Genomic DNA, 109,887 nt, shown 5'->3' on the forward strand with positions numbered 1-109,887 from the left:
AGGGTCAGGTCCAGGGCCCAGGATTAGGGTTGTTTTAGGGTCAGGGTCAGGGCCCAGGGTTAGGGTTGTTTTCGGGTCAGGGCCAGGTTCCTGGGTAAGGGTTGTTTCAGTGTCAGGGCCAGGTCCCAGGGTTAGGGTTGTTTTAGAGTCAGGGCCAGGGCCCAGGGTTATGGTTATTTTAGGGTCAGTGCCCAGGGTTAAGGTTGTTTTAGGGTCAGGGCCCAGGGTTAGGGTTGTTTTAGGGTGAGTGCTCATGGTTGGGTTTATTTTAGGGTCAGGGTCAGGGCCTAGGGTTAGGTTTGTTTTAGGGTCAGGGCCAGGGCCCAGGGTTAGGGTTGTTTTAGGGTCACGGCCAGGGCCCAGGGTTAGGCTTGTTTTAGGGTCAGGGCCAGGGCCCAGGGTTAGGGTTGTTTTAGGGTCAGGGCCAGGGCCCAGGATTAGGTTTGTTTTAGGGTCAGGGCCAGGGCCCAGGGTTAGGTTTGTTTTAGGGTCAGGGCCTGGGCCCAGGGTTAGGGTTGTTTTAGGTTCAGGGCCAGGGCCCAGAGTTATGGTTTTTTAGGGTCAGGGCCAGGGCCCAGGGTTAGGATTGTTTTAGGGTCAGGACCTGGGCCCAGGGTTAGGCTTGTTGTAGGTTCAGGGCCAGGGCCCAGGTTTAGGCTTGTTTTAGGGTCAGAGCCAGGGCCCAGGGTTAGGGTTGTTTTATGATCAGGGTTAGGGCCAGGGCCCAGGGTTAGGGTTGTTTTAGGGTCAGGGCGAGGTCCCAGGGTTAGGCTTGTTTTAGGGTCAGGGCCAGGGCCCAGGGTTAGGGTTGTTTTAGGGTCAGGTCCAGGGCCCAGGTTTAGGCTTGTTTTAGGGTCAGGGCCAGGGCCCAGGGTTAGGCTTGTTTTACGGTCAGGGCCAGGGCCCAGGGTTAGGCTTGTTTTAGTGCCAGGGCCCCGGGTTAGGGTTTTTTTAGGTTTGGGGCCCAGGGTTAGGCTTGTTTTAGGATCAGGGCCAGGGCCCAGGGTTAGGCTTGTTTTAGGGTCAGGGACAGGGCCCAGGGTCAGGGTTGTTTTAGGTCAGGGCCAGGGCCCTGGGTTAGTCTTGTTTTAGGGTCAGGGACAGGGCCCACGGTTAGGGTTGTTTTAGGGTCAGGACCAGGGCCCAGGGTTAGGGTTGTTTTAGGGTCAGGTCCTGGGCCTAGGGTTAGGGTTGTTTTAGTGCCAGGGCCCAGGGTTAGGGTTGTTTTAGGGTCAGGGCCAGGGCCCAGGTTTAGGGTTGTTTTAGGTCATGGCCAGGGCCCAGGGATAGGGTTGTTTTAGGGTCAGGGTCAGGGTCCAGTTTTAGGGTTGTTTTAGGGTCAGGGCCAGGGCCCAGGGTTAGGGTTGTTTTACGGTCAGGGCCAGGGCTCAGGGTTAGGGTTGTTTTAGGGTCATGTCCAGGGCCCACGGTTCGGGTTGTTTTAGGGTCAGGTCCAGGGCCCAGGATTAGGGTTGTTTTAGGGTCATGTCCAGGGCCCACGGTTAGGGTTGTTTTAGGGTCAGGGCCAGGGTCCCGGGTAAGGGTTGTTTCAGTGTCAGGGCCAGGTCCCAGGGTTAGGGTTGTTTTAGGGTCAGGGCCAGGGCCCAGGGTTATGGTTATTTTAGGGTCAGTGCCCAGGGTTAAGGTTGTTTTAGGGTCAGGGCCCAGGGTTAGGGTTGTTTTAGGGTGAGTGCCCATGGTTGGCTTTATTTTAGGGTCAGGGCCAGGGCCTAGGGTTAGGTTTGTTTTAGGGTCTGGGCCAGGGCCCAGGGTTAGGGTTGTTTTAGGGTCAGGGCCAGGGACCAGGGTTAGGCTTGTTTTAGAGTCAGGGCCAGGGCCCAGGGTTAGGGTTGTTTTAGGGTCAGGGCCAGGGCCCAGGGTTAGGTTTGTTTTAGGGTCAGGGCCAGGGCCCAGGGTTAGGTTTGCTTTAGGGTCAGGGCCTGGGCCCAGGTTTAGGGTTGTTTTAGGTTCTGGGCCAGGGCCCAGAGCTATGGTTATTTTAGGGTCAGGGCCAGGGCCCAGGGTTAGGATTGTTTTAGGGTCAGGGCCAGAGCACAGGGTTAGGGTTGTTTTAGGGTCAGGGCCAGGGCCCAGCGTTAGGGTTGTTTTAGGGTGAGGGCCAGGGCCCAGGGTTAGGGTTGTTTTATGGTCAGGGCCAGGGCCCAGGGTTAGGCTTGTTTTAGGTTCAGGGCCAGGTCCCAGGGTTAGGCTTGTTTTAGGGTCAGGGCCAGGGCCCAGGGTTAGGCTTGTTTTAGGGTCAGGGCCAGAGCCCTGGGTTAGGGTTGTTTTAGGGTCAGGGCCAGGGACCAGGGTTAGGCTTGTTTTAGGGTCAGGGCCAGGTCCCAGGGTTAGCCTTGTTTTAGGGTCAGGGCCAGGGCCCAGGGTTAGGCTTGTTTTAGGGTCAGGGCCAGGGCCCAGGGATAGGGTTGTTTTAGGGTCAGGGCCAGGGCTCAGGGTTAGGGTTGTTTTAGGGTCAGGGCCAGGGCCCAGGGTTAGGCTTGTTTTAGGGTCAGGGCCAGGGCCCAGGGTTAGGGATGTTTTAGGGTCAGGACCTGGGCCCAGGGTTAGGCTTGTTTTAGTACCAGGGCCCAGGGTTAGGGTTGTTTTAGGGTCAGGGCCAGGGCCCAGGGTTAGGGTTGTTTTAGGTCAGGGCCAGGGCCCAGGGTTAGGGTTGTTTTAGGTCAGGGCCAGGTCCCAGGGTTAGGCTTGTTTTAGGGTCAGGGCCAGGGCCCAGGGTTAGGCTTGTTTTAGGGTCAGGGCCAGGGACCCAGGGTTAGGGATGTTTTACGGTGAGGGCCAGGGCCCAGGGTTAGGGTTGTTTCAGGTTCAGGGTCAGGGTCCAGTTTTAGGGTTGTTTTAGGGTCAGGGCCAGGGCCCAGGGTTAGGGTTGTTTTACGGTCAGGGCCAGGGCTCAGGGTTAGGGTTGTTTTAGGTTCATGTCCAGGGCCCACGGTTAGGGTTGTTTTAGGGTCAGGTCCAGGGCCCAGGATTAGGGTTGTTTTAGGGTCATGTCCAGGGCCCACGGTTAGGGTTGTTTTAGGGTCAGGGCCAGGGTCCCGTGTAAGGGTTGTTTCAGTGTCAGGGCCAGGTCCCAGGGTTAGGGTTGTTTTAGGGTCAGGGCCAGGGCCCAGGGTTATGGTTATTTTAGGGTCAGTGCCCAGGGTTAAGGTTGTTTTAGGGTCAGGGTCCAGGGTTAGGGTTGTTTTAGGTCGAGTGCCCATGGTTGGGTTTATTTTAGGGTCAGGGCCAGGGCCTAGGGTTAGGTTTGTTTTAGGGTCTGGGCCAGGGACCAGGGTTGGGGTTGTTTTAAGGTCAGGGCCAGCGCCCAGGGTTAGGCTTGTTTTAGAGTCAGGGCCAGGGCCCAGGGTTAGGGTTGTTTTAGGGTCAGGGCCAGGGCCCATGGTTAGGTTTGTTTTAGGGTCAGGGCCAGGGCCCAGGGTTAGGTTTGTTTTAGGGTCAGGGCCTGGGCCCAGGGTTAGGGTTGTTTTAGGTTCTGGGCCAGGGCCCAGAGCTATGGTTATTTTAGGGTCAGGGCCAGGGCCCAGGGTTAGGATTGTTTTAGGGTCAGGGCCAGGGCCCAGGGTTAGGGTTGTTTTAGGGTCAGGGCCAGGGCCCAGCGTTAGGGTTGTTTTAGGGTCAGCGCCAGGGCCCAGGGTTAGGGTTGTTTTAGGGTCAGGACCTGGGCCCAGGGTTAGGCTTCTTTTAGTGCCAGGGCCCAGGGTTCGGGTTGTTTTAGAGTCAGGGCCTGGGCCGAGGGTCAGGGTTGTTTTAGGTCAGGGCCAGGGCCCAGGTTTATGGGTGTTTTCGTGTCAGGGCCAGGGCCCAGCGTTAGGGTTGTTTTAGGGTCAGGGCCAGGGCCCAGGGTTAGGCTTGATTTAGGTTCAGGGCCAGGTCCCAGGTTTAGGCTTGTTTTAGGGTCAGGGCCAGGGCCCAGGGATAGGGTTGTTTTTGGGTCAGGGCCAGGGCCCAGGGTTAGGGTTGTTTTAGGGTCAGGGCCAGGGCCCAGGGTTAGGCTTGTTTTAGGGTCAGGGCCAGGGCCCAGGGATAGGGTTGTTTTAGGGTCAGGGCCAGTGCCCAGGTTTAGGCTTGTTTTAGGGTCAGGGCCTGGGCCCAGGGTTAGGGTTGTTTTAGGGTCAGGACCTGGGCCCAGGGTTAGGCTTGTTTTAGTACCAGTGCCCAGGGTTAGGCTTGTTTTAGGGTCAGGGCCTGGGCCCAGGGTTAGGCTTGTTTTAGGGTCAGGGCCAGGGCCCAGGTTTAGGGATGTTTTACGGTCAGGGCCAGGGCCCAGAGTTAGGGTTGTTTTACGGTCAGGGTCAGGGCCCAGGTTTATGGTTGTTTTAGGGTCAGGGCTTGGGCCCAGGGTTAGGGTTGTTTTACGGTCAGGGCCAGGGCTCAGGGTTAGGGTTGTTTTAGGGTCATGTCCAGGGCCAACGGTTAGGGTTGTTTTAGGGTCATGTCCAGGGCCCACGGTTAGGGTTGTTTTAGGGTCAGGTCCAGGGCCCAGGATTAGGGTTGTTTTAGGGTCATGTCCAGGGCCCACGGTTAGGGTTGTTTTAGGGTCAGGTCCAGGGCCCAGGATTAGGGTTATTTTAGGGTCAGGGTCAGGGCCCAGGGTTAGGGTTGTTTTAGGGTCAGGGCCAGGGTCCTGGTTAAGGGTTGTTTCAGTGTCAGGGCCAGGTCCCAGGGTTAGGGTTGTTTTAGGGTCAGGGCCAGGGCCCAGGGTTATGGTTATTTTAGGGTCAGTGCCCAGGTTTAAGGTTGTTTTAGGGTCAGGGCCCAGGGTTAGGGTTTTTTTAGGGTGAGTGCTCATGGTTGGGTTTATTTTAGGGTCAGGGCCAGGGCCTAGGGTTACGGTTGTTTTAGGTCAGGGCCAGGGCCCAGGGTTAGGCTTGTTTTACGGTCAGGGCCAGGGCCCAGGGTTAGGCTTGTTTTAGTGCCAGGGCCCCGGGTTAGGGTTTTTTTAGGTTTGGGGCCCAGGGTTAGGCTTGTTTTAGGATCAGGGCCAGGGCCCAGGGTTAGGCTTGTTTTAGGGTCAGGGACAGGGCCCAGGGTCAGGGTTGTTTTAGGTCAGGGCCAGGGCCCTGGGTTAGTCTTGTTTTAGGGTCAGGGACAGGGCCCACGGTTAGGGTTGTTTTAGGGTCAGGACCAGGGCCCAGGGTTAGGGTTGTTTTAGGGTCAGGTCCTGGGCCTAGGGTTAGGGTTGTTTTAGTGCCAGGGCCCAGGGTTAGGGTTGTTTTAGGGTCAGGGCCAGGGCCCAGGTTTAGGGTTGTTTTAGGTCATGGCCAGGGCCCAGGGATAGGGTTGTTTTAGGGTCAGGGTCAGGGTCCAGTTTTAGGGTTGTTTTAGGGTCAGGGCCAGGGCCCAGGGTTAGGGTTGTTTTACGGTCAGGGCCAGGGCTCAGGGTTAGGGTTGTTTTAGGGTCATGTCCAGGGCCCACGGTTAGGGTTGTTTTAGGGTCAGGTCCAGGGCCCAGGATTAGGGTTGTTTTAGGGTCATGTCCAGGGCCCACGGTTAGGGTTGTTTTAGGGTCAGGGCCAGGGTCCCGGGTAAGGGTTGTTTCTGTGTCAGGGCCAGGTCCCAGGGTTAGGGTTGTTTTAGGGTCAGGGCCAGGGCCCAGGGTTATGGTTATTTTAGGGTCAGTGCCCAGGGTTAAGGTTGTTTTAGGGTCAGGGCCCAGGGTTAGGGTTGTTTTAGGGTGAGTGCCCATGGTTGGCTTTATTTTAGGGTCAGGGCCAGGGCCTAGGGTTAGGTTTGTTTTAGGGTCTGGGCCAGGGCCCAGGGTTAGGGTTGTTTTAGGGTCAGGGCCAGGGACCAGGGTTAGGCTTGTTTTAGAGTCAGGGCCAGGGCCCAGGGTTAGGGTTGTTTTAGGGTCAGGGCCAGGGCCCAGGGTTAGGTTTGTTTTAGGGTCAGGGCCAGGGCCCAGGGTTAGGTTTGCTTTAGGGTCAGGGCCTGGGCCCAGGTTTAGGGTTGTTTTAGGTTCTGGGCCAGGGCCCAGAGCTATGGTTATTTTAGGGTCAGGGCCAGGGCCCAGGGTTAGGATTGTTTTAGGGTCAGGGCCAGAGCCCAGGGTTAGGGTTGTTTTAGGGTCAGGGCCAGGGCCCAGCGTTAGGGTTGTTTTAGGGTGAGGGCCAGGGCCCAGGGTTAGGGTTGTTTTATGGTCAGGGCCAGGGCCCAGGGTTAGGCTTGTTTTAGGTTCAGGGCCAGGTCCCAGGGTTAGGCTTGTTTTAGGGTCAGGGCCAGGGCCCAGGGTTAGGCTTGTTTTAGGGTCAGGGCCAGAGCCCAGGGTTAGGGTTGTTTTAGGGTCAGGGCCAGGGACCAGGGTTAGGCTTGTTTTAGGGTCAGGGCCAGGTCCCAGGGTTAGCCTTGTTTTAGGGTCAGGGCCAGGGCCCAGGGATAGGGTTGTTTTAGGGTCAGGGCCAGGGCCCAGGGTTAGGCTTGTTTTAGGGTCAGGGCCAGGGCCCAGGGTTAGGCTTGTTTTAGGGTCAGGGCCAGGGCCCAGGGATAGGGTTGTTTTAGGGTCAGGGCCAGGGCCCAGGGTTAGGCTTGTTTTAGGGTCAGGGCCAGGGCCCAGGTTTAGGGTTGTTTTAGGGTCAGGACCTGGGCCCAGGGTTAGGCTTGTTTTAGTACCAGGGCCCAGGGTTAGGTTTGTTTTAGGGTCAGGGCCAGGGCCCAGGGTTAGGGTTGTTTTAGGTCAGGGCCAGGGCTCAGGGTTAGGGTTGTTTTAGGGTCATGTCCAGGGCCCACGGTTAGTGTTGTTTTAGGGTCATGTCCAGGGCCCACGGTTAGGGTTGTTTTAGGGTCAGGTCCAGGGCCCAGGATTAGGGTTGTTTTAGGGTCAGGGTCAGGGCCCAGGGTTAGGGTTGTTTTCGGGTCAGGGCCAGGTTCCTGGGTAAGGGTTGTTTCAGTGTCAGGGCCAGGTCCCAGGGTTAGGGTTGTTTTAGAGTCAGGGCCAGGGCCCAGGGTTATGGTTATTTTAGGGTCAGTGCCCAGGGTTAAGGTTGTTTTAGGGTCAGGGCCCAGGGTTAGGGTTGTTTTAGGGTGAGTGCTCATGGTTGGGTTTATTTTAGGGTCAGGGTCAGGGCCTAGGGTTAGGTTTGTTTTAGGGTCTGGGCCAGGGCCCAGGGTTAGGTTTGTTTTAGGGTCAGGGCCAGGGCCCAGGGTTATGGTTATTTTAGGGTCAGTGCCCAGGGTTAAGGTTGTTTTAGGGTCAGGGCCCAGGGTTAGGGTTGTTTTAGGGTGAGTGCTCATGGTTGGGTTTATTTTAGGGTCAGGGTCAGGGCCTAGGGTTAGGTTTGTTTTAGGGTCTGGGCCAGGGCCCAGGGTTAGGCTTGTTTTAGGGTCAGGGCCAGGGCCCAGGGTTAGGCTTGTTTTACGGTCAGGGCCCCGGCCCAGGTTTAGGGATGTTTTACGGTGAGGGCCAGGGCCTAGGGTTAGGGTTGTTTCAGGGTCAGGGCCAGGGCCCAGGGTTAGGGTTGTTTTAGGTTCAGGGCCAGTGCCCAGGGTTAGGGTTGTTTTAGGGTCATGGCGAGGGCCCAGGGTTAGGGTTGTTTTAGGGTCAGGGCCAGGGCCCAGGGTTAGGCTTGTTTTAGGGTCAGGGCCAGGGCCCTGGGTTAGGCTTGTTTTAGGGTCAGGGCCAGGGCCCATGGTTAGGCTTGTTTTAGGGTCAGGGCCTGGGCCCAGGGTTAGGGATGTTTTACGGTCAGGGCCAGGGCCCAGGGTTAGGGTTGTTTTAGGGTCAGGGTCAGGGCCCAGGTTTAGGGTTGTTTTAGGGTCAGGGCCAGGGCCCAGGGTTAGGGTTGTTCTACGGTCAGGGCCAGGGCTCAGGGTTAGGGTTGTTTTAGGGTCATGTCCAGGGCCCACGGTTAGTGTTGTTTTAGGGTCATGTCCAGGGCCCACGGTTAGGGTTGTTTTAGGGTCAGGTCCAGGGCCCAGGATTAGGGTTGTTTTAGGGTTAGGGTCAGGGCCTAGGGTTAGGGTTGTTTTCGGGTCAGGGCCAGGTTCCTGGGTAAGGGTTGTTTCAGTGTCAGGGCCAGGTCCCAGGGTTAGGGTTGTTTTAGAGTCAGGGCCAGGGCCCAGGGTTATGGTTATTTTAGGGTCAGTGCCCAGGGTTAAGGTTGTTTTAGGGTCAGGGCCCAGGGTTAGGGTTGTTTTAGGGTGAGTGCTCATGGTTGGGTTTATTTTAGGGTCAGGGCCAGGGCCTAGGGTTAGGTTTGTTTTAGGGTCAGGGCCAGGGCCCAGGGTTAGGGTTGTTTTAGGGTCACGGCCAGGGCCCAGGGTTAGGCTTGTTTTAGGGTCAGGGCCAGGGCCCAGGGTTAGGGTTTTAGAGTCAGGGCCAGGGCCCAGGGTTAGGGTTTTAGGCTCAGGGCCAGGGCCCAGGGTTAAGGTTTTAGGCTCAGGGCCAGGGCCCAGGGTTAGGGTTTTAGGCTCAGGGCCAGGTCCCACGGTTAGGGTTTTAGGGTCAGGGCCAGGGCCCAGGGTTAGGGTTTTAGGCTCAGGGCCAGGGCCCAGGGTTAGGGTTTTAGGCTCAGGACCAGGTCCCAGGGTTAGGGTTTTAGGGTCAGGGCCAGGGCCCATGGTTAGGGTTTTAGGCTCAGGGTCAGGGCCCAGGGTTAGGGTTTTAGGATCAGTGTCAGGGCCCAGGGTTAGGGTTTTAGGGTCAGGGCCAGGGCGCTGGGTTAGGGTTTTAGGGTTATGGCCAGTGCCCAGGGTTAGGGTTTTAGGGTCAGGGCCTGGGCCCAGGGTTAGGGTTTTAGGGTCATGGCCAGGGCCCAGGGTTAGGGTTTTAGGGTCAGGGCCAGGGCCCAGGGTTAGGGTTGTTTTAGGGTTGTTTTAGGGTCAGGACCTGGGCCCAGGGTTAGGCTTGTTTTAGTGTCAGGGCCCAAGGTTAGGGTTGTTTTAGGGTCAGGGCCACGGCTCAGGGTCAGGGTTGTTTTAGGTCAGGGCCAGGGCCCAGCATTAGGGTTGTTTTAGGGTCAGGGCCAGAGCCCAGGTTTAGGGGTGTTTTAGGGTTTCGGCCAGGTCCCAGTGTTAGGGTTGTTTTAGGGTCTGGGCCCAGGGTTAGGGTTGTTTTAGGGTGAGTGCCCATGGTTGGGTTTATTTTAGGGTCAGGGCCAGGCCCAGGGTTAGGTTTGTTTTAGGGTCAGGGCCAGGGCCCAGGGTTAGGCTTGTTTTAGGGTCAGGGCCAGGGCCCAGGGTTAGGGTTGTTTTAGGGTCATGGCCAGGGCCCAGGTTTAGGGTTGTTTTAGGGTCAGGGCCAAGGCCAAGGGTTAGGCTTGTATTAGGGTCAGGTCCAGGGCCCACGGATAGGCTTGTTTTAGGGTCAGGGCCAGGGCCCAGGGTTAGGCTCGTTTTAGGGTCAGGGCCAGGGCCCAGGGTTAGGCTTGCTTTAGGGTCAGGGCCAGGGCCCAGGGTTAGGCTTGCTTTAGGGTCAGGGCCAGGGCCCAGGGTTAGGGTTGTTTTAGGGTCAGGGCCAGGGCGCAGCGTTAGGGTTGTTTTAGGTTCAGAGCCAGGGCCCAGGGTTAGGGTTGTTTTAGGGTCAGGACCTGGGCCCAGGGTTAGGCTTCTTTTAGTGCCAGGGCCCAGGGTTCGGGTTGTTTTAGGGTCAGGGCCAGGGCCCAGGGTCAGGGTTGTTTTAGGTCAGGGCCAGGGCCCAGATTTAGGGGTGTTTTAGCGTCAGGGCCGGGGCCCAGCGTTAGGGTTGTTTTAGGGTCAGGGCCAGGGCCCAGGGTTAGGCTTGTTTTAGGTTCAGGGCCAGGTCCCAGCGTTAGGCTTGTTTTAGGGTCAGGGCCAGGGCCCAGGGTTAGGCTTGTTTTAGGGTCAGGGAAAGGGCCCAGGTTTAGGGTTGTTTTAGGTTCACGGCCAGGGACCAGGGTTAGGCTTGTTTTAGGGTCAGGGCCAGGGCCCAGGGTTAGGCTTGTTTTAGGGTCAGGGCCAGGGCCCAGGGTTAGGCTTGTTTTAGGGTCAGGGCAAGGGCCCAGGGATAGGGTTGTTTTAGGGTCAGGGCCAGGGCCCAGGGTTAGGCTTGTTTTAGGGTCAGGGCCAGGGCCCAGGGTTAGGCTTGTTTTAGGGTCAGGGCCAGGGCCCAGGGATAGGGTTGTTTTAGGGTCAGGGCCAGGGCCCAGGGTTAGGCTTGTTTTAGGGTCAGGGCCAGGGCCCAGGTTTAGGGTTGTTTTAGGGTCAGGACCTGGGCCCAGGGTTAGGCTTGTTTTAGTACCAGGGCCCAGGGTTAGGTTTGTTTTAGGGTCAGGGCCAGGGCCCAGGGTTAGGGTTGTTTTAGGTCAGGGCCAGGGCTCAGGGTTAGGGTTGTTTTAGGGTCATGTCCAGGGCCCACGGTTAGTGTTGTTTTAGGGTCATGTCCAGGGCCCACGGTTAGGGTTGTTTTAGGGTCAGGTCCAGGGCCCAGGATTAGGGTTGTTTTAGGGTCAGGGTCAGGGCCCAGGGTTAGGGTTGTTTTCGGGTCAGGGCCAGGTTCCTGGGTAAGGGTTGTTTCAGTGTCAGGGCCAGGTCCCAGGGTTAGGGTTGTTTTAGAGTCAGGGCCAGGGCCCAGGGTTATGGTTATTTTAGGGTCAGTGCCCAGGGTTAAGGTTGTTTTAGGGTCAGGGCCCAGGGTTAGGGTTGTTTTAGGGTGAGTGCTCATGGTTGGGTTTATTTTAGGGTCAGGGTCAGGGCCTAGGGTTAGGTTTGTTTTAGGGTCAGGGCCAGGGCCCAGGGTTAGGGTTGTTTTAGGGTCACGGCCAGGGCCCAGGGTTAGGCTTGTTTTAGGGTCAGGGCCAGGGCCCAGGGTTAGGGTTGTTTTAGGGTCAGGGCCAGGGCCCAGGATTAGGTTTGTTTTAGGGTCAGGGCCAGGGCCCAGGGTTAGGTTTGTTTTAGGGTCAGGGCCTGGGCCCAGGGTTAGGGTTGTTTTAGGTTCAGGGCCAGGGCCCAGAGTTATGGTTTTTTAGGGTCAGGGCCAGGGCCCAGGGTTAGGATTGTTTTAGGGTCAGGACCTGGGCCCAGGGTTAGGCTTGTTGTAGGTTCAGGGCCAGGGCCCAGGTTTAGGCTTGTTTTAGGGTCAGAGCCAGGGCCCAGGGTTAGGGTTGTTTTATGATCAGGGTTAGGGCCAGGGCCCAGGGTTAGGGTTGTTTTAGGGTCAGGGCGAGGTCCCAGGGTTAGGCTTGTTTTAGGGTCAGGGCCAGGGCCCAGGGTTAGGGTTGTTTTAGGGTCAGGTCCAGGGCCCAGGTTTAGGCTTGTTTTAGGGTCAGGGCCAGGGCCCAGGGTTAGGCTTGTTTTACGGTCAGGGCCAGGGCCCAGGGTTAGGCTTGTTTTAGTGCCAGGGCCCCGGGTTAGGGTTTTTTTAGGTTTGGGGCCCAGGGTTAGGCTTGTTTTAGGATCAGGGCCAGGGCCCAGGGTTAGGCTTGTTTTAGGGTCAGGGACAGGGCCCAGGGTCAGGGTTGTTTTAGGTCAGGGCCAGGGCCCTGGGTTAGTCTTGTTTTAGGGTCAGGGACAGGGCCCACGGTTAGGGTTGTTTTAGGGTCAGGACCAGGGCCCAGGGTTAGGGTTGTTTTAGGGTCAGGTCCTGGGCCTAGGGTTAGGGTTGTTTTAGTGCCAGGGCCCAGGGTTAGGGTTGTTTTAGGGTCAGGGCCAGGGCCCAGGTTTAGGGTTGTTTTAGGTCATGGCCAGGGCCCAGGGATAGGGTTGTTTTAGGGTCAGGGTCAGGGTCCAGTTTTAGGGTTGTTTTAGGGTCAGGGCCAGGGCCCAGGGTTAGGGTTGTTTTACGGTCAGGGCCAGGGCTCAGGGTTAGGGTTGTTTTAGGGTCATGTCCAGGGCCCACGGTTCGGGTTGTTTTAGGGTCAGGTCCAGGGCCCAGGATTAGGGTTGTTTTAGGGTCATGTCCAGGGCCCACGGTTAGGGTTGTTTTAGGGTCAGGGCCAGGGTCCCGGGTAAGGGTTGTTTCAGTGTCAGGGCCAGGTCCCAGGGTTAGGGTTGTTTTAGGGTCAGGGCCAGGGCCCAGGGTTATGGTTATTTTAGGGTCAGTGCCCAGGGTTAAGGTTGTTTTAGGGTCAGGGCCCAGGGTTAGGGTTGTTTTAGGGTGAGTGCCCATGGTTGGCTTTATTTTAGGGTCAGGGCCAGGGCCTAGGGTTAGGTTTGTTTTAGGGTCTGGGCCAGGGCCCAGGGTTAGGGTTGTTTTAGGGTCAGGGCCAGGGACCAGGGTTAGGCTTGTTTTAGAGTCAGGGCCAGGGCCCAGGGTTAGGGTTGTTTTAGGGTCAGGGCCAGGGCCCAGGGTTAGGTTTGTTTTAGGGTCAGGGCCAGGGCCCAGGGTTAGGTTTGCTTTAGGGTCAGGGCCTGGGCCCAGGTTTAGGGTTGTTTTAGGTTCTGGGCCAGGGCCCAGAGCTATGGTTATTTTAGGGTCAGGGCCAGGGCCCAGGGTTAGGATTGTTTTAGGGTCAGGGCCAGAGCACAGGGTTAGGGTTGTTTTAGGGTCAGGGCCAGGGCCCAGCGTTAGGGTTGTTTTAGGGTGAGGGCCAGGGCCCAGGGTTAGGGTTGTTTTATGGTCAGGGCCAGGGCCCAGGGTTAGGCTTGTTTTAGGTTCAGGGCCAGGTCCCAGGGTTAGGCTTGTTTTAGGGTCAGGGCCAGGGCCCAGGGTTAGGCTTGTTTTAGGGTCAGGGCCAGAGCCCTGGGTTAGGGTTGTTTTAGGGTCAGGGCCAGGGACCAGGGTTAGGCTTGTTTTAGGGTCAGGGCCAGGTCCCAGGGTTAGCCTTGTTTTAGGGTCAGGGCCAGGGCCCAGGGTTAGGCTTGTTTTAGGGTCAGGGCCAGGGCCCAGGGATAGGGTTGTTTTAGGGTCAGGGCCAGGGCTCAGGGTTAGGGTTGTTTTAGGGTCAGGGCCAGGGCCCAGGGTTAGGCTTGTTTTAGGGTCAGGGCCAGGGCCCAGGGTTAGGGATGTTTTAGGGTCAGGACCTGGGCCCAGGGTTAGGCTTGTTTTAGTACCAGGGCCCAGGGTTAGGGTTGTTTTAGGGTCAGGACCAGGGCCCAGGGTTAGGGTTGTTTTAGGTCAGGGCCAGGGCCCAGGGTTAGGGTTGTTTTAGGTCAGGGCCAGGTCCCAGGGTTAGGCTTGTTTTAGGGTCAGGGCCAGGGCCCAGGGTTAGGCTTGTTTTAGGGTCAGGGCCAGGGACCCAGGGTTAGGGATGTTTTACGGTGAGGGCCAGGGCCCAGGGTTAGGGTTGTTTCAGGTTCAGGGTCAGGGTCCAGTTTTAGGGTTGTTTTAGGGTCAGGGCCAGGGCCCAGGGTTAGGGTTGTTTTACGGTCAGGGCCAGGGCTCAGGGTTAGGGTTGTTTTAGGTTCATGTCCAGGGCCCACGGTTAGGGTTGTTTTAGGGTCAGGTCCAGGGCCCAGGATTAGGGTTGTTTTAGGGTCATGTCCAGGGCCCACGGTTAGGGTTGTTTTAGGGTCAGGGCCAGGGTCCCGTGTAAGGGTTGTTTCAGTGTCAGGGCCAGGTCCCAGGGTTAGGGTTGTTTTAGGGTCAGGGCCAGGGCCCAGGGTTATGGTTATTTTAGGGTCAGTGCCCAGGGTTAAGGTTGTTTTAGGGTCAGGGTCCAGGGTTAGGGTTGTTTTAGGTCGAGTGCCCATGGTTGGGTTTATTTTAGGGTCAGGGCCAGGGCCTAGGGTTAGGTTTGTTTTAGGGTCTGGGCCAGGGACCAGGGTTGGGGTTGTTTTAAGGTCAGGGCCAGCGCCCAGGGTTAGGCTTGTTTTAGAGTCAGGGCCAGGGCCCAGGGTTAGGGTTGTTTTAGGGTCAGGGCCAGGGCCCATGGTTAGGTTTGTTTTAGGGTCAGGGCCAGGGCCCAGGGTTAGGTTTGTTTTAGGGTCAGGGCCTGGGCCCAGGGTTAGGGTTGTTTTAGGTTCTGGGCCAGGGCCCAGAGCTATGGTTATTTTAGGGTCAGGGCCAGGGCCCAGGGTTAGGATTGTTTTAGGGTCAGGGCCAGGGCCCAGGGTTAGGGTTGTTTTAGGGTCAGGGCCAGGGCCCAGCGTTAGGGTTGTTTTAGGGTCAGCGCCAGGGCCCAGGGTTAGGGTTGTTTTAGGGTCAGGACCTGGGCCCAGGGTTAGGCTTCTTTTAGTGCCAGGGCCCAGGGTTCGGGTTGTTTTAGAGTCAGGGCCTGGGCCGAGGGTCAGGGTTGTTTTAGGTCAGGGCCAGGGCCCAGGTTTATGGGTGTTTTCGTGTCAGGGCCAGGGCCCAGCGTTAGGGTTGTTTTAGGGTCAGGGCCAGGGCCCAGGGTTAGGCTTGATTTAGGTTCAGGGCCAGGTCCCAGGTTTAGGCTTGTTTTAGGGTCAGGGCCAGGGCCCAGGGATAGGGTTGTTTTTGGGTCAGGGCCAGGGCCCAGGGTTAGGGTTGTTTTAGGGTCAGGGCCAGGGCCCAGGGTTAGGCTTGTTTTAGGGTCAGGGCCAGGGCCCAGGGATAGGGTTGTTTTAGGGTCAGGGCCAGTGCCCAGGTTTAGGCTTGTTTTAGGGTCAGGGCCTGGGCCCAGGGTTAGGGTTGTTTTAGGGTCAGGACCTGGGCCCAGGGTTAGGCTTGTTTTAGTACCAGTGCCCAGGGTTAGGCTTGTTTTAGGGTCAGGGCCTGGGCCCAGGGTTAGGCTTGTTTTAGGGTCAGGGCCAGGGCCCAGGTTTAGGGATGTTTTACGGTCAGGGCCAGGGCCCAGAGTTAGGGTTGTTTTACGGTCAGGGTCAGGGCCCAGGTTTATGGTTGTTTTAGGGTCAGGGCTTGGGCCCAGGGTTAGGGTTGTTTTACGGTCAGGGCCAGGGCTCAGGGTTAGGGTTGTTTTAGGGTCATGTCCAGGGCCAACGGTTAGGGTTGTTTTAGGGTCATGTCCAGGGCCCACGGTTAGGGTTGTTTTAGGGTCAGGTCCAGGGCCCAGGATTAGGGTTGTTTTAGGGTCATGTCCAGGGCCCACGGTTAGGGTTGTTTTAGGGTCAGGTCCAGGGCCCAGGATTAGGGTTATTTTAGGGTCAGGGTCAGGGCCCAGGGTTAGGGTTGTTTTAGGGTCAGGGCCAGGGTCCTGGTTAAGGGTTGTTTCAGTGTCAGGGCCAGGTCCCAGGGTTAGGGTTGTTTTAGGGTCAGGGCCAGGGCCCAGGGTTATGGTTATTTTAGGGTCAGTGCCCAGGTTTAAGGTTGTTTTAGGGTCAGGGCCCAGGGTTAGGGTTTTTTTAGGGTGAGTGCTCATGGTTGGGTTTATTTTAGGGTCAGGGCCAGGGCCTAGGGTTACGGTTGTTTTAGGTCAGGGCCAGGGCCCAGGGTTAGGCTTGTTTTACGGTCAGGGCCAGGGCCCAGGGTTAGGCTTGTTTTAGTGCCAGGGCCCCGGGTTAGGGTTTTTTTAGGTTTGGGGCCCAGGGTTAGGCTTGTTTTAGGATCAGGGCCAGGGCCCAGGGTTAGGCTTGTTTTAGGGTCAGGGACAGGGCCCAGGGTCAGGGTTGTTTTAGGTCAGGGCCAGGGCCCTGGGTTAGTCTTGTTTTAGGGTCAGGGACAGGGCCCACGGTTAGGGTTGTTTTAGGGTCAGGACCAGGGCCCAGGGTTAGGGTTGTTTTAGGGTCAGGTCCTGGGCCTAGGGTTAGGGTTGTTTTAGTGCCAGGGCCCAGGGTTAGGGTTGTTTTAGGGTCAGGGCCAGGGCCCAGGTTTAGGGTTGTTTTAGGTCATGGCCAGGGCCCAGGGATAGGGTTGTTTTAGGGTCAGGGTCAGGGTCCAGTTTTAGGGTTGTTTTAGGGTCAGGGCCAGGGCCCAGGGTTAGGGTTGTTTTACGGTCAGGGCCAGGGCTCAGGGTTAGGGTTGTTTTAGGGTCATGTCCAGGGCCCACGGTTAGGGTTGTTTTAGGGTCAGGTCCAGGGCCCAGGATTAGGGTTGTTTTAGGGTCATGTCCAGGGCCCACGGTTAGGGTTGTTTTAGGGTCAGGGCCAGGGTCCCGGGTAAGGGTTGTTTCTGTGTCAGGGCCAGGTCCCAGGGTTAGGGTTGTTTTAGGGTCAGGGCCAGGGCCCAGGGTTATGGTTATTTTAGGGTCAGTGCCCAGGGTTAAGGTTGTTTTAGGGTCAGGGCCCAGGGTTAGGGTTGTTTTAGGGTGAGTGCCCATGGTTGGCTTTATTTTAGGGTCAGGGCCAGGGCCTAGGGTTAGGTTTGTTTTAGGGTCTGGGCCAGGGCCCAGGGTTAGGGTTGTTTTAGGGTCAGGGCCAGGGACCAGGGTTAGGCTTGTTTTAGAGTCAGGGCCAGGGCCCAGGGTTAGGGTTGTTTTAGGGTCAGGGCCAGGGCCCAGGGTTAGGTTTGTTTTAGGGTCAGGGCCAGGGCCCAGGGTTAGGTTTGCTTTAGGGTCAGGGCCTGGGCCCAGGTTTAGGGTTGTTTTAGGTTCTGGGCCAGGGCCCAGAGCTATGGTTATTTTAGGGTCAGGGCCAGGGCCCAGGGTTAGGATTGTTTTAGGGTCAGGGCCAGAGCCCAGGGTTAGGGTTGTTTTAGGGTCAGGGCCAGGGCCCAGCGTTAGGGTTGTTTTAGGGTGAGGGCCAGGGCCCAGGGTTAGGGTTGTTTTATGGTCAGGGCCAGGGCCCAGGGTTAGGCTTGTTTTAGGTTCAGGGCCAGGTCCCAGGGTTAGGCTTGTTTTAGGGTCAGGGCCAGGGCCCAGGGTTAGGCTTGTTTTAGGGTCAGGGCCAGAGCCCAGGGTTAGGGTTGTTTTAGGGTCAGGGCCAGGGACCAGGGTTAGGCTTGTTTTAGGGTCAGGGCCAGGTCCCAGGGTTAGCCTTGTTTTAGGGTCAGGGCCAGGGCCCAGGGTTAGGCTTGTTTTAGGGTCAGGGCCAGGGCCCAGGGATAGGGTTGTTTTAGGGTCAGGGCCAGGGCTCAGGGTTAGGTTTGTTTTAGGGTCAGGGCCAGGGCCCAGGGTTAGGCTTGTTTTAGGGTCAGGGCCAGGGCCCAGGGTTAGGGATGTTTTAGGGTCAGGACCTGGGCCCAGGGTTAGGCTTGTTTTAGTACCAGGGCCCAGGGTTAGGGTTGTTTTAGGGTCAGGGCCAGGGCCCAGGGTTAGGGTTGTTTTAGGTCAGGGCCAGGGCCCAGGGTTAGGGTTGTTTTAGGTCAGGGCCAGGTCCCAGGGTTAGGCTTGTTTTAGGGTCAGGGCCAGGGCCCAGGGTTAGGCTTGTTTTAGGGTCAGGGCCAGGGACCCAGGGTTAGGGATGTTTTACGGTGAGGGCCAGGGCCCAGGGTTAGGGTTGTTTCAGGTTCAGGGTCAGGGTCCAGTTTTAGGGTTGTTTTAGGGTCAGGGCCAGGGCCCAGGGTTAGGGTTGTTTTACGGTCAGGGCCAGGGCTCAGGGTTAGGGTTGTTTTAGGGTCATGTCCAGGGCCCACGGTTAGGGTTGTTTTAGGGTCAGGTCCAGGGCCCAGGATTAGGGTTGTTTTAGGGTCATGTCCAGGGCCCACGGTTAGGGTTGTTTTAGGGTCAGGGCCAGGGTCCCGTGTAAGGGTTGTTTCAGTGTCAGGGCCAGGTCCCAGGGTTAGGGTTGTTTTAGGGTCAGGGCCAGGGCCCAGGGTTATGGTTATTTTAGGGTCAGTGCCCAGGGTTAAGGTTGTTTTAGGGTCAGGGTCCAGGGTTAGGGTTGTTTTAGTTTGAGTGCCCATGGTTGGGTTTATTTTAGGGTCAGGGCCAGGGCCTAGGGTTAGGTTTGTTTTAGGGTCTGGGCCAGGGCCCAGGGTTAGGGTTGTTTTAAGGTCAGGGCCAGCGCCCAGGGTTAGGCTTGTTTTAGAGTCAGGGCCAGGGCCTAGGGTTAGGGTTGTTTTAGGGTCAGGGCCAGGGCCCATGGTTAGGTTTGTTTTAGGGTCAGGGCCAGGGCCCAGGGTTAGGTTTGTTTTAGGGTCAGGGCCTGGGCCCAGGGTTAGGGTTGTTTTAGGTTCTGGGCCAGGGCCCAGAGCTATGGTTATTTTAGGGTCAGGGCCAGGGCCCAGGGTTAGGATTGTTTTAGGGTCAGGGCCAGGGCCCAGGGTTAGGGTTGTTTTAGGGTCAGGGCCAGGGCCCAGCGTTAGGGTTGTTTTAGGGTCAGCGCCAGGGCCCAGGGTTAGGGTTGTTTTAGGGTCAGGACCTGGGCCCAGGGTTAGGCTTCTTTTAGTGCCAGGGCCCAGGGTTCGGGTTGTTTTAGAGTCAGGGCCTGGGCCGAGGGTCAGGGTTGTTTTAGGTCAGGGCCAGGGCCCAGGTTTATGGGTGTTTTCGTGTCAGGGCCAGGGCCCAGCGTTAGGGTTGTTTTAGGGTCAGGGCCAGGGCCCAGGGTTAGGCTTGATTTAGGTTCAGGGCCAGGTCCCAGGTTTAGGCTTGTTTTAGGGTCAGGGCCAGGGCCCAGGGATAGGGTTGTTTTTGGGTCAGGGCCAGGGCCCAGGGTTAGGGTTGTTTTAGGGTCAGGGCCAGGGCCCAGGGTTAGGCTTGTTTTAGGGTCAGGGCCAGGGCCCAGGGATAGGGTTGTTTTAGGGTCAGGGCCAGTGCCCAGGGTTAGGCTTGTTTTAGGGTCAGGGCCTGGGCCCAGGGTTAGGGTTGTTTTAGGGTCAGGACCTGGGCCCAGGGTTAGGCTTGTTTTAGTACCAGTGCCCAGGGTTAGGCTTGTTTTAGGGTCAGGGCCTGGGCCCAGGGTTAGGCTTGTTTTAGGGTCAGGGCCAGGGCCCAGGTTTAGGGATGTTTTACGGTCAGGGCCAGGGCCCAGAGTTAGGGTTGTTTTACGGTCAGGGTCAGGGCCCAGGTTTATGGTTGTTTTAGGGTCAGGGCTTGGGCCCAGGGTTAGGGTTGTTTTACGGTCAGGGCCAGGGCTCAGGGTTAGGGTTGTTTTAGGGTCATGTCCAGGGCCAACGGTTAGGGTTGTTTTAGGGTCATGTCCAGGGCCCACGGTTAGGGTTGTTTTAGGGTCAGGTCCAGGGCCCAGGATTAGGGTTATTTTAGGGTCAGGGTCAGGGCCCAGGGTTAGGGTTGTTTTAGGGTCAGGGCCAGGGTCCTGGTTAAGGGTTGTTTCAGTGTCAGGGCCAGGTCCCAGGGTTAGGGTTGTTTTAGGGTCAGGGCCAGGGCCCAGGGTTATGGTTATTTTAGGGTCAGTGCCCAGGTTTAAGGTTGTTTTAGGGTCAGGACCCAGGGTTAGGGTTTTTTTAGGGTGAGTGCTCATGGTTGGGTTTATTTTAGGGTCAGGGCCAGGGCCTAGGGTTACGGTTGTTTTAGGTCAGGGCCAGGGCCCTGGGTTAGTCTTGTTTTAGGGTCAGGGACAGGGCCCACGGTTAGGGTTGTTTTAGGGTCAGGACCAGGGCCCAGGGTTAGGGTTGTTTTAGGGTCAGGTCCTGGGCCTAGGGTTAGGGTTGTTTTTGTGCCAGGGCCCAGGGTTAGGGTTGTTTCAGGGTCAGGGCCAGGGCCCAGGGTTAGGGTTGTTTTAGGTCATGGCCAGGGCCCAGGGATAGGTTTGTTTTTGGGTCAGGGCCAGGGCCCAGGGTTAGGGTTGTTTTAGGGTCAGGGCCAGGGCCCAGGGTTAGGCTTGTTTTAGGGTCAGGTCTTGGGCCCACGGTTTGGCTTGTTTTAGGGTCAGGGCCAGGGCCCAGGATTAGGCTTGTTTTAGGGTCAAGGACAGGGCCCAGGTTTAGGGTTGTTTTAGGGTCAGGGCCAGGGCCCAGGGTTAGGCTTGTTTTAGGGTCAGAGCCAGGGCCCAGGGTTAGGGTTGTTTTAGGGTCAGGGCCAGTGCCCAGGGTTAGTGTTGTTTTAGGGTCAGGGCCATGGCCCAGGGTTAGGGTTGTTTTAGGGTCAGGGCCAGGGCCCAGGGTTAGGGTTGTTTTAGGGTCAGGACATGGGCCCAGGTTTAGGCTTGTTTTAGTGCCAGGGCCCAAGGTTAAGGTTGTTTTAGGGTCAGGGCCAGGGCCCAGGGTCAGGGTTGTTTTAGGTCAGGGCCAGGGCCCAGCATTAGGGTTGTTTTAGTGTCAGGGCCAGGGCCCAGGTTTAGGGGTGTTTTAGGGTCAGTGCCAGGGCCCAGGATTAGGCTTGTTTTAGGGTCAGCGCCAGGGCCCAGGGATAGGGTTGTTCTAGGGTCAGGTCCAGGGCCCAGGGTTAGGGTTGTTTTAGGGTCAGGGCCAGGGCCCAGGGATAGGGTTGTTTTAGGGTCAGGGTCAGGGCCCAGGTTTAGGGTTGTTTTAGGGTCAGGGCCAGGGCCCAGTGTTAGGGTTGTTTTACGGTCAGGGCCAGGGCTCAGGGTTAGGGTTGTTTTAGGGTCATGTCCAGGGCCCAGGGTTATGGTTGTTTTAGGGTGAGGGCCAGGGCCCAGGGTTAGGCTTGTTTTAGGGTCAGGGCCAGGTCCCAGGGTTAGGGTTGTTTTAGGTTCAGTGCCAGGGTTCAGGGTAAGGGTTGTTTCAGTGTCAGGGCCAGGGCCCAGGGTTAGGGTTGTTTTAGGTTCAGGGCCAGGGCCCAGGGTTATGGTTATTTTAGGGTCAGTGCCCAGGGTTACAGTTGTTTTAGGGTCAGTGCCCAAGATTAGGGTTGCTTTATGGTCAGGTCCAGGGCCCAGGGTTAGGCTTGTTTTAGGGTCACGGCCAGGGCCCAGGTTTAGGCTTGTTTTAGGGTCAGTGCCAGGGCCCAGGTTTATGGTTGTTTTAGTGTCATGGCCAGGGCCCAGGGTTAGGCTTGTTTTAGTGCCAGGGCCCAGGGTTAGGGTTGTTTTAGGGTCAGGGCCAGGGCCCAGGTTTAGGCTTGTTTCAGGTTCAGGTCCGGGGCCAGGGTTAGGGTTGTTTTAGGGTGACGGCCGGGGCCCAGTGTTAGGGTTGTTTTAGGGTCAGGTCCGGGGCCCAGTGTTAGGGTTGCTTTAGGGTCAGGGCCGGGGCCCAGGTTTAGGGTTGTTTAAGGTCAGGGCCGGGACCCAGGTTTGGGGTTTTAGGCTCAGGACCAGGGCCTAGTGTTAGGGTATTAGTGTCAGGGCCCAGGGTTAGGGTTTTAGGGTCAGGGCCCAGGGTTAGGGTTTTAGTGTCAGGGCCCAGGTTTAGGGTGATTTCCAGGAAGTGACCTCACAATGACTCAAGCTACCACTTACTGTTGATTGTGACGAAATGCCAGCTGAGGCACATGCCTTGGGAGCTAAGTGGTTGCTGCCCTTGACTACTGTGAAGACTGGTGTGGGAAGGGTCGCTTTAATGCACTTGAGCTGGGGTCCCCAACCCCTGAGCCATGGAGCCGTAAGGAGCCACACAGCAGGTGAGTGGTGTCGAGTGAGGGAGTGAGGGAAGCTTCGTCTGTATTTCCTGCCTCTCCCCTTTGCTCACATTCCCGCTTGAGCTCCACCTTCTCAGATGAGCAGCAGCATTAGATTCTCATAGGAGAACGCACCCTGTTGTGAACCGTGCATGTGAGGGATCTAGGTTGCGCTGTTCTTATGAGAATCTAATACCTATTGATCTGTCACTTTCTCCCATCACGCTCAGGTGGGACCATCCAGTTTCAGGAAAACAAGCTTAACATGCCCACTGATTCTACATTATGGTGAGTTCTATAATTATTTTATTATATATTCCAGTGTAATAATGGAAATGAAGTGCCTAATCAACGTAAATGTGCTTAAATCTTTTGGCCCAGCTCCTACCTCCCGGCAGCCTTGCCAGGCCCAGAACTCTCTCCAGTCAGCCTCTACAGACCAAGCTCATGACTCACAATGGCCTATTTAGGCCCATACCCTACCTCACGGCAGTCTCCGCAGATGAGCCTACTGCCTCACAACAGCCTCCACAGGCACAGCTCCATCGTTACAATGGCCTCTTTAGACCCAGCTCCTGCCTCCCAGCCTTCTCTCCAGGCCCTGAACTTTCTCCGTAAGTTGAGGTAGCTGGGACTGTAGGTATACATGACGATACTTGGCTAATTTTTAAATTGTTTTGCAGACATGGGGTCTCACTTTGTTGGCCAGGCTGCTGTCAAACTAATGGCCTCAAGTGACCCTTCCACCCCTGCCTCCCATCCTCGAGGTATGTGCCACCACTAGGAGCACTTGTTCAATTTTCTAAAGAAAAAATTTCTAAAGTAAGGCTGTGGGATGATGGCAGGAAGATAAAAGAAAAACAGAAGAATAAGTTAAAATGACTTATTCACACATATTCTTTTGACAGCAAGAAGAACTGTTAGTATATACATTCCTTACAAACAAACAAATGGCAGATAAACAATGTTGTATAGGAACTTCAACACACACTGTACAATATTCCCACTTTGCTGACATAAGTTATGGAAATTTCGTGGTTTCCTTGAGTGTCGCTACCAGTATTTTGCTTCTCTGATGATTTTTATCAACTTCCTCATCTGTTAACTTCTCTCCAAAGTATGTCATGTCACGACATGCTGCCGCTGCACGAACACGGCCAGTGTCTTCCTATTAAACATGTAGAATGCTTTCCTAATTTCTCTTTTTACTCTCTGTCTTTGTGTTCTGCATTTTCCTTACTTTTATTGTCAGAAACTCCAGAAAGTCAATCGTACTAATTTATCATGATTTGCTTTATTAATTTATACTTTGCTTATATGGAATTTTGCCCAACAGACCTCATTACAATTTCTAACCTGTTTTATTTTGTTTTTTTTTTTTTCTGAGACAGGGTCTCCCTCTGTTGTCCGAGGCTGGAGGGTAGTAGTGCTATCGCAGCTGACTGCAGCCTCAACCTTCCAGGCTGAAGCGATCCTCCCATCTCAACCTCCCACGTGGCTGAGACTACAGGTGCTTGCCACTACGCCCAACTAATATTTGGTATTTTCGTACACGTGGATTCCAGAGGGGTGACAGCGAAACGTGAGTAAGCATGGATTTTGGTATATGCAGAGATGGGCGGCTGTAACTAATTCTGTATACTGAGGGACGGCAACTGTATATGTTTTTACAATTACGCTGTAGGATACATACTGTTGCATAGCCTTGAAAATAATAATTTTTAATGGAGTGGAAGAATAATAATAATACTGCTAAAAGTAGCAGCTGGCCAGGTGTGGTGGCTCACACTGGTAATCGCAACACTTTGGGAGGCTGAGGCAGGAGGATGGCTTGAGGCCAAGAGTTTGCGATAGGCCTTGGAAACAAAGGGGGAGTCACCATCCCTACAGAAAAATACATGAATTAGCCTAGTGTGGTGGCACGTTCCTGTAGTCCCAGCTACTTGGGAGGCTGAGGTGGGAGGATCACTCAAGCCCAGGGAGGCTGAGACTGCAGTGAGTCATGATCAGGCCTCTGCACTCCAGCCTGGGTGACAGAGTGAGACCCTGTCTCAAAACAACAAAAAAGTAGCAGCTAACATCAACTGACCTTTTATACCAGGTGCCTATTGATACCATAGTTTAATTTCTTAGAACTGTTTCTTATTTCACTTACCAACTCTGTCTTCAGTTACTCCCAGATTTTTACTGTGTGTGTACAGATGACCTTTTGTTTAGATTGAATTGTCTCCCCAGAAGTAAGATTACTGTGAGTCATGGTGAATGGACATTCTCATTACCCTTGATGTAAATTGACAGGGTTTTGGGTGCCTCCCAGCTATAATCTTAGCACTTTGGGAGGCTAAGAGAGGAGGATTGCTTGAGGCCAAGAGTTGGAGGAGGCAGTATGGCAGTATGGTGAGACCCTGTCTCCATTATTTTAAAAAATTGACAAGCTTTACCCAGGAAGGCTTATACACAATTTAAACACCCCTCATAGTATAAGAAAGTGCCCATTTCACTGCACCTTTGCCAGCACAGGGTATTATAATTTAGTAAGTCATTTTTTGTTTGATTATTTTAAATAGATAAAAGACCTCATATTACTTTACTTGTCACATTTCAACATCTTTCCTTAGCTTATTAGCTCTACCTCTTTTCTGTCTGTAAATGGTTGTTGTTGTTTTGTTCTTTGAGACAGGGTCTTGCTCTGTCACCAGGCTAGACTGTAGTGGCATAATCATGCCTCGCTGCAGCCTTGACCTCCCAGGCTCAAACTTCAGCATTCCGAGTAGCTGGGACTACAAGTGTGCACCACCACTCCCAGCTAACTTTTTTCTTCTTTTGGATAGAGACAGGTTCTCACTGTGTTGTCCAGACCGGTCTCTAGCTCCTGGCCTTAAGCAATCCTCCTGCATTAGCTTCTCAAATTGCTGGAATTTCAGGCATGAGCCACCATGCCTGGCCTGGGCTAGTCCTGTATTCTCTAGAGTTCTCTTTACTTTGTGCTAGCCAATCTCTCATTATGCTGTTCACCTGTTATAATGAATAATTCTCCGTATTAAATTTTACCACTTTAAACTTTTGAGTGGTTTATGCTTCCTGATTGGACTCTGACTAATACGTTAGGAAGGGTCCCAGGAGATAAACCCACACAGATGGGATTTGGGCATAGGTTTGGTTTCCCAGGGGGCAGTGCTGAGCTCTTTGCCAGTGGGAAATGGGATGCTGGTGATTTCCAGGAAGTGACCTCACAGTGACTCAAGCTACCACTTACTGTTGATTGTGACGAAATGCCAGCTGAGGCACATGCCTTGGGAGCTAAGTGGTTGCTGCCCTTGACCACTATGAAGACTGGTGTGGGAAGGGTCGCTTTGGATGCACTTGAGCAGGGGTCCCCAACCCCTGAGCCATGGAGCCGTAGGGAGCCACACAGCAGGAGGTGAGTGGTGTCGAGTGAGGGAGTGAGGGAAGCTTCGTCTGTATTTACAGCCACTCCCCTTTGCTCACATTCCCGCTTGAGCTCCACCTTCTCAGATGAGCAGCAGCATTAGATTGTCATAGGAGAACGCACCCTGTTGTGAACCATGCATGTGAGGGATCTAGGTTGCGCTGTGCTTATGAGTATCTAATACCTATTGATCTGTCACTTTCTCCCATCACGCTCAGGTGGGACCATCCAGTTTCAGGAAAACAAGCTTAACACGCCCACTGATTCTACATTATGGTGAGTTGTATAATCATTTTATTATATATTGGATATATAATACGTATATATATTTATATATATGTAATAATGGAAATAAAGTGCCTAATAAATGTAAATGTGCTTAAATCTTTTTAAGCAGATTCTTCAGGCCCAGCATCTGCCTCACTGTGGACTCCCCAAGCCAAGCTCCCAACCTTTCAGCAGCTTCTACACACCCAGCTCCCGCCTGCCAGTGGCCTCTTCAGGCCCATGGGGCTCATTCCTCACAACAGCCTTTCCAGTCCCAGTTTTTCCCTTCCGGCGGCCTCTCCGGGCTGAGAACCTCCTCAAGTCGGCCTCTCCAGACTCACTTGCACCCTCCAGGCGTCCTCTCCGGGCCAAGCTCCTCTTCCTGGCTGCGTCTCCAGGCCTGACTCCTGCCTCTCAACAACCTCTTTGGACTCAGTGCCTACCCATCTCCTGGCGTCCTTGGTCGGCCCACAGCTTCCTCAAGCCAAGCTCCCCAGGCCCAGGTCAGGCCTCACGGTGCCCCCTCCACGATGAGCTCCTGCCCTCCAATGGCACCTGCAGGCCCCAAATGGTCTCCGGTCGGTGGGCTCCTCCACGCCAAGCTTGGGCCTCCCGGTGACCTCTGCAGGCCCAAGTTGTCCTGAAGTCGGCATCTCCCAGCCATGCCTCCCAGCAAGTAAGCAAGCTCTTTTGGCTCAACTCCTGCCCAGCTCCCAACCGCCTTTGTAGGTCCCGAACTTTCTCCAGCCAAGTTCTTTGGGCCTCATTCCTGCCGCCCGGTGGCCTGTACGGGCCCAGCAATGGTTGGAGAACGGCCTCTGCAGGTCCCGCTCTTGCCTCCCAGGGGCCTCTCCAGGCCCAGCTCTTGCCCCCACGGCGGCCACCTGGGGCCAAGTCCCTGCCTGCCTCCCAGCAGCCCGCATGCGGCCCAGCTCCTCCCTCACGGTGGCCTGTTGATGCCCATGCCTCTGGTACCCTGCCCAGAGGCATGAGCCCCTGCCACACACTGGCTCCTCCCACGCTGAGAGAGGTCAGCGTGAGCCCTTGCCTCACACCGGCCCCTCCCATCCTGAGAGAGGTCAGCGTGAGCCCCTTGACTCACACTGGCTCCTCCCACGCTGAGAGAGGTCAGCGTGAGCCCTTGCCTCACACCGGCCCCTCCCATGCTGAGAGAGGTCGGCGTGAGCCCTTGACTCACACCGGCCCCTCCCACGGTGAGAGAGGTCAGCGTCAGCCCCTTGCCTCACACCGGCCCCTCCCACGCTGAGAGAGGTCGGCGTGAGCCCTTGCCTCACACCGGCCCCTCCCACGCTGAGAGAGGTCAGCGTCAGCCCCTTGCCTCACACCGGCCCCTCCCACGCTGAGAGAGGTTGGCGTGAGCCCCTTGCCTCACACCGGCCCCTCCCACGCTGAGAGAGGTCGGCGTGAGCCCTTGCCTCACACCGGCCCCTCCCACGCTGAGAGAGGTCAACGTGAGCCCCTTGCCTCACACCGGCCCCTCCCACGCTGAGAGAGGTCGGCGTGAGCCCTTGCCTCACACCGGCCCCTCCCACGCTGAGAGAGGTCAACATGAGCCCCTTGCCTCACACCGGCCCCTCCCACGCTGAGAGAGGTCAACATGAGCCCCTTGCCTCACACCGGCCCCTCCCACGCTGAGAGAGGTCAACATGAGCCCCTTGCCTCACACCGGCCCCTCCCACGCTGAGAGAGGTCGGCATGAGCCCCTTGCCTCACACCGGCCCCTCCCACGCTGAGAGAGGTCAGCCTGAGCCCTTGCCTCACACCGGCCCCTCCCACGCTGAGAGAGGTCAGCGTGAGCCCCTTGCCTCACCCCGGCCCCTCCCATGCTGAGAGAGGTCGGCGTGAGCCCTTGCCTCACACCGGCCCCTCCCATGCTGAGAGAGGTCGGCGTGAGCCCCTTGCCTCACACTGGCCCCTCCCACGCTGAGAGAGGTCGGCGTGAGCCCTTGCCTCACACCGGCCCCTCCCATGCTGAGAGAGGTCGGCGTGAGCCCCTTGCCTCACACCGGCCCCTCCCACGCTGAGAGAGGTCGGCGTGAGCCCTTGCCTCACACCGGCCCCTCTCACGCTGAGAGAGGTCAGCGTGAGCCCCTTGCCTCACACGGGCCCCTCTCACTCTGACAGAGGTCGGCCTGAGCCCTTGTCTCACACCGGCCCCTCCCACGCTGAGAGAGGTCGGCATGAGCCCCTTGCCTCACACGGGCCCCTCTCACTCTGACAGAGGTCAGCCTGAGCCCTTGTCTCACACCAGCCCCTCCCACGCTGAGAGAGGTCGGCATGAGCCCCTTGCCTCACACGGGCCCCTCTCACTCTGACAGAGGTCAGCCTGAGCCCTTGTCTCACACCGGCCCCTCCCACGCTGAGAGAGGTCAGCATGAGCCCTTGCCTCACACCGGCCCCTCCCACGCTGAGAGAGGTCAGCATGAGCCCCTTGCCTCACCCCGGCCCCTCCCATGCTGAGAGAGGTCGGCGTGAGCCCTTGCCTCACACCGGCCCCTCCCATGCTGAGAGAGGTCGGCGTGAGCCCTTGCCTCACACCGGCCCCTCCCACGCTGAGAGAGGTCGGCGTGAGCCCTTGCCTCACACCGGCCCCTCCCACGCTGAGAGAGGTCAGCGTGAGCCCCTGCCTCAACAGGCCACCGTGAGGGAGGAGCAGGGTCGCACGCGGGCTGCTGTGAGGCAGGCAGCGACTTGGGCCTGGGAGGTCGTGGTGGGGTGAGAGCTGGGCTTGGAGACTCCCCTGGGAGGCAACAGCGGGGCCTACAGACTCTGTTCTCCAGCCGGAGCTGGGACTGTTCAGGTACTGGGAGGTGGGATGTGGGTCTGAAGAGCTTGGTTGCAGAAACTTCGGGGTCTACAAACGCAGGCGGGAGCTGAGCCAAAAAAGCTTGTTTGCTGGGAGGCGGGAGATGCAGCCAGGAGAAACAGCTGTGCCTGCAGAGGCCGCCATGCGGGAGGCGGAGGCCGGGCCTCCTCAAATCGGCCTCTCCAGACCCACTTGCAGCCTCCCGGCATCCTCTCCGGGCCCAGCTCTTCCTCCCAGCTGCGTCTCCAGGCCTGACTCTGGCCTCCCAACAACGTCTTTGGACTCAGCTCCTGCCCAGCTCCCAGCAGGCCCAAGTTGTCGTCAAGTCGGCCTGGAATTGGGCCCGGAAGAGCAGCAAGTCGGCCTCCCCGGGCCCAGCTCCGTCCTCTCGGCGGCCTCTCCAGGTGCAAAACTTCCTCGAGTCAGCCTCTCCAGGCCCAGCTCCTCCTGCCTCCCAGTGGCCTCTTTCAGCCCAGACCAGCTCATGGCTCTTGGCGGCCTTCCCAGGCCCCGCTTTTGACTTTTGGTGGCCTCTTCAGGCCCAGAACTTGACCTCCAGTGGGCCTTTGCAGGCCCGGCCTCCTGCCTCTCGAAGGCCTGCACGGGCCCGGACTCACAGCGGACTCACAGCGGACTCTCCATGCCCAGCTAGCTCTCGCCTCATTGCGGCCTCCCGAGTCCAAAGCTCCTGCCTCTCGGCCGCTTCGGCAGGCCCAGCTCCCGCCTGCCAGTGGCCTCTTTAGGCCCAGCTCATTCCTCACAACGGCCTTCCCAGGCCCCGTTTTTCCCTTCTGGCAGCCTCTTGGCCTCTAATTTGTTTATCTTTTGTGTATAAATCCCAAAATATTGAATTTTGGAATATTTCCACCATTATGTAAATATTTTGGTAGGTGATTTATTTGGGGTGAGTTTCTGCACCAAGCTCGAATTTTTTATTTTATTTTCCTTATTATTTGGTGTTAAACAGGTTTAATGACGGTCATGGCAACTGTTTGGCACAATGAAAAATATCGCCCATGATCAACGTGTTCTGTTCTGGGGAAGGGGGCAAAGGCAGGGTGAATCACTTTCTTAAAAAGTATAGCTCAAGTTGGGAGTGCAGAGGGAATGGGGAGAAAACCCTCCCGCTGCCTGTGTCGAAGTGCAGGAGCCCCCACCCCCATACTCACCTGAGTCCAGCCCCTCTGGGGAAAGAAGGGGTGCATGAACTCCCCCTAGTCCACAGGCACCTCCCTGTGGCCCAAGGCCCTCTTCACACTCCATCTTGTAGCCCCAACAGGAGCTATTTTCCGAAAAGTGAAAAGCTCTGAAGGTCCCACAATTCATGGTATGTACACCTCCCTCACCAGGGGCTGCAAAGTGGCCTGGAGCTCCATACTGAGTAGAAGTCTTTGGGCCAGAGTCAGCATCTGGCTGACAGTCCGGATATCCTGGTTGGAGTGACCCTGGTGCGCCCTGCCAGGGCCTGGTGCCGCTTGCTGAAGATCATGACCGCCACTCATGGGCCACCGATGTGGTCCTTGTCCCATTTGTTGGGGCTGCGTCCATCCTTCTCAGAAGATGAGTCCTGTTCCTTGCGCAGGGCACTGAGGGACTGGGCCTGACATCATCTGAGTGGTAGAGGCAACTGGGTGTCAGGAGACATGATGGAGAGGAAAGCATCATCATGGTCATTCTCTGTCTCACTGTCCAGCAGGGACTCCCCTGAGGGGCCCAGGGCTCCTCCTCCATGGTGGGAGGTGAGCTTTTAACAGGTTCCACCACCCCCAAAGTGTGTAGGGTTGCGGGCCCTGGGCTTTCAGGGCAGGTGGCTCCAGGGGGCCGCCCAGGGTCAACACTCCCTGTGCCACCTGGTGGATGCTCATGAGCAACAGCTGCCAACTTGGCAGGTTGTTTTCTCTGGTTGGAGGCCACTGAGTAACTGGCAGGTTGCTGGGCCTCGTGTGGCTGCAGGGAGGGGTCAGGAAGGGGATGGAGTACCAGGGGAACATGGCCACAGAGTGACCTTCCACATTCCTCCACACGAACATGCTGACGCCACGGGAGGCCTCACTGAATGCAGGCCTGGGGGCCGAGTACTTGGTCCGGGCAGGGAGTTCCTGGCAGGGGCTCACACCTCACCCCCTCCTCAGCCCAGGTGGCTTGGGCCCAGAGAAGTGGGGGTTGGAGAGGAGCAGAAGACCAGGCCTCAAGTTTTGTTTTTTTTGTTTGTTTTTTTGTTTTTGAAATGTAGTTTGACTCTTGTCACCCAGGCTGGAGTGCAGTGGCACGATCTCAGTGGCCTTCATACCTGGCTAATTTTTTGTATTTTTACTGGGGGTGGGGTTTTGCCATGTTGGCCAGGCTGGTCTTGACCTCCCGACCTCAGGTGATCCACCCACCTCAGCCTCCCAAAATGGGATTACGGGCATGAGCCACTGCTCCCAACTTCATTCATTTTTACTTGAAAAACTCCGTTAAGCATTTTTTTAAGGTAGACCTAGTGGTCCTGAATGCCCTCAGCTTTGTTTGTCGAGGAAGCACGTTATTTCTTTTTTCTTTCTGAAGGACAGCTTTGTCAGACATAGTATTAGTTGCTGGCACTTTTTTTCTTTCAGCACTTTGAATGTATTATTCGATTCTGTCCTGACCTGCAAAGTTTCTTTAACTTTTGACTATTTGATTATATTGTGACTTGGTGAGTATCTATTTGGTTTGAAACTCTTCAGGAATCTTTAAGCTTCATGGATTTAGATGTCTAAATCTTTCCCATGATTTAGGCAGTCTTCAGCCATTCTTTAAATAAGCTTTCTTCTCTTTTCTCTACTTTCCTTTTCAAACTCCCATAACCTGACAATGGGTTGCCTAATGGTGTCTTGTTGGCTTTCTTTTCTCTGTCTTTTTTCTTTTTTTTTTTTTTGAGACAGAGTCATGCTCTGTCACCCAGGCTGGAGTGCAATGTGTGGTCTAGGCTCACTAGGGTTAGGGTTAGGGTTTTAGGGTAAGGGCGAAGGGTTAGGGTTTTAGGGTAAGGGCGAAGGGTTAGGGTTTTAGGGTCAGGGCCCAGGGTTAGGGTTTTAGGGTCAGGGCCCAGGGTTAGGGTTTTAGGGTCAGGGCCCAGGGTTAGGGTTTTAGGGTCAGGGCCCAGGGCCCAGGGTTAGGGCTTCAAGGCCAGGGCCCGGGGCCCAGGGTTAGGGCTTCAAGGCCAGGGCCCGGGGCCCAGGGTTAGGGCTTCAGGGTCAGGGCCCGGGGCCCAGGGTTAGGGTTTTAGGCTCAGGGCCAGGTCCCACGGTTAGGGTTTTAGGGTCAGGGCCCGGGGCCCAGGGTTAGGGTTTTAGGCTCAGGGCCAGGGCCCAGGGTTAGGGTTTTAGGCTCAGGACCAGGTCCCAGGGTTAGGGTTTTAGGGTCAGGGCCAGGGCCCATGGTTAGGGTTTTAGGCTCAGGGTCAGGGCCCAGGGTTAGGGTTTTATGATCAGTGTCAGGGCCCAGGGTTAGGGTTTTAGGGTCAGGGCCAGGGCGCTGGGTTAGGGTTTTAGGGTTATGGCCAGTGCCCAGGGTTAGGGTTTTAGGGTCAGGGCTTGGGCCCAGGGTTAGGGTTTTAGGGTCAGGGCCAGGGCCCAGGGTTAGGGTTTTAGGGTCAGGGCCAGGGCCCAGGGTTAGGGTTTTTGGGTCAGGGCCTGGGCCCAGGGTTAGGTTTTTAGGGTCAGGGCCCAGGGTTAGGGTTTTAGGGTCAGGGCCCAGGGTTAGGGTTTTAGGGTCAGGACCCAGGGTTAGGGTTTTAGGGTCAGGGCCCAGGGTTAGGGTGATTTCCAGGAAGTGACCTCACAGTGACTCAAGCTACCACTTACTGTTGATTGTGATGAAATGCCAGCTGAGGCACATGCCTTGGGAGCTAAGTGGTTGCTGCCCTTGACTACTATGAAGACTGGTGTGGGAAGGGTCGCTTTGGATGCACTTGAGCAGGGGTCCCCAACCCCTGAGCCATAGAGCCGTAAGGAGCCACACAGCAGGTGAGTGGTGTCGAGTGAGGGAGTGAGGGAAGCTTCGTCTGTATTTACAGCCACTCCCCTTTGCTCACATTCCCGCCTGAGCTCCACCTTCTCAGATGAGCAGCAGCATTAGATTCTCATAGGAGAACGCACCCTGTTGTGAACCGTGCATGTGAGGGATCTAGGTTGCGCTGTGCTTATGAGAATCTAATACCTATTGATCTGTCACTTTCTCCCATCACGCTCAGGTGGGACCATCCAGTTTCAGGAAAACAAGCTTAACACGCCCACTGATTCTACATTATGGTGAGTTCTATAATTATTTTATTATATATTCCAGTGTAATAATGGAAATGAAGTGCCTAATCAACGTAAATGTGCTTAAATCTTTTGGCCCAGCTCCTACCTCCCGGCAGCCTCGCCAGGCCCAGAACTCTCTCCAGTCAGCCTCTACAGACCAAGCTCATGACTCACAATGGCCTATTTAGGCCCATACCCTACCTCACGGCAGTCTCCGCAGATGAGCCTACTGCCTCACAACAGCCTCCACAGGCACAGCTCCATCGTTACAATGGCCTCTTCAGACCCAGCTCCTGCCTCCCAGCCTTCTCTCCAGGCCCTGAACTTTCTCCGTAAGTTGAGGTAGCTGGGACTGTAGGTATACATGACGATACTTGGCTAATTTTTAAATTGTTTTGCAGACATGGGGTCTCACTTTGTTGGCCAGGCTGCTGTCAAACTAATGGCCTCAAGTGACCCTTCCACCCCTGCCTCCCATCCTCGAGGTATGTGCCACCACAAGGAGCACTTGTTCAATTTTCTAAAGAAAAAATTTCTAAAGTAAGGCTGTGGGATGATGGCAGGAAGATAAAAGAAAAACAGAAGAATAAATTAAAATGACTTATTCACACATATTCTTTTGACAGCAAGAAGAACTTTTAGTATATACATTCCTTACAAACAAAGAAATGGCAGATAAACAATGTTGTATAGGAACTTCAACACACACTGTACAATATTCCCACTTTGCTGACATAAGTTATGGAAATTTCGTGGTTTCCTTGAGTGTCGCTACCAGTATTTTGCTTCTCTGATGATTTTTATCAACTTCCTCATCTGTTAACTTCTCTCCAAGGTATGTCATGTCACGACATACTGCCGCTGCACGAACACGGCCAGTGTCTTCCTATTAAACATGTAGAATGCTTTCCTAATTTCTCTTTTTACTCTCTGTCTTTGTGTTCTGCATTTTCCTTACTTTTATTGTCAGAAACTCCAGAAAGTCAATCGTACTAATTTATCACGATTTGCTTTATTAATTTATACTATGCTTATATGGAATTTTGCCCAACAGACCTCATTACAATTTGGGCCAGGGCCCAGGGTTAGGGTTGTTTTAATGTCAGGGCCCAGAGTTAGGGTTGTTTTAGGGTCAGGGCCCAGGGTTAGGGTTGTTTTAGGGTCAGGGCCCAGGGTTAGGGTTGTTTAAGGGTCAGGGCCCAGGGTTAGGGTTTTAGGGTCAGGGCCCAGGGTTAGTGTTGTTTTAGGGTCAGGGCCCAGGGTTAGGGTTGTTTTAGGGTAAGGGCCCAGTGTTAGGGTTGTTTTAGGGTCAGGGCCCAGGGTTAGGTATTTAGGCACTGGTCCAGGGTCCAGGGTTAGGGTTTTAGGCTCAGGGCCAGGGCCGAGGTTTAGGGTTGTTTTAGGGTCGGGGCCAGGGCCCAGGGTTAGGGTTGTTTTAGGGTCATGGCCAGGTCCCAGGATTAGGGTTGTTTTAGGGTCAGGGCCAGGGCCCAGGTTTAGGGTTCTTTTAGGGTTAGGGCCCAGGGTTAGGGTTGTTTTTGGGTCAGGGCCCAGGGTTAGTGTTGTTTTAGTTTCAGGGCGCAGGGTTAGGGTTGTTTTAGGGTCAGGGCCCAGGGTTATGGTTGTTTTAGGGTTAGGGCCCAGGGTTAGGGTTTTAGGCTCAAGGCCAGGGCCCAGGGGTAGGGTTTTAGGCTCAGGGCCAGGTCCCACGTTTAGGGTTTTAGGGTCAGGGCCAGGGCCCAGGGTTAGGGTTATAGGCTCAGGGCCAGGGCCCAGGGTTATTGTTTTAGGCTCAGGACCAGGGCCCAGGGTTAGGGTTTTAGGGTCAGGGCCAGGGCCCAGGGTTAGGGTTTTAGGCTCTGGGTCAGGGCCCAGGGTTAGGGTTTTAGGATCAGTGTCAGGGCCCAGGGTTAGGGTTTTAGGGTCAGGGCCAGGGCACTGGGTTAGGCTTGTTTTAGGGTCAGGGCCAGGGCCCAGGGATAGGGTTGTTTTAGGGTCAGGGCCAGTGCCCAGGGTTAGGCTTGTTTTAGGGTCAGGGCCTGGGCCCAGGGTTAGGGTTGTTTTAGGGTCAGGACCTGGGCCCAGGGTTAGGCTTGTTTTAGTACCAGTGCCCAGGGTTAGGCTTGTTTTAGGGTCAGGGCCTGGGCCCAGGGTTAGGCTTGTTTTAGGGTCAGGGCCAGGGCCCAGGTTTAGGGATGTTTCACGGTCAGGGCCAGGGCCCAGAGTTAGGGTTGTTTTACGGTCAGGGTCAGGGCCCAGGTTTATGGTTGTTTTAGGGTCAGGGCTTGGGCCCAGGGTTAGGGTTGTTTTACGGTCAGGGCCAGGGCTCAGGGTTAGGGTTGTTTTAGGGTCATGTCCAGGGCCAACGGTTAGGGTTGTTTTAGGGTCATGTCCAGGGCCCACGGTTAGGGTTGTTTTAGGGTCAGGTCCAGGGCCCAGGATTAGGGTTGTTTTAGGGTCATGTCCAGGGCCCACGGTTTGGGTTGTTTTAGGGTCAGGTCCCGGGCCCAGGATTAGGGTTATTTTAGGGTCAGGGTCAGGGCCCAGGGTTAGGGTTGTTTTAGGGTCAGGGCCAGGGTCCTGGTTAAGGGTTGTTTCAGTTTCAGGGCCAGGTCCCAGGGTTAGGGTTGTTTTAGGGTCAGGGCCAGGGCCCAGGGTTATGGTTATTTTAGGGTCAGTGCCCAGGTTTAAGGTTGTTTTAGGGTCAGGGCCCAGGGTTAGGGTTTTTTTAGGGTGAGTGCTCATGGTTGGGTTTATTTTAGGGTCAGGGCCAGGGCCTAGGGTTACGGTTGTTTTAGGTCAGGGCCAGGGCCCTGGGTTAGTCTTGTTTTAGGGTCAGGGACAGGGCCCACGGTTAGGGTTGTTTTAGGGTCAGGACCAGGGCCCAGGGTTAGGGTTGTTTTAGGGTCAGGTCCTGGGCCTAGGGTTAGGGTTGTTTTTGTGCCAGGGCCCAGGGTTAGGGTTGTTTCAGGGTCAGGGCCAGGGTCCAGGGTTAGGGTTGTTTTAGGTCATGGCCAGGGCCCAGGGATAGGGTTGTTTTTGGGTCAGGGCCAGGGCCCAGGGTTAGGGTTGTTTTAGGGTCAGGGCCAGGGCCCAGGGTTAGGCTTGTTTTAGGGTCAGGTCTTGGGCCCACGGTTTGGCTTGTTTTAGGGTCAGGGCCAGGGCCCAGGATTAGGCTTGTTTTAGGGTCAAGGACAGGGCCCAGGTTTAGGGTTGTTTTAGGGTCAGGGCCAGGGCCCAGGGTTAGGCTTGTTTTAGGGTCAGAGCCAGGGCCCAGGGTTAGGGTTGTTTTAGGGTCAGGGCCAGTGCCCAGGGTTAGTGTTGTTTTAGGGTCAGGGCCATGGCCCAGGGTTAGGGTTGTTTTAGGGTCAGGGCCAGGGCCCAGGGTTAGGGTTGTTTTAGGGTCAGGACATGGGCCCAGGTTTAGGCTTGTTTTAGTGCCAGGGCCCAAGGTTAAGGTTGTTTTAGGGTCAGGGCCAGGGCCCAGGGTCAGGGTTGTTTTAGGTCAGGGCCAGGGCCCAGCATTAGGGTTGTTTTAGTGTCAGGGCCAGGGCCCAGGTTTAGGGGTGTTTTAGGGTCAGTGCCAGGGCCCAGGATTAGGCTTGTTTTAGGGTCAGGGCCAGGGCCCAGGGATAGGGTTGTTCTAGGGTCAGGTCCAGGGCCCAGGGTTAGGGTTGTTTTAGGGTCAGGGCCAGGGCCCAGGGATAGGGTTGTTTTAGGGTCAGGGTCAGGGCCCAGGTTTAGGGTTGTTTTAGGGTCAGGGCCAGGGCCCAGTGTTAGGGTTGTTTTACGGTCAGGGCCAGGGCTCAGGGTTAGGGTTGTTTTAGGGTCATGTCCAGGGCCCAGGGTTATGGTTGTTTTAGGGTGAGGGCCAGGGCCCAGGGTTAGGCTTGTTTTAGGGTCAGGGCCAGGTCCCAGGGTTAGGGTTGTTTTAGGTTCAGTGCCAGGGTTCAGGGTAAGGGTTGTTTCAGTGTCAGGGCCAGGGCCCAGGGTTAGGGTTGTTTTAGGTTCAGGGCCAGGGCCCAGGGTTATGGTTATTTTAGGGTCAGTGCCCAGGGTTACAGTTGTTTTAGGGTCAGTGCCCAAGATTAGGGTTGCTTTATGGTCAGGTCCAGGGCCCAGGGTTAGGCTTGTTTTAGGGTCACGGCCAGGGCCCAGGTTTAGGCTTGTTTTAGGGTCAGTGCCAGGGCCCAGGTTTATGGTTGTTTTAGTGTCATGGCCAGGGCCCAGGGTTAGGCTTGTTTTAGTGCCAGGGCCCAGGGTTAGGGTTGTTTTAGGGTCAGGGGCAGGGCCCAGGTTTAGGCTTGTTTCAGGTTCAGGTCCGGGGCCAGGGTTAGGGTTGTTTTAGGGTGACGGCCGGGGCCCAGTGTTAGGGTTGTTTTAGGGTCAGGTCCGGGGCCCAGTGTTAGGGTTGCTTTAGGGTCAGGGCCGGGGCCCAGGTTTAGGGTTGTTTAAGGTCAGGGCCGGGACCCAGGTTTGGGGTTTTAGGCTCAGGACCAGGGCCTAGTGTTAGGGTATTAGTGTCAGGGCCCAGGGTTAGGGTTTTAGGGTCAGGGCCCAGGGTTAGGGTTTTAGTGTCAGGGCCCAGGTTTAGGGTGATTTCCAGGAAGTGACCTCACAATGACTCAAGCTACCACTTACTGTTGATTGTGACGAAATGCCAGCTGAGGCACATGCCTTGGGAGCTAAGTGGTTGCTGCCCTTGACTACTGTGAAGACTGGTGTGGGAAGGGTCGCTTTAATGCACTTGAGCTGGGGTCCCCAACCCCTGAGCCATGGAGCCGTAAGGAGCCACACAGCAGGTGAGTGGTGTCGAGTGAGGGAGTGAGGGAAGCTTCGTCTGTATTTCCTGCCTCTCCCCTTTGCTCACATTCCCGCTTGAGCTCCACCTTCTCAGATGAGCAGCAGCATTAGATTCTCATAGGAGAACGCACCCTGTTGTGAACCGTGCATGTGAGGGATCTAGGTTGCGCTGTTCTTATGAGAATCTAATACCTATTGATCTGTCACTTTCTCCCATCACGCTCAGGTGGGACCATCCAGTTTCAGGAAAACAAGCTTAACATGCCCACTGATTCTACATTATGGTGAGTTCTATAATTATTTTATTATATATTCCAGTGTAATAATGGAAATGAAGTGCCTAATCAACGTAAATGTGCTTAAATCTTTTGGCCCAGCTCCTACCTCCCGGCAGCCTTGCCAGGCCCAGAACTCTCTCCAGTCAGCCTCTACAGACCAAGCTCATGACTCACAATGGCCTATTTAGGCCCATACCCTACCTCACGGCAGTCTCCGCAGATGAGCCTACTGCCTCACAACAGCCTCCACAGGCACAGCTCCATCGTTACAATGGCCTCTTTAGACCCAGCTCCTGCCTCCCAGCCTTCTCTCCAGGCCCTGAACTTTCTCCGTAAGTTGAGGTAGCTGGGACTGTAGGTATACATGACGATACTTGGCTAATTTTTAAATTGTTTTGCAGACATGGGGTCTCACTTTGTTGGCCAGGCTGCTGTCAAACTAATGGCCTCAAGTGACCCTTCCACCCCTGCCTCCCATCCTCGAGGTATGTGCCACAACTAGGAGCACTTGTTCAATTTTCTAAAGAAAAAATTTCTAAAGTAAGGCTGTGGGATGATGGCAGGAAGATAAAAGAAAAACAGAAGAATAAGTTAAAATGACTTATTCACACATATTCTTTTGACAGCAAGAAGAACTGTTAGTATATACATTCCTTACAAACAAACAAATGGCAGATAAACAATGTTGTATAGGAACTTCAACACACACTGTACAATATTCCCACTTTGCTGACATAAGTTATGGAAATTTCGTGGTTTCCTTGAGTGTCGCTACCAGTATTTTGCTTCTCTGATGATTTTTATCAACTTCCTCATCTGTTAACTTCTCTCCAAAGTATGTCATGTCACGACATGCTGCCGCTGCACGAACACGGCCAGTGTCTTCCTATTAAACATGTAGAATGCTTTCCTAATTTCTCTTTTTACTCTCTGTCTTTGTGTTCTGCATTTTCCTTACTTTTATTGTCAGAAACTCCAGAAAGTCAATCGTACTAATTTATCATGATTTGCTTTATTAATTTATACTTTGCTTATATGGAATTTTGCCCAACAGACCTCATTACAATTTCTAACCTGTTTTATTTTGTTTTTTTTTTTTTTCTGAGACAGGGTCTCCCTCTGTTGTCCGAGGCTGGAGGGTAGTAGTGCTATCGCAGCTGACTGCAGCCTCAACCTTCCAGGCTGAAGCGATCCTCCCATCTCAACCTCCCACGTGGCTGAGACTACAGGTGCTTGCCACTACGCCCAACTAATATTTGGTATTTTCGTACACGTGGATTCCAGAGGGGTGACAGCGAAACGTGAGTAAGCATGGATTTTGGTATATGCAGAGATGGGCGGCTGTAACTAATTCTGTATACTGAGGGACGGCAACTGTATATGTTTTTACAATTACGCTGTAGGATACATACTGTTGCATAGCCTTGAAAATAATAATTTTTAATGGAGTGGAAGAATAATAATAATACTGCTAAAAGTAGCAGCTGGCCAGGTGTGGTGGCTCACACTGGTAATCGCAACACTTTGGGAGGCTGAGGCAGGAGGATGGCTTGAGGCCAAGAGTTTGCGATAGGCCTTGGAAACAAAGGGGGAGTCACCATCCCTACAGAAAAATACATGAATTAGCCTAGTGTGGTGGCACGTTCCTGTAGTCCCAGCTACTTGGGAGGCTGAGGTGGGAGGATCACTCAAGCCCAGGGAGGCTGAGACTGCAGTGAGTCATGATCAGGCCTCTGCACTCCAGCCTGGGTGACAGAGTGAGACCCTGTCTCAAAACAACAAAAAAGTAGCAGCTAACATCAACTGACCTTTTATACCAGGTGCCTATTGATACCATAGTTTAATTTCTTAGAACTGTTTCTTATTTCACTTACCAACTCTGTCTTCAGTTACTCCCAGATTTTTACTGTGTGTGTACAGATGACCTTTTGTTTAGATTGAATTGTCTCCCCAGAAGTAAGATTACTGTGAGTCATGGTGAATGGACATTCTCATTACCCTTGATGTAAATTGACAGGGTTTTGGGTGCCTCCCAGCTATAATCTTAGCACTTTGGGAGGCTAAGAGAGGAGGATTGCTTGAGGCCAAGAGTTGGAGGAGGCAGTATGGCAGTATGGTGAGACCCTGTCTCCATTATTTTAAAAAATTGACAAGCTTTACCCAGGAAGGCTTATACACAATTTAAACACCCCTCATAGTATAAGAAAGTGCCCATTTCACTGCACCTTTGCCAGCACAGGGTATTATAATTTAGTAAGTCATTTTTTGTTTGATTATTTTAAATAGATAAAAGACCTCATATTACTTTACTTGTCACATTTCAACATCTTTCCTTAGCTTATTAGCTCTACCTCTTTTCTGTCTGTAAATGGTTGTTGTTGTTTTGTTCTTTGAGACAGGGTCTTGCTCTGTCACCAGGCTAGACTGTAGTGGCATAATCATGCCTCGCTGCAGCCTTGACCTCCCAGGCTCAAACTTCAGCATTCCGAGTAGCTGGGACTACAAGTGTGCACCACCACTCCCAGCTAACTTTTTTCTTCTTTTGGATAGAGACAGGTTCTCACTGTGTTGTCCAGACCGGTCTCTAGCTCCTGGCCTTAAGCAATCCTCCTGCATTAGCTTCTCAAATTGCTGGAATTTCAGGCATGAGCCACCATGCCTGGCCTGGGCTAGTCCTGTATTCTCTAGAGTTCTCTTTACTTTGTGCTAGCCAATCTCTCATTATGCTGTTCACCTGTTATAATGAATAATTCTCCGTATTAAATTTTACCACTTTAAACTTTTGAGTGGTTTATGCTTCCTGATTGGACTCTGACTAATACGTTAGGAAGGGTCCCAGGAGATAAACCCACACAGATGGGATTTGGGCATAGGTTTGGTTTCCCAGGGGGCAGTGCTGAGCTCTTTGCCAGTGGGAAATGGGATGCTGGTGATTTCCAGGAAGTGACCTCACAGTGACTCAAGCTACCACTTACTGTTGATTGTGACGAAATGCCAGCTGAGGCACATGCCTTGGGAGCTAAGTGGTTGCTGCCCTTGACCACTATGAAGACTGGTGTGGGAAGGGTCGCTTTGGATGCACTTGAGCAGGGGTCCCCAACCCCTGAGCCATGGAGCCGTAGGGAGCCACACAGCAGGAGGTGAGTGGTGTCGAGTGAGGGAGTGAGGGAAGCTTCGTCTGTATTTACAGCCACTCCCCTTTGCTCACATTCCCGCTTGAGCTCCACCTTCTCAGATGAGCAGCAGCATTAGATTGTCATAGGAGAACGCACCCTGTTGTGAACCATGCATGTGAGGGATCTAGGTTGCGCTGTGCTTATGAGTATCTAATACCTATTGATCTGTCACTTTCTCCCATCACGCTCAGGTGGGACCATCCAGTTTCAGGAAAACAAGCTTAACACGCCCACTGATTCTACATTATGGTGAGTTGTATAATCATTTTATTATATATTGGATATATAATACGTATATATATTTATATATATGTAATAATGGAAATAAAGTGCCTAATAAATGTAAATGTGCTTAAATCTTTTTAAGCAGATTCTTCAGGCCCAGCATCTGCCTCACTGTGGACTCCCCAAGCCAAGCTCCCAACCTTTCAGCAGCTTCTACACACCCAGCTCCCGCCTGCCAGTGGCCTCTTCAGGCCCATGGGGCTCATTCCTCACAACAGCCTTTCCAGTCCCAGTTTTTCCCTTCCGGCGGCCTCTCCGGGCTGAGAACCTCCTCAAGTCGGCCTCTCCAGACTCACTTGCACCCTCCAGGCGTCCTCTCCGGGCCAAGCTCCTCTTCCTGGCTGCGTCTCCAGGCCTGACTCCTGCCTCTCAACAACCTCTTTGGACTCAGTGCCTACCCATCTCCTGGCGTCCTTGGTCGGCCCACAGCTTCCTCAAGCCAAGCTCCCCAGGCCCAGGTCAGGCCTCACGGTGCCCCCTCCACGATGAGCTCCTGCCCTCCAATGGCACCTGCAGGCCCCAAATGGTCTCCGGTCGGTGGGCTCCTCCACGCCAAGCTTGGGCCTCCCGGTGACCTCTGCAGGCCCAAGTTGTCCTGAAGTCGGCATCTCCCAGCCATGCCTCCCAGCAAGTAAGCAAGCTCTTTTGGCTCAACTCCTGCCCAGCTCCCAACCGCCTTTGTAGGTCCCGAACTTTCTCCAGCCAAGTTCTTTGGGCCTCATTCCTGCCGCCCGGTGGCCTGTACGGGCCCAGCAATGGTTGGAGAACGGCCTCTGCAGGTCCCGCTCTTGCCTCCCAGGGGCCTCTCCAGGCCCAGCTCTTGCCCCCACGGCGGCCACCTGGGGCCAAGTCCCTGCCTGCCTCCCAGCAGCCCGCATGCGGCCCAGCTCCTCCCTCACGGTGGCCTGTTGATGCCCATGCCTCTGGTACCCTGCCCAGAGGCATGAGCCCCTGCCACACACTGGCTCCTCCCACGCTGAGAGAGGTCAGCGTGAGCCCTTGCCTCACACCGGCCCCTCCCATCCTGAGAGAGGTCAGCGTGAGCCCCTTGACTCACACTGGCTCCTCCCACGCTGAGAGAGGTCAGCGTGAGCCCTTGCCTCACACCGGCCCCTCCCATGCTGAGAGAGGTCGGCGTGAGCCCTTGACTCACACCGGCCCCTCCCACGGTGAGAGAGGTCAGCGTCAGCCCCTTGCCTCACACCGGCCCCTCCCACGCTGAGAGAGGTCGGCGTGAGCCCTTGCCTCACACCGGCCCCTCCCACGCTGAGAGAGGTCAGCGTCAGCCCCTTGCCTCACACCGGCCCCTCCCACGCTGAGAGAGGTTGGCGTGAGCCCCTTGCCTCACACCGGCCCCTCCCACGCTGAGAGAGGTCGGCGTGAGCCCTTGCCTCACACCGGCCCCTCCCACGCTGAGAGAGGTCAACGTGAGCCCCTTGCCTCACACCGGCCCCTCCCACGCTGAGAGAGGTCGGCGTGAGCCCTTGCCTCACACCGGCCCCTCCCACGCTGAGAGAGGTCAACATGAGCCCCTTGCCTCACACCGGCCCCTCCCACGCTGAGAGAGGTCAACATGAGCCCCTTGCCTCACACCGGCCCCTCCCACGCTGAGAGAGGTCAACATGAGCCCCTTGCCTCACACCGGCCCCTCCCACGCTGAGAGAGGTCGGCATGAGCCCCTTGCCTCACACCGGCCCCTCCCACGCTGAGAGAGGTCAGCCTGAGCCCTTGCCTCACACCGGCCCCTCCCACGCTGAGAGAGGTCAGCGTGAGCCCCTTGCCTCACCCCGGCCCCTCCCATGCTGAGAGAGGTCGGCGTGAGCCCTTGCCTCACACCGGCCCCTCCCATGCTGAGAGAGGTCGGCGTGAGCCCCTTGCCTCACACCGGCCCCTCCCACGCTGAGAGAGGTCGGCGTGAGCCCTTGCCTCACACCGGCCCCTCCCATGCTGAGAGAGGTCGGCGTGAGCCCCTTGCCTCACACCGGCCCCTCCCACGCTGAGAGAGGTCGGCGTGAGCCCTTGCCTCACACCGGCCCCTCTCACGCTGAGAGAGGTCAGCGTGAGCCCCTTGCCTCACACGGGCCCCTCTCACTCTGACAGAGGTCGGCCTGAGCCCTTGTCTCACACCGGCCCCTCCCACGCTGAGAGAGGTCGGCATGAGCCCCTTGCCTCACACGGGCCCCTCTCACTCTGACAGAGGTCAGCCTGAGCCCTTGTCTCACACCAGCCCCTCCCACGCTGAGAGAGGTCAGCATGAGCCCTTGCCTCACACCGGCCCCTCCCACGCTGAGAGAGGTCAGCATGAGCCCCTTGCCTCACCCCGGCCCCTCCCATGCTGAGAGAGGTCGGCGTGAGCCCTTGCCTCACACCGGCCCCTCCCATGCTGAGAGAGGTCGGCGTGAGCCCTTGCCTCACACCGGCCCCTCCCACGCTGAGAGAGGTCGGCGTGAGCCCTTGCCTCACACCGGCCCCTCCCACGCTGAGAGAGGTCAGCGTGAGCCCCTGCCTCAACAGGCCACCGTGAGGGAGGAGCAGGGTCGCACGCGGGCTGCTGTGAGGCAGGCAGCGACTTGGGCCTGGGAGGTCGTGGTGGGGTGAGAGCTGGGCTTGGAGACTCCCCTGGGAGGCAACAGCGGGGCCTACAGACTCTGTTCTCCAGCCGGAGCTGGGACTGTTCAGGTACTGGGAGGTGGGATGTGGGTCTGAAGAGCTTGGTTGCAGAAACTTCGGGGTCTACAAACGCAGGCGGGAGCTGAGCCAAAAAAGCTTGTTTGCTGGGAGGCGGGAGATGCAGCCAGGAGAAACAGCTGTGCCTGCAGAGGCCGCCATGCGGGAGGCGGAGGCCGGGCCTCCTCAAATCGGCCTCTCCAGACCCACTTGCAGCCTCCCGGCATCCTCTCCGGGCCCAGCTCTTCCTCCCAGCTGCGTCTCCAGGCCTGACTCTGGCCTCCCAACAACGTCTTTGGACTCAGCTCCTGCCCAGCTCCCAGCAGGCCCAAGTTGTCGTCAAGTCGGCCTGGAATTGGGCCCGGAAGAGCAGCAAGTCGGCCTCCCCGGGCCCAGCTCCGTCCTCTCGGCGGCCTCTCCAGGTGCAAAACTTCCTCGAGTCAGCCTCTCCAGGCCCAGCTCCTCCTGCCTCCCAGTGGCCTCTTTCAGCCCAGACCAGCTCATGGCTCTTGGCGGCCTTCCCAGGCCCCGCTTTTGACTTTTGGTGGCCTCTTCAGGCCCAGAACTTGACCTCCAGTGGGCCTTTGCAGGCCCGGCCTCCTGCCTCTCGAAGGCCTGCACGGGCCCGGACTCACAGCGGACTCACAGCGGACTCTCCATGCCCAGCTAGCTCTCGCCTCATTGCGGCCTCCCGAGTCCAAAGCTCCTGCCTCTCGGCCGCTTCGGCAGGCCCAGCTCCCGCCTGCCAGTGGCCTCTTTAGGCCCAGCTCATTCCTCACAATGGCCTTCCCAGGCCCCGTTTTTCCCTTCTGGCAGCCTCTTGGCCTCTAATTTGTTTATCTTTTGTGTATAAATCCCAAAATATTGAATTTTGGAATATTTCCACCATTATGTAAATATTTTGGTAGGTGATTTATTTGGGGTGAGTTTCTGCACCAAGCTCGAATTTTTTATTTTATTTTCCTTATTATTTGGTGTTAAACAGGTTTAATGACGGTCATGGCAACTGTTTGGCACAATGAAAAATATCGCCCATGATCAACGTGTTCTGTTCTGGGGAAGGGGGCAAAGGCAGGGTGAATCACTTTCTTAAAAAGTATAGCTCAAGTTGGGAGTGCAGAGGGAATGGGGAGAAAACCCTCCCGCTGCCTGTGTCGAAGTGCAGGAGCCCCCACCCCCATACTCACCTGAGTCCAGCCCCTCTGGGGAAAGAAGGGGTGCATGAACTCCCCCTAGTCCACAGGCACCTCCCTGTGGCCCAAGGCCCTCTTCACACTCCATCTTGTAGCCCCAACAGGAGCTATTTTCCGAAAAGTGAAAAGCTCTGAAGGTCCCACAATTCATGGTATGTACACCTCCCTCACCAGGGGCTGCAAAGTGGCCTGGAGCTCCATACTGAGTAGAAGTCTTTGGGCCAGAGTCAGCATCTGGCTGACAGTCCGGATATCCTGGTTGGAGTGACCCTGGTGCGCCCTGCCAGGGCCTGGTGCCGCTTGCTGAAGATCATGACCGCCACTCATGGGCCACCGATGTGGTCCTTGTCCCATTTGTTGGGGCTGCGTCCATCCTTCTCAGAAGATGAGTCCTGTTCCTTGCGCAGGGCACTGAGGGACTGGGCCTGACATCATCTGAGTGGTAGAGGCAACTGGGTGTCAGGAGACATGATGGAGAGGAAAGCATCATCATGGTCATTCTCTGTCTCACTGTCCAGCAGGGACTCCCCTGAGGGGCCCAGGGCTCCTCCTCCATGGTGGGAGGTGAGCTTTTAACAGGTTCCACCACCCCCAAAGTGTGTAGGGTTGCGGGCCCTGGGCTTTCAGGGCAGGTGGCTCCAGGGGGCCGCCCAGGGTCAACACTCCCTGTGCCACCTGGTGGATGCTCATGAGCAACAGCTGCCAACTTGGCAGGTTGTTTTCTCTGGTTGGAGGCCACTGAGTAACTGGCAGGTTGCTGGGCCTCGTGTGGCTGCAGGGAGGGGTCAGGAAGGGGATGGAGTACCAGGGGAACATGGCCACAGAGTGACCTTCCACATTCCTCCACACGAACATGCTGACGCCACGGGAGGCCTCACTGAATGCAGGCCTGGGGGCCGAGTACTTGGTCCGGGCAGGGAGTTCCTGGCAGGGGCTCACACCTCACCCCCTCCTCAGCCCAGGTGGCTTGGGCCCAGAGAAGTGGGGGTTGGAGAGGAGCAGAAGACCAGGCCTCAAGTTTTGTTTTTTTTGTTTGTTTTTTTGTTTTTGAAATGTAGTTTGACTCTTGTCACCCAGGCTGGAGTGCAGTGGCACGATCTCAGTGGCCTTCATACCTGGCTAATTTTTTGTATTTTTACTGGGGGTGGGGTTTTGCCATGTTGGCCAGGCTGGTCTTGACCTCCCGACCTCAGGTGATCCACCCACCTCAGCCTCCCAAAATGGGATTACGGGCATGAGCCACTGCTCCCAACTTCATTCATTTTTACTTGAAAAACTCCGTTAAGCATTTTTTTAAGGTAGACCTAGTGGTCCTGAATGCCCTCAGCTTTGTTTGTCGAGGAAGCACGTTATTTCTTTTTTCTTTCTGAAGGACAGCTTTGTCAGACATAGTATTAGTTGCTGGCACTTTTTTTCTTTCAGCACTTTGAATGTATTATTCGATTCTGTCCTGACCTGCAAAGTTTCTTTAACTTTTGACTATTTGATTATATTGTGACTTGGTGAGTATCTATTTGGTTTGAAACTCTTCAGGAATCTTTAAGCTTCATGGATTTAGATGTCTAAATCTTTCCCATGATTTAGGCAGTCTTCAGCCATTCTTTAAATAAGCTTTCTTCTCCTTTCTCTACTTTCCTTTTCAAACTCCCATAACCTGACAATGGGTTGCCTAATGGTGTCTTGTTGGCTTTCTTTTCTCTGTCTTTTTTCTTTTTTTTTTTTTTGAGACAGAGTCATGCTCTGTCACCCAGGCTGGAGTGCAATGTGTGGTCTAGGCTCACTAGGGTTAGGGTTAGGGTTTTAGGGTAAGGGCGAAGGGTTAGGGTTTTAGGGTAAGGGCGAAGGGTTAGAGTTTTAGGGTCAGGGCCCAGGGTTAGGGTTTTAGGGTCAGGGCCCAGGGTTAGGGTTTTAGGGTCAGGGCCCAGGGTTAGGGTTTTAGGGTCAGGGCCCAGGGCCCAGGGTTAGGGTTTTAGGGTCAGTGCCTGGGGCCCAGGGTTAGGGCTTCAAGGCCAGGGCCCGGGGCCCAGGGTTAGGGCTTCAAGGCCAGGGCCCGGGGCCCAGGGTTAGGGCTTCAGGATCAGGGCCGGGGCCCAGGGTTTGGGCTTCAGGGTCAGGGCCCGGGGCCCAGGGTTTGGGCTTCAGGGTCAGGGCCCGGGGCCCAGGGTTAGGGCTTCAGGGTCAGGGCCCGGGGCCCAGGGTTAGGGCTTCAGGGTCAGGGCCCGGGGCCCAGGGTTAGGGCTTCAGGGTCCGGTCCCGGGGCCCAGGGTTAGGGCTTCAGGGTCAGGGCCCGGGGCCCTGGGTTAGGGCTTCAGGGTCCGGGCCCGGGGCCCAGGGTTAGGGCTTCAGGGTCAGGGACCGGGGCCCAGGGTTAGGGTTTTAGGGTCAGGTCCCGGGGCCCAGGGTTAGGGTTTTAGGGTCAGGGCCCGGGGCCCAGGGTTAGGGTGATTTCCAGGAAGTGACCTCACAGTGACTCAAGCTACCACTTACTGTTGATTGTGATGAAATGCCAGCTGAGGCACATGCCTTGGGAGCTAAGTGGTTGCTGCCCTTGACTACTATGAAGACTGGTGTGGGAAGGGTCGCTTTGGATGCACTTGAGCAGGGGTCCCCAACCCCTGAGCCATGGAGCCGTAAGGAGCCACACAGCAGGTGAGTGGTGTCGAGTGAGGGAGTGAGGGAAGCTTCATCTGTATTTACAGCCACTCCCCTTTGCTCACATTCCCGCCTGAGCTCCACCTTCTCAGATGAGCAGCAGCATTAGATTCTCATAGGAGAACGCACCCTGTTGTGAACCGTGCATGTGAGGGATCTAGGTTGCGCTGTGCTTATGAGAATCTAATACCTATTGATCTGTCACTTTCTCCCATCACACTCAGGTGGGACCATCCAGTTTCAGGAAAACAAGCTTAACACGCCCACTGATTCTACATTATGGTGAGTTCTATAATTATTTTATTATATATTCCAGTGTAATAATGGAAATGAAGTGCCTAATCAACGTAAATGTGCTTAAATCTTTTGGCCCAGCTCCTACCTCCCGGCAGCCTCGCCAGGCCCAGAACTCTCTCCAGTCAGCCTCTACAGACCAAGCTCATGACTCACAATGGCCTATTTAGGCCCATACCCTACCTCACGGCAGTCTCCGCAGATGAGCCTACTGCCTCACAACAGCCTCCACAGGCACAGCTCCATCGTTACAATGGCCTCTTTAGACCCAGCTCCTGCCGCCCAGCCTTCTCTCCAGGCCCTGAACTTTCTCCGTAAGTTGAGGTAGCTGGGACTGTAGGTATACATGATGATACTTGGCTAATTTTTAAATTGTTTTGCAGACATGGGGTCTCACTTTGTTGGCCAGGCTGGTGTCAAACTAATGGCCTCAAGTGACCCTTCCACCCCTGCCTCCCATCCTCGAGGTATGTGCCACCACAAGGGGCCCTTGTTCAATTTTCTAAAGAAAAAATTTCTAAAGTAAGGCTGTGGGATGATGGCAGGAAGATAAAAGAAAAACAGAAGAATAAGTTAAAATGACTTATTCACACATATTCTTTTGACAGCAAGAAAAACTGTTAGTATATACATTCCTTACAAACAAACAAACGGCAGATAAACAATGTTGTATTGGAACTTCAACACACACTGTACAATATTTCCACTTTGCTGACATAAGTTATGGAAATTTCGTGGTTTCCTTGAGTGTCGCTAACAGTATTTTGCTCCTCTGACGATTTTTATCAACTTCCTCATCTGTTAACTTCTCTCCAAGGTATGTCATGTCACGACATACTGCCGCTGCACGAACACGGCCAGTGTCTTCCTATTAAACATGTAGAATGCTTTCCTAATTTCTCCTTTTACTCTCTGTCTTTGTGTTCTGCATTTTCCTTACTTTTATTGTCAGAAACTCCAGAAAGTCAATCGTACTAATTTATCACGATTTGCTTTATTAACTTATACTATGCTTATATGGAATTTTGCCCATCAGACCTCATTACAATTTGGGCCAGGGCCCAGGGTTAGGGTTGTTTCAGGGTCAGGGTCAGGGCCAGGGCCCAGGGTTAGGCTTGTTTTAGGGTCAGGGCCGGGGCCCAGGTTTAGGGTTGTTTTAGGGTCAGGGCCGGGGCTCAGGGTTAGGGTTGTTTTAGGGTCAGGGCCGGGGCCCAGGGTTAGGGTTGTTTTAGGGTCAGGGCCGGGGCCCAGGGTTGGGGTTGTTTTAGGGTCAGGGACCGGGCACAGGGTTAGGGTTGTTTTCGGTTCAGGGCCAGGGCCCAGGGTTAGGGTTGTTTTAGGGTCAGGGCCAGGGCCCAGTGTTAGGGTTGTTTTGGGGTCTGGGCCAGGGTCCAGGGTTAGGGTTGTTTTAGGGTCGGGGCCCAGGGTTATGTTTGTTTTTGGGTCGAGGCCCAGGGTTAGTGTTTTTTTCGGATCGGGGCCCAGGGTTAGGGTTGTTTTAGGATCAGGGCCCAGGGTTAGGGTTGTTTTAGGGTCAGGGCCCAGGTTTAGGGTTGTTTTAGGGTCAGGGCCCAGGGTTAGGGTTGTTTTAGGGTCAGGGACCAAGTTTAGGGTTGTTTTGGGGTGAGGGCCCAGGGTTGGGTTTGTTTTAGGGTCAGGGCCAGGGCCCAGGGTTAGGTTTGTTTTAGGGTCAGGGCCAGGGCCCAGGGTTAGGCTTGTTTTAGGGTCAGGGCCAGGGCCCAGGGTTAGGCTTGTTTTAGGGTCAGGGCCACGGCCTAGGGTTAGGGTTGTTTTAGGGTCAGGGCCAAGGCCCAGGGTTAGGGTTGTTTTAGGGTCAGGGCCAGGGCCCAGGGTTAGGCTTGTTTTAGTGTCAGGGCCAGGGCCCAGGGTTAGGCTTGTTTTAGGGTCAGGGACACGGCCCAGAGTTAGGGTTGTTTTAGGGTCAGGGCGCAGGGTTAGGGTTGTTTTAGGGTCAGGGCCCAGGGTTAGGGTTGTTTTAGGAGTCAGGGCCAGGGCCCAGGGTTAGCTTTGTTTTAGGGTCACGGCCACGGCCCAGGGTTAGGGTTGTTTTAGGGTCAGGGCCCAGGGTTAGGGTTGTTTTAGGGTCAGGGCCCAGGGTTAGGGTTGTTTAAGGGTCAGGGCCCAGGGTTAGGGTTGTTTTAGGGTCAGGGCCCGGGGTTATGGTTGTTTTAGGGTCAGGGCCAGGGCCCAGGGTTAGCTTTGTTTTAGGGTCAGGCCCACGGCCTAGGGTTAGGGTTGTTTTAGGGTCAGGGCCAGGGCCCAAAGTTAGGGTTGTTTTAGGTTCAGGGCCCAGGGTTAGGTTTTTAGTCACTGGTGCAGGGTCCAGGGTTAGGGTTTTAGGCTCAGGGCCAGGGCCCAGGTTTAGGGTTGTTTTAGGGTCGGGGACAGGGCCCAGGGTTAGGGTTGTTTTAGGGTCATGGCCAGGTCCCAGGATTAGGGTTGTTTTAGGGTCAGGGCCAGGGCCCAGGTTTAGGGTTCTTTTAGGGTCAGGGCCCAGTTTTAGGGTTGTTTTTGGGTCAGTTCCCAGGGTTAGGGTTGTTTTAGTTTCAGGGCGCAGGGTTAGGGTTGTTTTAGGGTCAGGGCCCAGGGTTATGGTTGTTTTATGGTTAGGGCCCAGGGTTAGGGTTTTAGGCTCAGGACCAGGGCCCAGGGTTAGGGTTTTAGGCTCAGGGCCGGGGCCCAGGGTTAAGGTTTTAGGCTCAGGGCCAGGGCCCAGGGTTAGGGTTTTAGGCTCAGGGCCAGGTCCCACGGTTAGGGTTTTAGGGTCAGGGCCAGGGCCCAGGGTTAGGGTTTTAGGCTCAGGGCCAGGGCCCAGGGTTAGGGTTTTAGGCTCAGGACCAGGGCCCAGGGTTAGGGTTTTAGGGTCAGGGCCAGGGCCCATGGTTAGGGTTTTAGGCTCAGGGTCAGGGCCCAGGGTTAGGGTTTTATGATCAGTGTCAGGGCCCAGGGTTAGGGTTTTAGGGTCAGGGCCAGGGCGCTGGGTTAGGGTTTTAGGGTTATGGCCAGTGCCCAGGGTTAGGGTTTTAGGGTCAGGGCTTGGGCCCAGGGTTAGGGTTTTAGGGTCAGGGCCAGGGCCCAGGGTTAGGGTTTTAGGGTCAGGGCCAGGGCCCAGGGTTAGGGTTTTTGGGTCAGGGCCTGGGCCCAGGGTTAGGTTTTTAGGGTCAGGGCCCAGGGTTAGGGTTTTAGGGTCAGGGCCCAGGGTTAGGGTTTTAGGGTCAGGACCCAGGGTTAGGGTTTTAGGGTCAGGGCCCAGGGTTAGGGTGATTTCCAGGAAGTGACCTCACAGTGACTCAAGCTACCACTTACTGTTGATTGTGATGAAATGCCAGCTGAGGCACATGCCTTGGGAGCTAAGTGGTTGCTGCCCTTGACTACTATGAAGACTGGTGTGGGAAGGGTCGCTTTGGATGCACTTGAGCAGGGGTCCCCAACCCCTGAGCCATGGAGCCGTAAGGAGCCACACAGCAGGTGAGTGGTGTCGAGTGAGGGAGTGAGGGAAGCTTCGTCTGTATTTACAGCCACTCCCCTTTGCTCACATTCCCGCCTGAGCTCCACCTTCTCAGATGAGCAGCAGCATTAGATTCTCATAGGAGAACGCACCCTGTTGTGAACCGTGCATGTGAGGGATCTAGGTTGCGCTGTGCTTATGAGAATCTAATACCTATTGATCTGTCACTTTCTCCCATCACGCTCAGGTGGGACCATCCAGTTTCAGGAAAACAAGCTTAACACGCCCACTGATTCTACATTATGGTGAGTTCTATAATTATTTTATTATATATTCCAGTGTAATAATGGAAATGAAGTGCCTAATCAACGTAAATGTGCTTAAATCTTTTGGCCCAGCTCCTACCTCCCGGCAGCCTCGCCAGGCCCAGAACTCTCTCCAGTCAGCCTCTACAGACCAAGCTCATGACTCACAATGGCCTATTTAGGCCCATACCCTACCTCACGGCAGTCTCCGCAGATGAGCCTACTGCCTCACAACAGCCTCCACAGGCACAGCTCCATCGTTACAATGGCCTCTTCAGACCCAGCTCCTGCCTCCCAGCCTTCTCTCCAGGCCCTGAACTTTCTCCGTAAGTTGAGGTAGCTGGGACTGTAGGTATACATGACGATACTTGGCTAATTTTTAAATTGTTTTGCAGACATGGGGTCTCACTTTGTTGGCCAGGCTGCTGTCAAACTAATGGCCTCAAGTGACCCTTCCACCCCTGCCTCCCATCCTCGAGGTATGTGCCACCACAAGGAGCACTTGTTCAATTTTCTAAAGAAAAAATTTCTAAAGTAAGGCTGTGGGATGATGGCAGGAAGATAAAAGAAAAACAGAAGAATAAATTAAAATGACTTATTCACACATATTCTTTTGACAGCAAGAAGAACTTTTAGTATATACATTCCTTACAAACAAAGAAATGGCAGATAAACAATGTTGTATAGGAACTTCAACACACACTGTACAATATTCCCACTTTGCTGACATAAGTTATGGAAATTTCGTGGTTTCCTTGAGTGTCGCTACCAGTATTTTGCTTCTCTGATGATTTTTATCAACTTCCTCATCTGTTAACTTCTCTCCAAGGTATGTCATGTCACGACATACTGCCGCTGCACGAACACGGCCAGTGTCTTCCTATTAAACATGTAGAATGCTTTCCTAATTTCTCTTTTTACTCTCTGTCTTTGTGTTCTGCATTTTCCTTACTTTTATTGTCAGAAACTCCAGAAAGTCAATCGTACTAATTTATCACGATTTGCTTTATTAATTTATACTATGCTTATATGGAATTTTGCCCAACAGACCTCATTACAATTTGGGCCAGGGCCCAGGGTTAGGGTTGTTTTAATGTCAGGGCCCAGAGTTAGGGTTGTTTTAGGGTCAGGGCCCAGGGTTAGGGTTGTTTTAGGGTCAGGGCCCAGGGTTAGGGTTGTTTAAGGGTCAGGGCCCAGGGTTAGGGTTTTAGGGTCAGGGCCCAGGGTTAGTGTTGTTTTAGGGTCAGGGCCCAGGGTTAGGGTTGTTTTAGGGTAAGGGCCCAGTGTTAGGGTTGTTTTAGGGTCAGGGCCCAGGGTTAGGTATTTAGGCACTGGTCCAGGGTCCAGGGTTAGGGTTTTAGGCTCAGGGCCAGGGCCCAGGTTTAGGGTTGTTTTAGGGTCGGGGCCAGGGCCCAGGGTTAGGGTTGTTTTAGGGTCATGGCCAGGTCCCAGGATTAGGGTTGTTTTAGGGTCAGGGCCAGGGCCCAGGTTTAGGGTTCTTTTATGGTTAGGGCCCAGGGTTAGGGATGTTTTTGGGTCAGGGCCCAGGGTTAGGGTTGTTTTAGTTTCAGGGCGCAGGGTTAGGGTTGTTTTAGGGTCAGGGCCCAGGGTTATGGTTGTTTTAGGGTTAGGGCCCAGGGTTAGGGTTTTAGGCTCAAGGCCAGGGCCCAGGGGTAGGGTTTTATGCTCAGGGCCAGGGCCCAGGGTTAGGGTTTTAGAGTCAGGGCCAGGGCCCAGGGTTAGGGTTTTAGGCTCAGGGCCAGGGCCCAGGGTTAGGGTTTTAGGCTCAGGGCCAGGGCCCAGGGTTAGGGTTTTAGGCTCAGGGCCAGGTCCCACGGTTAGGGTTTTAGGGTCATGGCCAGGGCCCAGGGTTAGGGTTATAGGCTCAGGGCCAGGGCCCAGGGTTATTGTTTTAGGCTCAGGACCAGGGCCCAGGGTTAGGGTTTTAGAGTCAGGGCCAGGACCCAGGGGTAGGGTTTTAGGCTCAGGGCCAGGACCCAGGGGTAGGGTTTTAGGCTCAGGGCCAGGGCCCAGGGTTAGGGTTTTAGGCTCAGGGCCAGGGCCCAGGGTTAGGGTTTTACGCTCAGGGCCAGGTCCCACGGTTAGGGTTTTAGGGTCAGGGCCAGGGCCCAGGGTTAGGGTTTTAGGCTCAGGGCCAGGGCCCAGGGTTAGGGTTTTAGGCTCAGGACCAGGGCCCAGGGTTAGGGTTTTAGGGTCAGGGCCAGGGCCCAGGGTTAGGGTTTTAGGCTCAGGGTCAGGGCCCAGGGTTAGGGTTTTAGGATCAGTGTCAGGGCCCAGGGTTAGGGTTTTAGGGTCAGGGCCAGGGTGCTGGGTTAGGGTTGTTATAGGGTCAGGACCTGGGCCCAGGGTTAGGCTTGTTTTAGTGCCAGGGCCCAGGGTTAGGGTTGTTTTAGGGTCAGCTCCAGGGCCCAGGGTTAGGGTTGTTTTAGGTTCAGGTCCAGGGCCTAGGGTTAGGGTTGTTTTAGGGTCAGGGCCAGGGCCCAGGTTTCGGGTTGTTTTAGGGTCAGGGCCAGGGCCCAGGGTTAGGCTTGTTTTCGGGTCAGGGCCAGGGCCCAGGGTTAGGGTTGTTTTAGGGTCAGGGCCAGGGCCCAGGTTTAGGGTTGTTTTAGGGTCAGGGCCAGGGCCCACGGTTAGAGTTGTTATAGGGTCAGGACCTGGGCCCAGGGTTAGGCTTGTTTTACTGCTAGGGCCCAGGGTTGGGTTATTTTAGGGTCTGGGTCAGGGCCCAGGTTTAGGGTTGTTTTAGGTCAGGGCCAAGGCCCAGGATTAGGGTTGTTTTAGGGTCAGGGCCAGGGCCCAGGGTTAGGGTTGTTTTAGGGTCAGGGCCAGGGCCCAGGGTTAGGCTTGTTTTAGGGTAAGGGCCAGGGCCCAGGGTTAGGCTTGTTTTAGGGTCAGGGCCAGGGCCCAGGGTTAGGGTTGTATTAGGGTCAGGGTCAGGGCCCAGGGTTAGGGTTGTTTTAGGGTCAGGGCCAAGGCCCAGCGTTAGGGTTGTTTTAGGTTCAGGGCCAGGTTCGAGGGTTAGGCTTGTTTTAGGCTCAGGGCCAGGGCCCAGGGTTAGGGTTGTTTTAGGGTCAGGGCCCAGGGTTAGTGTTGTTTTAGGGTCAGGGCCCAGGGTTAGGGTTGTTTTAGGGTAAGGGCCCAGTGTTAGGGTTGTTTTAGGGTCAGGGCCCAGGGTTGGGGTTGTTTTAGGGTCAAGGCCCAGGGCAGGGTTGTTTTAGGGTCAGGACCCACGGTTAGGGTTTTAGGATCAGGGCCAAGGCCCAGGGTTAGGGTTTTAGGGTAAGGGCCAGGGCCCAGGGTTAGGGTTTTAGGCTCAGGGCCAGGGCCCATGGTTAGGGTTTTAGGCTCAGGGTCAGGGCCCATGGTTAGGGTTGTTTCAGGGTCAGGGCCAAGGGTTAGGGTTTTTTCAGGGTCAGGGCCCAGGGTTAGGGTTGTTTCAGGGTCAGGGCCCTGGGTTAGGGTTGTTTCAGGGTCAGGGCCCAGGGTTAGGGTTGTTTTAGGGTCAGGGTCCGGGGTAATGTTTGTTTTACGGTCAGGGCCAGGGCCCAGGGTTAGCTTTGTTTTAGGGTCAGGGCCACGGCCTAGGGATAGGGTTGTTTTAGGGTCAGGGCCAGGGCCCAAAGTTAGGGTTGTTTTATGGTCAGGGCCCAGGGTTAGGTTTTTAGGCACTGGTCCAGGGTCCAGGGTTAGGGTTTTAGGCTCAGGGTGAGGGCCCAGGTTTAGGGTTGTTTAAGGGTCGGGGCCAGGGCCCAGGGTTAGGGTTGTTTTAGGGTCATGGCCAGGTCCCAGGATTAGTGTTCTTTTAGGGTGAGGGCCAGGGCCCAGAGTTATGGTTGTTTTAGGGTCAGGGCCAGGGCCCAGGGTTAGGTTTGTTTTAGGGTCAGGGCCAGGGCCGAGGTTAGGCTTGTTTTAGGGTCACGGCCAGAGCCCAGGTTTAGGGGTGTTTTAGGGTTTCGGCCAGGTCCCAGTGTTAGGGTTGTTTTAGGGTCTGGGCCCAGGGTTAGGGTTGTTTTAGGGTGAGTGCCCATGGTTGGGTTTGTTTTAGGGTCAGGGCCAGGGCCCAGGGTTAGGTTTGTTTTAGTGTTAGGGCCAGTGCCCAGGGTAAGGGTTGTTTTAGGGTCAGTGTCAGGGCCCAGGGTTTGGGTTGTTTTAGGGTCAGGGCCAGGGCCCAAGGTTAGGGTTGTTTTAGGGTCAGGGCCAGGGCCCAGGCTTAGGCTTGTTTTAGGGTCAGGGCCACGGCCCAGGGTTAGGGTTGTTTTAGGTTCAGGGCCAGGGCCCAGGGATAGGGTTGTTTTAGGGTCAGGGACAGGGCCCAGGTTTAGGGAGGTTTTAGGGTCAGGGCCAGGGCCCAGGTTTAGGCTTGTTTTAGGGTCAGGGCCAGGGCCCAGGGTTAGGGTTGTTTTAGGTTAGGGCCAGGTCCCAAGGTTATGGTTGTTTTAGGGTCAGGTCCTGGGCCCAGGTTTAGGGTTGTTTTTGTGCCAGTGCCCAGGGTTAGGGTTGTTTTAGGGTCAGGGCCAGGGCACAGTTTTAGGGTTGTTTTAGGTCATGGCCAGGGCCCAGGGATAGGGTTGTTTTAGGGTCAGGGCCAGGGCCCAGGGTTAGGGTTGTTTTAGGGTCAGGGCCAGGGCCCAGGTTTAGGCTTGTTTTAGGGTCAGGTCCTGGGCCCACTGGTAGGCTTGTTTTAGGGTGAGGGCCAGGGCCCAGGATTAGGCTTATTATAGGGTCAAGGACAGGGCCCAGGGTTAGGGTTGTTTTAGGGTCAGGGACAGGGCCCAGGGTTACGGTTGTTTTAGGGTCAGGGCCACGGCCCAGGGTTACTGTTGGTTTAGGGTCAGGGCCAGGGCCCAGTGTTAGGGTTGTTTTAGGGTCAGGGCCAGGGCCCAGGGTTAGGGTTGTTTTAGGGTTGTTTTAGGGTCAGGACCTGGGCCCAGGGTTAGGTTTGTTTTAGTGTCAGGGCCCAAAGTTAGGGTTGTTTTAGGGTCAGGGCCACGGCTCAGGGTCAGGGTTGTTTTAGGTCAGGGCCAGGGCCCAGCATTAGGGTTGTTTTAGGGTCAGGGCCAGAGCCCAGGTTTAGGGGTGTTTTAGGGTTTCGGCCAGGTCCCAGTGTTAGGGTTGTTTTAGGGTCTGGGCCCAGGGTTAGGGTTGTTTTAGGGTGAGTGCCCATGGTTGGGTTTATTTTAGGGTCAGGGCCAGGCCCAGGGTTAGGTTTGTTTTAGGGTCAGGGCCAGGGCCCAGGGTTAGGCTTGTTTTAGGGTCAGGGCCAGGGCCCAGGGTTAGGGTTGTTTTAGGGTCAGGGCCAGGGCCCAGGTTTAGGGTTATTTTAGGGTCAGGGCCAAGGCCAAGGGTTAGGCTTGTATTAGGGTCAGGTCCAGGGCCCACGGATAGGCTTGTTTTAGGGTCAGGGCCAGGGCCCAGGGTTAGGCTCGTTTTAGGGTCAGGGCCAGGGCCCAGGGTTAGGCTTGCTTTAGGGTCAGGGCCAGGGCCCAGGGTTAGGCTTGCTTTAGGGTCATGGCCAGGGCCCAGGGTTAGGGTTGTTTTAGGGTCAGGGCCAGGGCGCAGCGTTAGGGTTGTTTTAGGTTCAGAGCCAGGGCCCAGGGTTAGGGTTGTTTTAGGGTCAGGACCTGGGCCCAGGGTTAGGCTTCTTTTAGTGCCAGGGCCCAGGGTTCGGGTTGTTTTAGGGTCAGGGCCAGGGCCCAGGGTCAGGGTTGTTTTAGGTCAGGGCCAGGGCCCAGATTTAGGGGTGTTTTAGGTCAGGGCCAGGGCCCAGGCTTAGGCTTGTTTTAGGGTCAGGGCCACGGCCCAGGGTTAGGGTTGTTTTAGGTTCAGGGCCAGGGCCCAGGGATAGGGTTGTTTTAGGGTCAGGGACAGGGCCCAGGTTTAGGGAGGTTTTAGGGTCAGGGCCAGGGCCCAGGGTTAGGCTTGTTTTAGGGTCAGGGCCAGGGCCCAGGGTTAGGGTTGTTTTAGGTTAGGGCCAGGTCCCAAGGTTATGGTTGTTTTAGGGTCAGGTCCTGGGCCCAGGTTTAGGGTTGTTTTTGTGCCAGTGCCCAGGGTTAGGGTTGTTTTAGGGTCAGGGCCAGGGCACAGGTTTAGGGTTGTTTTAGGTCATGGCCAGGGCCCAGGGATAGGGTTGTTTTAGGGTCAGGGCCAGGGCCCAGGGTTAGGGTTGTTTTAGGTTCAGGGCCAGGGCCCAGGTTTAGGCTTGTTTTAGGGTCAGGTCCTGGGCCGACGGGTAGGCTTGTTTTAGGGTGAGGGCCAGGGCCCAGGATTAGGCTTATTATAGGGTCAAGGACAGGGCCCAGGGTTAGGGTTGTTTTAGGGTCAGGGACAGGGCCCAGGGTTACGGTTGTTTTAGGGTCAGGGCCACGGCCCAGGGTTACGGTTGGTTTAGGGTCAGGGCCAGGGCCCAGTGTTAGGGTTGTTTTAGGGTCAGGGCCAGGGCCCAGGGTTAGGGTTGTTTTAGGGTTGTTTTAGGGTCAGGACCTGGGCCCAGGGTTAGGCTTGTTTTAGTGTCAGGGCCCAAGGTTAGGGTTGTTTTAGGGTCAGGGCCACGGCTCAGGGTCAGGGTTGTTTTAGGTCAGGGCCAGGGCCCAGCATTAGGGTTGTTTTAGGGTCAGGGCCAGAGCCCAGGTTTAGGGGTGTTTTAGGGTTTCGGCCAGGTCCCAGTGTTAGGGTTGTTTTAGGGTCTGGGCCCAGGGTTAGGGTTGTTTTAGGGTGAGTGCCCATGGTTGGGTTTATTTTAGGGTCAGGGCCAGGCCCAGGGTTAGGTTTGTTTTAGGGTCAGGGCCAGGGCCCAGGGTTAGGCTTGTTTTAGGGTCAGGGCCAGGGCCCAGGGTTAGGGTTGTTTTAGGGTCAGGGCCAGGGCCCAGGTTTAGGGTTGTTTTAGGGTCAGGGCCAAGGCCAAGGGTTAGGCTTGTATTAGGGTCAGGTCCAGGGCCCACGGATAGGCTTGTTTTAGGGTCAGGGCCAGGGCCCAGGGTTAGGCTCGTTTTAGGGTCAGGGCCAGGGCCCAGGGTTAGGCTTGCTTTAGGGTCAGGGCCAGGGCCCAGGGTTAGGCTTGCTTTAGGGTCATGGCCAGGGCCCAGGGTTAGGGTTGTTTTAGGGTCAGGGCCAGGGCGCAGCGTTAGGGTTGTTTTAGGTTCAGAGCCAGGGCCCAGGTTTAGGGTTGTTTTAGGGTCAGGACCTGGGCCCAGGGTTAGGCTTCTTTTAGTGCCAGGGCCCAGGGTTCGGGTTGTTTTAGGGTCAGGGCCAGGGCCCAGGGTCAGGGTTGTTTTAGGTCAGGGCCAGGGCCCAGATTTAGGGGTGTTTTATGTCAGGGCCAGGTCCCAGGGTTAGGCTTGTTTTAGGGTCAGGGCCAGGGCCCAGGGTTAGGCTTGTTTTAGGGTCAGGGCCAGGGACCCAGGGTTAGGGATGTTTTACGGTGAGGGCCAGGGCTCAGGGTTAGGGTTGTTTTAGGGTCATGTCCAGGGCCCACGGTTAGGGTTGTTTTAGGGTCTGGTCCAGGGCCCAGGATTAGGGTTGTTTTAGGGTCATGTCCAGGGCCCACGGTTAGGGTTGTTTTAGGGTCAGGGCCAGGGTCCCGGGTAAGGGTTGTTTCAGTGTCAGGGCCAGGTCCCAGGGTTAGGGTTGTTTTAGGGTCAGGGCCAGGGCCCAGGGTTATGGTTATTTTAGGGTCAGTGCCCAGGGTTAAGGTTGTTTTAGGGTCAGGGCCCAGGGTTACGGTTGTTTTAGGGTGAGTGCCCATGGTTGACTTTTTTTTAGGGTCAGGGCCAGGGCCTAGGGTTAGGTTTGTTTTAGGGTCTGGGCCAGGGCCCAGGGTTAGGGTTGTTTTAGGGTCAGGGCCAGGGACCAGGGTTAGGCTTGTTTTAGAGTCAGGTCCAGGGCCCAGGGTTAGGGTTGTTTTAGGGTCAGGGCCAGGGCCCAGGGTTAGGTTTGTTTTAGGGTCAGGGCCAGGGCCCAGGGTTAGGTTTGTTTTAGGGTCAGGGCCTGGGCCCAGGTTTAGGGTTGTTTTAGGTTCTGGGCCAGGGCCCAGAGCTATGGTTATTTTAGGGTCAGGGCCAGGGCCCAGGGTTAGGATTGTTTTAGGGTCAGGGCCAGGGCCCAGGGTTAGGGTTGTTTTACGGTCAGGGCCAGGGCCCAGGGTTAGGCTTGTTTTAGGTTCAGGGCCAGGTCCCAGGGTTAGGCTTGTTTTAGGGTCAGGGCCAGGGCCCAGGGTTAGGCTTGTTTTAGGGTCAGGGCCAGAGCCCAGGGTTAGGGTTGTTTTAGGGTCAGGGCCAGGGACCAGGGTTAGGCTTGTTTTAGGGTCAGGGCCAGGTCCCAGGGTTAGCCTTGTTTTAGGGTCAGGGCCAGGGCCCAGGGTTAGGCTTGTTTTAGGGTCAGGGCCAGGGCCCAGGGATAGGGTTGTTTTAGGGTCAGGGCCAGGGCTCAGGGTTAGGCTTGTTTTAGGGTCAGGGCCAGGGCCCAGGGTTAGGCTTGTTTTAGGGTCAGGGCCAGGGCCCAGGGTTAGGGTTGTTTTAGGGTCAGGACCTGGGCCCAGGGTTAGGCTTGTTTTAGTACCAGGGCCCAGGGTTAGGGTTGTTTTAGTGTCAGGGCCAGGGCCCAGGGTTAGGGTTGTTTTAGGTCAGGGCCAGGGCCCAGGGTTAGGGTTGTTTTAGGTCAGGGCCAGGTCCCAGGGTTAGGCTTGTTTTAGGGTCAGGGCCAGGGCCCAGGGTTAGGCTTGTTTTAGGGTCAGGGCCAGGGACCCAGGGTTAGGGATGTTTTACGGTGAGGGCCAGGGCCCAGGGTTAGGGTTGTTTCAGGGTCAGGGTCAGGGTCCAGTTTTAGGGTTGTTTTAGGGTCAGGGCCAGGGCCCAGGGTTAGGGTTGTTTTACGGTCAGGGCCAGGGCTCAGGGTTAGTGTTGTTTTAGGGTCATGTCCAGGGCCCACGGTTAGGGTTGTTTTAGGGTCAGGTCCAGGGCCCAGGATTAGGGTTGTTTTAGGGTCATGTCCAGGGCCCACGGTTAGGGTTGTTTTAGGGTCAGGGCCAGGGTCCCGTGTAAGGGTTGTTTCAGTGTCAGGGCCAGGTCCCAGGGTTAGGGTTGTTTTAGGGTCAGGGCCAGGGCCCAGGGTTATGGTTATTTTAGGGTCAGTGCCCAGGGTTAAGGTTGTTTTAGGGTCAGGGCCCAGGGTTAGGGTTGTTTTAGGGTGAGTGCCCATGGTTGGCTTTATTTTAGGGTCAGGGCCAGGGCCTAGGGTTAGGTTTGTTTTAGGGTCTGGGCCAGGGCCCAGGGTTAGGGTTGTTTTAAGGTCAGGGCCAGGGCCCAGGGTTAGGCTTGTTTTAGAGTCAGGGCCAGGGCCCAGGGTTAGGGTTGTTTTAGTGTCAGGGCCAGGGCCCATGGTTAGGTTTGTTTTAGGGTCAGGGCCAGGGCCCAGGGTTAGGTTTGTTTTAGGGTCAGGGCCTGGGCCCAGGGTTAGGGTTGTTTTAGGTTCTGGGCCAGGGCCCAGAGCTATGGTTATTTTAGTGTCAGGGCCAGGGCCCAGGGTTAGGATTGTTTTAGTGTCAGGGCCAGGGCCCAGGGTTAGGGTTGTTTTAGGGTCAGGGCCAGGGCCCAGCGTTAGGGTTGTTTTAGGGTCAGCGCCAGGGCCCAGGGTTAGGGTTGTTTTAGGGTCAGGACCTGGGCCCAGGGTTAGGCTTCTTTTAGTGCCAGGGCCCAGGGTTCGGGTTGTTTTAGAGTCAGGTCCTGGGCCTAGGGTTAGGGTTGTTTTTGTGCCAGGGCCCAGGGTTAGGGTTGTTTCAGGGTCAGGGCCAGGGCCCAGGGTTAGGGTTGTTTTAGGTCATGGCCAGGGCCCAGGGATAGGGTTGTTTTTGGGTCAGGGCCAGGGCCCAGGGTTAGGGTTGTTTTAGGGTCAGGGCCAGGGCCCAGGGTTAGGCTTGTTTTAGGGTCAGGTCTTGGGCCCACGGTTTGGCTTGTTTTAGGGTCAGGGCCAGGGCCAGGGCCCAGGATTAGGCTTTTTTTAGGGTCAAGGACAGGGCCCAGGTTTAGGGTTGTTTTAGGGTCAGGGCCAGGGCCCAGGGTTAGGCTTGTTTTAGGGTCAGAGCCAGGGCCCAGGGTTAGGGTTGTTTTAGGGTCAGGGCCAGTGCCCAGGGTTAGTGTTGTTTTAGGGTCAGGGCCATGGCCCAGGGTTAGTGTTGTTTTAGGGTCAGGGCCAGGGCCCAGGGTTAGGGTTGTTTTAGGGTCAGGACATGGGCCCAGGTTTAGGCTTGTTTTAGTGCCAGGGCCCAGGGTTAGGGTTGTTTTAGGGTCAGGGCCAGGGCCCAGGGTCAGGGTTGTTTTAGGTCAGGGCCAGGGCCCAGCATTAGGGTTGTTTTAGTGTCTGGGCCAGGGCCCAGGTTTAGGGGTGTTTTAGGGTCAGGGCCAGGGCCCAGGATTAGGCTTGTTTTAGGGTCAGGGCCAGGGCCCAGGGATAGGGTTGTTTTAGGGTCAGGTCCAGGGCCCAGGGTTAGGGTTGTTTTAGGGTCAGGGCCAGGGCCCAGGGATAGGGTTGTTTTAGGGTCAGGGTCAGGGCCCAGGTTTAGGGTTGTTTTAGGGTCAGGGCCAGGGCCCAGTGTTAGGGTTGTTTTACGGTCAGGGCCAGGGCTCAGGGTTAGGGTTGTTTTAGGGTCATGTCCAGGGCCCAGGGTTATGGTTGTTTTAGGGTGAGGGCCAGGGCCCAGGGTTAGGCTTGTTTTAGGGTCAGGGCCAGGTCCCAGGGTTAGGGTTGTTTTAGGTTCAGTGCCAGGGTTCAGGGTAAGGGTTGTTTCAGTGTCAGGGCCAGGGCCCAGGGTTAGGGTTGTTTTAGGTTCAGGGCCAGGGCCCAGGGTTATGGTTATTTTAGGGTCAGTGCCCAGGGTTACAGTTGTTTTAGGGTCAGTGCCCAAGATTAGGGTTGCTTTATGGTCAGGTCCAGGGCCCAGGGTTAGGCTTGTTTTAGGGTCACGGCCAGGGCCCAGGTTTAGGCTTGTTTTAGGGTCAGGGCCATGGCCCAGGTTTATGGTTGTTTTAGTGTCATGGCCAGGGCCCAGGGTTAGGCTTGTTTTAGTGCCAGGTCCCAGGGTTAGGGTTGTTTTAGGGTCAGGGCCAGGGCCCAGGTTTAGGCTTGTTTCAGGTTCAGGTCCGGGGCCAGGGTTAGGGTTGTTTTAGGGTGACGGCCGGGGCCCAGTGTTAGGGTTGTTTTAGGGTCAGGTCCGGGGCCCAGGGTTAGGGTTGTTTTAGGGTCAGGGCCAGGGCCCAGGGTTATGGTTATTTTAGGGTCAGAGCCCAGGGTTAAGGTTGTTTTAGGGTCAGGGCCCAGGGTTAGGGTTGTTTTAGGGTGAGTGCCAATGGTTGACTTTTTTTTAGGGTCAGGGCCAGGGCCTAGGGTTAGGTTTGTTTTAGGGTCTGGGCCAGGGCCCAGGGTTAGGGTTGTTTTAGGGTCAGGGCCAGGGACCAGGGTTAGGCTTGTTTTAGAGTCAGGGCCAGGGCCCAGGGTTAGGGTTGTTTTAGGGTCAGGGCCAGGGCCCAGGGTTAGGTTTGTTTTAGGGTCAGGGCCAGGGCCCAGGGTTAGGTTTGTTTTAGGGTCAGGGCCTGGGCCCAGGGTTAGGGTTGTTTTAGGTTCTGGGCCAGGGCCCAGAGCTATGGTTATTTTAGGGTCAGGGCCAGGGCCCAGGGTTAGGATTGTTTTAGGGTCAGGGCCAGGGCCCAGGGTTAGGGTTGTTTTAGGGTCAGGGCCAGGGCCCAGCGTTAGGGTTGTTTTAGGGTGAGGGCCAGGGCCCAGGGTTAGGGTTGTTTTAGGGTCAGGGCCAGGGCCCAGGGTTAGGCTTGTTTTAGGTTCAGGGCCAGGTCCCAGGGTTAGGCTTGTTTTAGGGTCAGGGCAAGGGCCCAGGGATAGGGTTGTTTTAGGGTCAGGGCCAGGGCCCAGCGTTAGGGTTGTTTTAGGGTGAGGGCCAGGGCCCAGGGTTAGGGTTGTTTTAGGGTCAGGGCCAGGGCCCAGGGTTAGGCTTGTTTTAGGTTCAGGGCCAGGTCCCAGGTTTAGGCTTGTTTTAGGGTCAGGGCCAGGGCCCAGGGTTAGGCTTGTTTTAGGGTCAGGGCCAGAGCCCAGGGTTAGGGTTGTTTTAGGGTCAGGGCCAGGGACCAGGGTTAGGCTTGTTTTAGGGTCAGGGCCAGGTCCCAGGGTTAGCCTTGTTTTAGGGTCAGGGCCAGGGCCCAGGGTTAGGCTTGTTTTAGGGTCAGGGCCAGGGCCCAGGGATAGGGTTGTTTTAGGGTCAGGGCCAGGGCTCAGGGTTAGGCTTGTTTTAGGGTCAGGGCCAGGGCCCAGGGTTAGGCTTGTTTTAGGGTCAGGGCCAGGGCCCAGGGTTAGGGTTGTTTTAGGGTCAGGACCTGGGCCCAGGGTTAGGCTTGTTTTAGTACCAGGGCCCAGGGTTAGGGTTGTTTTAGTGTCATGGCCAGGGCCCAGGGTTAGGGTTGTTTTAGGTCAGGGCCAGGGCCCAGGGTTAGGGTTGTTTTAGGTCAGGGCCAGGTCCCAGGGTTAGGCTTGTTTTAGGGTCAGGGCCAGGGCCCAGGGTTAGGCTTGTTTTAGGGTCAGGGCCAGGGACCCAGGGTTAGGGATGTTTTACGGTGAGGGCCAGGGCCCAGGGTTAGGGTTGTTTCAGGGTCAGGGTCAGGGTCCAGTTTTAGGGTTGTTTTAGGGTCAGGGCCAGGGCCCAGGGTTAGGGTTGTTTTACGGTCAGGGCCAGGGCTCAGGGTTAGGGTTGTTTTAGGGTCATGTCCAGGGCCCACGGTTAGGGTTGTTTTAGGGTCAGGTCCAGGGCCCAGGATTAGGGTTGTTTTAGGGTCATGTCCAGGGCCCACGGTTAGGGTTGTTTTAGGGTCAGGGCCAGGGTCCCGTGTAAGGGTTGTTTCAGTGTCAGGGCCAGGTCCCAGGGTTAGGGTTGTTTTAGGGTCAGGGCCAGGGCCCAGGGTTATGGTTATTTTAGGGTCAGTGCCCAGGGTTAAGGTTGTTTTAGGGTCAGGGCCCAGGGTTAGGGTTGTTTTAGGGTGAGTGCCCATGGTTGGCTTTATTTTAGGGTCAGGGCCAGGGCCTAGGGTTAGGTTTGTTTTAGGGTCTGGGCCAGGGCCCAGGGTTAGGGTTGTTTTAAGGTCAGGGCCAGGGCCCAGGGTTAGGCTTGTTTTAGAGTCAGGGCCAGGGCCCAGGGTTAGGGTTGTTTTAGTGTCAGGGCCAGGGCCCATGGTTAGGTTTGTTTTAGGGTCAGGGCCAGGGCCCAGGGTTAGGTTTGTTTTAGGGTCAGGGCCTGGGCCCAGGGTTAGGGTTGTTTTAGGTTCTGGGCCAGGGCCCAGAGCTATGGTTATTTTAGTGTCAGGGCCAGGGCCCAGGGTTAGGATTGTTTTAGTGTCAGGGCCAGGGCCCAGGGTTAGGGTTGTTTTAGGGTCAGGGCCAGGGCCCAGCGTTAGGGTTGTTTTAGGGTCAGCGCCAGGGCCCAGGGTTAGGGTTGTTTTAGGGTCAGGACCTGGGCCCAGGGTTAGGCTTCTTTTAGTGCCAGGGCCCAGGGTTCGGGTTGTTTTAGAGTCAGGTCCTGGGCCTAGGGTTAGGGTTGTTTTTGTGCCAGGGCCCAGGGTTAGGGTTGTTTCAGGGTCAGGGCCAGGGCCCAGGGTTAGGGTTGTTTTAGGTCATGGCCAGGGCCCTGGGATAGGGTTGTTTTTGGGTCAGGGCCAGGGCCCAGGGTTAGGGTTGTTTTAGGGTCAGGGCCAGGGCCCAGGGTTAGGCTTGTTTTAGGGTCAGGTCTTGGGCCCACGGTTTGGCTTGTTTTAGGGTCAGGGCCAGGGCCCAGGATTAGCCTTTTTTTAGGGTCAAGGACAGGGCCCAGGTTTAGGGTTGTTTTAGGGTCAGGGCCAGGGCCCAGGGTTAGGCTTGTTTTAGGGTCAGAGCCAGGGCCCAGGGTTAGGGTTGTTTTAGGGTCAGGGCCAGTGCCCAGGGTTAGTGTTGTTTTAGGGTCAGGGCCATGGCCCAGGGTTAGTGTTGTTTTAGGGTCAGGGCCAGGGCCCAGGGTTAGGGTTGTTTTAGGGTCAGGACATGGGCCCAGGTTTAGGCTTGTTTTAGTGCCAGGGACCAGGGTTAGGGTTGTTTTAGGGTCAGGGCCAGGGCCCAGGGTCAGGGTTGTTTTAGGTCAGGGCCAGGGCCCAGCATTAGGGTTGTTTTAGTGTCAGGGCCAGGGCCCAGGTTTAGGGGTGTTTTAGGGTCAGGGCCAGGGCCCAGGATTAGGCTTGTTTTAGGGTCAGGGCCAGGGCCCAGGGATAGGGTTGTTTTAGGGTCAGGTCCAGGGCCCAGGGTTAGGGTTGTTTTAGGGTCAGGGCCAGGGCCCAGGGATAGGGTTGTTTTAGGGTCAGGGTCAGGGCCCAGGTTTAGGGTTGTTTTAGGGTCAGGGCCAGGGCCCAGTGTTAGGGTTGTTTTACGGTCAGGGCCAGGGCTCAGGGTTAGGGTTGTTTTAGGGTCATGTCCAGGGCCCAGGGTTATGGTTGTTTTAGGGTGAGGGCCAGGGCCCAGGGTTAGGCTTGTTTTAGGGTCAGGGCCAGGTCCCAGGGTTAGGGTTGTTTTAGGTTCAGTGCCAGGGTTCAGGGTAAGGGTTGTTTCAGTGTCAGGGCCAGGGCCCAGGGTTAGGGTTGTTTTAGGTTCAGGGCCAGGGCCCAGGGTTATGGTTATTTTAGGGTCAGTGCCCAGGGTTACAGTTGTTTTAGGGTCAGTGCCCAAGATTAGGGTTGCTTTATGGTCAGGTCCAGGGCCCAGGGTTAGGCTTGTTTTAGGGTCACGGCCAGGGCCCAGGTTTAGGCTTGTTTTAGGGTCAGGGCCATGGCCCAGGTTTATGGTTGTTTTAGTGTCATGGCCAGGGCCCAGGGTTAGGCTTGTTTTAGTGCCAGGGCCCAGGGTTAGGGTTGTTTTAGGGTCAGGGCCAGGGCCCAGGTTTAGGCTTGTTTCAGGTTCAGGTCCGGGGCCAGGGTTAGGGTTGTTTTAGGGTGACGGCCGGGGCCCAGTGTTAGGGTTGTTTTAGGGTCAGGTCCGGGGCCCAGGATTAGGGTTGCTTTAGGGTCAGGGCCGGGGCCCAGGTTTAGGGTTGTTTAAGGTCAGGGCCGGGACCCAGGTTTGGGGTTTTAGGCTCAGGACCAGGGCCTAGTGTTAGGGTATTAGTGTCAGGGCCCAGGGTTAGGGTTTTAGGGTCAGGGCCCAGGGTTAGGGTTTTAGTGTCAGGGCCCAGGTTTAGGGTGATTTCCAGGAAGTGACCTCACAATGACTCAAGCTACCACTTACTGTTGATTGTGACGAAATGCCAGCTGAGGCACATGCCTTGGGAGCTAAGTGGTTGCTGCCCTTGACTACTGTGAAGACTGGTGTGGGAAGGGTCGCTTTAATGCACTTGAGCTGGGGTCCCCAACCCCTGAGCCATGGAGCCGTAAGGAGCCACACAGCAGGTGAGTGGTGTCGAGTGAGGGAGTGAGGGAAGCTTCGTCTGTATTTACAGCCTCTCCCCTTTGCTCACATTCCCGCTTGAGCTCCACCTTCTCAGATGAGCAGCAGCATTAGATTCTCATAGGAGAACGCACCCTGTTGTGAACCGTGCATGTGAGGGATCTAGGTTGCGCTGTTCTTATGAGAATCTAATACCTATTGATCTGTCACTTTCTCCCATCACGCTCAGGTGGGACCATCCAGTTTCAGGAAAACAAGCTTAACATGCCCACTGATTCTACATTATGGTGAGTTCTATAATTATTTTATTATATATTCCAGTGTAATAATGGAAATGAAGTGCCTAATCAACGTAAATGTGCTTAAATCTTTTGGCCCAGCTCCTACCTCCCGGCAGCCTTGCCAGGCCCAGAACTCTCTCCAGTCAGCCTCTACAGACCAAGCTCATGACTCACAATGGCCTATTTAGGCCCATACCCTACCTCACGGCAGTTTCCGCAGATGAGCCTACTGCCTCACAACAGCCTCCACAGGCACAGCTCCATCGTTACAATGGCCTCTTTAGACCCAGCTCCTGCCTCCCAGCCTTCTCTCCAGGCCCTGAACTTTCTCCGTAAGTTGAGGTAGCTGGGACTGTAGGTATACATGACGATACTTGGCTAATTTTTAAATTGTTTTGCAGACATGGGGTCTCACTTTGTTGGCCAGGCTGCTGTCAAACTAATGGCCTCAAGTGACCCTTCCACCCCTGCCTCCCATCCTCGAGGTATGTGCCACAACTAGGAGCACTTGTTCAATTTTCTAAAGAAAAAATTTCTAAAGTAAGGCTGTGGGATGATGGCAGGAAGATAAAAGAAAAACAGAAGAATAAGTTAAAATGACTTATTCACACATATTCTTTTGACAGCAAGAAGAACTGTTAGTATATACATTCCTTACAAACAAACAAATGGCAGATAAACAATGTTGTATAGGAACTTCAACACACACTGTACAATATTCCCACTTTGCTGACATAAGTTATGGAAATTTCGTGGTTTCCTTGAGTGTCGCTACCAGTATTTTGCTTCTCTGATGATTTTTATCAACTTCCTCATCTGTTAACTTCTCTCCAAAGTATGTCATGTCACGACATGCTGCCGCTGCACGAACACGGCCAGTGTCTTCCTATTAAACATGTAGAATGCTTTCCTAATTTCTCTTTTTACTCTCTGTCTTTGTGTTCTGCATTTTCCTTACTTTTATTGTCAGAAACTCCAGAAAGTCAATCGTACTAATTTATCATGATTTGCTTTATTAATTTATACTTTGCTTATATGGAATTTTGCCCAACAGACCTCATTACAATTTCTAACCTGTTTTATTTTGTTTTTTTTTTTTTTCTGAGACAGGGTCTCCCTCTGTTGTCCGAGGCTGGAGGGTAGTAGTGCTATCGCAGCTGACTGCAGCCTCAACCTTCCAGGCTGAAGCGATCCTCCCATCTCAACCTCCCACGTGGCTGAGACTACAGGTGCTTGCCACTACGCCCAACTAATATTTGGTATTTTCGTACACGTGGATTCCAGAGGGGTGACAGCGAAACGTGAGTAAGCATGGATTTTGGTATATGCAGAGATGGGCGGCTGTAACTAATTCTGTATACTGAGGGACGGCAACTGTATATGTTTTTACAATTACGCTGTAGGATACATACTGTTGCATAGCCTTGAAAATAATAATTTTTAATGGAGTGGAAGAATAATAATAATACTGCTAAAAGTAGCAGCTGGCCAGGTGTGGTGGCTCACACTGGTAATCGCAACACTTTGGGAGGCTGAGGCAGGAGGATGGCTTGAGGCCAAGAGTTTGCGATAGGCCTTGGAAACAAAGGGGGAGTCACCATCCCTACAGAAAAATACATGAATTAGCCTAGTGTGGTGGCACGTTCCTGTAGTCCCAGCTACTTGGGAGGCTGAGGTGGGAGGATCACTCAAGCCCAGGGAGGCTGAGACTGCAGTGAGTCATGATCAGGCCTCTGCACTCCAGCCTGGGTGACAGAGTGAGACCCTGTCTCAAAACAACAAAAAAGTAGCAGCTAACATCAACTGACCTTTTATACCAGGTGCCTATTGATACCATAGTTTAATTTCTTAGAACTGTTTCTTATTTCACTTACCAACTCTGTCTTCAGTTACTCCCAGATTTTTACTGTGTGGGTACAGATGACCTTTTGTTTAGATTGAATTGTCTCCCCAGAAGTAAGATTACTGTGAGTCATGGTGAATGGACATTCTCATTACCCTTGATGTAAATTGACAGGGTTTTGGGTGCCTCCCAGCTATAATCTTAGCACTTTGGGAGGCTAAGAGAGGAGGATTGCTTGAGGCCAAGAGTTGGAGGAGGCAGTATGGCAGTATGGTGAGACCCTGTCTCCATTATTTTAAAAAATTGACAAGCTTTACCCAGGAAGGCTTATACACAATTTAAACACCCCTCATAGTATAAGAAAGTGCCCATTTCACTGCACCTTTGCCAGCACAGGGTATTATAATTTAGTAAGTCATTTTTTGTTTGATTATTTTAAATAGATAAAAGACCTCATATTACTTTACTTGTCACATTTCAACATCTTTCCTTAGCTTATTAGCTCTACCTCTTTTCTGTCTGTAAATGGTTGTTGTTGTTTTGTTCTTTGAGACAGGGTCTTGCTCTGTCACCAGGCTAGACTGTAGTGGCATAATCATGCCTCGCTGCAGCCTTGACCTCCCAGGCTCAAACTTCAGCATTCCGAGTAGCTGGGACTACAAGTGTGCACCACCACTCCCAGCTAACTTTTTTCTTCTTTTGGATAGAGACAGGTTCTCACTGTGTTGTCCAGACCGGTCTCTAGCTCCTGGCCTTAAGCAATCCTCCTGCATTAGCTTCTCAAATTGCTGGAATTTCAGGCATGAGCCACCATGCCTGGCCTGGGCTAGTCCTGTATTCTCTAGAGTTCTCTTTACTTTGTGCTAGCCAATCTCTCATTATGCTGTTCACCTGTTATAATGAATAATTCTCCGTATTAAATTTTACCACTTTAAACTTTTGAGTGGTTTATGCTTCCTGATTGGACTCTGACTAATACGTTAGGAAGGGTCCCAGGAGATAAACCCACACAGATGGGATTTGGGCATAGGTTTGGTTTCCCAGGGGGCAGTGCTGAGCTCTTTGCCAGTGGGAAATGGGATGCTGGTGATTTCCAGGAAGTGACCTCACAGTGACTCAAGCTACCACTTACTGTTGATTGTGACGAAATGCCAGCTGAGGCACATGCCTTGGGAGCTAAGTGGTTGCTGCCCTTGACCACTATGAAGACTGGTGTGGGAAGGGTCGCTTTGGATGCACTTGAGCAGGGGTCCCCAACCCCTGAGCCATGGAGCCGTAGGGAGCCACACAGCAGGAGGTGAGTGGTGTCGAGTGAGGGAGTGAGGGAAGCTTCGTCTGTATTTACAGCCACTCCCCTTTGCTCACATTCCCGCTTGAGCTCCACCTTCTCAGATGAGCAGCAGCATTAGATTGTCATAGGAGAACGCACCCTGTTGTGAACCATGCATGTGAGGGATCTAGGTTGCGCTGTGCTTATGAGTATCTAATACCTATTGATCTGTCACTTTCTCCCATCACGCTCAGGTGGGACCATCCAGTTTCAGGAAAACAAGCTTAACACGCCCACTGATTCTACATTATGGTGAGTTGTATAATCATTTTATTATATATTGGATATATAATACGTATATATATTTATATATATGTAATAATGGAAATAAAGTGCCTAATAAATGTAAATGTGCTTAAATCTTTTTAAGCAGATTCTTCAGGCCCAGCATCTGCCTCACTGTGGACTCCCCAAGCCAAGCTCCCAACCTTTCAGCAGCTTCTACACACCCAGCTCCCGCCTGCCAGTGGCCTCTTCAGGCCCATGGGGCTCATTCCTCACAACAGCCTTTCCAGTCCCAGTTTTTCCCTTCCGGCGGCCTCTCCGGGCTGAGAACCTCCTCAAGTCGGCCTCTCCAGACTCACTTGCACCCTCCAGGCGTCCTCTCCGGGCCAAGCTCCTCTTCCTGGCTGCGTCTCCAGGCCTGACTCCTGCCTCTCAACAACCTCTTTGGACTCAGTGCCTACCCATCTCCTGGCGTCCTTGGTCGGCCCACAGCTTCCTCAAGCCAAGCTCCCCAGGCCCAGGTCAGGCCTCACGGTGCCCCCTCCACGATGAGCTCCTGCCCTCCAATGGCACCTGCAGGCCCCAAATGGTCTCCGGTCGGTGGGCTCCTCCACGCCAAGCTTGGGCCTCCCGGTGACCTCTGCAGGCCCAAGTTGTCCTGAAGTCGGCATCTCCCAGCCATGCCTCCCAGCAAGTAAGCAAGCTCTTTTGGCTCAACTCCTGCCCAGCTCCCAACCGCCTTTGTAGGTCCCGAACTTTCTCCAGCCAAGTTCTTTGGGCCTCATTCCTGCCGCCCGGTGGCCTGTACGGGCCCAGCAATGGTTGGAGAACGGCCTCTGCAGGTCCCGCTCTTGCCTCCCAGGGGCCTCTCCAGGCCCAGCTCTTGCCCCCACGGCGGCCACCTGGGGCCAAGTCCCTGCCTGCCTCCCAGCAGCCCGCATGCGGCCCAGCTCCTCCCTCACGGTGGCCTGTTGATGCCCATGCCTCTGGTACCCTGCCCAGAGGCATGAGCCCCTGCCACACACTGGCTCCTCCCACGCTGAGAGAGGTCAGCGTGAGCCCTTGCCTCACACCGGCCCCTCCCATCCTGAGAGAGGTCAGCGTGAGCCCCTTGACTCACACTGGCTCCTCCCACGCTGAGAGAGGTCAGCGTGAGCCCTTGCCTCACACCGGCCCCTCCCATGCTGAGAGAGGTCGGCGTGAGCCCTTGACTCACACCGGCCCCTCCCACGGTGAGAGAGGTCAGCGTCAGCCCCTTGCCTCACACCGGCCCCTCCCACGCTGAGAGAGGTCGGCGTGAGCCCTTGCCTCACACCGGCCCCTCCCACGCTGAGAGAGGTCAGCGTCAGCCCCTTGCCTCACACCGGCCCCTCCCACGCTGAGAGAGGTTGGCGTGAGCCCCTTGCCTCACACCGGCCCCTCCCACGCTGAGAGAGGTCGGCGTGAGCCCTTGCCTCACACCGGCCCCTCCCACGCTGAGAGAGGTCAACGTGAGCCCCTTGCCTCACACCGGCCCCTCCCACGCTGAGAGAGGTCGGCGTGAGCCCTTGCCTCACACCGGCCCCTCCCACGCTGAGAGAGGTCAACATGAGCCCCTTGCCTCACACCGGCCCCTCCCACGCTGAGAGAGGTCAACATGAGCCCCTTGCCTCACACCGGCCCCTCCCACGCTGAGAGAGGTCAACATGAGCCCCTTGCCTCACACCGGCCCCTCCCACGCTGAGAGAGGTCGGCATGAGCCCCTTGCCTCACACCGGCCCCTCCCACGCTGAGAGAGGTCAGCCTGAGCCCTTGCCTCACACCGGCCCCTCCCACGCTGAGAGAGGTCAGCGTGAGCCCCTTGCCTCACCCCGGCCCCTCCCATGCTGAGAGAGGTCGGCGTGAGCCCTTGCCTCACACCGGCCCCTCCCATGCTGAGAGAGGTTGGCGTGAGCCCCTTGCCTCACACCGGCCCCTCCCACGCTGAGAGAGGTCGGCGTGAGCCCTTGCCTCACACCGGCCCCTCCCATGCTGAGAGAGGTCGGCGTGAGCCCCTTGCCTCACACCGGCCCCTCCCACGCTGAGAGAGGTCGGCGTGAGCCCTTGCCTCACACCGGCCCCTCTCACGCTGAGAGAGGTCAGCGTGAGCCCCTTGCCTCACACGGGCCCCTCTCACTCTGACAGAGGTCGGCCTGAGCCCTTGTCTCACACCGGCCCCTCCCACGCTGAGAGAGGTCGGCATGAGCCCCTTGCCTCACACGGGCCCCTCTCACTCTGACAGAGGTCAGCCTGAGCCCTTGTCTCACACCAGCCCCTCCCACGCTGAGAGAGGTCAGCATGAGCCCTTGCCTCACACCGGCCCCTCCCACGCTGAGAGAGGTCAGCATGAGCCCCTTGCCTCACCCCGGCCCCTCCCATGCTGAGAGAGGTCGGCGTGAGCCCTTGCCTCACACCGGCCCCTCCCATGCTGAGAGAGGTCGGCGTGAGCCCTTGCCTCACACCGGCCCCTCCCACGCTGAGAGAGGTCGGCGTGAGCCCTTGCCTCACACCGGCCCCTCCCACGCTGAGAGAGGTCAGCGTGAGCCCCTGCCTCAACAGGCCACCGTGAGGGAGGAGCAGGGTCGCACGCGGGCTGCTGTGAGGCAGGCAGCGACTTGGGCCTGGGAGGTCGTGGTGGGGTGAGAGCTGGGCTTGGAGACTCCCCTGGGAGGCAACAGCGGGGCCTACAGACTCTGTTCTCCAGCCGGAGCTGGGACTGTTCAGGTACTGGGAGGTGGGATGTGGGTCTGAAGAGCTTGGTTGCAGAAACTTCGGGGTCTACAAACGCAGGCGGGAGCTGAGCCAAAAAAGCTTGTTTGCTGGGAGGCGGGAGATGCAGCCAGGAGAAACAGCTGTGCCTGCAGAGGCCGCCATGCGGGAGGCGGAGGCCGGGCCTCCTCAAATCGGCCTCTCCAGACCCACTTGCAGCCTCCCGGCATCCTCTCCGGGCCCAGCTCTTCCTCCCAGCTGCGTCTCCAGGCCTGACTCTGGCCTCCCAACAACGTCTTTGGACTCAGCTCCTGCCCAGCTCCCAGCAGGCCCAAGTTGTCGTCAAGTCGGCCTGGAATTGGGCCCGGAAGAGCAGCAAGTCGGCCTCCCCGGGCCCAGCTCCGTCCTCTCGGCGGCCTCTCCAGGTGCAAAACTTCCTCGAGTCAGCCTCTCCAGGCCCAGCTCCTCCTGCCTCCCAGTGGCCTCTTTCAGCCCAGACCAGCTCATGGCTCTTGGCGGCCTTCCCAGGCCCCGCTTTTGACTTTTGGTGGCCTCTTCAGGCCCAGAACTTGACCTCCAGTGGGCCTTTGCAGGCCCGGCCTCCTGCCTCTCGAAGGCCTGCACGGGCCCGGACTCACAGCGGACTCACAGCGGACTCTCCATGCCCAGCTAGCTCTCGCCTCATTGCGGCCTCCCGAGTCCAAAGCTCCTGCCTCTCGGCCGCTTCGGCAGGCCCAGCTCCCGCCTGCCAGTGGCCTCTTTAGGCCCAGCTCATTCCTCACAACGGCCTTCCCAGGCCCCGTTTTTCCCTTCCGGCAGCCTCTTGGCCTCTAATTTGTTTATCTTTTGTGTATAAATCCCAAAATATTGAATTTTGGAATATTTCCACCATTATGTAAATATTTTGGTAGGTGATTTATTTGGGGTGAGTTTCTGCACCAAGCTCGAATTTTTTATTTTATTTTCCTTATTATTTGGTGTTAAACAGGTTTAATGACGGTCATGGCAACTGTTTGGCACAATGAAAAATATCGCCCATGATCAACGTGTTCTGTTCTGGGGAAGGGGGCAAAGGCAGGGTGAATCACTTTCTTAAAAAGTATAGCTCAAGTTGGGAGTGCAGAGGGAATGGGGAGAAAACCCTCCCGCTGCCTGTGTCGAAGTGCAGGAGCCCCCACCCCCATACTCACCTGAGTCCAGCCCCTCTGGGGAAAGAAGGGGTGCATGAACTCCCCCTAGTCCACAGGCACCTCCCTGTGGCCCAAGGCCCTCTTCACACTCCATCTTGTAGCCCCAACAGGAGCTATTTTCCGAAAAGTGAAAAGCTCTGAAGGTCCCACAATTCATGGTATGTACACCTCCCTCACCAGGGGCTGCAAAGTGGCCTGGAGCTCCATACTGAGTAGAAGTCTTTGGGCCAGAGTCAGCATCTGGCTGACAGTCCGGATATCCTGGTTGGAGTGACCCTGGTGCGCCCTGCCAGGGCCTGGTGCCGCTTGCTGAAGATCATGACCGCCACTCATGGGCCACCGATGTGGTCCTTGTCCCATTTGTTGGGGCTGCGTCCATCCTTCTCAGAAGATGAGTCCTGTTCCTTGCGCAGGGCACTGAGGGACTGGGCCTGACATCATCTGAGTGGTAGAGGCAACTGGGTGTCAGGAGACATGATGGAGAGGAAAGCATCATCATGGTCATTCTCTGTCTCACTGTCCAGCAGGGACTCCCCTGAGGGGCCCAGGGCTCCTCCTCCATGGTGGGAGGTGAGCTTTTAACAGGTTCCACCACCCCCAAAGTGTGTAGGGTTGCGGGCCCTGGGCTTTCAGGGCAGGTGGCTCCAGGGGGCCGCCCAGGGTCAACACTCCCTGTGCCACCTGGTGGATGCTCATGAGCAACAGCTGCCAACTTGGCAGGTTGTTTTCTCTGGTTGGAGGCCACTGAGTAACTGGCAGGTTGCTGGGCCTCGTGTGGCTGCAGGGAGGGGTCAGGAAGGGGATGGAGTACCAGGGGAACATGGCCACAGAGTGACCTTCCACATTCCTCCACACGAACATGCTGACGCCACGGGAGGCCTCACTGAATGCAGGCCTGGGGGCCGAGTACTTGGTCCGGGCAGGGAGTTCCTGGCAGGGGCTCACACCTCACCCCCTCCTCAGCCCAGGTGGCTTGGGCCCAGAGAAGTGGGGGTTGGAGAGGAGCAGAAGACCAGGCCTCAAGTTTTGTTTTTTTTGTTTGTTTTTTTGTTTTTGAAATGTAGTTTGACTCTTGTCACCCAGGCTGGAGTGCAGTGGCACGATCTCAGTGGCCTTCATACCTGGCTAATTTTTTGTATTTTTACTGGGGGTGGGGTTTTGCCATGTTGGCCAGGCTGGTCTTGACCTCCCGACCTCAGGTGATCCACCCACCTCAGCCTCCCAAAATGGGATTACGGGCATGAGCCACTGCTCCCAACTTCATTCATTTTTACTTGAAAAACTCCGTTAAGCATTTTTTTAAGGTAGACCTAGTGGTCCTGAATGCCCTCAGCTTTGTTTGTCGAGGAAGCACGTTATTTCTTTTTTCTTTCTGAAGGACAGCTTTGTCAGACATAGTATTAGTTGCTGGCACTTTTTTTCTTTCAGCACTTTGAATGTATTATTCGATTCTGTCCTGACCTGCAAAGTTTCTTTAACTTTTGACTATTTGATTATATTGTGACTTGGTGAGTATCTATTTGGTTTGAAACTCTTCAGGAATCTTTAAGCTTCATGGATTTAGATGTCTAAATCTTTCCCATGATTTAGGCAGTCTTCAGCCATTCTTTAAATAAGCTTTCTTCTCCTTTCTCTACTTTCCTTTTCAAACTCCCATAACCTGACAATGGGTTGCCTAATGGTGTCTTGTTGGCTTTCTTTTCTCTGTCTTTTTTCTTTTTTTTTTTTTTGAGACAGAGTCATGCTCTGTCACCCAGGCTGGAGTGCAATGTGTGGTCTAGGCTCACTAGGGTTAGGGTTAGGGTTTTAGGGTAAGGGCGAAGGGTTAGGGTTTTAGGGTAAGGGCGAAGGGTTAGGGTTTTAGGGTCAGGGCCCAGGGTTAGGGTTTTAGGGTCAGGGCCCAGGGTTAGGGTTTTAGGGTCAGGGCCCAGGGTTAGGGTTTTAGGGTCAGGGCCCAGGGCCCAGGGTTAGGGTTTTAGGGTCAGTGCCTGGGGCCCAGGGTTAGGGCTTCAAGGCCAGGGCCCGGGGCCCAGGGTTAGGGCTTCAAGGCCAGGGCCCGGGGCCCAGGGTTAGGGCTTCAGGGTCAGGGCCCGGGGCCCAGGGTTAGGGCTTCAGGGTCAGGGCCCGAGGCCCAGGGTTAGGGCTTCAGGGTCAGGGCCCGGGGCCCAGGGTTAGGGCTTCAGGGTCAGGGCCCGGGGCCCAGGGTTAGGGCTTCAGGATCAGGGCCGGGGCCCAGGGTTTGGGCTTCAGGGTCAGGGCCCGGGGCCCAGGGTTTGGGCTTCAGGGTCAGGGCCCGGGGCCCAGGGTTAGGGCTTCAGGGTCAGGGCCCGGGGCCCAGGGTTAGGGCTTCAGGGTCAGGGCCCGGGGCCCAGGGTTAGGGCTTCAGGGTCCGGTCCCGGGGCCCAGGGTTAGGGCTTCAGGGTCAGGGCCCGGGGCCCTGGGTTAGGGCTTCAGGGTCCGGGCCCGGGGCCCAGGGTTAGGGCTTCAGGGTCAGGGACCGGGGCCCAGGGTTAGGGTTTTAGGGTCAGGTCCCGGGGCCCAGGGTTAGGGTTTTAGGGTCAGGGCCCGGGGCCCAGGGTTAGGGTGATTTCCAGGAAGTGACCTCACAGTGACTCAAGCTACCACTTACTGTTGATTGTGATGAAATGCCAGCTGAGGCACATGCCTTGGGAGCTAAGTGGTTGCTGCCCTTGACTACTATGAAGACTGGTGTGGGAAGGGTCGCTTTGGATGCACTTGAGCAGGGGTCCCCAACCCCTGAGCCATGGAGCCGTAAGGAGCCACACAGCAGGTGAGTGGTGTCGAGTGAGGGAGTGAGGGAAGCTTCATCTGTATTTACAGCCACTCCCCTTTGCTCACATTCCCGCCTGAGCTCCACCTTCTCAGATGAGCAGCAGCATTAGATTCTCATAGGAGAACGCACCCTGTTGTGAACCGTGCATGTGAGGGATCTAGGTTGCGCTGTGCTTATGAGAATCTAATACCTATTGATCTGTCACTTTCTCCCATCACACTCAGGTGGGACCATCCAGTTTCAGGAAAACAAGCTTAACACGCCCACTGATTCTACATTATGGTGAGTTCTATAATTATTTTATTATATATTCCAGTGTAATAATGGAAATGAAGTGCCTAATCAACGTAAATGTGCTTAAATCTTTTGGCCCAGCTCCTACCTCCCGGCAGCCTCGCCAGGCCCAGAACTCTCTCCAGTCAGCCTCTACAGACCAAGCTCATGACTCACAATGGCCTATTTAGGCCCATACCCTACCTCACGGCAGTCTCCGCAGATGAGCCTACTGCCTCACAACAGCCTCCACAGGCACAGCTCCATCGTTACAATGGCCTCTTTAGACCCAGCTCCTGCCGCCCAGCCTTCTCTCCAGGCCCTGAACTTTCTCCGTAAGTTGAGGTAGCTGGGACTGTAGGTATACATGATGATACTTGGCTAATTTTTAAATTGTTTTGCAGACATGGGGTCTCACTTTGTTGGCCAGGCTGGTGTCAAACTAATGGCCTCAAGTGACCCTTCCACCCCTGCCTCCCATCCTCGAGGTATGTGCCACCACAAGGGGCCCTTGTTCAATTTTCTAAAGAAAAAATTTCTAAAGTAAGGCTGTGGGATGATGGCAGGAAGATAAAAGAAAAACAGAAGAATAAGTTAAAATGACTTATTCACACATATTCTTTTGACAGCAAGAAAAACTGTTAGTATATACATTCCTTACAAACAAACAAACGGCAGATAAACAATGTTGTATTGGAACTTCAACACACACTGTACAATATTTCCACTTTGCTGACATAAGTTATGGAAATTTCGTGGTTTCCTTGAGTGTCGCTAACAGTATTTTGCTCCTCTGACGATTTTTATCAACTTCCTCATCTGTTAACTTCTCTCCAAGGTATGTCATGTCACGACATACTGCCGCTGCACGAACACGGCCAGTGTCTTCCTATTAAACATGTAGAATGCTTTCCTAATTTCTCCTTTTACTCTCTGTCTTTGTGTTCTGCATTTTCCTTACTTTTATTGTCAGAAACTCCAGAAAGTCAATCGTACTAATTTATCACGATTTGCTTTATTTACTTATACTATGCTTATATGGAATTTTGCCCATCAGACCTCATTACAATTTGGGCCAGGGCCCAGGGTTAGGGTTGTTTCAGGGTCAGGGTCAGGGCCAGGGCCCAGGGTTAGGCTTGTTTTAGGGTCAGGGCCGGGGCCCAGGTTTAGGGTTGTTTTAGGGTCAGGGCCGGGGCTCAGGGTTAGGGTTGTTTTAGGGTCAGGGCCGGGGCCCAGGGTTAGGGTTGTTTTAGGGTCAGGGCCGGGGCCCAGGGTTGGGGTTGTTTTAGGGTCAGGGACCGGGCACAGGGTTAGGGTTGTTTTCGGTTCAGGGCCAGGGCCCAGGGTTAGGGTTGTTTTAGGGTCAGGGCCAGGGCCCAGTGTTAGGGTTGTTTTGGGGTCTGGGCCAGGGTCCAGGGTTAGGGTTGTTTTAGGGTCGGGGCCCAGGGTTATGTTTGTTTTTGGGTCGAGGCCCAGGGTTAGTGTTTTTTTCGGATCGGGGCCCAGGGTTAGGGTTGTTTTAGGATCAGGGCCCAGGGTTAGGGTTGTTTTAGGGTCAGGGCCCAGGTTTAGGGTTGTTTTAGGGTCAGGGCCCAGGGTTAGGGTTGTTTTAGGGTCAGGGACCAAGTTTAGGGTTGTTTTGGGGTGAGGGCCCAGGGTTGGGTTTGTTTTAGGGTCAGGGCCAGGGCCCAGGGTTAGGTTTGTTTTAGGGTCAGGGCCAGGGCCCAGGGTTAGGCTTGTTTTAGGGTCAGGGCCACGGCCTAGGGTTAGGGTTGTTTTAGGGTCAGGGCCAAGGCCCAGGGTTAGGGTTGTTTTAGGGTCAGGGCCAGGGCCCAGGGTTAGGCTTGTTTTAGTGTCAGGGCCAGGGCCCAGGGTTAGGCTTGTTTTAGGGTCAGGGACACGGCCCAGAGTTAGGGTTGTTTTAGGGTCAGGGCGCAGGGTTAGGGTTGTTTTAGGGTCAGGGCCCAGGGTTAGGGTTGTTTTAGGAGTCAGGGCCAGGGCCCAGGGTTAGCTTTGTTTTAGGGTCACGGCCACGGCCCAGGGTTAGGGTTGTTTTAGGGTCAGGGCCCAGGGTTAGGGTTGTTTTAGGGTCAGGGCCCAGGGTTAGGGTTGTTTAAGGGTCAGGGCCCAGGGTTAGGGTTGTTTTAGGGTCAGGGCCCGGGGTTATGGTTGTTTTAGGGTCAGGGCCAGGGCCCAGGGTTAGCTTTGTTTTAGGGTCAGGCCCACGGCCTAGGGTTAGGGTTGTTTTAGGGTCAGGGCCAGGGCCCAAAGTTAGGGTTGTTTTAGGTTCAGGGCCCAGGGTTAGGTTTTTAGGCACTGGTGCAGGGTCCAGGGTTAGGGTTTTAGGCTCAGGGCCAGGGCCCAGGTTTAGGGTTGTTTTATGGTCGGGGACAGGGCCCAGGGTTAGGGTTGTTTTAGGGTCATGGCCAGGTCCCAGGATTAGGGTTGTTTTAGGGTCAGGGCCAGGGCCCAGGTTTAGGGTTCTTTTAGGGTCAGGGCCCAGTTTTAGGGTTGTTTTTGGGTCAGTTCCCAGGGTTAGGGTTGTTTTAGTTTCAGGGCGCAGGGTTAGGGTTGTTTTAGGGTCAGGGCCCAGGGTTATGGTTGTTTTATGGTTAGGGCCCAGGGTTAGGGTTTTAGGCTCAGGACCAGGGCCCAGGGTTAGGGTTTTAGGCTCAGGGCCGGGGCCCAGGGTTAAGGTTTTAGGCTCAGGGCCAGGGCCCAGGGTTAGGGTTTTAGGCTCAGAGCCAGGTCCCACGGTTAGGGTTTTAGGGTCAGGGCCAGGGCCCAGGGTTAGGGTTTTAGGCTCAGGGCCAGGGCCCAGGGTTAGGGTTTTAGGCTCAGGACCAGGTCCCAGGGTTAGGGTTTTAGGGTCAGGGCCAGGGCCCATGGTTAGGGTTTTAGGCTCAGGGTCAGGGCCCAGGGTTAGGGTTTTATGATCAGTGTCAGGGCCCAGGGTTAGGGTTTTAGGGTCAGGGCCAGGGCGCTGGGTTAGGGTTTTAGGGTTATGGCCAGTGCCCAGGGTTAGGGTTTTAGGGTCAGGGCTTGGGCCCAGGGTTAGGGTTTTAGGGTCAGGGCCAGGGCCCAGGGTTAGGGTTTTAGGGTCAGGGCCAGGGCCCAGGGTTAGGGTTTTTGGGTCAGGGCCTGGGCCCAGGGTTAGGTTTTTAGGGTCAGGGCCCAGGGTTAGGGTTTTAGGGTCAGGGCCCAGGGTTAGGGTTTTAGGGTCAGGACCCAGGGTTAGGGTTTTAGGGTCAGGGCCCAGGGTTAGGGTGATTTCCAGGAAGTGACCTCACAGTGACTCAAGCTACCACTTACTGTTGATTGTGATGAAATGCCAGCTGAGGCACATGCCTTGGGAGCTAAGTGGTTGCTGCCCTTGACTACTATGAAGACTGGTGTGGGAAGGGTCGCTTTGGATGCACTTGAGCAGGGGTCCCCAACCCCTGAGCCATGGAGCCGTAAGGAGCCACACAGCAGGTGAGTGGTGTCGAGTGAGGGAGTGAGGGAAGCTTCGTCTGTATTTACAGCCACTCCCCTTTGCTCACATTCCCGCCTGAGCTCCACCTTCTCAGATGAGAAGCAGCATTAGATTCTCATAGGAGAACGCACCCTGTTGTGAACCGTGCATGTGAGGGATCTAGGTTGCGCTGTGCTTATGAGAATCTAATACCTATTGATCTGTCACTTTCTCCCATCACGCTCAGGTGGGACCATCCAGTTTCAGGAAAACAAGCTTAACACGCCCACTGATTCTACATTATGGTGAGTTCTATAATTATTTTATTATATATTCCAGTGTAATAATGGAAATGAAGTGCCTAATCAACGTAAATGTGCTTAAATCTTTTGGCCCAGCTCCTACCTCCCGGCAGCCTCGCCAGGCCCAGAACTCTCTCCAGTCAGCCTCTACAGACCAAGCTCATGACTCACAATGGCCTATTTAGGCCCATACCCTACCTCACGGCAGTCTCCGCAGATGAGCCTACTGCCTCACAACAGCCTCCACAGGCACAGCTCCATCGTTACAATGGCCTCTTTAGACCCAGCTCCTGCCTCCCAGCCTTCTCTCCAGGCCCTGAACTTTCTCCGTAAGTTGAGGTAGCTGGGACTGTAGGTATACATGACGATACTTGGCTAATTTTTAAATTGTTTTGCAGACATGGGGTCTCACTTTGTTGGCCAGGCTGCTGTCAAACTAATGGCCTCAAGTGACCCTTCCACCCCTGCCTCCCATCCTCGAGGTATGTGCCACCACTAGGAGCACTTGTTCAATTTTCTAAAGAGAAAATTTCTAAAGTAAGGCTGTGGGATGATGCCAGGAAGATAAAAGAAAAACAGAAGAATAAATTAAAATGACTTATTCACACATATTCTTTTGACAGCAAGAAGAACTTTTAGTATATACATTCCTTACAAACAAAGAAATGGCAGATAAACAATGTTGTATAGGAACTTCAACACACACTGTACAATATTCCCACTTTGCTGACATAAGTTATGGAAATTTCGTGGTTTCCTTGAGTGTCGCTACCAGTATTTTGCTTCTCTGATGATTTTTATCAACTTCCTCATCTGTTAACTTCTCTCCAAGGTATGTCATGTCACGACATACTGCCGCTGCACGAACACGGCCAGTGTCTTCCTATTAAACATGTAGAATGCTTTCCTAATTTCTCTTTTTACTCTCTGTCTTTGTGTTCTGCATTTTCCTTACTTTTATTGTCAGAAACTCCAGAAAGTCAATCGTACTAATTTATCACGATTTGCTTTATTAATTTATACTATGCTTATATGGAATTTTGCCCAACAGACCTCATTACAATTTGGGCCAGGTCCCAGGGTTAGGGTTGTTTTAATGTCAGGGCCCAGAGTTAGGGTTGTTTTAGGGTCAGGGCCCAGGGTTAGGGTTGTTTTAGGGTCAGGGCCCAGGGTTAGGGTTGTTTAAGGGTCAGGGCCCAGGGTTAGGGTTTTAGGGTCAGGGCCCAGGGTTAGTGTTGTTTTAGGGTCAGGGCCCAGGGTTAGGGTTGTTTTAGGGTAAGGGCCCAGTGTTAGGGTTGTTTTAGGGTCAGGGCCCAGGGTTAGGTATTTAGGCACTGGTCCAGGGTCCAGGGTTAGGGTTTTAGGCTCAGGGCCAGGGCCCAGGTTTAGGGTTGTTTTAGGGTCGGGGCCAGGGCCCAGGGTTAGGGTTGTTTTAGGGTCATGGCCAGGTCCCAGGATTAGGGTTGTTTTAGGGTCAGGGCCAGGGCCCAGGTTTAGGGTTCTTTTAGGGTTAGGGCCCAGGGTTAGGGTTGTTTTTGGGTCAGGGCCCAGGGTTAGGGTTGTTTTAGTTTCAGGGCGCAGGGTTAGGGTTGTTTTAGGGTCAGGGCCCAGGGTTATGGTTGTTTTAGGGTTAGGGCCCAGGGTTAGGGTTTTAGGCTCAAGGCCAGGGCCCAGGGGTAGGGTTTCATGCTCAGGGCCAGGGCCCAGGGTTAGGGTTTTAGAGTCAGGGCCAGGGCCCAGGGTTAGGGTTTTAGGCTCAGGGCCAGGGCCCAGGGTTAGGGTTTTAGGCTCAGGGCCAGGGCCCAGGGTTAGGGTTTTAGGCTCAGGGCCAGGTCCCACGGTTAGGGTTTTAGGGTCATGGCCAGGGCCCAGGGTTAGGGTTATAGGCTCAGGGCCAGGGCCCAGGGTTATTGTTTTAGGCTCAGGACCAGGGCCCAGGGTTAGGGTTTTAGGGTCAGGGCCAGGGCCCAGGGTTAGGGTTTTAGGCTCTGGGTCAGGGCCCAGGGTTAGGGTTTTAGGATCAGTGTCAGGGCCCAGGGTTAGGGTTTTAGGGTCAGGGCCAGGGCACTGGGTTAGGCTTGTTTTAGGGTCAGGGCCAGGTTCCAGGGTTAGGGTTGTTTTAGGCTCAGGGCCAGGGCCCAGGGTTAGCGTTGTTATAGGGTCAGGACCTGGGCCCAGGGTTAGGCTTGTTTTAGTGCCAGGGCCCAGGGTTCGGGTTGTTTTAGGGTCAGGGCCAGGGCCCAGGGTCAGGGTTGTTTTAGGTCAGGGCCAGGGCCCAGCATTAGGGTTGTTTTAGGTCATGGCCAGGGCCCAGGTTTGGGGTTGTTTTAGGGTCTGGGCCAGGGTCCAGGGTTAGGGTTGTTTTAGGGTCAGGGCCAGGGCCCAGGGTTAAGTTTTTTTTACGGTCAGGTCCAGGGCCCAGGGTTATTCTTGTTTTAGGGTCAGGGCCAGGGCCCAGGGTTAGGCTTGTTTTAGGGTCAGGGCCAGGGCCCAGTGTTAGGCTTGTTTTAGGGTCAGGGCCAGGGCCCAGGGTTAGGGTTGTTTTAGGGTCAGGGCCAGGGCCCAGGGTTAGGCTTGTTTTAAGGTAAGGGCCAGGGCCCAGGGTTAGGCTTGTTTTAGGCTCAGGGCCAGGGCCCAGGGTTAGGCTTGTTTTAGGGTCAGGGCCAGGGCCCAGGGTTAGGCTTGTTTTAAGGTAAGGGCCAGGGCCCAGGGTTAGGCTTGTTTTAGGCTCAGGGCCAGGGCCCAGGGTTAGGCTTGTTTTAGGGTCAGGGCCAGGGCCCAGGGTTAGGGTTGTTTTAGGGTCAGGGCCACGGCCCAGGGGTAGGGTTGTTTTAGGGTCAGGGCCAGGGCCCAGGGTTAGGGTTTTAGGCTCAGGGCCAGGGCCCAGGTTTAGGGTTGTTTTAGGGTCGGGGCCAGGGCCCAGGGTTAGGGTTGTTTTAGGGTCATGGCCAGGTCCCAGGATTAGGGTTGTTTTAGGGTCAGGGCCAGGGCCCAGGTTTAGGGTTCTTTTAGGGTTAGGGCCCAGGGTTAGGGTTGTTTTTGGGTCAGGGCCCAGGGTTAGGGTTGTTTTAGTTTCAGGGCGCAGGGTTAGGGTTGTTTTAGGGTCAGGGCCCAGGGTTATGGTTGTTTTACGGTTAGGGCCCAGGGTTAGGGTTTTAGGCTCAGGTCCAGGGCCCAGGGTTAGGGTTTTAGGCTCAGGGCCAGGGCCCAGGGTTAGGGTTTTAGAGTCAGGGCCAGGACACAGGGGTAGGGTTTTAGGCTCAGGGCCAGGACCCAGGGGTAGGGTTTTAGGCTCAGGGCCAGGGCCCAGGGTTAGGGTTTTAGGCTCAGGGCCAGGGCCCAGGGTTAGGGTTTTAGGCTCAGGGCCAGGTCCCACGGTTAGGGTTTTAGGGTCAGGGCCAGGGCCCAGGGTTAGGGTTTTAGGCTCAGGGCCAGGGCCCAGGGTTAGGGTTTTAGGCTCAGGACCAGGGCCCAGGGTTAGGGTTTTAGGGTCAGGGCCAGGGCCCAGGGTCAGGGTTTTAGGCTCAGGGTCAGGGCCCAGGGTTAGGGTTTTAGGATCAGTGTCAGGGCCCAGGGTTAGGGTTTTAGGGTCAGGGCCAGGGTGCTGGGTTAGGGTTGTTATAGGGTCAGGACCTGGGCCCAGGGTTAGGCTTGTTTTAGTGCCAGGGCCCAGGGTTAGGGTTGTTTTAGGGTCAGCTCCAGGGCCCAGGGTTAGGGTTGTTTTAGGTTCAGGTCCAGGGCCTAGGGTTAGGGTTGTTTTAGGGTCAGGGCCAGGGCCCAGGGTTCGGGTTGTTTTAGGGTCAGGGCCAGGGCCCAGGGTTAGGCTTGTTTTCGGGTCAGGGCCAGGGCCCAGGGTTAGGGTTGTTTTAGGGTCAGGGCCAGGGCCCAGGTTTAGGGTTGTTTTAGGGTCAGGGCCAGGGCCCACGGTTAGAGTTGTTATAGGGTCAGGACCTGGGCCCAGGGTTAGGCTTGTTTTACTGCTAGGGCCCAGGGTTGGGTTGTTTTAGGGTCTGGGTCAGGGCCCAGGTTTAGGGTTGTTTTAGGTCAGGGCCAAGGCCCAGGATTAGGGTTGTTTTAGGGTCAGGGCCAGGGCCCAGGGTTAGGGTTGTTTTAGGGTCAGGGCCAGGGCCCAGGGTTAGGCTTGTTTTAGGGTCAGGGCCAGGGCCCAGGGTTAGGCTTGTTTTAGGGTCAGGGCCAGGGCCCAGGGTTAGGGTTGTATTAGGGTCAGGGTCAGGGCCCAGGGTTAGGGTTGTTTTAGGGTCAGGGCCAAGGCCCAGCGTTAGGGTTGTTTTAGGTTCAGGGCCAGGTTCGAGGGTTAGGCTTGTTTTAGGCTCAGGGCCAGGGCCCAGGGTTAGGGTTGTTTTAGGGTCAGGGCCCAGGGTTAGTGTTGTTTTAGGGTCAGGGCCCAGGGTTAGGGTTGTTTTAGGGTAAGGGCCCAGTGTTAGGGTTGTTTTAGGGTCAGGGCCCAGGGTTGGGGTTGTTTTAGGGTCAAGGCCCAGGGCAGGGTTGTTTTAGGGTCAGGACCCACGGTTAGGGTTTTAGGATCAGGGCCAAGGCCCAGGGTTAGGGTTTTAGGGTAAGGGCCAGGGCCCAGGGTTAGGGTTTTAGGCTCAGGGCCAGGGCCCATGGTTAGGGTTTTAGGCTCAGGGTCAGGGCCCATGGTTAGGGTTGTTTCAGGGTCAGGGCCAAGGGTTAGGGTTTTTTCAGGGTCAGGGCCCAGGGTTAGGGTTGTTTCAGGGTCAGGGCCCTGGGTTAGGGTTGTTTCAGGGTCAGGGCCCAGGGTTAGGGTTGTTTTAGGGTCAGGGTCCGGGGCCCAGGGTTAGGCTTGTTTTCGGGTCAGGGCCAGGGCCCAGGGTTAGGGTTGTTTTAGGGTCAGGGCCAGGGCCCAGGTTTAGGGTTGTTTTAGGGTCAGGGCCAGGGCCCACGGTTAGAGTTGTTATAGGGTCAGGACCTGGGCCCAGGGTTAGGCTTGTTTTACTGCTAGGGCCCAGGGTTGGGTTGTTTTAGGGTCTGGGTCAGGGCCCAGGTTTAGGGTTGTTTTAGGTCAGGGCCAAGGCCCAGGATTAGGGTTGTTTTAGGGTCAGGGCCAGGGCCCAGGGTTAGGGTTGTTTTAGGGTCAGGGCCAGGGCCCAGGGTTAGGCTTGTTTTAGGGTCAGGGCCAGGGCCCAGGGTTAGGCTTGTTTTAGGGTCAGGGCCAGGGCCCAGGGTTAGGGTTGTATTAGGGTCAGGGTCAGGGCCCAGGGTTAGGGTTGTTTTAGGGTCAGGGCCAAGGCCCAGCGTTAGGGTTGTTTTAGGTTCAGGGCCAGGTTCGAGTGTTAGGCTTGTTTTAGGCTCAGGGCCAGGGCCCAGGGTTAGGGTTGTTTTAGGGTCAGGGCCCAGGGTTAGTGTTGTTTTAGGGTCAGGGCCCAGGGTTAGGGTTGTTTTAGGGTAAGGGCCCAGTGTTAGGGTTGTTTTAGGGTCAGGGCCCAGGGTTGGGGTTGTTTTAGGGTCAAGGCCCAGGGCAGGGTTGTTTTAGGGTCAGGACCCACGGTTAGGGTTTTAGGATCAGGGCCAAGGCCCAGGGTTAGGGTTTTAGGGTAAGGGCCAGGGCCCAGGGTTAGGGTTTTAGGCTCAGGGCCAGGGCCCATGGTTAGGGTTTTAGGCTCAGGGTCAGGGCCCATGGTTAGGGTTGTTTCAGGGTCAGGGCCAAGGGTTAGGGTTTTTTCAGGGTCAGGGCCCAGGGTTAGGGTTGTTTCAGGGTCAGGGCCCTGGGTTAGGGTTGTTTCAGGGTCAGGGCCCAGGGTTAGGGTTGTTTTAGGGTCAGGGTCCGGGGTAATGTTTGTTTTACGGTCAGGGCCAGGGCCCAGGGTTAGCTTTGTTTTAGGGTCAGGGCCACGGCCTAGGGATAGGGTTGTTTTAGGGTCAGGGCCAGGGCCCAAAGTTAGGGTTGTTTTATGGTCAGGGCCCAGGGTTAGGTTTTTAGGCACTGGTCCAGGGTCCAGGGTTAGGGTTTTAGGCTCAGGGCCAGGGCCCAGGTTTAGGGTTGTTTAAGGGTCGGGGCCAGGGCCCAGGGTTAGGGTTGTTTTAGGGTCATGGCCAGGTCCCAGGATTAGTGTTGTTTTAGGGTGAGGGCCAGGGCCCAGAGTTATGGTTGTTTTAGGGTCAGGGCCAGGGCCCAGGGTTAGGTTTGTTTTAGGGTCAGGGCCAGGGCCGAGGTTAGGCTTGTTTTAGGGTCACGGCCAGAGCCCAGGTTTAGGGGTGTTTTAGGGTTTCGGCCAGGTCCCAGTGTTAGGGTTGTTTTAGGGTCTGGGCCCAGGGTTAGGGTTGTTTTAGGGTGAGTGCCCATGGTTGGGTTTGTTTTAGGGTCAGGGCCAGGGCCCAGGGTTAGGTTTGTTTTAGTGTTAGGGCCAGTGCCCAGGGTTAGGGTTGTTTTAGGGTCAGTGCCAGGGCCCAGGGTTTGGGTTGTTTTAGGGTCAGGGCCAGGGCCCAAGGTTAGGGTTGTTTTAGGGTCAGGGCCAGGGCCCAGGCTTAGGCTTGTTTTAGGGTCAGGGCCACGGCCCAGGGTTAGGGTTGTTTTAGGTTCAGGGCCAGGGCCCAGGGATAGGGTTGTTTTAGGGTCAGGGACAGGGCCCAGGTTTAGGGAGGTTTTAGGGTCAGGGCCAGGGCCCAGGTTTAGGCTTGTTTTAGGGTCAGGGCCAGGGCCCAGGGTTAGGGTTGTTTTAGGTTAGGGCCAGGTCCCAAGGTTATGGTTGTTTTAGGGTCAGTTCCTGGGCCCAGGTTTAGGGTTGTTTTTGTGCCAGTGCCCAGGGTTAGGGTTGTTTTAGGGTCAGGGCCAGGGCACAGTTTTAGGGTTGTTTTAGGTCATGGCCAGGGCCCAGGGATAGGGTTGTTTTAGGGTCAGGGCCAGGGCCCAGGGTTAGGGTTGTTTTAGGGTCAGGGCCAGGGCCCAGGTTTAGGCTTGTTTTAGGGTCAGGTCCTGGGCCCACGGGTAGGCTTGTTTTAGGGTGAGGGCCAGGGCCCAGGATTAGGCTTATTATAGGGTCAAGGACAGGGCCCAGGGTTAGGGTTGTTTTAGGGTCAGGGACAGGGCCCAGGGTTACGGTTGTTTTAGGGTCAGGGCCACGGCCCAGGGTTACGGTTGGTTTAGGGTCAGGGCCAGGGCCCAGTGTTAGGGTTGTTTTAGGGTCAGGGCCAGGGCCCAGGGTTAGGGTTGTTTTAGGGTTGTTTTAGGGTCAGGACCTGGGCCCAGGGTTAGGCTTGTTTTAGTGTCAGGGCCCAAAGTTAGGGTTGTTTTAGGGTCAGGGCCACGGCTCAGGGTCAGGGTTGTTTTAGGTCAGGGCCAGGGCCCAGCATTAGGGTTGTTTTAGGGTCAGGGCCAGAGCCCAGGTTTAGGGGTGTTTTAGGGTTTCGGCCAGGTCCCAGTGTTAGGGTTGTTTTAGGGTCTGGGCCCAGGGTTAGGGTTGTTTTAGGGTGAGTGCCCATGGTTGGGTTTATTTTAGGGTCAGGGCCAGGCCCAGGGTTAGGTTTGTTTTAGGGTCAGGGCCAGGGCCCAGGGTTAGGCTTGTTTTAGGGTCAGGGCCAGGGCCCAGGGTTAGGGTTGTTTTAGGGTCAGGGCCAGGGCCCAGGTTTAGGGTTGTTTTAGGGTCAGGGCCAAGGCCAAGGGTTAGGCTTGTATTAGGGTCAGGTCCAGGGCCCACGGATAGGCTTGTTTTAGGGTCAGGGCCAGGGTCCAGGGTTAGGCTCGTTTTAGGGTCAGGGCCAGGGCCCAGGGTTAGGCTTGCTTTAGGGTCAGGGCCAGGGCCCAGGGTTAGGCTTGCTTTAGGGTCATGGCCAGGGCCCAGGGTTAGGGTTGTTTTAGGGTCAGGGCCAGGGCGCAGCGTTAGGGTTGTTTTAGGTTCAGAGCCAGGGCCCAGGGTTAGGGTTGTTTTAGGGTCAGGACCTGGGCCCAGGGTTAGGCTTCTTTTAGTGCCAGGGCCCAGGGTTCGGGTTGTTTTAGGGTCAGGGCCAGGGCCCAGGTTCAGGGTTGTTTTAGGTCAGGGCCAGGGCCCAGATTTAGGGGTGTTTTAGGTCAGGGCCAGGGCCCAGGCTTAGGCTTGTTTTAGGGTCAGGGCCACGGCCCAGGGTTAGGGTTGTTTTAGGTTCAGGGCCAGGGCCCAGGGATAGGGTTGTTTTAGGGTCAGGGACAGGGCCCAGGTTTATGGAGGTTTTAGGGTCAGGGCCAGGGCCCAGGGTTAGGCTTGTTTTAGGGTCAGGGCCAGGGCCCAGGGTTAGGGTTGTTTTAGGTTAGGGCCAGGTCCCAAGGTTATGGTTGTTTTAGGGTCAGGTCCTGGGCCCAGGTTTAGGGTTGTTTTTGTGCCAGTGCCCAGGGTTAGGGTTGTTTTAGGGTCAGGGCCAGGGCACAGGTTTAGGGTTGTTTTAGGTCATGGCCAGGGCCCAGGGATAGGGTTGTTTTAGGGTCAGGGCCAGGGCCCAGGGTTAGGGTTGTTTTAGGTTCAGGGCCAGGGCCCAGGTTTAGGCTTGTTTTAGGGTCAGGTCCTGGGCCGACGGGTAGGCTTGTTTTAGGGTGAGGGCCAGGGCCCAGGATTAGGCTTATTATAGGGTCAAGGACAGGGCCCAGGGTTAGGGTTGTTTTAGGGTCAGGGACAGGGCCCAGGGTTACGGTTGTTTTAGGGTCAGGGCCACGGCCCAGGGTTACGGTTGGTTTAGGGTCAGGGCCAGGGCCCAGTGTTAGGGTTGTTTTAGGGTCAGGGCCAGGGCCCAGGGTTAGGGTTGTTTTAGGGTTGTTTTAGGGTCAGGACCTGGGCCCAGGGTTAGGCTTGTTTTAGTGTCAGGGCCCAAGGTTAGGGTTGTTTTAGGGTCAGGGCCACGGCTCAGGGTCAGGGTTGTTTTAGGTCAGGGCCAGGGCCCAGCATTAGGGTTGTTTTAGGGTCAGGGCCAGAGCCCAGGTTTAGGGGTGTTTTAGGGTTTCGGCCAGGTCCCAGTGTTAGGGTTGTTTTAGGGTCTGGGCCCAGGGTTAGGGTTGTTTTAGGGTGAGTGCCCATGGTTGGGTTTATTTTAGGGTCAGGGCCAGGCCCAGGGTTAGGTTTGTTTTAGGGTCAGGGCCAGGGCCCAGGGTTAGGCTTGTTTTAGGGTCAGGGCCAGGGCCCAGGGTTAGGGTTGTTTTAGGGTCAGGGCCAGGGCCCAGGTTTAGGGTTGTTTTAGGGTCAGGGCCAAGGCCAAGGGTTAGGCTTGTATTAGGGTCAGGTCCAGGGCCCACGGATAGGCTTGTTTTAGGGTCAGGGCCAGGGCCCAGGGTTAGGCTCGTTTTAGGGTCAGGGCCAGGGCCCAGGGTTAGGCTTGCTTTAGGGTCAGGGCCAGGGCCCAGGGTTAGGCTTGCTTTAGGGTCATGGCCAGGGCCCAGGGTTAGGGTTGTTTTAGGGTCAGGGCCAGGGCGCAGCGTTAGGGTTGTTTTAGGTTCAGAGCCAGGGCCCAGGTTTAGGGTTGTTTTAGGGTCAGGACCTGGGCCCAGGGTTAGGCTTCTTTTAGTGCCAGGGCCCAGGGTTCGGGTTGTTTTAGGGTCAGGGCCAGGGCCCAGGGTCAGGGTTGTTTTAGGTCAGGGCCAGGGCCCAGATTTAGGGGTGTTTTAGGTCAGGGCCAGGTCCCAGGGTTAGGCTTGTTTTAGGGTCAGGGCCAGGGCCCAGGGTTAGGCTTGTTTTTGGGTCAGGGCCAGGGCCCAGGGTTAGGGTTGTTTTAGGGTCAGGGCCAGGGCCCAGGGTTAGGCTTGTTTTAGGGTCAGGGCCAGGGCCCAGGGATAGGGTTGTTTTAGGGTCAGGGCCAGTGCCCAGGGTTAGGCTTGTTTTAGGGTCAGGGCCTGGGCCCAGGGTTAGGGTTGTTTTAGGGTCAGGACCTGGGCCCAGGGTTAGGCTTGTTTTAGTACCAGTGCCCAGGGTTAGGCTTGTTTTAGGGTCAGGGCCTGGGCCCAGGGTTAGGCTTGTTTTAGGGTCAGGGCCAGGGCCCAGGTTTAGGGATGTTTTACGGTCAGGGCCAGGGCCCAGAGTTAGGGTTGTTTTACGGTCAGGGTCAGGGCCCAGGTTTATGGTTGTTTTAGGGTCAGGGCTTGGGCCCAGGGTTAGGGTTGTTTTACGGTCAGGGCCAGGGCTCAGGGTTAGGGTTGTTTTAGGGTCATGTCCAGGGCCAACGGTTAGGGTTGTTTTAGGGTCATGTGCAGGGCCCACGGTTAGGGTTGTTTTAGGGTCAGGTCCAGGGCCCAGGATTAGGGTTATTTTAGGGTCAGGGTCAGGGCCCAGGGTTAGGGTTGTTTTAGGGTCAGGGCCAGGGTCCTGGTTAAGGGTTGTTTCAGTGTCAGGGCCAGGTCCCAGGGTTAGGGTTGTTTTAGGGTCAGGGCCAGGGCCCAGGGTTATGGTTATTTTAGGGTCAGTGCCCAGGTTTAAGGTTGTTTTAGGGTCAGGACCCAGGGTTAGGGTTTTTTTAGGGTGAGTGCTCATGGTTGGGTTTATTTTAGGGTCAGGGCCAGGGCCTAGGGTTACGGTTGTTTTAGGTCAGGGCCAGGGCCCTGGGTTAGTCTTGTTTTAGGGTCAGGGACAGGGCCCACGGTTAGGGTTGTTTTAGGGTCAGGACCAGGGCCCAGGGTTAGGGTTGTTTTAGGGTCAGGTCCTGGGCCTAGGGTTAGGGTTGTTTTTGTGCCAGGGCCCAGGGTTAGGGTTGTTTCAGGGTCAGGGCCAGGGCCCAGGGTTAGGGTTGTTTTAGGTCATGGCCAGGGCCCAGGGATAGGTTTGTTTTTGGGTCAGGGCCAGGGCCCAGGGTTAGGGTTGTTTTAGGGTCAGGGCCAGGGCCCAGGGTTAGGCTTGTTTTAGGGTCAGGTCTTGGGCCCACGGTTTGGCTTGTTTTAGGGTCAGGGCCAGGGCCCAGGATTAGGCTTGTTTTAGGGTCAAGGACAGGGCCCAGGTTTAGGGTTGTTTTAGGGTCAGGGCCAGGGCCCAGGGTTAGGCTTGTTTTAGGGTCAGAGCCAGGGCCCAGGGTTAGGGTTGTTTTAGGGTCAGGGCCAGTGCCCAGGGTTAGTGTTGTTTTAGGGTCAGGGCCATGGCCCAGGGTTAGGGTTGTTTTAGGGTCAGGGCCAGGGCCCAGGGTTAGGGTTGTTTTAGGGTCAGGACATGGGCCCAGGTTTAGGCTTGTTTTAGTGCCAGGGCCCAAGGTTAAGGTTGTTTTAGGGTCAGGGCCAGGGCCCAGGGTCAGGGTTGTTTTAGGTCAGGGCCAGGGCCCAGCATTAGGGTTGTTTTAGTGTCAGGGCCAGGGCCCAGGTTTAGGGGTGTTTTAGGGTCAGTGCCAGGGCCCAGGATTAGGCTTGTTTTAGGGTCAGGGCCAGGGCCCAGGGATAGGGTTGTTCTAGGGTCAGGTCCAGGGCCCAGGGTTAGGGTTGTTTTAGGGTCAGGGCCAGGGCCCAGGGATAGGGTTGTTTTAGGGTCAGGGTCAGGGCCCAGGTTTAGGGTTGTTTTAGGGTCAGGGCCAGGGCCCAGTGTTAGGGTTGTTTTACGGTCAGGGCCAGGGCTCAGGGTTAGGGTTGTTTTAGGGTCATGTCCAGGGCCCAGGGTTATGGTTGTTTTAGGGTGAGGGCCAGGGCCCAGGGTTAGGCTTGTTTTAGGGTCAGGGCCAGGTCCCAGGGTTAGGGTTGTTTTAGGTTCAGTGCCAGGGTTCAGGGTAAGGGTTGTTTCAGTGTCAGGGCCAGGGCCCAGGGTTAGGGTTGTTTTAGGTTCAGGGCCAGGGCCCAGGGTTATGGTTATTTTAGGGTCAGTGCCCAGGGTTACAGTTGTTTTAGGGTCAGTGCCCAAGATTAGGGTTGCTTTATGGTCAGGTCCAGGGCCCAGGGTTAGGCTTGTTTTAGGGTCACGGCCAGGGCCCAGGTTTAGGCTTGTTTTAGGGTCAGTGCCAGGGCCCAGGTTTATGGTTGTTTTAGTGTCATGGCCAGGGCCCAGGGTTAGGCTTGTTTTAGTGCCAGGGCCCAGGGTTAGGGTTGTTTTAGGGTCAGGGCCAGGGCCCAGGTTTAGGCTTGTTTCAGGTTCAGGTCCGGGGCCAGGGTTAGGGTTGTTTTAGGGTGACGGCCGGGGCCCAGTGTTAGGGTTGTTTTAGGGTCAGGTCCGGGGCCCAGTGTTAGGGTTGCTTTAGGGTCAGGGCCGGGGCCCAGGTTTAGGGTTGTTTAAGGTCAGGGCCGGGACCCAGGTTTGGGGTTTTAGGCTCAGGACCAGGGCCTAGTGTTAGGGTATTAGTGTCAGGGCCCAGGGTTAGGGTTTTAGGGTCAGGGCCCAGGGTTAGGGTTTTAGTGTCAGGGCCCAGGTTTAGGGTGATTTCCAGGAAGTGACCTCACAATGACTCAAGCTACCACTTACTGTTGATTGTGACGAAATGCCAGCTGAGGCACATGCCTTGGGAGCTAAGTGGTTGCTGCCCTTGACTACTGTGAAGACTGGTGTGGGAAGGGTCGCTTTAATGCACTTGAGCTGGGGTCCCCAACCCCTGAGCCATGGAGCCGTAAGGAGCCACACAGCAGGTGAGTGGTGTCGAGTGAGGGAGTGAGGGAAGCTTCGTCTGTATTTCCTGCCTCTCCCCTTTGCTCACATTCCCGCTTGAGCTCCACCTTCTCAGATGAGCAGCAGCATTAGATTCTCATAGGAGAACGCACCCTGTTGTGAACCGTGCATGTGAGGGATCTAGGTTGCGCTGTTCTTATGAGAATCTAATACCTATTGATCTGTCACTTTCTCCCATCACGCTCAGGTGGGACCATCCAGTTTCAGGAAAACAAGCTTAACATGCCCACTGATTCTACATTATGGTGAGTTCTATAATTATTTTATTATATATTCCAGTGTAATAATGGAAATGAAGTGCCTAATCAACGTAAATGTGCTTAAATCTTTTGGCCCAGCTCCTACCTCCCGGCAGCCTTGCCAGGCCCAGAACTCTCTCCAGTCAGCCTCTACAGACCAAGCTCATGACTCACAATGGCCTATTTAGGCCCATACCCTACCTCACGGCAGTCTCCGCAGATGAGCCTACTGCCTCACAACAGCCTCCACAGGCACAGCTCCATCGTTACAATGGCCTCTTTAGACCCAGCTCCTGCCTCCCAGCCTTCTCTCCAGGCCCTGAACTTTCTCCGTAAGTTGAGGTAGCTGGGACTGTAGGTATACATGACGATACTTGGCTAATTTTTAAATTGTTTTGCAGACATGGGGTCTCACTTTGTTGGCCAGGCTGCTGTCAAACTAATGGCCTCAAGTGACCCTTCCACCCCTGCCTCCCATCCTCGAGGTATGTGCCACCACTAGGAGCACTTGTTCAATTTTCTAAAGAAAAAATTTCTAAAGTAAGGCTGTGGATGATGGCAGGAAGATCAAAGAAAAACAGAAGAATAAGTTAAAATGACTTATTCACACATATTCTTTTGACAGCAAGAAGAACTGTTAGTATATACATTCCTTACAAACAAACAAATGGCAGATAAACAATGTTGTATAGGAACTTCAACACACACTGTACAATATTCCCACTTTGCTGACATAAGTTATGGAAATTTCGTGGTTTCCTTGAGTGTCGCTACCAGTATTTTGCTTCTCTGATGATTTTTATCAACTTCCTCATCTGTTAACTTCTCTCCAAAGTATGTCATGTCACGACATGCTGCCGCTGCACGAACACGGCCAGTGTCTTCCTATTAAACATGTAGAATGCTTTCCTAATTTCTCTTTTTACTCTCTGTCTTTGTGTTCTGCATTTTCCTTACTTTTATTGTCAGAAACTCCAGAAAGTCAATCGTACTAATTTATCATGATTTGCTTTATTAATTTATACTTTGCTTATATGGAATTTTGCCCAACAGACCTCATTACAATTTCTAACCTGTTTTATTTTGTTTTTTTTTTTTTCTGAGACAGGGTCTCCCTCTGTTGTCCGAGGCTGGAGGGTAGTAGTGCTATCGCAGCTGACTGCAGCCTCAACCTTCCAGGCTGAAGCGATCCTCCCATCTCAACCTCCCACGTGGCTGAGACTACAGGTGCTTGCCACTACGCCCAACTAATATTTGGTATTTTCGTACACGTGGATTCCAGAGGGGTGACAGCGAAACGTGAGTAAGCATGGATTTTGGTATATGCAGAGATGGGCGGCTGTAACTAATTCTGTATACTGAGGGACGGCAACTGTATATGTTTTTACAATTACGCTGTAGGATACATACTGTTGCATAGCCTTGAAAATAATAATTTTTAATGGAGTGGAAGAATAATAATAATACTGCTAAAAGTAGCAGCTGGCCAGGTGTGGTGGCTCACACTGGTAATCGCAACACTTTGGGAGGCTGAGGCAGGAGGATGGCTTGAGGCCAAGAGTTTGCGATAGGCCTTGGAAACAAAGGGGGAGTCACCATCCCTACAGAAAAATACATGAATTAGCCTAGTGTGGTGGCACGTTCCTGTAGTCCCAGCTACTTGGGAGGCTGAGGTGGGAGGATCACTCAAGCCCAGGGAGGCTGAGACTGCAGTGAGTCATGATCAGGCCTCTGCACTCCAGCCTGGGTGACAGAGTGAGACCCTGTCTCAAAACAACAAAAAAGTAGCAGCTAACATCAACTGACCTTTTATACCAGGTGCCTATTGATACCATAGTTTAATTTCTTAGAACTGTTTCTTATTTCACTTACCAACTCTGTCTTCAGTTACTCCCAGATTTTTACTGTGTGTGTACAGATGACCTTTTGTTTAGATTGAATTGTCTCCCCAGAAGTAAGATTACTGTGAGTCATGGTGAATGGACATTCTCATTACCCTTGATGTAAATTGACAGGGTTTTGGGTGCCTCCCAGCTATAATCTTAGCACTTTGGGAGGCTAAGAGAGGAGGATTGCTTGAGGCCAAGAGTTGGAGGAGGCAGTATGGCAGTATGGTGAGACCCTGTCTCCATTATTTTAAAAAATTGACAAGCTTTACCCAGGAAGGCTTATACACAATTTAAACACCCCTCATAGTATAAGAAAGTGCCCATTTCACTGCACCTTTGCCAGCACAGGGTATTATAATTTAGTAAGTCATTTTTTGTTTGATTATTTTAAATAGATAAAAGACCTCATATTACTTTACTTGTCACATTTCAACATCTTTCCTTAGCTTATTAGCTCTACCTCTTTTCTGTCTGTAAATGGTTGTTGTTGTTTTGTTCTTTGAGACAGGGTCTTGCTCTGTCACCAGGCTAGACTGTAGTGGCATAATCATGCCTCGCTGCAGCCTTGACCTCCCAGGCTCAAACTTCAGCATTCCGAGTAGCTGGGACTACAAGTGTGCACCACCACTCCCAGCTAACTTTTTTCTTCTTTTGGATAGAGACAGGTTCTCACTGTGTTGTCCAGACCGGTCTCTAGCTCCTGGCCTTAAGCAATCCTCCTGCATTAGCTTCTCAAATTGCTGGAATTTCAGGCATGAGCCACCATGCCTGGCCTGGGCTAGTCCTGTATTCTCTAGAGTTCTCTTTACTTTGTGCTAGCCAATCTCTCATTATGCTGTTCACCTGTTATAATGAATAATTCTCCGTATTAAATTTTACCACTTTAAACTTTTGAGTGGTTTATGCTTCCTGATTGGACTCTGACTAATACGTTAGGAAGGGTCCCAGGAGATAAACCCACACAGATGGGATTTGGGCATAGGTTTGGTTTCCCAGGGGGCAGTGCTGAGCTCTTTGCCAGTGGGAAATGGGATGCTGGTGATTTCCAGGAAGTGACCTCACAGTGACTCAAGCTACCACTTACTGTTGATTGTGACGAAATGCCAGCTGAGGCACATGCCTTGGGAGCTAAGTGGTTGCTGCCCTTGACCACTATGAAGACTGGTGTGGGAAGGGTCGCTTTGGATGCACTTGAGCAGGGGTCCCCAACCCCTGAGCCATGGAGCCGTAGGGAGCCACACAGCAGGAGGTGAGTGGTGTCGAGTGAGGGAGTGAGGGAAGCTTCGTCTGTATTTACAGCCACTCCCCTTTGCTCACATTCCCGCTTGAGCTCCACCTTCTCAGATGAGCAGCAGCATTAGATTGTCATAGGAGAACGCACCCTGTTGTGAACCATGCATGTGAGGGATCTAGGTTGCGCTGTGCTTATGAGTATCTAATACCTATTGATCTGTCACTTTCTCCCATCACGCTCAGGTGGGACCATCCAGTTTCAGGAAAACAAGCTTAACACGCCCACTGATTCTACATTATGGTGAGTTGTATAATCATTTTATTATATATTGGATATATAATACGTATATATATTTATATATATGTAATAATGGAAATAAAGTGCCTAATAAATGTAAATGTGCTTAAATCTTTTTAAGCAGATTCTTCAGGCCCAGCATCTGCCTCACTGTGGACTCCCCAAGCCAAGCTCCCAACCTTTCAGCAGCTTCTACACACCCAGCTCCCGCCTGCCAGTGGCCTCTTCAGGCCCATGGGGCTCATTCCTCACAACAGCCTTTCCAGTCCCAGTTTTTCCCTTCCGGCGGCCTCTCCGGGCTGAGAACCTCCTCAAGTCGGCCTCTCCAGACTCACTTGCACCCTCCAGGCGTCCTCTCCGGGCCAAGCTCCTCTTCCTGGCTGCGTCTCCAGGCCTGACTCCTGCCTCTCAACAACCTCTTTGGACTCAGTGCCTACCCATCTCCTGGCGTCCTTGGTCGGCCCACAGCTTCCTCAAGCCAAGCTCCCCAGGCCCAGGTCAGGCCTCACGGTGCCCCCTCCACGATGAGCTCCTGCCCTCCAATGGCACCTGCAGGCCCCAAATGGTCTCCGGTCGGTGGGCTCCTCCACGCCAAGCTTGGGCCTCCCGGTGACCTCTGCAGGCCCAAGTTGTCCTGAAGTCGGCATCTCCCAGCCATGCCTCCCAGCAAGTAAGCAAGCTCTTTTGGCTCAACTCCTGCCCAGCTCCCAACCGCCTTTGTAGGTCCCGAACTTTCTCCAGCCAAGTTCTTTGGGCCTCATTCCTGCCGCCCGGTGGCCTGTACGGGCCCAGCAATGGTTGGAGAACGGCCTCTGCAGGTCCCGCTCTTGCCTCCCAGGGGCCTCTCCAGGCCCAGCTCTTGCCCCCACGGCGGCCACCTGGGGCCAAGTCCCTGCCTGCCTCCCAGCAGCCCGCATGCGGCCCAGCTCCTCCCTCACGGTGGCCTGTTGATGCCCATGCCTCTGGTACCCTGCCCAGAGGCATGAGCCCCTGCCACACACTGGCTCCTCCCACGCTGAGAGAGGTCAGCGTGAGCCCTTGCCTCACACCGCCCCTCCCATCCTGAGAGAGGTCAGCGTGAGCCCCTTGACTCACACTGGCTCCTCCCACGCTGAGAGAGGTCAGCGTGAGCCCTTGCCTCACACCGGCCCCTCCCATGCTGAGAGAGGTCGGCGTGAGCCCTTGACTCACACCGGCCCCTCCCACGGTGAGAGAGGTCAGCGTCAGCCCCTTGCCTCACACCGGCCCCTCCCACGCTGAGAGAGGTCGGCGTGAGCCCTTGCCTCACACCGGCCCCTCCCACGCTGAGAGAGGTCAGCGTCAGCCCCTTGCCTCACACCGGCCCCTCCCACGCTGAGAGAGGTTGGCGTGAGCCCCTTGCCTCACACCGGCCCCTCCCACGCTGAGAGAGGTCGGCGTGAGCCCTTGCCTCACACCAGCCCCTCCCACGCTGAGAGAGGTCAACGTGAGCCCCTTGCCTCACACCGGCCCCTCCCACGCTGAGAGAGGTCGGCGTGAGCCCTTGCCTCACACCGGCCCCTCCCACGCTGAGAGAGGTCAACATGAGCCCCTTGCCTCACACCGGCCCCTCCCACGCTGAGAGAGGTCAACATGAGCCCCTTGCCTCACACCGGCCCCTCCCACGCTGAGAGAGGTCAACATGAGCCCCTTGCCTCACACCGGCCCCTCCCACGCTGAGAGAGGTCGGCATGAGCCCCTTGCCTCACACCGGCCCCTCCCACGCTGAGAGAGGTCAGCGTGAGCCCCTTGCCTCACACCGGCCCCTCTCACGCTGAGAGAGGTCAGCGTGAGCCCCTTGCCTCACACGGGCCCCTCTCACTCTGACAGAGGTCAGCCTGAGCCCTTGTCTCACACCGGCCCCTCCCACGCTGAGAGAGGTCGGCATGAGCCCCTTGCCTCACACGGGCCCCTCTCACTCTGACAGAGGTCAGCCTGAGCCCTTGTCTCACACCGGCCCCTCCCACGCTGAGAGAGGTCAGCATGAGCCCTTGCCTCACACCAGCCCCTCCCACGCTGAGAGAGGTCAGCGTGAGCCCCTTGCCTCACCCCGGCCCCTCCCATGCTGAGAGAGGTCGGCGTGAGCCCTTGCCTCACACCGGCCCCTCCCACGCTGAGAGAGGTCGGCGTGAGCCCTTGCCTCACACCGGCCCCTCCCACGCTGAGAGAGGTCAGCGTGAGCCCCTGCCTCAACAGGCCACCGTGAGGGAGGAGCAGGGTCGCACGCGGGCTGCTGTGAGGCAGGCAGCGACTTGGGCCTGGGAGGTCGTGGTGGGGTGAGAGCTGGGCTTGGAGACTCCCCTGGGAGGCAACAGCGGGGCCTACAGACTCTGTTCTCCAGCCGGAGCTGGGACTGTTCAGGTACTGGGAGGTGGGATGTGGGTCTGAAGAGCTTGGTTGCAGAAACTTCGGGGTCTACAAACGCAGGCGGGAGCTGAGCCAAAAAAGCTTGTTTGCTGGGAGGCGGGAGATGCAGCCAGGAGAAACAGCTGTGCCTGCAGAGGCCGCCATGCGGGAGGCGGAGGCCGGGCCTCCTCAAATCGGCCTCTCCAGACCCACTTGCAGCCTCCCGGCATCCTCTCCGGGCCCAGCTCTTCCTCCCAGCTGCGTCTCCAGGCCTGACTCTGGCCTCCCAACAACGTCTTTGGACTCAGCTCCTGCCCAGCTCCCAGCAGGCCCAAGTTGTCGTCAAGTCGGCCTGGAATTGGGCCCGGAAGAGCAGCAAGTCGGCCTCCCCGGGCCCAGCTCCGTCCTCTCGGCGGCCTCTCCAGGTGCAAAACTTCCTCGAGTCAGCCTCTCCAGGCCCAGCTCCTCCTGCCTCCCAGTGGCCTCTTTCAGCCCAGACCAGCTCATGGCTCTTGGCGGCCTTCCCAGGCCCCGCTTTTGACTTTTGGTGGCCTCTTCAGGCCCAGAACTTGACCTCCAGTGGGCCTTTGCAGGCCCGGCCTCCTGCCTCTCGAAGGCCTGCACGGGCCCGGACTCACAGCGGACTCACAGCGGACTCTCCATGCCCAGCTAGCTCTCGCCTCATTGCGGCCTCCCGAGTCCAAAGCTCCTGCCTCTCGGCCGCTTCGGCAGGCCCAGCTCCCGCCTGCCAGTGGCCTCTTTAGGCCCAGCTCATTCCTCACAACGGCCTTCCCAGGCCCCGTTTTTCCCTTCTGGCAGCCTCTTGGCCTCTAATTTGTTTATCTTTTGTGTATAAATCCCAAAATATTGAATTTTGGAATATTTCCACCATTATGTAAATATTTTGGTAGGTGATTTATTTGGGGTGAGTTTCTGCACCAAGCTCGAATTTTTTATTTTATTTTCCTTATTATTTGGTGTTAAACAGGTTTAATGACGGTCATGGCAACTGTTTGGCACAATGAAAAATATCGCCCATGATCAACGTGTTCTGTTCTGGGGAAGGGGGCAAAGGCAGGGTGAATCACTTTCTTAAAAAGTATAGCTCAAGTTGGGAGTGCAGAGGGAATGGGGAGAAAACCCTCCCGCTGCCTGTGTCGAAGTGCAGGAGCCCCCACCCCCATACTCACCTGAGTCCAGCCCCTCTGGGGAAAGAAGGGGTGCATGAACTCCCCCTAGTCCACAGGCACCTCCCTGTGGCCCAAGGCCCTCTTCACACTCCATCTTGTAGCCCCAACAGGAGCTATTTTCCGAAAAGTGAAAAGCTCTGAAGGTCCCACAATTCATGGTATGTACACCTCCCTCACCAGGGGCTGCAAAGTGGCCTGGAGCTCCATACTGAGTAGAAGTCTTTGGGCCAGAGTCAGCATCTGGCTGACAGTCCGGATATCCTGGTTGGAGTGACCCTGGTGCGCCCTGCCAGGGCCTGGTGCCGCTTGCTGAAGATCATGACCGCCACTCATGGGCCACCGATGTGGTCCTTGTCCCATTTGTTGGGGCTGCATCCATCCTTCTCAGAAGATGAGTCCTGTTCCTTGCGCAGGGCACTGAGGGACTGGGCCTGACATCATCTGAGTGGTAGAGGCAACTGGGTGTCAGGAGACATGATGGAGAGGAAAGCATCATCATGGTCATTCTCTGTCTCACTGTCCAGCAGGGACTCCCCTGAGGGGCCCAGGGCTCCTCCTCCATGGTGGGAGGTGAGCTTTTAACAGGTTCCACCACCCCCAAAGTGTGTAGGGTTGCGGGCCCTGGGCTTTCAGGGCAGGTGGCTCCAGGGGGCCGCCCAGGGTCAACACTCCCTGTGCCACCTGGTGGATGCTCATGAGCAACAGCTGCCAACTTGGCAGGTTGTTTTCTCTGGTTGGAGGCCACTGAGTAACTGGCAGGTTGCTGGGCCTCGTGTGGCTGCAGGGAGGGGTCAGGAAGGGGATGGAGTACCAGGGGAACATGGCCACAGAGTGACCTTCCACATTCCTCCACACGAACATGCTGACGCCACGGGAGGCCTCACTGAATGCAGGCCTGGGGGCCGAGTACTTGGTCCGGGCAGGGAGTTCCTGGCAGGGGCTCACACCTCACCCCCTCCTCAGCCCAGGTGGCTTGGGCCCAGAGAAGTGGGGGTTGGAGAGGAGCAGAAGACCAGGCCTCAAGTTTTGTTTTTTTTGTTTGTTTTTTTGTTTTTGAAATGTAGTTTGACTCTTGTCACCCAGGCTGGAGTGCAGTGGCACGATCTCAGTGGCCTTCATACCTGGCTAATTTTTTGTATTTTTACTGGGGGTGGGGTTTTGCCATGTTGGCCAGGCTGGTCTTGACCTCCCGACCTCAGGTGATCCACCCACCTCAGCCTCCCAAAATGGGATTACGGGCATGAGCCACTGCTCCCAACTTCATTCATTTTTACTTGAAAAACTCCGTTAAGCATTTTTTTAAGGTAGACCTAGTGGTCCTGAATGCCCTCAGCTTTGTTTGTCGAGGAAGCACGTTATTTCTTTTTTCTTTCTGAAGGACAGCTTTGTCAGACATAGTATTAGTTGCTGGCACTTTTTTTCTTTCAGCACTTTGAATGTATTATTCGATTCTGTCCTGACCTGCAAAGTTTCTTTAACTTTTGACTATTTGATTATATTGTGACTTGGTGAGTATCTATTTGGTTTGAAACTCTTCAGGAATCTTTAAGCTTCATGGATTTAGATGTCTAAATCTTTCCCATGATTTAGGCAGTCTTCAGCCATTCTTTAAATAAGCTTTCTTCTCCTTTCTCTACTTTCCTTTTCAAACTCCCATAACCTGACAATGGGTTGCCTAATGGTGTCTTGTTGGCTTTCTTTTCTCTGTCTTTTTTCTTTTTTTTTTTTTTGAGACAGAGTCATGCTCTGTCACCCAGGCTGGAGTGCAATGTGTGGTCTAGGCTCACTAGGGTTAGGGTTAGGGTTTTAGGGTAAGGGCGAAGGGTTAGGGTTTTAGGGTAAGGGCGAAGGGTTAGGGTTTCAGGGTCAGGGCCCAGGGTTAGGGTTTTAGGGTCAGGGCCCAGGGTTAGGGTTTTAGGGTCAGGGCCCAGGGTTAGGGTTTTAGGGTCAGGGCCCAGGGCCCAGGGTTAGGGTTTTAGGGTCAGTGCCTGGGGCCCAGGGTTAGGGCTTCAAGGCCAGGGCCCGGGGCCCAGGGTTAGGGCTTCAGGGTAAGGGCCCGGGGCCCAGGGTTAGGGCTTCAGGGTCAGGGCCCGAGGCCCAGGGTTAGGGCTTCAGGGTCAGGGCCCGGGGCCCAGGGTTAGGGCTTCAGGGTCAGGGCCCGGGGCCCAGGGTTAGGGCTTCAGGGTCAGGGCCGGGGCCCAGGGTTTGGGCTTCAGGGTCAGGGCCCGGGGCCCAGGGTTAGGGCTTCAGGGTCAGGGCCCGGGGCCCAGGGTTAGGGCTTCAGGGTCAGGGCCCGGGGCCCAGGGTTAGGGCTTCAGGGTCCGGTCCCGGGGCCCAGGGTTAGGGCTTCAGGGTCAGGGCCCGGGGCCCAGGGTTAGGGCTTCAGGGTCCGGGCCCGGGGCCCAGGGTTAGGGCTTCAGGGTCAGGGACCGGGGCCCAGGGTTAGGGTTTTAGGGTCAGGTCCCGGGGCCCAGGGTTAGGGTTTTAGGGTCAGGGCCCGGGGCCCAGGGTTAGGGTGATTTCCAGGAAGTGACCTCACAGTGACTCAAGCTACCACTTACTGTTGATTGTGATGAAATGCCAGCTGAGGCACATGCCTTGGGAGCTAAGTGGTTGCTGCCCTTGACTACTATGAAGACTGGTGTGGGAAGGGTCGCTTTGGATGCACTTGAGCAGGGGTCCCCAACCCCTGAGCCATGGAGCCGTAAGGAGCCACACAGCAGGTGAGTGGTGTCGAGTGAGGGAGTGAGGGAAGCTTCATCTGTATTTACAGCCACTCCCCTTTGCTCACATTCCCGCCTGAGCTCCACCTTCTCAGATGAGCAGCAGCATTAGATTCTCATAGGAGAACGCACCCTGTTGTGAACCGTGCATGTGAGGGATCTAGGTTGCGCTGTGCTTATGAGAATCTAATACCTATTGATCTGTCACTTTCTCCCATCACGCTCAGGTGGGACCATCCAGTTTCAGGAAAACAAGCTTAACACGCCCACTGATTCTACATTATGGTGAGTTCTATAATTATTTTATTATATATTCCAGTGTAATAATGGAAATGAAGTGCCTAATCAATGTAAATGTGCTTAAATCTTTTGGCCCAGCTCCTACCTCCCGGCAGCCTCGCCAGGCCCAGAACTCTCTCCAGTCAGCCTCTACAGACCAAGCTCATGACTCACAATGGCCTATTTAGGCCCATACCCTACCTCACGGCAGTCTCCGCAGATGAGCCTACTGCCTCACAACAGCCTCCACAGGCACAGCTCCATCGTTACAATGGCCTCTTCAGACCCAGCTCCTGCCTCCCAGCCTTCTCTCCAGGCCCTGAACTTTCTCCGTAAGTTGAGGTAGCTGGGACTGTAGGTATACATGACGATACTTGGCTAATTTTTAAATTGTTTTGCAGACATGGGGTCTCACTTTGTTGGCCAGGCTGGCGTCAAACTAATGGCCTCAAGTGACCCTTCCACCCCTGCCTCCCATCCTCGAGGTATGTGCCACCACTAGGAGCACTTGTTCAATTTTCTAAAGAAAAAATTTCTAAAGTAAGGCTGTGGATGATGGCAGGAAGATCAAAGAAAAACAGAAGAATAAGTTAAAATGACTTATTCACACATATTCTTTTGACAGCAAGAAGAACTGTTAGTATATACATTCCTTACAAACAAACAAACGGCAGATAAACAATGTTGTATAGGAACTTCAACACACACTGTACAATATTCCCACTTTGCTGACATAAGTTATGGAAATTTCATGGTTTCCTTGAGTGTCGCTACCAGTATTTGCTTCTCTGATGATTTTTATCAACTTCCTCATCTGTTAACTTCTCTCCAAGGTATGTCATGTCACGACATGCTGCCGCTGCACGAACACGGCCAGTGTCTTCCTATTAAACATGTAGAATGCTTTCCTAATTTCTCTTTTTACTCTCTGTCTTTGTGTTCTGCATTTTCCTTACTTTTATTGTCAGAAACTCCAGAAAGTCAATCGTACTAATTTATCACGATTTGCTTTATTAATTTATACTATGATTATATGGAATTTTGCCCAACAGACCTCATTACAATTTGGGCCAGGGCCCAGGGTTAGGGTTGTTTTAATGTCAGGGCCCAGAGTTAGGGTTGTTTTAGGGTCAGGGCCCAGGGTTAGGGTTGTTTTAGGGTCAGGGCCCAGGGTTAGGGTTGTTTAAGGGTCAGGGCCCAGGGTTAGGGTTGTTTTAGGGTCAGGGCCCAGGGTTAGTGTTGTTTTAGGGTCAGGGCCCAGGGTTAGGGTTGTTTTAGGGTAAGGGCCCAGTGTTAGGGTTGTTTTAGGGTCAGGGCCCAGGGTTGGGGTTGTTTTAGGGTCAAGGCCCAGGGTAGGGTTGTTTTAGGGTCAGGACCCACGGTTAGGGTTTTAGGATCAGGGCCAGGGCCCAGGGTTAGGGTTTTAGGGTAAGGGCCAGGGCCCAGGGTTAGGGTTTTAGGCTCAGGGCCAGGGCCCAGGGTTAGGGTTTTAGGCTCAGGGTCAGGGCCCATGGTTAGGGTTGTTTCAGGGTCAGGGCCCAGGGTTAGGGTTTTTTCAGGGTCAGGGCCCAGGGTTAGGGTTGTTTCAGGGTCAGGGCCCTGGGTTAGGGTTGTTTCAGGGTCAGGGCCCAGGGTTAGGGTTGTTTTAGGGTCAGGGCCCGGGGTTAGGCTTGTTTTAGGGTCAGGGCCAGGGCCCTGGGTTAGCTTTGTTTTAGGGTCAGGGCCACGGCCTAGGGTTAGGGTTGTTTTAGGGTCAGGGCCAGGGCCCAAAGTTAGGGTTGTTTTAGGGTCAGGGCCCAGGGTTAGGTTTTTAGGCACTGGTCCAGGGTCCAGGGTTAGGGTTTTAGGCTCAGGGCCAGGGCCCAGGTTTAGGGTTGTTTTAGGGTCGGGGCCAGGGCCCAGGGTTAGGGTTGTTTTAGGGTCATGGCCAGGTCCCAGGATTAGGGTTGTTTTAGGGTCAGGGCCAGGGCCCAGGTTTAGGGTTCTTTTAGGGTCAGGGCCCAGGGTTAGGGTTGTTTTTGGGTCAGGGCCCAGGGTTAGGGTTGTTTTAGGGTTAGGGCGCAGGGTTAGGGTTTTAGGCTCAGGGCCAGGGCCCAGGGTTAGGGTTTTAGGCTCAGGGCCAGGGCCCAGGGTTAGGGTTTTAGGCTCAGGGCCAGGGCCCAGGGTTAGGGTTTTAGGGTCAGGGCCAGGGCCCAGGGTTAGGGTTTTAGGCTCCGGGCCAGGGCCCAGGGTTAGGGTTTTAGGCTCAGGGCCAGGTCCCACGGTTAGGGTTTTAGGGTCAGGGCCAGGGCCCAGGGTTAGGGTTATAGGCTCAGGGCCAGGGCCCAGGGTTAGGGTTTTAGGCTCAGGACCAGGGCCCAGGGTTAGGGTTTTAGGCTCAGGGCCAGGGCCCAGGGTTAGGGTTTTAGGCTCAGGGTCAGGGCCCAGGGTTAGGGTTTTAGGATCAGTGTCAGGGCCCAGGGTTAGGGTTTTAGGGTCAGGGCCAGGGCGCTGGGTTAGGCTTGTTTTAGGGTCAGGGTCAGGTTCCAGGGTTAGGGTTGTTTTAGGCTCAGGGCCAGGGCCCAGGGTTAGCGTTGTTATAGGGTCAGGACCTGGGCCCAGGGTTAGGCTTGTTTTAGTGCCAGGGCCCAGGGTTCGGGTTGTTTTAGGGTCAGGGCCAGGGCCCAGGGTCAGGGTTGTTTTAGGTCAGGGCCAGGGCCCAGCATTAGGGCTGTTTTAGGTCATGGCCAGGGCCCAGGTTTGGGGTTGTTTTAGGGTCTGGGCCAGGGCCCAGGGTTAGGGTTGTTTTAGGGTCAGGGCCAGGGCCCAGGGTTAAGTTTTTTTTACGGTCAGGTCCAGGGCCCAGGGTTATTCTTGTTTTAGGGTCAGGGCCAGGGCCCAGGGTTAGGCTTGTTTTAGGGTCAGGGCCAGGGCCCAGTGTTAGGCTTGTTTTAGGGTCAGGGCCAGGGCCCAGGGATAGGGTTGTTTTAGGGTCAGGGCCAGGGCCCAGTGTTAGGCTTGTTTTAGGGAAAGGGCCAGGGCCCACGGTTAGGCTTGTTTTAGGGTCAGGGCCAGGGCCCAGGGTTAGGCTTGTTTTAGGGTCAGGGCCAGGGCCCAGGGTTAGGGTTGTTTTAGGGTCAGGGCCACGGCCCAGGGTTAGGGTTGTTTTAGGGTCAGGGCCAGGGCCCAGGGTTAGGCTTGTTTTAGGGTGAGGGCCAGGGCCCAGGGTTAGGCTTGTTTTAGGGTCAGGGCCAGGTCCCAGGATTAGGGTTGTTTTAGGGTCAGGGCCAGGGCCCAGGTTTAGGGTTCTTTTAGGGTCAGGGCCCAGGGTTAGGGTTGTTTTTGGGTCAGGGCCCAGGGTTAGGGTTGTTTTAGTTTCAGGGCGCAGGGTTAGGGTTGTTTTAGGGTCAGGGCCCAGGGTTATGGTTGTTTTACGGTTAGGGCCCAGGGTTAGGGTTTTAGGCTCAGGTCCAGCGCCCAGGGTTAGGGTTTTAGGCTCAGGGCCAGGGCCCAGGGTTAGGGTTTTAGAGTCAGGGCCAGGGCCCAGGGGTAGGGTTTTAGGCTCAGGGCCAGGGCCCAGGGTTAGGGTTTTAGGCTCAGGGCCAGGGCCCAGGGTTAGGGTTTTAGGCTCATGGCCAGGTCCCACGGTTAGGGTTTTAGGGTCAGGGCCAGGGCCCAAGGTTAGGGTTTTAGGCTCAGGGCCAGGGCCCAGGGTTAGGGTTTTAGGCTCAGGACCAGGGCCCAGGGTTAGGGTTTTAGGGTCAGGGCCAGGGCCCAGGGTTAGGGTTTTAGGCTCAGGGTCAGGGCCCAGGGTTAGGGTTTTAGGATCAGTGTCAGGGCCCAGGGTTAGGGTTTTAGGGTCAGGGCCAGGGCGCTGGGTTAGGCTTGTTTTAGGGTCAGGGCCAGGTTCCAGGTTTTGGGTTGTTTTAGGGTCAGGGCCAGGGCCCATGGTTAGCGTTGTTATAGGGTCAGGACCTGGGCCCAGGTTTAGGGTTGTTTTAGTGCCAGAGCCCAGGGTTCGGGTTGTTTTAGGGTCAGGGCCAGGGCCCAGGGTCAGGGTTGTTTTAGGTCAGGGCCAGGGCCCAGCATTAGGGTTGTTTTAGGTCATGGCCAGGGCCCAGGTTTGGGGTTGTTTTAGGGTCTGGGCCAGGGCCCAGGGTTAGGGTTGTTTTAGGGTCAGGGCCAGGGCCCAGGGTTAAGTTTTTTTTACGGTCAGGTCCAGGGCCCAGGGTTATTCTTGTTTTAGGGTCAGGGCCAGGGCCCAGGGTTAGGCTTGTTTTAGGGTCAGGGCCAGGGCCCAGTGTTAGGCTTGTTTTAGGGTCAGGGCTAGGGCCCAGGGTTAGGGTTGTTTTAGGGTCAGGGCCAGGGCCCAGGGTTAGGCTTGTTTTAGGGTAAGGGCCAGGGCCCAGGGTTAGGCTTGTTTTAGGGTCAGGGCCAGGGCCCAGGGTTAGGCTTGTTTTAGGGTCAGGGCCAGGGCCCAGGGTTAGGGTTGTTTTAGGGTCAGGGCCACGGCCCAGGTGTAGGGTTGTTTTAGGGTCAGGGCCAGGGCCCAGGGTTAGGGTTGTTATAGGGTCAGGGCCATGGCCCAGGGTTAGGCTTGTTTTAGGGTCAGGGCCAGGGCCCAGGGATAGGCTTGTTTTAGGGTCAGAGCCAGGGCCCAGTGTTAGGGTTGTTTTAGGGTCAGGGTTAAGGCCAGGTCCCAGGGTTAGGGTTGTTTTAGTGTCAGGGTCAGGGCCCGGGGTTAGGGTTGTTTTACGGTCAGGGCCAGGGCCAAGGGTTAGCTTTGTTTTAGGGTCAGGGCCACGGCCTAGGGATAGGGTTGTTTTAGGGTCAGGGCCTGGGCCCAAAGTTAGGGTTGTTTTAGGGTCAGGGCCCAGGGTTAGGTTTTTAGGCACTGGTCCAGGGTCCAGGGTTAGGGTTTTAGGCTCAGGGCCAGGGCCCAGGGTTAGGGTTTTAGGCTCAGGACCAGGGCCCAGGGTTAGGGTTTTAGGGTCAGGGCCAGGGCCCAGGGTTAGGGTTTTAGGCTCAGGGTCAGGGCCCAGGGTTAGGGTTTTAGGATCAGTGTCAGGGCCCAGGGTTAGGGTTTTAGGGTCTGGGCCAGGGCGCTGGGTTAGGCTTGTTTTAGGGTCAGGGCCAGGTTCCAGGTTTAGGGTTGTTTTAGGGTCAGGGCCAGGGCCCAGGGTTAGCGTTGTTATAGGGTCAGGACCTGGGCCCAGGTTTAGGGTTGTTTTAGTGCCAGAGCCCAGGGTTCGGGTTGTTTTAGGGTCAGGGCCAGGGCCCAGGGTCAGGGTTGTTTTAGGTCAGGGCCAGGGCCCAGCATTAGGGTTGTTTTAGGTCTTGGCCAGGGCCCAGGTTTGGGGTTGTTTTAGGGTCTGGGCCAGGGCCCAGGGTTAGGGTTGTTTTACGGTCAGGTCCAGGGCCCAGGGTTATTCTTGTTTTAGGGTCAGGGCCAGGGCCCAGGGTTAGGCTTGTTTTAGGGTCAGGGCCAGGGCCCAGTGTTAGGCTTGTTTTAGGGTCAGGGCTAGGGCCCAGGGTTAGGGTTGTTTTAGGGTCAGGGCCAGGGCCCAGGGTTAGGCTTGTTTTAGGGTAAGGGCCAGGGCCCAGGGTTAGGCTTGTTTTAGGGTCAGGGCCAGGGCCCAGGGTTAGGCTTGTTTTAGGGTCAGGGCCAGGGCCCAGGGTTAGGGTTGTTTTAGGGTCAGGGCCACGGCCCAGGTGTAGGGTTGTTTTAGGGTCAGGGCCAGGGCCCAGGGTTAGGGTTGTTATAGGGTCAGGGCCAGGGCCCAGGGTTAGGATTGTTTTAGGGTCAGGACGTGGGCCCAGGGTTAGGCTTGTTTTAGGGTCAGGGCCAGGGCCCAGGGATTGGCTTGTTTTAGGGTCAGAGCCAGGGCCCAGTGTTAGGGTTGTTTTAGGGTCAGGGTTAAGGCCAGGTCCCAGGGTTAGGGTTGTTTTAGTGTCAGGGTCAGGGCCCGGGGTTAGGGTTGTTTTACGGTCAGGGCCAGGTCCCAGGGTTAGCTTTGTTTTAGGGTCAGGGCCACGGCCTAGGGATAGGGTTGTTTTAGGGTCAGGGCCAGGGCCCAAAGTTAGGGTTGTTTTAGGGTCAGGGCCCAGGGTTAGGTTTTTAGGCACTGGTCCAGGGTCCAGGGTTAG

General features: G+C 55.3%; 1 long non-coding RNA gene across 7 annotated transcripts; it reads left to right on the forward strand.

Moving 5' to 3' along the window:
* The first annotated feature begins 21,384 nt into the window (after positions 1 to 21,384).
* Positions 21,385 to 98,093, forward strand: LOC134757165 (uncharacterized). Of its 7 annotated transcripts, XR_010130851.1 has the most exons (12): positions 21,385 to 21,470; positions 21,564 to 21,796; positions 22,574 to 22,692; positions 37,004 to 37,061; positions 47,404 to 47,636; positions 66,797 to 66,854; positions 77,333 to 77,565; positions 93,734 to 93,791; positions 93,885 to 94,117; positions 94,894 to 95,088; positions 97,151 to 97,208; positions 97,330 to 98,093. It is a non-coding gene; the product is annotated as an uncharacterized lncRNA (long non-coding RNA). The 7 variants fall into 7 exon arrangements; XR_010130850.1 differs by lacking the exons at positions 21,564 to 21,796; positions 22,574 to 22,692 and adding an exon at positions 32,074 to 32,306 and having other exon boundaries at positions 94,894 to 95,084; positions 97,330 to 98,091; XR_010130853.1 differs by lacking the exons at positions 21,564 to 21,796; positions 22,574 to 22,692; positions 47,404 to 47,636; ... (5 more) ...; positions 97,151 to 97,208; positions 97,330 to 98,093 and adding exons at positions 32,074 to 32,306; positions 37,155 to 37,387; positions 38,166 to 38,356; positions 40,423 to 40,480; positions 40,602 to 41,361.
* The last annotated feature ends 11,794 nt before the right edge of the window (positions 98,094 to 109,887 follow it).

This window comes from Gorilla gorilla, chromosome 15 (genome assembly GCF_029281585.2).
Source record: "Gorilla gorilla gorilla isolate KB3781 chromosome 15, NHGRI_mGorGor1-v2.1_pri, whole genome shotgun sequence".
Classification (NCBI taxonomy): domain Eukaryota; kingdom Metazoa; phylum Chordata; class Mammalia; order Primates; family Hominidae; genus Gorilla; species Gorilla gorilla.